The sequence below is a fragment of the Schistosoma haematobium genome, chromosome 1 (genome assembly GCF_000699445.3).
Source record: "Schistosoma haematobium chromosome 1, whole genome shotgun sequence".
NCBI lineage: Eukaryota > Metazoa > Platyhelminthes > Trematoda > Strigeidida > Schistosomatidae > Schistosoma > Schistosoma haematobium.
In genome coordinates this window covers 64,210,515-64,354,693 of record NC_067196.1, presented here as the reverse complement: position 1 = coordinate 64,354,693, position 144,179 = coordinate 64,210,515, and the positions used below count along the sequence as shown (strand labels likewise).

General features: G+C 31.0%; 2 protein-coding genes across 3 annotated transcripts; one reads left to right on the top strand and one right to left on the bottom strand.

Moving 5' to 3' along the window:
* Positions 1–3,483: 3,483 nt before the first annotated feature.
* Positions 3,484–7,700, bottom strand: MS3_00001855 (uncharacterized protein; the record flags this gene model as incomplete). Of its 2 annotated transcripts, none has more annotated exons than XM_051209359.1 (3): positions 3,484–5,021; positions 7,500–7,594; positions 7,625–7,700. In XM_051209359.1, coding segments are annotated over 3 exons (399 nt in total), but the record flags the coding sequence as incomplete, so codon positions are not given. The 2 variants fall into 2 exon arrangements, with proteins under 2 accessions (XP_051074812.1, XP_051074813.1); XM_051209360.1 differs by having other exon boundaries at positions 7,500–7,584.
* Positions 7,701–26,075: 18,375 nt separating this feature from the next.
* Positions 26,076–88,374, top strand: MS3_00001854 (uncharacterized protein). Its single transcript, XM_051209358.1, has 3 exons — positions 26,076–27,820; positions 76,849–77,062; positions 86,447–88,374. Exons 1-3 carry the CDS (start codon positions 26,159–26,161, stop codon positions 86,962–86,964), a joined length of 2,394 nt encoding a protein of 797 aa, XP_051074811.1. The 5' UTR covers positions 26,076–26,158; the 3' UTR covers positions 86,965–88,374.
* The last annotated feature ends 55,805 nt before the right edge of the window (positions 88,375–144,179 follow it).

The following is a 144,179-nucleotide window of genomic DNA, read 5'->3' as shown; positions in this document are numbered from 1 at the left end:
CTATACTAGGATGGAACGGCCATGCAGTGCTTCCAGGTTTTCCATGATGGTCTAGCTTCAATTGACTCATGAATTCAATTATTAAATCAATCCAATTACATCTTGAAATGCCAACCAAATTAACATAAAAATGTTTATCTCAGGGGAAATTTAATGAAATCGCTTAACAGGAAACATGGAAAATACATCTTTATTACCTGCTCACATCTACATATGAAAGTATAAAATCCAGTTGTCTTTATGAAAAAAAATTGTATTCTATCTGCAATGCTAAATCTGTGTTAATCGTATATATAATCTAAATAATTACCACTTATAATTGAAAATTTTATTTTCACTATTCCAAGTTACCATTGATATCTTAATGATGATAAAATAAACAGATATAAATGTGAATTCGTAATTCATTTAGAATACAATAAACAAAGTAATTGAAACTATGGGTTATAATCGTTCAACATTTATCGATCTTCATTTTATTGTAATTTATATATTTGAATGTTTCATTCTAGACTCTAGCTATTGTTTGTTAATTTTGACAGGACATTTAAAATATAGTAAAATGTTGTAAACTACTATGAATAATAATGACTGAAACACTAATAATCTTTAATATTCATTAACTAGACAATAGTCTGGTAAAATATTTCTGTTACAAAAGACTTTGTATTGTTATAGAAACATAATAAAATTCATAATGCTCAAAGTATTTTACCTTAGCCATGTAATCATTATACAAGATTATAAGTTAAACCAAACAACCAAAATAATTATATGTTACATAAAGATGATTATTAAAGATGGTTTTCGCAACGTTACAATATGTTTACTTTTCTTGCATTAAGGTTAATGTTCTGAGAGTGATTGGAAAAACTTATTTCGGTGGAAGACGAAATGTGTAGTAATTAATGATTTCGGAAAGTAATTAGTAATGTCAGTGTCTAGAATCTTATCCTGCTTCTGATCAGAGATAAATTCTGCTCCAAGACTAGATAAGAACTCACATCATAGTGGATAAGACGCAGAAGTTTTGCTATTGAGCTCTTCAAGTGTAAATTATCTACTGCTTAGAAATGGATAAATTACTTTATTCAATAAGCTAATTGATAGTTTATTGATAGAGTCATTAACTTCGGCACTGAATGTTGAGGACTTGATGAGTTTCTTTCAGACTGAAAATCAGTTAGTCATAAGCATCGTAGCGCCTGAAGAAATATTCTTAGTAGCAATGTTGGTTAAGAAGACCAAACATTAAGAATATTCTTCAAGAATGAGGAATGAAAGAGTTTGTATGAAAGAACACTGGAAGGAGATAAACAGTAAATGCATCTGTATCAGTGTGACCAATTCTGGGGTACGTTACCTGACGTCACCGACTACAGCTTGACCGTAGCTGGTATCATGGTACAGTGCTTGTGATGGCCTAGTCGACCCATAATTGCTGGAATACTAGTTTATTTATTTGTACTACTCCAAAGAGGCTGGTTGGAGGTTGGCAAACCTAAAGGCAGTAAACCTAAGACTTGGGAGCAGAGTTGTATTACAGAATGTACAGGAGTGTGGAGGTATTAAAATGTATCCTTCAAATCATAAACATCTGAGGCGATGCTGTTTTATCCCTATGGAAGGAGAGAGTTGTAAATGATCATTGCTAAGCATGAAACACCTCACCTTGCCCCACAGTCTCCGTTTCTGGTAGTATGGTTTATAAGAGAAGAGGCTAACAAACTAAGAACTACTCACGAAGCGGCCGTATTTTGTCGATTTCAGTTGGCTGCTCCTTAAGATACTGAGTCACACTTTCAGGTAATCAAGACCTAATCCAGATTCTATAACATATCCCTCAATAAAAAGTACCTTCTCATAGTGTGAGCAACCGAAGAAAGGAACTTACATATCTGTAGCAGCGCTCCAGGTCACTTTGTTCCCAGTTAGACTCAATGTGTCCTCTTGATGGATTGCAACAAGTACAATACCTAAGATATATGGTTTCGTTCTGATTGTTTATAAACACGAAATAGTTCAGTGCAATAAAATTATTCAAAACGTATTGTGTTAAGATGCTATGAAGTTCTGATAAATGTCATCTGTTGATTACCTATTATACAAAAGAATATTGAGATAGCTCTTGTGGTAAGCGATTAGAGCTACAGTTCCAGAATACAAGAAATAACAGGTTGATCAGATAACAAACTAAAAAGACCATGAGCTTTCCACCATGGCATTTGTGTTGCATCTAGATGATACCATGGAAATATGAAGTGAAACCCTGTGAAGCTCCATGGATTTTTGTAGAATCTTTACAAACTTTAGATACCTACCAGTTCATACCAAAAGATTGGGAATACAGCAATTTTTGTAGGTATCTTACACATAAAATCTCAACACTTGCTCAAGAACAGCAAAACTTAGTGTTCAGGACGTGGTAACAAGTTGAAAGCAGTGAGTTTAATAGAACGCCAGTAAATAATCATAAAAAACGTTTTGGGTGGTGGACAGGGAACTCTGAAGAACAGTTCAACTGGTCCATGTCCCGAACAACATCAAGTGACCATACTATGGTCCTTGGTCGGTGACTAACAATTCACTTAAAGAAACGGACACCCAGGCCCACTCACAAGGAAGATGCAGTTTTCTGTCCAAGTCACGTAACTCAGTCTACTGATGACAATCCGATTGGTTACCATCATGGAACACTAACTTTCTTGGGTTGGATATATTTTACAAATATTGTTGGAGGGGCTTACATGTCGTTCACTACTGTGTTGACACTAAAACTATGTGGGAAAAACAAGGTCAATCTGTGACATGGGACAATAAAGTCGTATTTACTTGGTACCTGTTGGTCATCATGACTACCTGGCTGAAATCTTACAAGTGATTGTCTTGATATGTTGGTAAAAACAACTCAGAATAAAAGTCAGTGGAGATCATTTCTCAGCTTTCTATTATATTCACCTCAGACAGGAATAACTTGGTGAAAACATGTTCATGCTTATTTTGATTTAACTAGAAGTATTTTGCTTTGTTTCTTATGTACCACTTAAAAGTGTTAATTCAATTCAATTATTTATTGTCTGATGAAGTGGCTTACACTAAGCTGTGAAACCTCAGAAGTTCAATTTTCTATTCATTGGAATATTAAAAATGACACTATTTTTATTATCAACAATCCACCCAATGCTTAATTTGTTTAAAATTATCAGGTTGAACTTAGGTTATGATACTTAAATTCGACTCTTGTTTGTTGTTTACTGATTGTATGCCTTTCCCCTCTTTTTCTTCTATGTTATTTGTCTTGTGCGCTGTTGCATTAAGCTTTTTACGTATCATAAATAAGTTGGCGTGAGTTAACAATACTTCGAAAATTCGGTATATTAATTGCGAGATTGTGAGCCTTAGTTGAATACAGTGGTTTAATAAGTCTTATAAATCCATAAACAAGCATGTTCAGCATTTAAGACTAAGGAAACAAAGATGTGGTATCAGTCTAAAAACTTTGACTATTAGCACGGGAGAGCAAACTTCTTGGGAAGTATCCATAAGGTAACCACAACAGATGAACGTATTATATTCCATACAGCAACATGTGATAAATGTTATTGCTTGATTCTATCAGTTTTTTTTCTTCTACATATCTACTTCTGTCTATTATTTTTACTCCGCTTTTCATCTGTTGAATTTTCCCAGTTTTCATGTGAAAAGTGGGGAAACAAATCAGCTTACATTCATGTTGCGTAGTACATGGTAATAATCATTTATCAGTCCAACGAAGTTTAAGGTTTACTGTCTAACTTGATTTAAATGTTCTTAGTTGTGAAACGTATCTTACTAATGAGGCAATTTATCTACTAGATGACAAGAAATTAAATAGAGGATACTGTTACAGTCAAGTAAATATTTGTATAAGAATCCCAAAGTTATGCAATAATCGGTGAAGTACTTCAAGCTCGTTCTCCATGCCACAAGATCAAAAACAATCCATAACCACAAATATAGAATGAGTTGACTAGCCTGCAAAGAAATGTATGTATTTGAGATATCAACAGACCAATACACAGAAACGGATGAAAACTGTATGAAGTTTAGCGAATCGGTCACACCAGGTTATCTAACAAACAGGCTTCTATCAGTACCTAGAGCTTAGCAGTGTCAATAGAGTGTAGCTTCGATAGTGCAAAATTAATAAACACATGGGGACAGATTTGGGCTACTTATTTATTTATTATTTTACTTAAACACAAACATTGGTACAAAGAGAAATGTGCAACACAATTTATTGGATTCGTGTGTGCGCTGAGATGCTGCCTGGGTCCTCAAACAAGCAGGTGGTTTTCTTAGAGAGCCTTTGACCCAGAAGTTTGATCCACAAGGCAGTGGAGCAACGTTAAGAGGTGCAGTTCCACGGTGGTCTGTGGCCAAAAATAGGCTCAAATGCCATTTTCCCTTAGGATCCTGGGGCCCATGCGCACCATTAGTTTCGAATCAGGGTACTCCAGATCCCCCAAGTGGATCCTCGGTATCAACCAACCCGGTTAAAGCTCCGGACATTCGCCTTTCATCCTCAGTTTCGTAAACAACAAGCCGGCTGAGAGAAAACAATGAGTAGGACTTCACTGGCAGTGGCTATATACGCTTGGCCATATGGGAGCATTTTGAGAACGCACTTTCCCCACCCTCAGTCGTATCAGGGCATTCAGGGGGGTGAACTAACGAACTTACGGTTAACGATTCAGTCTAGATGCTGTCATCTGATCTACTAAGCTGCAAAAGAAGACAGTTTACAAGTGATCTTATATTATACAATCATCAGTACAAACAGATTTTAGTTCTTCAATAAGTTTGCGAGATGTACAAGGAGGTGAAACTGCTGAACTAAGTCTAACTGGAGATGGCATTATTACTTCACGAAATTCGCTTTCTGATTCTGAAGATGAATCTTCATTCTCAGATGATGAGCCTGAAAAATTGACTGGAAGTTTCAATTGTTCGTCGTTTTCACCGGAAGGTATTAGCAAATCCTATAAGCAAAAATAAAAACTGCAATAGTTCGTAACCTTATAAAAAGGGCATACTAGAATATAATTCATAAGAAACGTACTAACATAATGTCTGAGGAAAACTAAGTTAACTCGACAAATGAAGTACTAGGGACCAATAAAAGTCACCTAAGGGTTATCAGTTGGTAATTGTGTCAGTTCAAAACAAAAGAACTCACCATCGTTGAATTATTCTGCCTAAATGTTTATTTTAATCAGGATATTTATATATCGGCGTGCGTAATTAGATGAGACGACGTTTCGCCAAAGCTCTGGAGTTCTCATAAAGACTCTCCACTAAGTTCATATACTGTTTGGTACGCTTTTAAGTGACGTACTACCGTACGACTTGTTGACTAACGGATTCACGAGAGGAAAGTCTATGTCCTAGGGGGCACTTGATTTATGTAAATACAAGATAATGGAAAGACTTATAACAAGACTAAAATAGGTGTGCACCAACAGAACGGTCATGCCTTGAAAGTGCTCACGAGATTACAGCTATTAAAAAATCTGGAGAACAATAAGAAGTGAGGATGATCATTCTGATCTCCAAGCTGATCTGGACGAATTAGTTAGATGGGCTCGAGGTTGGGGCTTAGAAGTTAATTTTAGGAAGAATGGTACGGTAATAGCTACCAGTATACTACTGATGGTACATTTCTTTCATGAGTTCAGGAACATAAAAACTTAAGAGTTATAGTAAGTCACGACTTGGAAAAAAACTACGCACTGCAACGCAGCTGTGGCCAAAGGATTTCGTGCGTTGTGGTCACTTCGCCGAGCATTCAAATGCTTTGACGAGATGTTCCGAATTTTATATCCCATCTATGTAAGACCACACTTAGAATACTGTATCCAAGCAGCTGGCCTATATCTGATTAAGGATACTAACTCGAGCATATTCAGCATGTGGGAACAAAATCAGCGAAAGGTCTTTCTAAACCCCCTTACGATGAGCGCTTGTGACGCCTACACCTTTCCCATCCTTCGTATCGTAGGATGCGAGGTGACCCTATATTGGCATTTCGTATCTTTAATTACAACTAGGGTGTTAATATGTCTTATCTTTTTGCTCCCTCCAGCACTAATAATCCCAGAAGTCATAGCAAAGTTCACAAACCTCGATCTAATAAACTTAAAGTGAGGTTTCGTTTTTCTCATCAGGTTGTCAATGACTGGAACACTTTGCCCGAACAGGTGGTATCAGCCTTATCAGTGAACATTTTCAATGAGAAGCTGGACCTTCACTGGAAGACAAACTGTCAGCATTAACACAGGTCCACCAATATACTATCTTTATTACTGAAGACTAAAGTTAAACTGCTTCAGTAACAGATTTTAATAGGGTCGACAACAAACGGGAAGCCAGAACTCGATCCCAGTATGTGGTGTTGAATCTCCTTCCAAATCACTAGCTGACACATCTAAAACAATCTCCTAGTGAGGACATTTTATGGAGAATCAGTTGGAGTTTCCGTACGAGGCCTTACATTTTTAACACTCGGAGTAGTTTTAAACTACAGGCTGGAAGTGACTTCATAAGATTCAATGGGTTCAGAGCAACCCTACATATTAGACTCTCTCGCAACTTTTTAACTGCACAAAATATATCAACAAGGCTCTTGGAGAATAATGAAAATTACCACTTAAACCCAAGCAATATTTTTGTCATCCCTTTGGACAAATTCCGGACTATATATATAGCCATTGGATACTTCAATTCATTTCCACTTTAAAGCATTTTACGACCCGGAGTTCTCTAGTGACCATATTAGCTTAACAACGATGACTCGAGTGATTCATGGGTGATTATAACCTTTACGGTCCCCAATCAACCGAACAAATATTAGCTCTTAAGTAGTTTTGGGATAGATAAGGTCTTAACGTATGGAGATCGTCAATAAACTAAATGGTTAAAGTATAATTTATGGACGACCTTAAAGCGATGCCAATGTTGTCCACCTACTGATTAGAGCTAAATGAGGGGTTTAAACCTGTGTGAAGGATAAGGATTGTGACTTACAGTTGATGGTTAGGTATTACATCTAGGGGTTTCATCACGAACTGATGTAAGCTAAGACGCCAAGACGTGATTTAGCCGAATGAATAGAGAGTTTGGCGCAAAAATCCAAGATCTATTACTGTAAACCTGATTGGTTCGTCCATAAATTATGGTTTCGCTAAGTAACTGTCTACCAAGCCCGGTGCAAGATAAGTTTGGAGAAAACTCTTCAAAAGTAGTTCCAGAGAATCTGGTCCAAAATGGCGCTTGTAAGTGAATGAAGGGCTCAAAATAATGAATTGTAAAACATAATAGCTACAAACAGGGGTATCTACGATTCCCTAAGTTTAGCGTACGAAGTGAAAAATACGGTAGCTGCAATTTATACTGCCCAATAGATAGTAAAATTTGCTCAATTTAAGTGGGATTGATGAAATAATCAATAGTTTACTAACTAATTCAATGTATCGACCATCATCAGCTTCACCTTCCATTGAATCAACTTTGACTTTTTCGGCTTCTTCAATTAAACTAGTTACCCTTGATATGACTATACAGTAAGGAAATGAGGGTACCTTACTTTCTCTTGTTCGAGAACGATTTAAATGCTGTCGATTTATTTTCAGGTCCGATAACTTCATAACTGTAACACATACCTTTAATTTAAGCGGACTGCTATCAGTCTTCAGTTTTCAGTAATAAGGATAGTAGGTTGGTAAACCTGCATTGATCCTGACACATTGCTTTCCAGTGAAGGTCCAGCTTCTCATTGAAAATGTTCACTGATAAGGCTGATACCACCTGTTCGGGCAAAGTGTTCCAGTCATTGACAACCTGATGAGAAAAACGAAACCTCACTTTAAGTTTATTAGATCGAGGTTTGTGAACTTTGCTATGACTTCTGGGATTATTAGTGCTGGAGGGAGCAAAAAGATAAGACATATTAACACCCTAGTTGTAATTAAAGATACGAAATGCCACGAAAGATCATCTCGTGTTCTACGATAGATAAGGGGAAAAGGTCTAGGCATTTTAAACGCTCATCGTAAGGGAGTCTAGAAAGACCCCTCACCAATTTCGCTCCAACACGCTGAATACGCTCAAGGGATTCGGTACCCCTTACCAGACACGGGCTAGCTGCTTGGACACAGTACTTGGATACTGTACTCTAAATGTGGTCTTAGGTAAGTGGGATATAAAATTCGAAACATTTCCTCGTCAAAAGATTTCAACGCTCGATAAAGTGACCACTGCGCACGAAAACCTTTGACAGCGGCTGGTTTGCAGTGCGTAGTCGTTTTTAAATCATGACTTAATACTACTCCTAAGTCTTTATGCTCTTGAACGCATGGAAGAGGTTTACCCTCAATAGTATAACGGTAACTATTACCGTGACCGATGTGCATTAGCACACTCTTCCTAGCATTGATTTCTAAGCCCCACTCTCGAGCCCATCTAACTAAATCGTTCAAGTCAGTTTGAAGATCCAGATGATCATCCTCACTTTTTATTGTTCTCCAGATTTTTACATCATCCGCAAACAATAATGTCGACGACCTAAGCAACAGCGGTAACTTATTAACGTAGGGAAGGAAGAGCAGTGGGCCTAAGATGGTGCCTTGTGCTACACCACTTTTGACCGGCTTCCAATCGGATAGCGTTCCGTTGACCCTCACTCTCTGTCTGCGGTCACATAAGAAGTTTCCTATCCACTCATATAAAGTACCTATTATTCCGACGCTCATGAGCTACTGCATAGGACCTAAGTGTGAAACCTTGTCAAATGCTTTGCTAAAATCTATGAATATCACATCGACAGACAGGCCTTTATCTAAGGCTGCTGTCCAGTCCTCTCTCGCAATAAGCAAGTTAGTCAAGCATGAACGCTTGTTACGAAATCCGTGTTGCTCAGGAGCTAACAGATTGTGTAAATCTATGTGGCTTAGCAACCTAACCCGAATTATCTTTTCGAGTAACCTAACGACTATGCTAGTTAGGCTGACAGGCCGATAGTTAGGTACTATCTGTCTCTGACCGTCCTCAAATATAGGATTGACCATAGCGTCTCTTCAATCTGTAGGGAGTTGAGCGAGTGAAAGGGACCTGTTGAAGAGTGTCGCGAGCGGTTTTGAAATGATGTCCGCAAGAGATGACAGCAACTGTGGATGTAACCCGTCAGGGCCCGGTATCTTATAAGGTTTGAGGTTAGTTATCAACGGAAGGACAGCTTCCCCATTCATCCTTACAGATTCAATGACTGGTATCTCGGTGTGAGTGGCACAAGTATTTGTTATAATAAACGTAAAGTAGACTTCGCTAAAATAGTTTGAAAAAGTCTCAGCTTTTGCTCGATCTGATTCAGCTAGTATATCTGAATTTTTGTGTAACAGTAACGGGGGAATACCATCACTACGTTTCATTTGCCGTTTAACATACGAAAACAATCGTTTCGGACAAGTACGGCTATCATATACTAACTGTCGTTCGTAAGTGGTACGGGATTTCGCTATGGTTTTCTTACAGATATTACGGAATTTTCGGTACTCACGCTTGAATGGTGCATGACCTGTCAACAAGAATAAGTCCCAGAAATGTTTCCTACGCTTTAACAGCTTCCGAGTTTCCTTATTAATCCATGGACGGCAATGCGATAGCTTGCGTGCTGACCATGGGATATACGGCGACGTTACGGACTCGAATGTAGCCTTAAACTTATTCCATTCGTCTTCCATCGATCCATCCGCGTCGACCGTCCAATCAATCGTGATAGCACAGTTTCTGGTTGCCGGAATATTGGCTCGCCAGATATTGGGACGGGGTGGAGCATTTACGAATTGTATACCATGTGTCTCAAACTTAAAGTGAATTACAACGTGATCACTGTTCAATAGTGGGGAAAGGTGCTGAATATCAAAGACATCCTCACAGTGATAGGTGAGGGCGAAGTCCAGTAGTGACGGATCATGATTGAATCAATATGTGTCGGTTTTGTGATACATTGTACAGGTGCACACTGAATAACGGTAGATAAAAGGTCGCTATCGAAACCACTACCTGGAGCTGTAAGCTCTATCCAGTTGATATGCGGTGTGTTGAAGTCCCCAATGATGAGGCAACATTCTGCCATACTCCAAGAACAGATGTGCCTTAGGATAAAGTCATCTGCAAGACAAGACGGACTACGGTATATTCCTCCTATAATCACTAACCCATTTCTAGATTTAATCTTACAACATGCAACCTCACATGTGCTACTGATATGAGCCTCCGATATGGTTGATTGTATACGAAAGCGATCCCTAACGTGTAATATTATACCTCCCCCTTTGCGACTTGAAGCTCTATCACTTCTAATACAGATATAGCCTGCAATGAAAGGAGAACAGTCTATATCTACGGTGACCCAAGTTTCTGTAACAACGATTATATCGGGACATAATTCTTCCACCATCAGACTTAGCTCGGACGTTTTATTTCTAAGACTATGTGCGTTCGTGTAGCACACACTTAAGGTGTTTTGGCAATCAATCGCTCTACCCATACAGGCTTCGGAAGCATTGGCTTCCAAGAACTGACCATTCGAAAACCCTTAATGGTAAGGTCATTTTCGCCATTTAACTTGCGGGTTCTCAATTCAGTAAGAGCATTCTTCCACTTGGTTCGATCCTCAAGCGGCCAATCTGCTCGAATACGGATATTTGAGTTACGTTTTTCATTAATATGTCTCTTTCTTCGGAACTCCCATATATCCTATATTAAATACTTATGTCACGAGCAGGCAATAGGTTCAGTTTCGTTTTGGAAAGGATAGGATACTAGGTAGCTTGTGTTTATCTGGATAATGATGGTCTTTCAAATGACTCAACCTTCTTCCGTAAACGTCGATAGATGGAGTGTTGAGGTAGGGAATCCCATTTACTTAGGATTCGATGGGAAAGTCGATGGTCAGCTGACAAGTTATTTGTTCTGAGCTTTCGAACATTTTTGTAGTGCCCTCACAAATTCTCTATCCTGGAAGACAAGAAAAATGGAGCCAGAACAGCTGCAGATTTAATAAGGGACTAATGTTTTGAGCTATCGTCCTCATTTTAAGAAACAACATCCAATCCTTAGTGCCATCCAACGAGTTAGTTCTAGATACTATCCTGAACTACTTCTATTGATTAAAGCGGGTATTCTCAGTTTTCGGTTGTACGAATAGGAGATCAATCAACCTACTTTAATTGTAACCAAAAGGGAATAAAGATGCCACAGATATTTGGAGTTTGACAACGCTTTAACCAGTAACACCTAATATGAAACGTACCCACCAAGTGAAATCAAAAGACAGAAGCGAGGAGGTTCGAAGATGTATTTGATAAGTTATCAATATATCGAGGATTGTCTGATCTGATCTGGCTAGCGATTGCAGGGTTTGTTGAGCACGGCCTTCCCACTCGTGATCTGATTAAAGCGTTGTCAATCTCCGAATACCCGTGGCATCTTCAAGAACATTGAAAATCCCTCCACAGCGTTTTGTTGGACAGTACTGTCATTTATTTGTTTCTCCTCCCTGTCGTGTATTTTCACCTTTGTTCAGATCTCGTTTACCACACCTTTTGTTCTACAGTCTTCCTCGTCTGAGCTTTCATTATGTGATTTTAATTGTAGGCTTATCTCTTGTCACCTAATTTCCTGTTGCGTGTTGCCAGATTATTGACAGTAGGGTCGTGTTTGACTAAGCTTAAGGTAACGGCGTGGTTCAGTGTGTGGCTGTTAAGCCTATGTCTATCTGCTTGGGAGGATTGCTGGGATCCCTGCAGATTAAGATTTGATCCCATCTTATTGGGAGTACTTTTATCGATTCTCAGGTATCAAAGCTTTTGGTATTAACTGTTTCTTTTATTGTTTAGCGCGCTACTTTGCGTTAAGGAAACTTTTGACTATATCATACAGGCTGTACCGTTTGAGGTAATTTAATACGAGTATTTTAAAAACGCTTCGTACGCTATACAGAAGAACGTAGTCTGGCCTATTTGAATAAATTTTGATCCGTCAGTCCTGCGTTCAAACCGAATACCGGCAGTTCAGTCGTTACATTAATCCTTTGATTTTTTATATTGCTGTGAAAATCACGCCTTGCTTCAAGTATAGTAATAGAAACTGCTGACATTACATGTTCTGGTAGATTTCCGTAATTCATTGCTTATTACAAGAAAATCTGAGCTTAAACTATTCAATCTCGGTTCTGAACTTTCCTAGAATTTCCTTTCAGATGATCAGGGCTAGATGAAAGTAAAAAGTGAAGCATATTAGTAACGATACCCATGTCAAGTAAAGGGTAGCCAGTTATAAGTCACCTAGTAATCGGCGCTAAGATAACAGAAATAGTTTGATACATCTCAGATTGTCTCTGTAAGATGAGTCAGCTAGATATTACATCATTTCCGTCCTTCTTCTTTGGACTCATTCTAACCTATACACTACAATCTTGGAAAAGGGTTAACCGCTTGGATAAATACAGCCTCACAGACTTCGGATACAGTACACCCAACATTTCTTCATTAAGGTAATGAAATGACCTACAAATAGCCCACAATACCCTAAAATTGTTGTCAGCAGTAGCCTTGTAGTTACTCATAGCTCTAAGATAGTTGCTTATTATGACTACTAAATAATTATAACCTGTTGCTTTGGGTAAGGGCATTTCAAATATTACCTGATGATATGAACCGTTGCAGTTATTCATTTGGAAAGAATTAACTTCTAGTGACTACCTATGTATCCATAAACCGGTGGATTTAGGTCTTCCTGTAGTATAATCCTATCTGAAATACTGTGTATGGGTCCCTGAATCCTTATGTCACTTGCAAAGAGTTCACTACAGTTGATAAATTATTTACATAAGGTAAATAAAGAGTAAGGCGAAGAATCATACTTTGGTGAGCTTGTAGAATTATGGTCTGCTTTGTTATCGAAACTATTATAAAAATAGACCTAATCCTAGAATTGTAGATTTGTCATGATGTGACTGCCCACTTTATAAGATTACGTGGAAGTCACATCACTGTTTACACTGACTCATAGCATCATAACAATTAACGATGTGATACTTAGTACTTCTGAAGAACACAGATTTCAAATGAATAAAGATAAGTTATAAAGAATGACGACGTCTGTGAGGCCTAGTCATGCCATCCAATTAAATTGTTGAGTGTTCCCGCGTTCACCATTGTCGACCTTTTCTTCTTGCTAATTGTTAAATGTAAATCTTTTCAGTAATTATGTACTCAGCTTATTTGCCTGTACCCGTTTTCCCCTATCACTGAGAAAATCACTTATCCAGTTTCTAATTTCTTAATGGATTGAGAAACTTTCTAGTTTTACTTTAGTACCTAAGTGACAATCTTTACTGAAGGATTTTCTTAGATCTATGTGAAATTACATCTACTGGAATATTTCTATCTTTCGCTGCAGCCCAATCTTACCTTGTAATGAGAGGGGTTGTCAAGCTATGTTGCTTCCTGGCCAAACGATTATTCCGGCTGACATTAAGCCCACGGCAATTAAGATTCCCTACCACCCATTTCTAAAAAATTGTAGAGTGTGAAAGAAAAATTTAGCGATCGGTGATTGGTGTACTTGTTTTGCGAGTGTGTACTTAAGTGATAATGAACAAACATTTTGTCACCTTTAATAATTTTGTGATTGGTCGTAAACTGTTCATCTTTGTAATCTGATTAGTTGAAATCGAAATAGCATCAAGTGCTGTGATTGGATGTCAGAATTTAAATTTTTACATTTGAAATTTAATGATAATGAATAATTCTTTTTGTGTAATGTAAGTCTTATAAGAAATTTACACATTTTAAGAAAAAAACACCAACTTAAGTGCAATCCTACTGTAAATGTGTATTGGGATAAATTTTTGCTTTCCGATCAAGTGATTCCATGTCAACCTTTAATTAAAGTCGTTAGTTATCTTCCCACGAATACTTGTATGTATCACATTAAAAGCAAGTTTTGGGAAAAAGGAACTGAAAATCGGTTTGAATATTTGATAATAGTGATTACTGAATGGGGTCGGTAGTCAAATGTTGAATACCAAAATAATAATTAAATTATCACCAAAGTGTGTGCATAAGTTTTTTAGTAAAACATGGTCTGTTGATGGGAAAAAGAAATCAACGTATTAATAAATCATCATGATAATTCATTGATTACGACATGTATAAATACGGCGAACGAACCGTAAATCATCGGTTAATGAAACGAATTTGACGGTATATCAAATATGTAACAATTTTTTCGCAATAGGCACTGAATATTTAGTGGTGATTCTTAATGAGAATTAGAAAAAGGTTAGGTTTCAATGCGGTTAATTTTAAAAGTTCATTGAAACGGTTTATTGTTTTCACTTGTAAATTATTTGTAGTTCTGTATTTTAAAATTAATTTTCTGGTCGCAATAAAAACTAGTGTGTTTAATCAGTCATGTGTGAATATTGTTAACCGTAATATAAAACCTGAATTATCTGGACATTACGAATGTAACCATTTTTGACAAGCATTTGAAATATCAGTTTCATGAAGTGTAAATGAACAAGCCTACGTCGTCTGGCTCAACAAATATCTATCGACATTAAACGTATAAATAGGAATAAGGTCAAGTGCATCAATGAACATTTACAATGTTATTATTATTTACTGTCCTTATAATCATTATTATTATGTCAACTGACAAAATTCAATTCTCATACTATGTATTTCATTGACACAAAACGTTTTGCATTTTCAATTTTCCTATAATGCTCAGTCACTTATTGTGACTGAACACTTTACTGCAACTAATCCAGACCTTTATTGAATGACCTTTCTGATTTGCAGATATCACAATTTGTAAGTATATATATATATATATATATATATATGTCGTAACAGATGCAAACGTTCACCATTGTTAACACATAACATTGTCAAATTCATTAATGCCATGCCTTATTGTTGGCCTTTATAAAATATTAAAATTTTGAACTTATAACCGTATAGTGTGATTGTACCAGTAATTAATGGTTATATAGGTGTGCAAATGAATACGGTGATATAATCAGTAGTTATGAATAACAATGAAGGCTTAGTTGACGATCGGACGTAATTCATACGTACGCATAGTTCTGGTTTCAGGTATTTTTAATATAAAACAAGAATATGAAATTCTTGCTTTTTGTACTCATGAAATGGATAATATTCTTATTTATTTTTACACCCACTATATGACCTTTAATCACATGAATCATTTCAATGATGATGGTTTCAACTTGTCTTATAATGTCATTATTTTATTCATTAAGAAGATAATTTTCTTAATTGTGTTTACTTCTCTATGAGCTTTAATCACATTCATCTTTGTTATTATCTTATTATATCCACTAATAAATGTAATCCTAAATTTAGTGACCTAACGACAAAATAAAAATTCTCACTAACTTAAAAAATTCCTATGAAAATGTACTAGAATGTACTATTATTAGATAGTTTACAAATGCGTTACTAAAACATGAACGGTAATCACATTATTTTAAATCTAAAATGACAAGAATAGTGTTCATTAGATGACAAAATGTTGTCTAAGTTTTCTTAACCTTTATATGTAATAAACGTTAGGAACAAGTTTACGAATACATGAGCGATAATCGCTTTTCCACTATTAATGTCTTAGGGGTATCTAAATTCATTAGACATTAGTAAGTGCTTAATCACTTGACCTTTGCCGTGGAAAAGAAGTGGAGAAAAAATAATGGAAATCAAATTGTGGGTGGCCCTGAAAAGGGCCTTTAATCGTTCTCGCGGTCGTACGTCGTAACTATTAGTTGGTAATGGCACAACACATATTGCATGTCGCGTTCCGTTAACTCTTCGGAGTTTAGGGAAACTACTTCATCGTCGTCGTTACTTAACGTTTCATCCAAATCAACGTTTCCTCGGTGCATCGAAGGCGTTGCAACGTGAGTCGAGGTTCTTGTTTCAGTGTACAACTGCGGTTCTGCCTTTAAGTTCAACGGTGTTGATGGTAGTCTACCGTGAATTCTTGATAAGCATGGTTATAAAGTGAACTGCATTGTTCCTCAGACATTCGCCTGACCAATGCAATCACTGCATTCTTCATGCTCGGCTGGCTCAATTGCATTGGCAAATAATTCTCAACTGCAATATGAGTCAGATAAGTATCAGAGTTTACCGCCTATCACAAATTGACCGTACGAAATAATGTTATGCACATTTTGATTTACCTTTCGACCGTTCGACTGAACATCAGGCGAAAAAAAGTTGTATAATTTCTGATCGTACCCTCTACATTTACGATTAATGGGTTAATGTTAGTGAACGGTAAACTTACCCTCTTTATCACATTGCGAACAGGGTGTACACGACACAAAATATGGTGGACATTGGATAGACCTGCGTGATGGCAGCCGCTATTGCAGATAAATCATCGGTCACAATGCCTATCACCTGTCGACTGTTGGCAGACCGTTGGAAAAAGCAGAGGGATCGAGAAATCAAGGCCGACGTTTCGCGACTTAAAAATGCAATGCAAACGGGTATTGCCTTAAAATTCATATCAAGGGCTACGGCCTGATATAAATAGACGTTCTCGTTATTCGTCTTGCACGTCCCGTCGAAACCAATAACATCACTGAAACGACCTGTCAAATTCATTTGCACAGTAGTCATGAAGAAAAAATACGATAGACAGTTATCATCGTCTAATTCGTATTCGCAAAGCCCACCCAAGGATGTTGTTTTAGCTCGTAATTTTCCGTAATCACCTATGGTGTACATTATAAATTGGCAAATTGCTTACCAGGAAGGTTCGCGTGTGAGAACACTTTGTACCGCATATTACAGACGTCTTGGTCTGTCAGACGTTTCTCAAAAGATTGGTAAGCAAAATTCCTGATGTGGAATGCAGCGGTACCAGATATCAGCAGCGGTCTCACAGTTTGAAACTCCGCATCCGTTAGCTTGCGCACCCATGAATTACCTTGGTACCTCAGGGAATTGCACTCGTGATTGTGATGCACATTCCCACGTACAACAGTCCAGTAGCCGTCTATAATTTTACAATACACGAAGGCCGGACATTGAGTGTTCGTGGAAGCCCTTCACGACCAAAAATTTTAATAACACTAATCAAATTACCTCATCCGTCTGATCCGATGTGACGAACCACTAGATGTTATACGGCCATGTCTCCAGCATACAACTTTAATATACGAGTTTTCATCTCTGAACAAATGCGAATCTCGAACTACATAATGACAGTAAGTCGATCTTTCATAATTTGTGAAACCAGAATTCAACGCTTCAAGGGATGGGAACGCAACGAGAAACAATGTTATCAAAAAGAATTCCTCCATTTCCGTTACGTGAGAAACAGCGCTTGTACTCGGGACGTTACTCTCCTCCATAATGATGTTTAAAATGTATTTCGTCGACAAGTACTGATGTTTTATAACAATTCGACAAGACATAACTAACCAATTAAAACGAATTTTAAAACTAGCCATTTCATTGGACGAAACGGGATGAAAAATGTTGTAATTTTGGGGTTGAAAAAAAATTTTTTTTAAGGGTGAGGGGGTTAGAAAAAATTGTCGTGGGGATAATTAAAACCGATTATTCCCTTCTACATGGTGTGGAATAGCCATGGTTTTATATGTACGGGTGGATAAATCCTCGACATAAATAGCTGAATTCATCTTTGTGATATAATAATTTAATTTACCAATACTAGTTAGTGTTTCACAACAGCAGGACATGACAGTATATCAGTTGAGTCAATAAAGTCAGACATAGATATGACTATAAACATGCTCCACATTCTAATCAGAAAGGTTTGGGAGAAAGAACAAGTGCCGACAGACCAGAAAGAAGGACGCCTCATCAAGATACCAAAGAAAGGAGATCTGAGCAAATGTGAGAACTATAGAGGCATCGCACTAATATTAATACAGTGAAAGGTTTTCAGAGTGTTGTTGAACATGATGAAAGATTTAGTAGAGGTCTAACCTCGAGGTCAACAGGCTGGATTACATAAGGATCGATTGTTCACAGACCAAATCGTAACAATAAAAATCATTGGTAATATGTAGTGGCATTAGTCACTAACTACACAATCCTCAAAGCTGAAAACGAGACAACTGGGAAAATGGATATTCAACATTTAATGCGGTGGAAAACTCAACGACGGAGAAGGTGGGAAGAATTAATTCAATTAATTAAAATTATTCGGATGGCATACCTCGGCCTCGCAGGCGTAATCCTTCTTGTGTAGCCTATATCTTTTATTCTTATTAAATTTTATTGTTTTATCTCCGGCCTAATTGTGTTCACGACCATATATTTGTGATGGATACGATACGGTGAGTCGGTGTAGAAACTGATGTGACTACCGTGTAAGATCTTATAGATTAGGCAGTTACATCATGACAATTGCAAAATATTATGATAAAGTCTAATATTAGAGCAGTATAAATAACGAAGTAGACCACGAAATCACACATATACCTTTTTTATATCCCAATGAGCGGAAAAATTGTATTTCTGACGTTTCGTGAATTAATGTAAGCCACTTATTCAGAGTAAATTATTAATCGAATCCACAAATACAATTTTTCTACTCGTTGTAATATGACAAAAACCATATTTATTACTAACTTTCTACCCAATACTCAATTTATTTGAAACTATCAAGTACAATCTTGACATAATACAGATCATTGTTGAACAATCTATTGAATGGAACTCATCACTACATAGCAACTTCCTTGACTACGAGAATGCGTTCGATAATGTATATAGGAGAAGATTGCAGAACCTTCTTCGACATTATAATGTGACTGAGAAAATCGTCAACGTCATACAGAATTCATACGACAGACTATACTGAAAAATCGTTCATGGAGGACAGCCAACAAATGCATTCGAAGGGAGGACCGGAGTCAGACAAGTCTACTTAGTCTCACCTTTTCTCTTTCTTCTGTTGGTTGGCTGTATTATGAACACCTCCACATATGGGTGGGTGGGGGGTGGAAAATGGAATACAGTGGGTAGGTTGGATGCAACTAGACGATTTGAACTTCACAGATTGCCTAGCTCTTCCATCTCATACACACCAACGAATGCAGATGAATACGACTAGTGTAGCAGCAGTCTCTGTAGCGGTAGTTCTCAACAAACACATGGCATAAACCAACATTCTCAAATACCACACGGAGAACATCAACCAAATCAATCACACTTGATGGAGAAGCTCTGGGAGATGTGGAAACTTTCACCTACCTGATCAGCATCATCGATGAACAAAGAGGATCGGAAGTTGATATGAAAGTATAGGTTGGCGAAACTAGGGTACTGTCATCCAATATCAGAGTCAGGATCTTCAATACGAATGTCAAGACAGTTGTAGTGTATGGAGATGAGACGTGGAGAACTACTACAACTATCATCAAATAGGTACAAGGATTTTAAAAAACAGTTGTCTACACAAGATGCTCTATGTCGGTTCACTGGATACTGGTATAAACAACGTACTGTGGGAGAGAACAAAGCAGCTTCGAGCTGAAGCGGAGATTGTAAGCAGACGCTGAGAGTGGATGGGATATATATTACATAAATTATCGAACTGTATCATGTGGTAATTCCTAACATGGAGTTGTGAAGGTGAAGGGAAAGAAAGTGATGAACGATCATGTTGTGTTGGGAATTGAAGATGGATATGAAAATAATGAATAGGAATCGGAAACAAATTGGGAGGAGTGCTCATGAAATATTTAGTTGTAGGATGTTGGATGAATATCCTGTACTCTTCCTCAAGGAGTAGCTTGTATATGTATTTTTTTAAGTATCACTTTTCCTAAAAAACAGTTTTTCGTTTTATGAACATGTTTTTTTATTGTATAATCGAGGTTTCAGTGGTAGAGAAATCACCTTATTTAAGGGTAAATGTTTGGTTCTTATTGTCCTGCTGTAGCTTGAACTGCTTTATGTCCTGTTGGTTGAATAATTGCCGATATTCTCAATTACATAGGAGGGATTTATAATCTATTAATTTTTACTTGCTATTGACGGTCCAGATCCAGTTACTCTGAATCTAATAATATATGCAAATCTTTGTCATTCAAAATGAATAATCTTATGATAGGGAACCCGAGCATCTCTAGAATATCACCCTCTTTGATGCACAGGAGATCACAGAGACGTGACGCGACATCATTTGTATATTTCAGCATGGCTGAGCTCGTGTTGAAGTATCTCGGTAGTGCGTCGTCAGTTGTTGTTTCCAAAAGATCTGCCAAGTTGTGATAAGAGGAATCTTATGGTGAGACTGAAGACAAAACGATATATTTAATATGAGTAAAAGTGATAAGTTACACAAGAATGGTATCACGCAAACCTAAGTACTATATAATTGATAAGAAAAGAAACCAACGATAGCATCAGCATCGATCGCCTCAGAGCAGCGTATTCAGAAAGAAATCCTATTTACGTCGAGTTTCCTTCGACACAATCGAACAACACGACTCCGACACTCATTATACCTAATCCGACAACCAACACGCATGATGATGCTTCGACAGTACCTGAAAATAAACTTAAAACAACGCGTTCTGGAAAAGGCGTAAGATTTCCAGAACATTTAAACGATTATTACATGCAAGACAGCAGTCAACATTTTGTTCCATCTCGATTTTCCATGGCATTATATATAATATTTTTAAAAAGTCAATATTTATATGCTTATATTTACATATATTTATTACTTGGCTAATATGTACATTAAAAAATGTTTAAAAAAATAAAGAAAACATTTTGCAATAATCGCTTTTACGCTATTTTCCTTTTTTCGCCCACTTTGTGTCTTAAAACGCGGTCATGCATCCGCATCAGATCATGAGTTGGGACGCCGTGCTCAACAAACCCTGCAATCGCTAGCCAGATTAGATGAATCAATCCTCGATATATTGATGACCTATCAAATATATCTTTGAAATTCCTCGCTTCTGTCTTTTGATTTCACTTGGTGGGTACGATTCATATTAGAAGGTGTTGCTGGTTAAAGCGTTGTCAAACTCCGAATACCTGTGATATCTTCACTTTGTTGTCCCAGATTGTAACCTTGGAAATCGCTAATCAGGCTTCGCGTGTAAGAAGTGTGGTGCTGCTAGGAAATAATGTAACGCGACTGTCGATAAAGTTAATGCTTGTTAAAAATTAACCATTTAAGTGAGTTCGGTATAAGCTGTGACGGGCGCCTAGTGCTTCTTGATTTACAATGATTTTCTGATTTTGACAGGTTCGCGATTTCAGTGAGTATTGCTACGCAAAACGTAAGCGGTAATATGGGAATAGGAAATAAATCTACGTATGGTGAATGACAGAACAATAACGAAAGTCGTGTAACGAATATTAAGGTGGAAGTTTTTTTTTAAGTAACCACTGCAAATGGAGTTCACTCAGTTGCTAAATACTCTCCTGAGAATTAGTTGTTGACGTTCTGAATTTTGATTTTAATCCAGCATTACTATGAGAGTGGTCCAAACCAATAATTTCACGTAGTATAGAGTGATGTTGAAGGAAATAATAGCATAATTTAGTTTTTCAACATTAGTTCGTGGTCAATAAAGCCGAGAAAGGAACGATGTAGATAGTACTTATTTTAACACTAAAAGTAACGTTACTTACTTTTTTACTTACTTACTCCTGTTACTCCTAATGGAGCATAGACCACCGACCAGAATTCTCCAACCCACTCTGTTCTGGGCGTTCTTTTCCAATTCCATCCAATTATTGTTTATTTTTCTCATGTCTATCTCCATTTCTCGGAGTAATGTGTTCTTTGGTCTTCCTCTTTTCCTTTGGCCTTTAGGATTCCATATGAGGGCTTGTCATGGGACGCAGTGCGGCGCTCTCCTCAATGTGTGTCCTATTCACTTCCAGCGCTTCTTCCTAATTTCTTCCTCCGCTAGGATCTGGTTTGTTCTCTCCCACAGTACGTTGTTGCTAATAGTGTCCGGCCAACGGATCTGAAGTATTTTGCGTAGACAACTGTTAATAAACACCTGTATCTTCTGGATGATGGCTTTCGTAGTTCTCCAGGTTTCTGCCCCATACAGTAGAACTGTCTTGATATTTGTACTGAAAATCCTGACCTTGGTGTTGGTTGACAGTTGCTTTGAGTTCCAGATGTTCTTCAGTTGTAAATATGCTGCTCTTGCTTTGCCAATCCGCGCCTTCACATCTACATCAGATCCACCGTGTTAATCAGTGTTGCTGCCCAGATATGTAATGGATTTTACATCTTCCAAATCTTATCCGTCAATTGTGATTGGATTGGTGCATGCTGTGTTGTATCGGAGAATCTTGCTTTTCCCTTTGTGTATATTGAGACCTACTGCTGCTGAGGCTACTGCTACACTGGTCGTTTTCTCCTGCATTTGTTATTGCGTTTGGGATAGAAGGGCCAGATCATCTGCGAAGTCTAGATCGTCCAACTGCATCTTATGTGTCCATTGTATCCCGCGCTTCCCTTCAGACGTTGACGTCTTCATGATGCAGTCTATCACCAGGAGAAAGAGAAAGGGTAGGAGTAAGCAGCCTTTCCTGACACCGATCTTTACTTCGAACGACTTTGTCAACTGTCCTCCATGCATGTAATTCATCATATGAACTCTCTATTATATTGACTATCTTCTGAGGCACGCCGTAGTGTCGAAGGAGATTCCATGGTGTTGTTCTGTGCACGCTATCAAATGCTTTTTCGTAGTCAGTGAAGTTGATGTAGAGTGATGAATTTTATTCAGTTGATTGTTCCACAATGATCCGTAGAGTTGCGACTTGGTATATACACGACCGATTCTTACGGAATCCCGCCTGTTGGTCTCGAAGTTGGGCGTCTACGCAGTCCTTCATTCTGTTTAACACTACCCCATTGAAGGCTTTTCCAGGTATTGAGAGAAGAGTGATGCCCCTGTAGTCATCACAGTTGCTGAGATCGCCTTTCTTTTATATTTTTACCAGACGTCCTTTTTTCCAGTCTCTCTTATTGAAGAGAATGTGGAGTATCCTTGCAGTTACTGCTACGTCTGCTTTCAGTGCCTCTGCTGGAATGTTGTCTGGTCCTGCTGCTTTGCCACTCTTGAGTTGTCTGATGGCCATGATGAGTTCTTCAATTGTTGGTAGGCCAACATGGATTGGGAGGTCCGTGGGTGCTGCATCGATGTTGGGTGGGTTCAGTGGAGCTGGTTGATTCAAGAGTTCTTTGAAGTGTTCTACCTATTTGTTTCGTTGTTCTCCAGTGTTGGTGATTACCTTGCCTTCCTTGTTTTCCATTGGCCGCTCCGGTTTGCGGTGATTTCCAGAGAGTTTCTTTGTCGTGTCATAAAGTTCTCTCATGTTTCCTTCTCTTTCAGCCTTTCCAACCGTCATTGCTAAATCTTCCACATATTTACGTTTGTCAGTTCTGATGCTCCTCTTCACTTGTTTGTTTACTTCTGTGTATTCAGCTTGTGCCTTGGCTTTCTCTGCTCTTGTTCGACTGGTATTGATTGCTGCATTCTTGAGTCTTATTCAGTGTGTCAACAGTGATCCATTTCTTGTGGTGGTACTTCTTGCGACCCAGGACCTCATGACATGTTGAAGTGATTGCCTGTTTTCCCTTTCGAGTTGCTCTCCACAGTAGTTCCTTCTCCATTGAGTAGATCGTGGAAGGCCTGGAACTTATTGCTGAGGACTATCTTGAATTTGTTGAGTTCGTCAGTATCCTGAAGAAAGGCCGTATTGAACTTTTGTGATATTGTCCGCCCCGTTGTCCAGTACTTCATGGGTTTCAATTTCATCTTGGCGACCAGCAAGTGATGATCTGATGCTATATCAGCTCCTCTCTTGGTTCTCACGTCTTCCATCGTCCTCCTGAACTTTTTGTTGATGCAGATATGGTCGATTTGGTTTTGCGTAGTGTGATCCGGTGAAGTCCATGTGTAACGTTAATATCAATTAATTAATGGTGAAGTGTATTCTCTATAGATAAAGATACATCGTAGATATGATATATATGTCAACAGACGTAGCATATCATGGAAAAAGTAAAGACACGATATTCTATCATTATAAAAAGTATTAAACTTATGTGTCACTGAAGTGTGAGTCGTTATTCTATTAGTTGTCGAGATAGAGTAGATTTTACGACCTTGTATTTATTTTACGAATAGCCCGCACGTCACGTCCAAGAATGCGTTTTTGCCCGTTCCAGCTATTGAAGTACTGGCCGTCGATATTCGCAAATCACGAACCTAAGTAGGCAAGAGAACCAAAACTCCAAATCAGGTACCAAGTTTATTCGCAATTCACAAATAATCGACCAAAAGTCGTTCTAACAACAGTAATTATAACAATTACAAAACAAACCTTCAATTTTGTAGGTTCCCGGAGCAACAACTCCCAAACAACAAACCAAAGACAAAAAGAGCACCAAAATGTCCGAAAATAGTGATATAAACAAACACGTTCAAGAGTTCAATAAAAAGATTACATCCAAAAACACAGTGAATTAATATTTAAAGTAAAAGCTTTTATCAGCCCAATGTCTTTAGCTCTCCCGCAACACGCAGCCTATGGCCTTTGTAAACCTGCGTCGAAGTAACAGTTAGTGTCTTATGCTAGCGCCAAAAATGCAGAGATTGTAGTAGATATACGAAAACCAGATTGGCCTGAAATTATTACCATTTGTGTTTGTTAGTTGAATTTCCTGTTACAATAGATGGTAAAATTGTTCATGAGATTTTGATTTTTTGTAGACAACACTCCATTGGAAAGTCGATGAAGACAACTAAATGTAGCAAATGTTCGGCAGGAAGGACGTCTGCTGTTTTCATGTTCTTATTTTGTGACAGTGTTTGACCGATACAATGTTTTATGTATATCCGTTCGAGAGTTGTCCTGTCCTACTAAATGACAGTTAACTTAACATGTGATGAATAATTATTGAAAATGTGGTTGGACTTCTTTGTAATATAAGCTTGAGAAACGACAAAAATACGGGTTTTTGGCTCATTTTTGGGAAATTTTAAAATATCAAACTCTTGAGGGTATTCGTTCATCACATTCTTACTGAAGTTGTGGTCAAAGAGAGATGATAAGAAGGAGTTAAAGGAAATGTATTTTAAATAACACATCTTGAGATGACAAGAGAAAGTAAATAACTTATGTTTTGTTCTCTCATCGAATTACCTCAATTATCAATTGAAACTAGGTATACACCACTGATCAAACGAAATAATATTTAGTTGGTGGACTTGGGCGATGTTTCAAAATAATTTTGAATTTACTAATCCTACAAAGTTTATCTGCAGAGTAAACGAGATTGTAGTCCACCAGTTTAGGTGATCTATTCTGATGTTTACGATCTACTCGAGCTGAAGAGGAATTGTGCGACCTAGCTCACATAGAAGTCATAACTCCTGGTCGGTACCTAAAGCGGACTACTCTTCGTGGTATCCAGGTACTGCATCAACTTTGCTGGCGACATAGAACAAACATACCGCTTTTGAAGGAATGCACTTGTAACGATTGATTACGTAAATAGAGCGAGGCCCCAGACGCAGTGACCAGTCACTAATGTGCAAATGGATAATGAGCGTTAGTTATCTTCGACCTTTATGAAGTTCGGCAGACTTTCATTGACCCTTAGTCTAACGTAAAACCTGTTCATATTGACGAATGGATTGTCTAAACCTCAGTGAAATTTTATTTGCACTACCCAATGGTTTCATTTTTGATACAACATGTGAAAGGGATAAGGACCATTGTTACCTTACCCTTACAACTGCAGAATGAGTCTATACAAATTAAGTTTGGGTTCAATTTTTCTACTGAAATAACCTTTTATTTTCAGACCTTAACTTTTCAGTTTTCATGCAGAATAACATTTGAGATACGAATTTGCTTTGTTTTACGGAGTCACTTAGTATCTGTATCACAGTAGCTTATGACGTACTTTTTTAAACAGACATTGAGTATCGTGAATTCGTCATTCATAAATCACAGTTAAAGGCAGTTTAATGAATTAAAATATTATGCCAAGAGGTGTTATGATACATGCCATGCATCAATTTAATGAGTTCAATGACACTTATATCGATAACAAATACGATATATCTGACGAGCAATATTATTATGGCTCTAACAAACGCAAAAGGAAAACTGCTGCACCTCAGAAACGTGAACCAACAGAAGAAGACTCAAGGGAAGATGTCAAAATGATATTTAAAAATTCACCATTTGGCCCTATAAATTTGGTTACAAAAGAAAATAATGTTCTTCCTTCCTCTTTAAATGGTACAGAACGCTCAAGTGAAATATTAAGTGATGGCAATATAACTGCATCTCCGGAACATGTTAAACTTTATGCTGCTATGTTAAATTATTTTCTTTTGAAGTATAAAACGTCGAATGATTTAAAAAGTGGATCGTTTTCTACGTGCCCATCATTAGCGGAAGTCAATCATGGTTTCGATAAAACATCAGGCAGTTCTCTTTCCAACAATCTGTCAAACTTATTTTATTCGACCCATTTGAATCATTCTACAAATCCTGTGACAGTTACTTCAAACAAGCAAAGCCCTTCTAATGGATCTTATAATGATGAGCTCTACTACTCAAATTCTAAAGACATTGATAAACTTTACAAGTACATTTCTACAAAATATGAAGCGTACTTAGATTGGCGGCAGAATGTTATAAATTCTATTAGCACTTGCATAACTAATATACCTGTTCCAAAATCTAATTGTCCAAATTATGAAGCCATGTCTGTTTGTTATAAGTCGTTAATAGACAGAGCTTACGCTTTACAACAATCTGTGGAATTATATTTTGGAATGATCCAAAATTCTCTCTCTTATAATTCACTTCCACACCAACATTTAGATGATGTCACTATAAATTCTCCAGTTCACAATCCCACTTGGGGTGGACAGACAAATAATATCACTAACTTTCCAGTTCAACCACCGTACACCTCAAGCTCATATTCTTCAGTAAATTTGTCGGCTGTTCTTACCGATATTTTTCAGTCTAATAACACTGCAGTCAGTAATCAAGAGTTGATTAATGAGTACAAACGAGTTTCCGGTGTGGCTTTTGAACAGTCTAACCAGCTTCCGAGTACTTATGTATCTGAGAGTCAAGCCCAAACCAGTTTACAGTTACCAGTGGACTTGACAAACTCAGAAAAAAATAAAACCACCGATCCCTTTATTTTAACTTTGCCATCACATGTTGAGGCAAAAGCACACAACTCAGATAAGTCAAATAAAGAAAACCATGACTATTCCGCAAACAAAGAACTCGATAGGTGTGATCCAGCACAAAAGTCTGAACACAGTCGAATTCCAACTCTGAAAGGAGATGGAGAATATGCATTCTCAAATGCTACTGAACACAACATGGTTTCTAACGTCGATGTTCGAAATGGTTTTGTTTCTCAAAATCTAAAGCACGCAGCCAGCAATATGCTATGTAGCTCAATTATTAATTGCTCTCCAAGATCTAATATAAATATAAGAAAAAAGGTTTATTTTAAGTCAAAGCGTGTAAAAAAATCATTTACATCAAATTCGGTGCAGAACAACAGCAACGTTTGTCCGGAAAACTCCTCTCCTAAGAAATCCAATTTCAGAGGGACTAGCGAGGAGGAAAATAAAGTAGCTCCTAATTTCAAACCAATTGAAGTGAATGTAAGTTATCGTTTATAATAACATACAGTTTGGTAGAATTAGGGAATATAGCTTTGGTTAATGACAAAATCAGCAAAACGTTCAGTGATTGTCGTTAGTTCTTTGTTTGTGTTTATAAGGTGCCATGAACAGGTCTTATATGAATTTTTAAAAGTCTAGAGTTTAATTTCAAATGTAAGTTAATCTTTCAGGTCTATGCGACTTCCTTGTGTTTCACATTTTGTCAAGCCAGAGAATCAGATTAAATATAGCAAACCGTTTAAAGGAAAACCTAAATCTTTCTAAGTAAAGATAAATAAGAAATGAAAAAACGCAGTTTACAAAGAAAAACTTAATCTTCTGGTAGGTTTTAGCACAACGAGCCTATGAGAAGTAAAATGTCTTAAACACCTATTCCGGTTTCAGTGTTTTTACTTATCGTTTAGCAACTTATGTAAAAACTGCCATGAAGTGAAAACGTCATAAAACGATTTGAAAAACATGAGTAATATAAAGTTGGTTTCCAGCTTTTAACTCAATGGTGCAATGGGAAAGCAACAGTTACATATCTTATGAACTTTGTCTTCAATTTATCGTAAAATCGTAGACATGTACTTTTCTAGAGTGAAAAATTAAAGACAACAGAATCACTAAGTGCTTTGTATGTTTTGAGAGATCTCTAGTTCATACATGTTTATATCAAGAGTTATCCTCATAAAAGAAGTCATTCGTCATTAGAGTTTTTTAACAATATTTTGTGCTAAAGTTGAGGGAAAAACCGACAAATTAAGATCAATAAGTGTCACGTTTGTTTTTATATTGCCGTACTGAGGTATTTCTGGGTAGTATTTCACTTTCATTACATAATTAAGTTACACCACGTGCGTTTTTCATTCTCATAAATGATAGGTGACGAATCAGTTTCACTTTTTATGGCATATGTTGCTCTTAATAAATGTTGTTTTTAAATACAACTGACCTCAAAAATTGATTGTAAAGGTTTTTAACCCTACCATATGTGCGCATATCACTTGTTTACACTTTAGAGTAGTAAAGTAGTTTCCAAAATTCCTACTTTACTTTGAACAACTTGTAAATGTTTCTTTAACCTTATGTATGCCTCGTTTATTGAAATCAAAACAGTCTTGGTGACTTGTAAACCAGAACTATATGTTCTTAATCGTTTAAGATGTGTAAAGTAAAGGTAACGCAGATACGTCATTCTGTTCTGTATTTCGTCAGGCATTTCAAGCTCAAAGACTGGCACGATCCTATACAAACAAGGGGAATGTGTTGGCCGTTATACTTCATTTTCAACAAGTATGCTAATTAATTCCAAAAGAATAGTAGACTAGACTACCGCAGTCCTGATCGTTTAATATATTGACAATTTACCTGCTTTGATTCATAAATAACTTGACGACCTTATTTATTCAGTCCGTTTATCATAAAAAATGGATGTTACCTACTGAATTTGTTATTCGTAAAGTCTAGCAAGAATGACGACTTATGTTTAATTTTTATCACGTTCTGATGAGTGACATGTATTTATCTGGACTTTCATTGCATTTTTCTGAAACTGTTTGAGAAAACATATTTAAGTCATAAAATTTGCTTTCAGGCAGGATAAAATTCCACAAAAGCTTTCTCAAACCTCAGCCAATCTTAAAAACTTTCAAGTAACAAAATGACATTTTTTGTGGCTTTTCTTCTGTTCTAAATGTATTCGGGAAACATGTTGAATTCGCAAGCTTTTTGCAGAATTTTCTCTCGATGTAGCACTCTAGAACCAAGAGGCAAGTAAATTAGCCTTTTTCTTTTTAAAGGCATCTGTAATCACATGGTGGTGATCAATGTCATGTGTATCAAGTCCTTTTTGGTGCATATCGAATGCTATCGATTGAGTTGAAATGTGGCCACCATCCTGTTGACTACCTCCAACCACCATCTAAAGGCGTCTGTACATATTGTTTTCTTAATTTTATTATATCATATTTAAACTAGCTTTAAAATCTTTACTGTACCGGATTTAAAACGAGAATCTCTAGGACATCAACCAGAGAAAGGGTTTTACCAAGACAATTCTATATTAAATGGACAAAGCGTCTTTTGAACAAAATAGTTATTCCTTGGTAACAAATAATATTTTATTGGATTAGGCGTGTTTTAAGTAAACTGTTTTACTGCAAAGCATGGTTTTCAGGAGAATCCAGTATAGATTAAATCATTCCCAATATCACATAACATGCTAATATTAAACCGTTAATTTTTTCATAGCTTTTAAAATATAATCATTGAAAAAATGAATTACTGTCCGTAAGAATCCTTCTACTTCGTGAAGTTTCTATTTGTTTAATTGCTCAGTTTATCGATTATAATATATAGAAGTGACTTTTTATGTTCTTTCATTTATTTTACTTTTAGTAATATCAAAAATAAATCAAGTTTGATAAATATGGCTTATAAAACAGTCATCCATTTAAGATAGAGGAAAGAAACCGTTAAAATCTAAGTTATATACAATAAAATGAATGATAAATATTTGTATGGATCTAAAACAATCAAGTTTTTTTGTTAGTGGTTGGGCTGTCGGTTTTATTGATATTTAGAAAATGATTTACTGTTCAGCAGGCCTTTATAATATTAACTCATGTATGATAAGTAAATATATCTTTTTAGTTAGGAATGATAAAATATAGCACAGTTAATTAATAAAACGAGTATAAACTAGGTGGAGAAGTGTCCAAGTATTACTGTCAGGGAACAGTACACACGCCTCAGTAAAACACCTAAGCTACGAAAATAAAACTTCTTAGGACACAAAGAGATTATTAATTTTTATTGGCACCAATTTTAAAATTTTCTTATTCAACTATCAAATAAAATATTGTAAAGTTGAATAAAAGTCAAAAACCCAAAATGGCTCTAGTGTAAATGGATAAAGGAAGTCTTAACTGTTGTTTGGGGGCTTTTCATGAACAGTAATAAATATATTTAGAGAAACAATCGACACTATGGATAACGCTCATTGAAAGCATATGTAGTCTGCTAATTGAAGGAACTTCGGAAGTATTTGAATCTGATAAATTCGATCAATTTTGAGTCATATTATTTGATTGATTGTATTCAAACAGCCTAACTATCTTAATGGCCCAAACCAGGTTATTTTATTAAACGATTTGTGAAGAAGATCTACATTATGTGTCCACTTGAAATTATTTGATCATTTGACTTTCATCTATTCTATTCATTAAATGAACCAACGAAGTAATTTTATCCATCTAGGTGATGTAACAGATATTTCATATTTTTATTCCTATTAGTTATTTCATAACTGATATCTAATCATTGTACTACCGTTTCTGTAAGTTGTGATATTTCGATTATTTTAATATAAACCTTACTGGTCATTATATGAAATAAACTAATTATTCAGAAATTTCAATTCTTTTAATTTAGTAAACAATCATAAATGATAGAAGAATAAGACATTTTGAAAACAATTAGCTCTAAGTCAACATAATATAAAAAATCGGACGTATTTATTCTATATTCTAGATAGAAATTAGTCGTAAAAACGCAATTACGAATACTTAGAACTCATCACTAAGCAAATTAACAACCCATCAAGTTCACTTGGATATCATTCAGAGATCATACATGTGAAAGAAGGGAAATATTGTTGGTAAACTCTATATAACCTTTATCAATTTTTTTTAAAAATCTATTATTTAAGATGAATTAATATTTAGATTTTTTAAAAAGTAATATACTCGTATGGCAACATTTACTTATATGTAAGACATACTACTTAAAACTTAGGCATAAAATATTTTCAAATGACTGATTATTTGTCCTTAAAAGAAAACATATTTATATGTGAGCATATTATTATTATGATTATGATTAGGTTGCCAATTAATTCTATTATAAATGTTATATTGCTTGTTTTAACTTAAACCTGCGGGTGTTAGTTAGCATTATGCACAGATTTTATAAAAAATCAGTTGATTGAAATGAATAAAAAAAAAGAAATAAAATAATTATGATTAAATTAATTCAGTGAAACAAAAAACAGAAGAAAACTATCAAACAGTATTATGAGTAGAACAAAAGAAAAATAAATAGATGAGGCCAAACTATTTCGAATATCATTTTACTATTATTATTATTATTGCTATTAGTGTTATTATTATGAGATGATTTGGCCTTAACACATTGAGGACTGAATATGTGCACTTGTAATCATTTCTATAAATTACTTTAGTTATTATAATTTCTCAGAATTTCTCTTAATTTTTGTGTGTAAATGTCTATTTGGTTTGACTAAATAAAATACAGCTGATTTGTGAAGTGGTATGAAGAAATTAGAACTCGTCTTAAAATGTTAATGTCTATTTTTTTTGTTGAAAAAATATACTTACTCAATATTCAGTAAACTAGTGTGAAACATGTTTTATTTTAATGAGAAACTATTGGGATTAATGATTAGTTGTGCTGTAACCACCGACTGCCCCGACGTGCAATGTTTTATGGTGTAGGAGTAGGTTGGAAGAAAGCTAGGGGTGGCCAGACCAAAACATGGCACAAATCCATGAAGTCACTGACAAGTGGACTGAGTCATGTTGGTAGGTGTAGACTACCTGGTTGGGATCCGCGAGATGATGGCAACCGATGGTTAGAGATCTTGAATGACATGACTCGAAATCGTTTGCAAAAGCGTAGGTGCATCCACTCTTTGTGTTTTCCCGAATTCGAACCTTCTGAATTCTCCTTGTCTCCTTTTTTTCTCTTTCCAATTTTGTTTCACTGAATTATACTCTTGGAATAAGATCTTCAAACCCTGATTTTTCTGATTACTGCTTATACTTTTACCACCTTTACCACAAAGGGATTCGAATTGACAATTGTATCTGTATGCTAATGTGGTATGGCAACTCGAACTGATGTACACACGTACGAAGTTCTATGTGGTTGCTGACTGACTGACTGAACTTTAATGTTCCTGGATCTTTAAATGATATTTCTATGGATGAAAAGTTAATGATGTACAAAAGTTGCTTGAAACTAGAAAATAACTAGTATTTAAAATGACCTATTATGTCATTGAATAAAAAGCGATAATGCAACTGAGAAAATTTTCTTTTCGGCAGAATCATCGGCTTAGGCTGTACATTCATATTTACAGTTGCTTGATAAATATATACGTCTATAGAAAGATTAAAAATATTGGATCATAAAGTGATTTGTGATTAAAAATACCAAATGAGGTTTCGCAATAATCACAAGTTTAGAAAAAGGAGGATAAAAACAAATTAAGGGTCAGAACTATGAAAGATGAATATGAAGAAAAATGAAAACCGTAAAGGTCATAATAATAATAATAACTGATATAATCATGAAAAATTGTTAAAGAATAATAATAACTGATTGCAGCTTAAAATTACGAAACAATAATAAAAACACAACAAGACCTAAACGTACTATGCAAGGGAATTAGGGCCAAGAGAGGATGAGAGGTTGGACGTATCGTTTTTTTACGCACAGTTCGGATTTAAATTGCTGAATGGCCAACGTCTCATTAGTGCACAAGTTTCTAATTCGGCTTCACTTCAATCCAGTTTCTTTGATTGTGTAGATTTTGAAGGGAGACTCCTTTGAATTGACATATGCAGAGTTGATTAGGTGTTCTTGTATTGAACTGGTGACTGTTTTGCATTCTTTTAAAAGCCACGTCAGATAATTTTTTGAGATGCATTTGTACAGCGATCGCTTTGCGTGGCTAATGTAACATGTAAGTAAATTTATTGATTCACATCAATGTAGCCCAAAGCGGAAGCTAATCCTTAACACATCTGTGAATAGTAAGCTGTCTTGAGAAGACAGTATGAAGCTAAGCTGAATAAAATATTTTATTCAAGGATTTTGAAACCGATTTATTCAAGATTTCGGCAGCCGTGTCTCCTTTAAACTCGATATTATTAGAAACAGTTTTCTTTTGAGTTTTCAGTGCTTTTACAAGATATTATCTTGGTGTTAACTTCCTATCAGCAAATCCAGGTGGACAACCATTTATGATGACCATCTGTAAAAGTTGAAATAATTCGTCATTTGTTGTATCATTAGAACATATTTGCCTAGTCCTCAAGGATAAAGAGTGAATTAAGTTTCTCTTCCTACTGATGGGGACTCAGACATCAAATAAATATTAATATGAATGTACAGCTTAAGTAAATGATTTCATTGGAAAAAAATTTTCGTCACTGAAATAACTAGGATTGAAAAGCTTTTAAAAAGAAAAACTGAAAACGAAAAATTATGAGATAGAAATACTCCACAAAAACAACTCATGAAGCAATAAATCTATATCAACTCTGAAAATAAACACACATTTATGTAAATTATCGAGTTAACTGAGTCAGATGTTGTATGGGGGTGATCATAGTGGATTTGTGTAATTATTGAATTACTATAATTTTAAAGATTTGCTTTATTTGTTTCATCTCCCACTTTTGTTGTATCTGGATTTGTATCAGAAAGAATTTCTTGTAGATATTATAGTAATTCCAATAGTTGAGATCATGAGATAGTAACTCACTGAAGACAGTGGTGGATGTGTTGCTCAATTTCGTGGATTAGTTGAAGTTAGACATTAACACCATTGGATGCCGGGTCAGTGGTCTAGAGGTTCGCGTGTGAGACCGATAAGTCCTGGGTTCAAGTCTCGCGAGCCGGGATCGTGGATACGTACTGCTGAGGAGTCCCACAATAAGACGAAACGGCCGTCCAGTGCTTCTAGGTTTTTCATGATGGTCTGACTTTAATCGACTCAGTATCTGAATTTGCCCAAACCCCCTCCTTTATCCGGGCTTGGGACCAGCAGTAGCCCCCGTAGGGACTCCGGATGGAGTTAGTTTAAGATATAGGGTACATTTATTTGTAGGGTTACAGTTCACAAGAACATAAATAAGAAAGTTAAACTCGAAACAATTGAGATATTAAAAAAAACAAAGAGATATGCGAAAAGTATTGTAATACTCTAAAGCTAGAGAAAGACAGTAAATGAATTCTGGCTATTGTAATCGGTTCCAAAGTTTGGCAATTTTGGTTTACAACCATTAATATGTATAGTCTAGAAAATTCAACTTAAGTTTTTATCTCTTAAAATAGTTGTCACTGCTTCCCTGAGCTTGTTTGTAAACTATCTGAAAATAAATATTGTGGCAAACAATCTTGAACTGTTGATCAAAGTATCTATCATCTTTAATACAAGTGAAATATTAAAGCAGTAATATACTTAATTCATTTTTGTATTGGTTGTTTGTATCTTCCCATAGATGTTTAGGACTGCAATATATCAATCTCTTTTTGAGATATGTGCATCGTGCGCGGATTGTCTCAATATTACTATAAGTCACTGGTATTATAAGCAGAGATTTATATGTATGTATTATCTTGATTGATATCAAGTTAATAAGCCATAAACTTTGAATCATCTATATTATCATTTTAGTCTTATTAATAAAACGTGAAATAATTAGTACATCATGAGATGTAAAAATACATTACATGAGAAAAAGTGATAATGTCATAAAGAAGCAGAAGTAAGGAAAACCACATAATTAGAACAGAAATAGAGATTATTAAAGAATACAGTTCGAATGCGAAAAAAATTCGTCCAGTTAGAAGATATATTTTACTGTTTATGAAATATATTGTAGATGTCCATGACAGAGATGTTACTATCTTATGTTCTAAGCCCTGTATGATAATGTCTCTTTGATGTTTTCCAAAACTTAATCTATGGAGCCATGATAAATCAATAGATACTAACTTAATTTCACTATCTATCATTCAGTAATGTCATACCTTCCTTCAACATCATTAAAAACATTCATTTGTTATGTCATAAAGTTATTAGATCTAATAAATATCCTTGTAATTTATTTTCATCTCAAGTTGAACAAACACAAGCAATGGTTTATTTTTCATACAGGATAAGTATAAGAATTTTTCTTTTCCCTTATCAATTGTTCCTCACTGATTTTCTTTGCATACTTTTGTCCAATTGATGATGTATTATTCTCAATAAGAAAGAAAGAAAACAATTATTCCACTTATTCTTACTTATCATTACCACTTAGATGATTATTTAATTTTTAAGGTTACCTAATCATATTTACCTCTATTTCTTTTCTTTTCTTTTCTTTCGTTTTTTTTCTATGACCTAGAATACAAAACAAAACAAAAATGTGTTGTCTCATTAGGGAAATTCTTCCCTTTTTTTCATTTTATTCACTAAATTTATCATATACATGCACAATGGAATGCATGTATGTGAGATATTGTAAATTGGGCATAAATTAGTGGTTTCTCATTTATAATTGATGACTAATTCTAAATTCTTACAAATTGAACATTGTAGATATTATTATTATAATCATTATGCAATACTACTATTATTTATTATCCTTAACTCAAGTATTATTCGGTCTGACAAGTATTATTAATTCTTTTCTTAGGTTCTAATATTACTCAAATCACATTAACATGAAAGTAATTTTCAGCTATCCTACCAAATGATGCATATTTTAAGAGTAATAGAAAGAACAAGAATAAAATAGAAATTTATTATTGGACTTATTTACTCAATGAAAAAGTTACCCACTTAACCATTATATTCTACATAAGTAATTAATATATATATATATATATACGTTTTAAATTTTAATGTTTCATTTCATCATTCTGTCATTATTTATTCTTTACTGTTAGGCATCATTAGTATACTTTTCAACTTAAATCATTTCTCAAGTATTCATTACTTAATCATTTACATTTTTTTTATAGTTTGCACTAAAAAAAACATTTCTTCCTTTACTACTATTTATCTACTGTTCTATATATTCACTTGATTTGGTTAACTATTGGCAATGTGAAATAGAATTCTATCAACAAAGTTAATAACAATGAGAAAACTGGATGAAATTTCTTTTTTTCCTATTTTATGGTTAAAATAGTTGTTATTACTATTCTTTCATTCTCTTTTAGTTTATTTCATTTTGTTTTTGTGTTGTTTTACTCTCTCTCTCTCTCCCTCTTATTCTTCTGATCATATACACGCACGTACATGTATATACATAAATGTATTTGACTATTTCTTGAAATAAATGAATTATTTACCTGATATCAGTTATTGAATTGTTTCCCTCTTGATATTGTCCAATGAATTTTTTTTCTCCTCTCTGATTAACAATCCTATTGCAAAGTAATAGTAATAAAGGGAAACAAAATAATACCACTTCATTATAATTCATTCAAATGAATTCAAGTAGGTTTGCACAATTTACTCTATTTTTTTATATATTTCATTCAACCACTTTTCTTTCCTTTCTCCTCCTGTTCTTCTTGCTTATCCGATTAGGTTTTATATATATTCATACATACAAATGTACACACCGCCACACAACGTAATGTATATAGTTTTACATGCATTAGAAGTTAGTAGCTTCATAATAACTTGCTTTGATTTATTTTAAGGTTATCTCATTTTCTTCAACCTGGTTCTATTTAACCCATAATTATGGTAAAAATCTTATCGATAACGATTGAATTCATGTTAATTCATTTTCATAGTTTCCTAGGCATAATTTAGTAATGTAAAACTGCTTCAAAGGGAGCAGGTAATTAAGTTTTCCTTATTAAAGAAGGCAAATCATGAAGAGAATTGTTTATATCAACCAGAATAAGTGTTTAGAATGAAGTTAGCTTCAAGTAGTTCATAAAAGAAATAGAATACATACATATATTTATATATAAGTTTACAGACACCTATGATAGGTTGTATATATACATATTCATTAACATACCGAAGCTTGTTGACCTCATGGTTTCTTTTTTGTTGTTTCCTCACTTGGCTTTGTTTTCAATTTTCAATTATTCTTTTAAAACATTTTGTTCTTTGGAATCTTTAGAGTTGTCTACTTCTTAGCTTGTTTAAAGAAAGAAAAAACAAGAGTATAACTAATTTCCATTTTCAATTTATTGAAATAAAGTAGATAAATCAACGTATTGGTAATTTGATTTAAATTGAAGTAATACTACTATAATTATTATTATTACCTTTAGTAGTAATAACAAGGTAGATATATATAATAGTGATATGAATCTTTCTAAAATAATTACATTTATACAATATAATAAATTAACGTTTAAACTGAATGATGATTCTTAATATTAAACATATTTAACCGAGGATGATAGATATCTCATCTATTTTAAGAGTAATTTAGACCGTTAGGCAAAAATAGATAGTGGCTAGCAGTGGAATTCAGGAAGCGCGTTTAGTCTTATTTGAGACTCGTCAGTTGGATGTGCCTACATCTCAGAGTAGATGTTCACATATTAAAACGCTTGTGATTTAAGGCTATATCTGGGCGATCCGCACAGGATGTACATATGACAATAAGAGACTGATCAGTTGTAGCCCTAAATAACAATTGAAAGATACAAGTAAAACAAAACCAAGTGAATTTAATTTAGATTGTGTTTAAAATATAATGAAAAAGGTATATATTTAATTGGACATCTTTTTACAGAATCGTACATGATGTATGGCGTTCGTTGACTTAAAGGTTGAGAGAAAAAGATTCTTGAAATGTAATTGGTTTACTTGTATTAGTAAAGTCACTTCATATGATCCTAAATAAACTTCCTGTTGAAATTACTGATTCTGCGAATCGGCAGATAGTACTCTCTTTAATCATTTGGTGCTTCACATGTATTGTACAAAGAACATTTACTGTGGTGACTGTTATATTCAGTTTGTTTCATTCTATATGAAAATAGCAGAGGGAAGGTATTATTTTTTATTTAATATATTTTATAAAGGTTGAATGTTGTTGAATATAGTAGCTACATCTGTTTCTGATTAATGGATTCATAATTTGTAGACGGTATACTTCACGGATCGACATCAACCGAGGTATCATTGTAAAACTGAGAACACTAGATACTTGTTCCGTCCTATTATATGATTCATCAGTAGCAATCCCTTGTGATGTCTCTAGGGATCGGACGTGATGAGCAAGTCATCTTTATATCATTGAGTTGAAATAATCGCTATTTCGTCCGCCTACAAATGTTTGACCACAGTTATGCGGAACCAGAATTATATCATTGTACCAAATGGTTAATGACGTTTTATCTGTTTGACAGTACTGTTATGGTCGGATGAATATTTCACTGAGTAGATTGACATTTAATCCCTAAGTGGACATTTGTTGAGAAACAGAGACATTGGTCACATAACAGAATAAATAAGCAAATTAAAAATGTCATCACTACAAATAAAATATATCGAAGGTGGTATAAATTTTAGATGCATGACTCTTTAAAATGATCAATCAAAGATTGAAAAAAAAGCTTTTCAAAACCACCAGTTACCTTCACTTCTGTCCATCATTTAAACAAACGTATCATAAATGATTTTTTATAAAACAATGATATTAGGCCAAAACAAGAAATAAATTATTTGGGAATTAGGAATATAATTCCTAATGAAAGTACAGAAATATATTCATTATTCGTTATTTTACTGAAAATAGCACAAAGAGTTTCCTAATCTGCTGTACATTGTTGTGGTATTCATCACTAAATAATGGCATAAAGATATATTGTTTTCTGATTACATTTTTTCGTTACTGGTTCATATGCATTATGGTCGATTAGTAAATTTAAGTGAGGGTTGAAACCGAAAAAACTTTAAGTTTGACAGTTTCGTTTTCAGATATATATTATTAAATTTCTACCCAATACTCAATTTATTTGAAACTATCAAGTACAATCTTGACATACTACAGATCATTGTTGAACAATCAATTGAATGAAACTCGTCACTATACAGTAACTTCATTGACTACGAGAATGCGTTCGATAATGTATATAGGAGAAGATTGCAGAACCTTCTTCGACATTATAATGTGACTGAGAAAATCGTCAACGTCATACAGAATTCATACGACAGACTATACTGAAAAATCGTTCATGGAGGACAGCCAACAAATGCATTCGAAGGGAGGACCGGAGTCAGACAAGTCTACTTAGTCTCACCTTTTCTCTTTCTTCTGTTGGTTGGCTGTATTATGAACACCTCCACATATGGGTGGGTGGGGGGTGGAAAATGGAATACAGTGGGTAGGTTGGATGCAACTAGACGATTTGAACTTCACAGATTGCCTAGCTCTTCCATCTCATACACACCAACGAATGCAGATGAATACGACTAGTGTAGCAGCAGTCTCTGTAGCGGTAGTTCTAAACAAACACATGGCATAAACCAACATTCTCAAATACCACACGGAGAACATCAACCAAATCAATCACACTTGATGGAGAAGCTCTGGGAGATGTGGAAACTTTCACCTACCTGATCAGCATCATCGATGAACAAAGAGGATCGGAAGTTGATATGAAAGTATAGGTTGGCGAAACTAGGGTACTGTCATCCAATATCAGAGTCAGGATCTTCAATACGAATGTCAAGACAGTTGTAGTGTATGGAGATGAGACGTGGAGAACTACTACAACTATCATCAAATAGGTACAAGGATTTTAAAAAACAGTTGTCTACACGAGATGCTCTATGTCGGTTCACTGGATACTGGTATAAACAACGTACTGTGGGAGAGAACAAAGCAGCTTCGAGCTGAAGAGGAGATTGTAAGCAGACGCTGAGAGTGGATGGAATATATATTACATAAATTATCAAACTGTATCATGTGGTAATTCCTAACATGGAGTTGTGAAGGTGAAGGGAAAGAAAGTGACGAACGATCATGTTGTGTTGGGAATTGAAGATGGATATGGAAAGAATGAATAGGAATTAGAAACGATTTGGGAGGAGTGCTCGGGACAGGATTGGTTGTTGGATAGCCTTTGCTCTTCCTCGAGGGGTAGCATGTATATGTTAGTAAGTAAATATGTAAGTACGTTAGTGGTTACTAGATAAATTAAATGTTCATCTTTCGTTTCAATTAACATCCATTAAGGTGCTATTATTTTCCAAACATTAGACCAAACACCCCTAAAATTTTACTGTTAGATGTCACCGAAAATTATGACTATTGTTTTATGAACTGTTTGTTTACTATTGCTTAATAATCAGAATATTATGTCTGGTATATTTATCAAACTACATTACCTTGACTCGGTTCGTTATACTCAAAGTAGAATATGAAATATTTGCGCATCAGTTTAAGTTGCCACAGCATATGAAAACAGAGAATTGGTAGAAGGGTATTGATGGCAACATTATTAATTCCGTTGTATTCTTGTGCAGTACGTCTAATTTCAATACTTCTCACTAAATAGTCTTCTTATAGCTAAGAATTGAAATTACTTACAATCTACCCATAATATAAAAATCTGTTAAATAATATATGGAGTGAATAATCATATTTATAACTTTGTTATTGAATAAAATTATCGAATCGAATGTTGAGTGGGGATAATTTAAATTCTTAGACAAACAGACTATAGTCCTGTAGGCTAATTAATATTATAAGTGGATTGCTTTTCTAATCAACTTTGTTTACCTGTAAGAAAGTTATTCTGTAAAAACGGCAATAGGATTTTTAAGTGTGATAAATTAGCAAAGTATTTATGATTAAAATTGTTCAGTAGAGTATTTTTTTGAGCTGTATTTAGTACATGATGTTCTGTTATACAGATGTTCATTATATATATTTATGTTGAAGTTCAGGATACTTTGACACAACATAATTGAATAAAAAATTTCTATAAGAAGGCTTAGACAAGTGCTCTTTTCAGAGAATAAATTGATAAACAATAAACTAGTAGCCTCAGGGATATATGCATACATTTATTCTTATATATGGATTACACTTAATCCGATGAACTCATACTGTTGTTTATCATGGATTTAAACTCTTGGGACATTCTCACATCTGCATGGGGGAACGACCTCAATTTTGGTATTTACATCTTTTAGGGAAACTTAGTTTTGTGCATGTATATCTATATTTCAATCTATATTTGGTTGAACTTTATGGTTAATAAATTGAATAGCAATATAATACGATATGATACTCTATTTTGTATGTTTGTTAATATGTATATATGTAAGTATGTATGTATATGTACACATATATCAATATAAACGTTTCCTTATATTCGAGTTTGAGAATAAATGAGGTCAACTAACTATGCTACAGGTTATAATACACAGAAGTCTATTCTTTAAACCATGTCATTTAAGATCTGTCACATGTGTATTCATCCGTAATACAATGATGTGTCAAAAAGTGCGTACGCTCCTTATTTTGATGTATGTGAATCCCATGATAGATAAAAGATAAACAATTATTTTTTGGCTATTTTTGATTTGTCTTATTTGTCTTTTATTTTTAATGAAAAAGAAAATAAATAAGAATTATCTATTAAATGTATCTTCTCTTTATTTCTATTTTCCTGTAATGTGCTCATGTAGCACAAGCAGTTTTAGTAGTTTAAATCGTACCTTATACCAAATAGGTTATCAATAATGTGTGGTATGTTAGAATATTATCTTTGTGTATACGAGAGCGTACGTGCATGATGAATTTCACACTCAAAAGAATAAATAAAAAGGGAGCGAGATGGGGAGAAATATATGACAAAAATAGTTTACATTACAATAATATCAGGTAAAGACTAATGCTTTCTGTACACAATGAGAGTTTAAGCTCATCATTGGTCTTGTTGATAAAAAAATACAAAAGGTTAATCCATTTTCATTTTCTGGTGTTAACCACGAAGATGATGTGAAGTTGAAAATAACTGAAAAATTAGAAGAATAAGCGTTTAGGTACATAAAAAGTCTAGATTGTGTTGCTCCGTTCATGCATTAATTATTTATAACTATTTTCCAGCCCCTGGATGAAGTATGATGCCTTTCTTGATTTTATTGCTTGACTTAATTTCTTGAATGGTACATTAGTATATGAGATAGGAACAGTTATGTAAAATGATAGAACATGAGGAAAGAAATAAGAATGATGATTGCAATATATATATATATATATATCTCGAGAGAGAGATGTGGATGCATATTTCATAAAATATTACTATGTATTGAAGTTAAATGTGTATGCATCATTTGGTTGAGATTTCACTATCTGAAATGCGAGTCATAGTGCGTGTACACCCTGATACATATTTATATTAATAGAGGCGAATCAAAGACACGACTCACGTTGGTATAAATAAGGAGACAAGTACGATATAATACAATAGTAAAAAGTGAAATGTTTTAAGAATACTCTGAAATATTTTTGGCCCCGACTCCTAGTGAATAATGAAGAGGGGTGACTGTTCCTATCTAATCCGCCACTAAAAACCAAGAAGCACTGAACGAGTAACGAGTAGCGCCAGGGTGTAATGTACAAGTTTCCTGAGGATGAAGTAATCTTCAACCAGAAGATACATCAAAGAAAAGAACTAACTCTAAAAACAAAAATAACAGTGCTATTTTCGATATATATCGTTTATCTTTCATATTTGCCTAATTAGTTATCTAAACAGATGATTAAAATAATGTGATAAGAATTTGTAATATTTGGTTGATCAGAATTCCAGCTACCACAAACTGTGCAAGTATGGAGCGAATTGATAGTAGGTCGATAAAGATAGTTGGATTACATGATTGTTTTATACCTTTCCTTTATTAGTTCACTTTTTACCGAGATGATTCTATAGGTAGTAGGGACTGACATTATGAATAAACGTTTAAGTTAACTTGTATTTATATCTGTTGGCTTAAATTATGCTTTAGAAACAAGACCAAAAGTCCTCCTTTATAACATTTTTTGCAGACTTAAAATTATGATATTTGAAAGTGTTGATTTACATTTCCTAGTCGTCGATGTACGTGACTTACGATTAAACTGTGAGGGAAAATCAATTATAATTACTTCATTATTTTTAAAGAGCTTTCTGAGATTGTTTCGTCAAAACATCATCTTGCATCATAAATTAACACCTACTCAACAACCATTGAAAACTAGAAAATATTACACAATCTTCCTAGTAGTTTTAAAACTCTAATCAATCGATTTTGCCTATCCAAATAGGACTTGAATTATCTCAGTAAGCATGGTATCTTTTAATTATTGATTTACATTCCTAATGTTTTTCATTTTCAGTTTTAGTTATATGTACGATAGTGAGTAAATGTTGTTATTTATCATTCTTGAATGATGAAGTTATCCGGTATTTCTGGTTTGCATTATTTTTTTTCAAATGATTTTAGTCCATCAAAAAAACAAAACAACAACTGAATATTCTTCATTTCCCATTGTTTTGATACTGTTATCTAGCCTATACTAAATAAATTAACATTATAAGCTTAATGTATTACTTATATTAATACTGTTATTAACACTAGCAGTATTCATTATAATACTTTAATAACAATAATTATTTGTTGATATTTTCATGACACTATCAACAATAATGGTAACTAAGATGTAAACAATCATGTGATGTTTATAATATTAATGATATACAAATAATAGGTTAATTAAGAAAATTACTTCAGTAATATTTATAACTGACTGAAGAAGTGTATAAGTTGTCTGGCTAGTGTGTTTAACACTATGTAAAAAACAAAAAAACTTCTACCAGCATTTGGTTAGCATTGAAAAAAAAATTTTTTTCTTTACATAATAAACATGTGGTTGATAAGCTTGCTACTAAGTTTTGGTAGATATAAACTAAATTCTAAATGCAAATGACCCACATTATATAAAAAGACAAAGAATCCTAGTAATTATCATGAATAATAAAATTCAAATAAATATATTAATATATTAAAAAAATATATTCGAATTATAACTGAAACTGCGGGTTAATTGTATTTATAAGATAATTGATAAATATTCGAGAATATGTTTAGATGGATACATGTGAGTAGAAACACAAACTATAAGATTGTTGCTTACTTAGTTGAATATAAATAAACAAATAAAAAAATTCTTTTTAAAATTTATTCTTAGTCGAATTATGCTTAAGCTTCAGTTGACATTATAATGTTTCTCGTATAATAGTAATGATGATAACAGTAATAATAGTCTATTTGAAACAGTTAAATCTTTCTAGAAATAAAAGTAACTATGGTTATGCAGAAAATAAATTAAATTGTTTATTTGCATTGTCTAACAGAATTAGTGATTGATATATCCATAAAAGGCTTTGACTACATAAACTAAGCATTCATTGTAAAGGGGTAATTCTATAGACTTAATTAAAAGAATGTGTTAATACTTGTTCATGAATAATACAAATTTCTTGAATAAGGAACTTAAACAACTAATCTGTCCAGGTTGTTACAAATGTATTTATCACGTCACTTACTTACTTACTTACTTACGCCTGTTACTACTCGTGAAGGAGCATAGGCCGCTCACCAGCATTCTCCATCCAATCCTATCCTGGGCAATCCTTTCCAGCTCTTTCCAGTTGTTATTCATCCTTTTCATATCTGCTTCTATTTCCTGACGTAATGTGTTCTTTGGCCTTCCTCTCTTCAGCTTCCCTACAGGATTTCAACTTGGGGCTTGCCTCGTGATGCAGTTTGATGATTTGCCTAATGTATGTCCTATTCACTTCCATCGTCTTTTCCTAATTTCCTCTTCAGCTGGAAGCTGGTTTATTCTCTCCCAGAGAAGGCTGTTGCTGGTGATATCCGGCCAATGGATGTTGAGTATCTTGCGTAGACAACTGTTTATAAATACTTGTATTTATTACGTAACATTTAGAAAATGTTTAGAAAGTTTCAACACAACTTATAAGAACGTTTACCAGTAGAAAAAAAAACCACATTTCATCTAGATGCTTCTTTTTACTAATAAAATTGTAATCCACATAATGAACTGAACAGATAACTCATATTTTGGTTTTGTAAACACTGAAATTTTTTTGACCTTAATAATGTCTAGTTCTGAGCAATTTACTTTGTTCAATTTAATATCTCAATTTAACAGATATCGATTAATTGTATAATGAAACCGATTCTAAATGTTTTATACAAATGAAGCAGATGTGATAAATAGAAATACTGTAGTTACACATATCTTTTCAATTATGTTATTTAGAATAATTAACCAATTTTGTATAGTTTCATTATAATAATATATTTTTTATATCCCAATTATTGGGAATGTTCAGTTTATTTAAATTTATCAAGTCAAACCTTGATAATGATACTTACATAATGAGACATGTTAGTCATGGTCTAAAACACATAATATAATGACCAAACAATATTATAGGTTACAACTATCTTTACCAATTATGGTTGAAATTTACTAAATTTATGGAAATAGAAAGTTTTGTAAAAGAAAATGAAATTATAGTAAATAATCTGAAACAAAATGTTCCTAGTTGATCTTCATGTTGAAAGAGATGAAGCGTGTATAATGTATGATTCCAACGAAGTATAGAATAGCATTTTCACCAGAGTGTAGTTAATCCTATTTCAAGTTTAACCGTATCAATTTTCCCCTTATTGTTTTTTTTTCTTTTGTACTAAAGTTGTTCTATTGTTTGTTTGTTTTTTAAGTATGATATTTGCTTCTTTTCTTCTTCTGGCAAACAAATTTGGTAATTTTGATTATAACATCAACTTCCGAAAGTAATGATTGATAAAAGTAATTAAACTCTAGTCTTCCATTATTAAAACATTTAAAAAAGATATATAATCTCTATTTCATATCAACTAGTTTATGTAACCGATGAATGTTTGAAGTCATTCGATCACAACAAAAAAGTTTTTTTTTTCTTCTTTTTTTAAAGATATTAAGCCTTAATAAGTGATATTTTTTGCATCATGATACGTAGTCTAGACAATTGATTGGTTGAATTCAATCAATCAAATATTCTATACTCTTATGTTAATTCATCTTTAAATATGTTTAAACCCATTTTTAACAATGTAGTATGTTGTTTGGTTCCAATTAAATTATACTTTATTTTCTTGAAGAGATATTGATGTTGATTGAATTAATGTAATTCTCACTATTGCATTTTAATTTACAAAACTATTATGTCAACAGTCGAAGTCACGAGTCAATTGAAGCTAGAGCACCATGGAAGACCTGAAACAACTGGACGGCCGTTTCGTCCTACTGTGGAACTCCTCAGTAGTGTGCGTTCACGATCCCGGCTCGCGAGATTTGAACATAGGACCTATCAGTCTCGCGCGTGAACGCTTAACCATTAGACCAACGGTGTTAATGTCACTGTAAATAGACTTGTATTTTGTTTCATTTTTTTTGCCTTATCTTTGAATAGTTTTAAGAATTCACACTATATATCACTTAGTTATAGAATCGTGATTATTCATATATATTACGATAAATAAAATCTGTAGGATTCAACGAATACATCTATAGTAATCTACAAATATTATTTGTCTATTCAGTTAGTTAACTAAACAAACTACCAGTTTAATGCTTGAGGAGAATAAACAATTTTTGTGATATATGACATTTTTTAGTTATACTGTCAATATAGAATAAGTTTTAGATTTAGAAAATAAACAAAACATGTTAAGGAATAAGTAAATTCGCATAATTATCATTGATTTCAAAGGATACAATGTAAGTTCTCCAATCATATATGTATATAACCATTATCTCACTGAATAAAAACTAAGAAACAGAGATTGACAAGTTGATAATTCTTGAATTTATATAGTTAAGATCAAAATCATACTTCTGTTCATAGATCAACATACTTATATATAAGTGTATGATGTCTTTTGTTATGGGAAATTTTAGTAACATTATTTCTACTTGTGTGGTTGGTAGATTGTACTTTCTTATGATTTTATCTTAAATAATAAATAAAGATAGAAAAAAGTAGACAAAAAAATGAATTTCACTGGGTATTCTTATTCTTTCATACATACAGTTGTTTTCTTAAAGCTTTATTCACTTTATATTTGTATGCAAGACAGAATTATTAATATTTCATAGCTTATATGACGTTGCATATATATATATATATATATATATATATATATATATGCATATATACGCATATATATTAGTCAAAAGAGTATACTTACATCAATCAGCAGACAGTATACCTGTAGTTGTCAACTTATTTCTAACAGTGTCATTTTAAATATTTCCGTCAAAGGTCTATAAACTTATACTCATTGGAACTGTACATACATCCTTTGGGAGTTACATTATGAAAGTTTTTTAAACGTTGGTTAAAGAACACAAGTTAGGAAGAAAAACCTTACTCTTTCAATGAAAAAAATACAAGGGATAAAGTTATTACTTTTCTTCTTACAAATCATTGGAAGCACATGTGCATTTTGTTAGTAAACTCAAAAATTGTATTTATCTAATTATTACCATCATCATATGATTTAAAATGTTGCAACTTTTATAGCAAAAATAAATCAAGAATAAAATTAGTATCTGTTCTGCAAATATATAAGTAACTTGTAATGGAATTTTCGCAGACATTTTACAAGGTACAGAACAACGTGGTTACACTAGCTGAAGTAAGATCTAAATATTTTGATGTGGCAAAGAGATTTGTATTGATTGATTGGAAACTTTCATCTGTATTGAATTTACTTAGTGTCAAATTTACTTGAATAGTTCATATCATTACCGGAAACAAAATTTCCATGGTTAATTTTAAAATATCCGTTTTTACTTTAATGGCCTTGAATGGCTTAGTTTTGACTTTTTTTCTTGTTATTCTGGACTTTATCAGTGTACCACTGTTAGATTTAATAACCTAAATCACAAGCTTCTTCAAAGATCTGGGTCTTAAAAATAAGTAAACATAATTTCGCATAGATTGTTAAATATGTCTTCATAATCTAATAATCTAGTTTCCTGAAGAAAAAAAGAAATATTTGTTACATATAATGTGATTTCATAAAGATCTCTTGAAAACATATTCGCTTATCTCAAGTCCCTTAAATCATGGTCTACATCTAAACATACTGTTGTACGAATTTTAAATCGACAAGCATTAAGAACTATGATCATCATTTATTATGGCAATAATATGCCGATTGATTAAAAATTCAAAATTGTATAAATGACAAGGTTCTTTGATTTTTGACCAGATTTCAGACTGTTTTAACAATACAATACAATCGATTCCATCATAATGCCTATGATTTAGTGTGAAATCTAGTAAAATAGCTAGCCAATGTTTAAATTATGTAGACTGTTTAGACAGCATTATTTAACAATTACGAATGATTTTCAGATACGCCATTTATAAGCCTTGGTGCTTCGATTATAATATTATTGGCGGTACTTAAACTTGGTTGTTTGGCTTTTGTTGGTTATGAGTATTGGGAGCGCATATTCTAACTTTGATATTCATAAATCTAATAATAATTAACCGAACTTAAATTGCTAACAAACATATAATTTTAAAAATCATTAGTAAACACTGAATTTCATTATCAACAAAACGCTATTGTGTTAGTAGGCTTAAGTCAACAATGATTCAATATAAAATAACAGTTAAACATAATTTACTTTGAGTCGATGATATTAAAACATATTCTAATTGGTTTTCAACTAGAAATTTTTTGCAGAATTAACCAGAAAATTAACTTCATATATATTTCACTTTAGAAATCAGAGCTAGAATTGACTTCGGCTTTATCAGAAGGGGTTTTGTGAAGATTTTAGAGATTTCACTGGTTGAAATCATGAGTCAATGAAGCTAGACCACCATGGAAAACCTGGAAGCACTGGACGACCGTTTCATCTTAGTATGGGACTCCTCAGCAGTGCGCATCGCGAGATTCGAACCCAGAACTAGTGACTGTCTTCAAGAGATACTCCTAAAGTTCTAGTGAGAAGCCGGTACCAGTGGAGTTCAACCAGGTCTGTTGTGAGATATCAACTCACTGAAGACAATGGTATACGGTGGCCCAACTTCGTGTATTTTAAGTTTTATCAACCATGTATTGTTAGTTTTATTATATTATATTGATATAGCAGATCATTTAGATTTTGAACATTTAGCGACTGTATTCAGATGAAACATTGATGTATATTGAAAAAAGTTGAACATTTTTTACTTATTCATTGGTCGTTTACATCTACTACTCATTCGATACTTAATTATCATGAAAATTTTAATCACATAATCAAGTAAATATTCAATCGCAAACTGTCTAGGGCTACTAGGTAAAAATCATGTTTTCTGATTCACTATTTAGTATGTCTTTTATTCATAATGTGGAACACTACATAAGGATGGAATCAAAATATATAACTTTGCTTAAAAGCGAATCGACCAAAGATAACTCACTTCAAAAGTGGAATATACCAGAAAAAATATCTCCTGTAATTTGTGAAGGTGGTTTAAGATATGAAAAGTTATAAAAAGACATGTGACTTTTACAAAAAGTGTTTACTGAGTATTAATAATACAATACTTATAAACAATAACTATGTCATGTAGATACTGTATGAAGACGCCTAAACCAAAGCTTACCAATGACATTTAAGTTATAGATTAATCTTCAAGTAGATATATTAATTTAATAATTGAATTAATGACTCAGTTGAAGCCAGATCACCATGAAAAACCTGGAACCACTGGACGGCCGTTTCGTCCTAGCATTGGATTCTTCAGCAGTGCGCAACTACGATCCCACTCCCCGCAAGATAAGAACCCAGGACTTATCAGTCTCGCGCGCAAACGCTTAACCACTAAACCACAGAGCTAGCATCTAACATTGTTAATGTCTAACTTCAACTAATCCACGAAATTGAGCAACACGTTCACCATTGTCTCCAGTGAGTTACTATCTCACAACATACCCGGTTGAACTCCACTTCTCACTAGAACTCCAGGAAATACCCCCTGAAACCAGTCACTAGTAAGTATATGATGATTAAAATCAAAGAGGGATTTTTTGGATATTATGGTAATTTAATAGTTGAATTCATGAGTCAATTGAAGCTAGACTGCCATGGGAAAAACTGGAACCACTGTGGATGCACACTGCTGAAGAGTCCCATCCTAGGACGAAACGACCGTCCAGTGGTTTCAGGTTTTCCATGGTGGTCTAGCTTAAATTGACTCATGAATTCAATCATTAAACTACTACAATCACCACAAAACCCTTCTCTGATTAGATATAATAAGTCAAACTTCCAGAGTGTCAGTTATATTTCTGAGACGATAAGTTGTAAAACCTGGGAAAATCGAACTCATATCACATAAGATAATCATCAGGGAAACTATGGAAAACAATGAACAGCTTGGATGGAACTAAACGATTTGAACTTCACAGATTGCCTAGCTCTTCCATCCCCGACACATCAACAAACGCAGACGAAGACAGCTAGTGTAGCAACAGTCTCTGTATCGGTAGGTTCCAACATATACATGGCATAAACCAACATCCTCAAATACAACACGGAGAACACCAACCAATCCAATCACACTTGATGGAGAAGCTCTGGGAGATGTGGAAACTTTCACCTACCTGATCAGCATTATCGATGAACAAGTAGGATCCGATGCAAATATGAACGTATAGATTGGCGAATCAGTGGTGGCATTGGAACAATTGAAGAACATATGGAACCCTAAACGACTATAAACCAATATCAGAGTCAGGATCTTCAGTACGAATGTCAAGACAGTGGTAGTGTATGGAGGTGAGACGTGGAGAACTACTACAACTATCGTCAAATAGGTGCAAGCATTAAAAAAACAGTTGTCTACACAAGATGCTCAATGTCGGTTTACTGGATACTGGTAGAACCAATGTACTGTGGGAGAGAACAAAGCAGCTTCGAGCTGATGAGTAAATAAGTAAAAGACGATGGAAGTGAATAGGACATACATTGCAGAAATCATCGAACTGGATTATGAGGCAAGCCGTAACTTGAGATCTTAAAAGGAGAACGAAAAGTGGAATACCAAGGAATACACAAAGCCGACATTTAGAAGGAGACATCGAAAGGATGAATAACAACTGGAGCCAACTGGTAAGGATTGCTCAATATAAAGTTGAGTGGAGAATGCTTGTGGGCGGCTTATGCTCCTCCACCAGGGGTAACAGGCGTTAGTAAATAAATGTTGTCACCTATTCAGTAAATTTATTTATTAAAGTTGCTGGTTGGAATACAGCATATGTTTAATATTTTAAACCGTCAACATAATGAAGCTTATTCACTTTTTTAGATACCTATTAAGTTAGAAGGAATTTCAGCTTATTATATTTACATATAGATTTTTAAATGACCACTTGAACTTTAACTAAATTAAATAAAATTTACAAAGTGAGTATCTGGGTTATAAAATGTAAAGTTTTAGTCAATCTCACTATATCGTCATCGATAAAACCGATTACCTGTATTGGGCTTATGGAAAGAATCTCTCTTAATTGGTTTTTAATTGAACATTACTTGAATAGATTTAATAATGACAGGGTTTCCCTACAAGTTTTTAAGATTTATGAATAATAATGTCACCAGAAATGAAAGTGAGACGGTTATATAAGTGGTTACTTGATATTCCAAAAATAATCGATGCTGATTCAACGTGAAATACTGAAAGTTACGTTATCTGGAGTCCACAACTATTGATTTCAAGTGATTTGGAAATATAATCTAAGACATTTTCATTGCTCGAACCTATTCATGAATTAGGTTGACAGCTAGAGTCTATATCATCATTAACATTATTTTCCAAATAAATCTCTTATCAACTAGTACCATGATTATTTTCAGTAGAAGTCAGCTCAAAATATATGAGACGTAAACTATTCATTTTCACCATTTCAAACTTTTGCGGATTAATTTATTTTACTTCGCTAGAAATCTAATATTAACTTTAACTTTGCTCAGTTGAAAATCTGTGAAAAATGGGGAGATACTCCAAAGATACCAATGAAGAATGGAGATTATGATTCTCATGGACTACTTGTTACCAGACTTTCTAAAAACGTAGAGTTTCACATACAATACATCAAAGGCTTTTCCATTGAATAGAAGTAATCACAATTGAAATATTAACTTATACTTCACTCATAGTCTCTATATCTTCAGTAAGGTAGCCTGTCATTGTTAGTAACAAGTCTTTAAGCGATAACCTAGTCAGTAATCGCTTTTTCCACATCGTATTGTTATTTAAATGAACACACTTACTGATAGTTCAGCACATCAACTACCAAATTAGTACTGTCTTGTTGATCGAAGTTGAACATGAAAGGACAAGAAACAGAAGAAATAATCTCGTTGGCAAAAGCTAACAAGTTCATTTTTCAGCTTTCAAACCTAGGTTATAATCTATTGGTTCCGAAAACCGTCCATTTGCGATTATTGCTACTCATTTATACAACATATCAGATTTTATTATCTGAAGTAATAATAGGTAGTTAGTATAGGATAAATGTTAATTTAATATATCTATATATACTAAAGTGACCGGGGTACGATTTAAGCATGCTATCATACCATTTATTATCATATTAAAGGCCGTGCAAAACCAGAATTCGTTTGCATAAAGAATAGTGGTGATCATATTAAGAGACTATATAGTTCTACAAAGTCACTGATCGTTGGTTTGAAACAGGTAGTAAAGTGTGAAGTCTTTTGTTTAAATCCTTTGAATAACAAATATTGATGATTGGAAACTTTTGAGGAAATGATCCGAAATCTACATCTGACTATTAAATATTTTAACTTACTTCATTTACATTTCTTTCCAATTTATAGATTTTTATTCATCCTATTATCTTCCATTGTGTCGCTATAAATTGTAACACCTTGAACCGATTGAGTATGGTTTCACATTAATCATCAATAATACTAAGACGATATTACTAAGTCGATTACATTTAGTTTATCGATAATATAAGTCTGTATGTACAACATTAAATAATTAACATCGGTGTTTTCACCTTGTATTCACAAATAAGTAAACAAATGTAGTTTAAATTTATTAAATCTATAATATGTGGTTAACCGAAGCAAGAATAAGATAGAAAAACAAGAACAAAACACTGGATGGTAAATACTTTATCATGGAATACCTTAAATAATTAGCCTGATTTATTCTCTCCTTTTAGTTTTTTTTCTTTATTTCTCTCGCTCTTATATTTTGTTTCTTCTCATCTTATTTTTTTTTTAATTTTCTGACTAATAGATGATAAATGTAGACATGACAGTCAAGTTTTTGTTTTGTTTTTTGTCTTCATTTGAGTATAGGGCACATAGTTAAAAAAAATTACATAGATATACATAAATAAACAGGTAAATAACTTAGCACATTGTAAACATATATACGTACATATATGTATATACAGATAGAAATATATATGCTGTTATTAATACCTCTAATGTTGATCGATAAACTACCGCATCAGAAACTCACATAGTCAATTTTCTTCTAAAATAAAAAAAATATTTACTTATATATTACAATGATTTGATTTACATGTTTGTAAGCTTTATGATTAGAATAATGTATACATGCATTCTGGCTTTGTGTATACGTATGTATACTAGCTTATACCATAGTGTACATATAGATTCTTTGGACTATCAACGATTGAATTTCATAGTTGTTTTGATCATTTTTTTTTCAATACCTTCTATACATTGTTATATTAATCACAATAATAATATTAGTGATGATAATAATAATGATTATATCATATTGAATGCCATGTACAAAAAAAAGAGTAGCCAAATGGAGAGTATAAAGTATGATTAGAAATAATGAACTTAAAGAATCTTTTTTTTATTGTTTACATGATAAAATATTTTGATAAAATAAATAGTTGTTTATTTTAATTATCAATATTATGATAATTTATACTTAGTTTATAAAAGGTATAACAATAGAGCTTATAATCAGTTAAGTACATGATAGAGGTTGAGTATAAAGTTTTAATTTTTTTTGCATCATATTGATGTTGTGTTAATTAAGATAATCTTCAAAGTTGTTTATCATGGAAGTTTATATTGATTAGTTATAATAAACAATTGTAATGTTATAATGATTTTGATTATTAACTGGTTAAATATAAGCATTATATGGTTGAGATTCTAATTGGATAATCAGCTCTATTATTCTTAGCCTGGTAACAAATAAATCTGGAACACTGGAAATAAGAAAAGTGATCGAAATTAATCGCATGTTTAACTGATTAAAGAAAGTGTAGATAATGTATTTGCAATTGGAATTTACTGTGATTTTCTGTACGATATTGATTAACTAGACAAAATTTCAAGCATTTCATAAATTGTTCAAGGATTTCATGGATAGATACTAACATCTTCAAACATTAATTTCAATATTAACAATCTATAGGTTTTATTGTGTTAAGTTGATGTTCATGAGTTTTATAAACCAATGGAGTATGCAAATCTAGTGTGGCATTATAGATGAACAGTTAAAAATGTGTATATCACTAAAAAAAATCAATAAAAAAAAGGAATACACTGAGCTGTAGTATACAAACTTCTGATTATAATTTAGTGTATTTGACGTTTATTCTGAAATGCTGCAAATTATTTTTCGAAAATTCAAGTTTTTCATCTTAGTATGGGATTGATCATTAATACTCGATCATTACTCTACTTGTCATTGATTCTAGGACTTACAGACACCATAGCTAGAACACTACTGTTACGCTTCTGAGTTAAAATTTAATAATCTACATTCCTTGATATTAGTTAATTCGTTTAAATGATTCATTACCTTTTTGCTAATCATGAGTTCTTACTCTTACTCCTGAAATCCATCTTAGGTCAACTAAGGGTTCCAAATATATATATATATCTTAATATTTAAATACTGTTTTATTTCAGCTTCAGAAAATGTTTTATTGAATGACTTGAAGTAAACTTTCGGATGAGAGTATTGTTGTTTATTTATTTTGTTTTGCAATGCTACGCCTGACTTCAAATGGAAAAAATCCACGAAAAATGTAATTGTTTATTTATCATCAAAATATATTAGTACAAGATAATAAAGGAAAGATATTATGGTTGAATGACTATTATCATTTTACATAGGATTATATATATATCTATAATAAATTAGTTGAGTCAATAATATAGATTAATTAGACAATAATTGGTTATATTGAATCCATGACATATACTTATGATGTTATTAAACTGTTTTGATAACCAATCGTTTATAATGAATTACACTATAATTCATAATTATTACCATGAATTCATCTACTTTAGGTCGTCATATCCTGAACTAATTTGACATCTTATTTGCCTTTTTCTTTGTTTTTGGTTTTCATTATTTCTTTTATGAATTAAACCTTTACATTCATTAAATTTATTAGTTAGAGCTAATTAACAAGAAGAAATAAATCTAAAAATTGATTCAATAAAGAATATGTGGTTTCTCTTATGTTTCCCCTATGAATGAGTATGTACACATGCAAAATTATAATATAAGTGAATTACTATTATAATAAACTATAGAATTCAACAGTCATGGTATGAATTTTTTTTAGTGTGAGTATCAACTGTTTATTTTACTTTCTACTATTTAAAATTTACTAAGAACATAAAAAAGGGCCTTGCCGGAAATCTAGTTCTCCTTTAGATTAAACTTCAAGGTAGTTACTTGTTCAAATGTAGTTTAGTTTTATATGTTTATATATTTCTTTCTCATGTCCTTTAAGTCATCTTATTCACTCGCAAACATGGTAACCTTAAATAACTATCTTATATCTAAGCTTCATCTTCCCACCCAGTCCCCTTATACAGTAAAACAAAATATGTTTTACATTTTTTGAATATTGAATAAACATTACTATTATTATGGATAATAATATGATTATTTTCCTGTATATTTTGATTACCCTTGAATTTAATATACCTAGGGGACATGTATACACATGACATGAACGGTATGAGCGCGTGCGTAAGGCAGAAATTACAGAAAGTGAAAGAGAGAGAATAAAGCAAACACAGATGGATAGATATGCAGATAGGTTAGGCAGATTAAAAGCAAGGAAATTAATATTTCATGATTAGGGTGGATAGAAAAAAAAACTAAAAACGGAAAAGAAGGTGAACAACTTGGTCATAAAATAATAACAACAAAGTAGTAAATAAAATAAAATCCCTTTCCTGGTAATTCTTTCACTCTCTTTATGTCACATGCTAGACTTATTATTTTTACCCCTTCTTTTTTGTTTCAATTACACTGGTCACACCAATCAGTCATTGCTTCCGCTTCATAAAAATTCGGTGAGTTGTGTGTGTAAGAAATTATTATTATTAAAGAAAATATTACACCTACTGTTGACGGGAAATAGATGTACATATACACACATGTATATTACAACATAATTGTATATTCTAGCGTATTGTTATTATTAGTATTGTTTTTGAGTTGAATAGTATGTTTGTTTGTCTGCGGGTGTATTTGTTATTATTATTGGTATCAGTAACAATAATGAATTAAAAGGAAGTAATCAGATTTGGCCCACATACTTGTCCACATATGCATATGTAATTTTTTATAATATAAACCTATCCAGTAATACAATGCATCAAATATGTATTAAATAATGTAATAATGGTAATAATAAAAAAGCGAATTGTGTAAACACTTGTAGAATATGACGGACAAGGAAATGTAATTGACAAAATAGTCTATAATCGACATAGTGAATCCAGAGAATACGAACTATATATATATATATTGAGAATTCATTTTCTTTGGTGTGTATATAAAGCAGTAAACTTTAAGGAGGTCTATGTTTCTTGCCCACTTTCAGTTATTTTGTACAAAGAAACTTGAACCCACTACAATGACAAAAAGTGAAGTTGTATACATTGTTATTTGTGTGTTACGGTGATTTTGTGACTGACATTTTTTTCAAGATTTTCTTCCTCATTTTTCTGCTTAAAATGGAGTTAAGTAGTAGTATTATAATAATTATTCATGCATTAATATTTAATAATATGTGCGTATCAGAGGAAAAACATATATATCTCTATAGACTGTTGTAGTAATAAAAACAATTTGCAAAACCAATTTATCCTAACACTTAGACGTACATTTACATACACACATGCATACATATATGTAAACATATGTAATTATTGACGGTATACAAAATGAAGAAGATAAAAATAGGACAGAAAGAATGAACGAGAGAATAAAAAGAGAGAGAAATTAGTAAGAACAGAATAAATTATTAGAATATTCTGTTTTTATGCAACCTGGGGAAAAATGTTATAATTAAATAAGTTTGTTATGAACACCAACATTATGATTATCATAAGATGTTACAGTTTACTGTATTATTATTATTATTAGTAGTAGTAGTATTGCTAAGAGTAGGATTAGTATTAGTTGTAGTAGGTAATTGGGTTTTTAAATAATTCCATTTGTCCGGTTTTATTTTGCTTTGTTTTTTTTCGTTACTAGCCAATTTAATTGTTTATTTAAAAGAGTATTTGACTTAAATAGAACACACGCATACATGAAAATGATTTGTTTGTGTTTCTTTTCTTTTTTTTTAAAAAAAAATACAGAAATATAGAACACTTGTAATTTTCTATAAAGTAAATTTGTCACAATTAAAATTTTAGTGATATTTCCCTAAGCATAGATTTAACTGGTTAGATAGTTTTTGTCGGAGGAATATACATGGGAAAGTATTTGATATACTCAATTTTCCGATCAACGTATGCATTTAATATAAGTATAATGAACAACTTATATATTGTGAATAGCTTTGTAATTACATATGACTGGATGTCATTAAAACACATTGATTGCTTGTGTGTCATTTTGTTAACTAAGTCAGACAGGATTAATTGGCATTTAAGAGAATAAGTTTCTGTTGGCAACAAGTGAAATATAACACTACGTTTGTTTGCATTTTTTCATATTACACATCGAAAAATTAATTTATCTCAGTTTGTGAAGATCGGTAATATGAGAAACTGGATACAGATTACTTTAAAGGATAATTTTTATGTGATGATCACTTGAATAAGCAGTTTTTTGGTCAAGTTAAGGAGAGGAGCGATATAATTGAAAACAACTTTAAAACAATTGTGGTTTAAATTTGTTATCCACATCCCCCCTCTCGTTAATAAACAATTGTTCACATCTTCCCCCCTCTAGATTCCTCAAACCTGTCTCTCAGTAATATTAATAATAATATTAAAAATGACATAATCGTCTACTGTGGTTTTAAGATCAAAATGAAGGTCAGTAATTTGTACACTTTTTGTCTCTAATACAAATTAACTCTAGTAACCAAATTGTTATTAGTTTAGATTCAAGTTCGAACGTGACCACTACTAGAGATAATTTATTTCTCAGCGTATTATATTTTCATATTGCTTAGGCGAAAAAAATATGCATTCACGTATATTGAGTACATATTTCAATAATACTCAGGCCGATCCGTTTTTAATATTAATGGACAAACCCTCGAAATTCATCACTATAGCCTATGAAAAATACCAGTCATTTTAATGTCAGCCAAGACAACTTACTAAATAATGTATATATTTTGTTGAGATCACTGCTTCATTTCTTATGCAAATTATAAGCCAAATACTTTTTTTGTACAAAAAAAGAAAGATTTAAAAACTATTTAAAATATTAACCAGCAGTGAACTATGGTATAAGTTATTGGTAATGAAAATTTTGGATTCTCAACATTTAAATAGTCATATAAACTGAGTGATTGGTAATTTTTCCTGTATATTTTCTAACTACTTACAACTATGTATCTACATATAACTTCTTCAACCTTAATTATTGATAACTATGTGGTTTCATGTATCTTTTGTTTGTTTTCAATATTCAGCTGTCCAGTTATTAAATCAAATTAACTTACACCTAGCGTCATTTTATTAGCTCCTATGAGGGTGTCAATATAATCATGCAGTGATGTTAATTAATGAAATGGATCAAATTCATTGTCCTGTGGTCAACAGAATTAAGCTGTCAAACCCGTTACTATATTGTATAACATTTAAAACTTACTTACTTACTCCTGTTATTTCTCGTGGAGGAGCATACGACGCTCACCAGCACAACATTTAAAACCACAAATTATAAATGACTTGAACAGTAGAAATTTGTTTTTCTCACCTGTATATATTGTGTTTATTATTTATCAATGAAATTGTGAATTCAAGTGGAAATATTTCAACCTGATAAAAAGCTCTCTTATCAGAAACCGGAGTAAACAATATAAAATCTCAACAGGTGAGTTCATGAGTCAACTGAAGCTAGATCACCATGGAAAACATGGAAGTACTGAACGACCGTTTCGTCCTATTTTAGGACTCTCCAGCAGTGCGCATCCACGACTCTGCCATGCGGGATTCGAACACAGGACCTATCAGTCTCGCGCGAGAACGCTTAACCAACTAGATCACTGAGCCGACATCCAACGGTGTTAATGTCCAGCTTCAACTAACCCACGAAATTAAGCGACACATCCACCATTGTCATCAGTGAGTTACCATCTCACAACTGACCTGGTTGAACTCCACTGGTCATGGCTTCTCACTAGAACTCCAGGATATACCTATTAAAGCCAGTCACTAGTAAGCACAAAATCTCTTCGGTTGAAAAGATGAATAATAATTTTGTTTTTTTCCTGTAATCAACATGTAAATTAATGTTTCTAAGTTGAAATTTAATATTCACACAAAGTTTTATTCTTATCACCAACCTCAAATTTTTTCTTCTTCTAATATTGAACATAAATTAAAATCCATTCCCAAGTGATTAGCTACTTTATTTTTAATAGTAGAATTTAATTGTAGCATATTGATTATAAATCAATTGAAGAAAAAAAGAAACATTTTATTGTTTTAAGTTAGTATACTTACCAATAGAGAATGTTTAGTTTAGTGAATGATTAAATAGTATAATTTAGAGTGATTATCTTTTATTATTATATTCTTTCTGTTCTTTATACATGAAAAGTGAAACAATTTCATGATATTAGAATTGCGTTGATTAAATCTAATTTATATTATGTAACCATAATCATAGATGAATTGGGGTCATTTACAGAAATATTAAACTTAATATAAACAAACTACAAAAGGCAAAAGAGAGAGAGAAAAAAACCTTTGAACTGATTGAGTAATTTACTAATTTTTTAAGTCTCATCAACTCTGATGGGTTTCAACTCGGTTGGCAAAAATACACGGTCAAACTCCACTACTTATAAAATAAGAGAGATATCTATTTCATTGTCAAATACCTAGTATGCTCTCATTAGTTTACTTGATATTACTTCACACCTATTAATTATGGGCTACCTAGATTATCAGTAATTTTTATTATAGATATCTTTGAAGCGTTACTTGCACTTAGTAGGACTATGAATTAAATGATGCTAAGGTTAGGCAAAAGGAACTAAGTGAGGCTAGTAAATCAGTTCATTAACTTAACAGGTTCAGTTGGCTGGATTTTATATACATATATTTATCTAAAACCTGTCACTATCTAGATGAGCAGTAATGTCTAGAGTTGGAGCGTATTAAGAACAATCACAAGTTATTAGATCAAAACAAACTGTTGGCTAATGAAATCATCACCTACTGATGTGTGGGATTTCAAAGAGTGAAAACCTTTTGTTTGAGTTTCACAAGATAATAGCAGGTTATAGCTGATATTGCCTAAAGCCGATCTGGTTTGTCTAGATAAATATCCCTAATCCTTTTCTAAACCATAAAATTTGCTATTATAATAATCAATCGTGCACTCTGTTGCTTCGTTACGAACTATATTTGTTGCATTTATACTTATGCTAACATCACCAATATAGTTTTGTGTCTTTATTTCGTATTATTGATATAATTGCTCTGCTGTGATATGAAGCGTGACGAATTCGATTCTGGATTCAAGTACATGAAACTATAGTTAACCTTAAAATTTACCGGCAGTTGATCTGTATGCGGTACTATAATTTCTATTAGGTGAATGTCATCGACTTATTTTTAGTTCTTTTAGTTGCAAAAGTTACTAAAAATAAGTTGTATATCCAGGCACTACAGAACAAAGTGAACAGTTTGTTCACAGCGCCTACATTTTAACTGTAAGTAGATCATGTTTGGCATTTGTTGTTCCTTGACATTGATAATATTTGCGTATCTTGTCAGAGATTTTTAAAACAATTACTCTATAAGCACAAAACTTTCATACTTTTATTAAGGATTTAGTTATTTAACAGGTAACAGTGATCGTATTGCTTCACTCCATGATCTTCACAAATTAATTAGTTCGTTTATCAATTAATAATTCAAATTATTCCGATTTTTTTTGAAAATTTAAGTTCAACGAGTTTCAATGCATAAATTTTATAGCAACATCTATAATCCGCAAGATTTGATCGAATTTAAAATTCCTTGAGACTGAAAATTTATATTATTGGTGAATGTTCATGAACTTTTTCCAAATATGAAACTTTATCAGGTACAAATTCACTTGACGTTGTGTTACTTGTATCTTTCCATTGTTATTTAGGACTGCAATTGATCAGTCTCTTGTTGGCATATATGTATCCTGTGCAGATTGCCTCGATATTAACCTTAGGTCGGATGGTACTGAGTTCGAGTCCTGGAGCGAACATTGACTCTAAGATACAGGTACACCCAGCTGACGAGCCCTAGATAGGACGAAACACGTGTCCTATATCTTACTTTTAGCCACTATTCATCTTTGTTTATTAGGTATAAATTAAAAATGAGGATACGTTAGTTTTAATTCTCAAATAACCATGTTTTTTTTCAAAAAATGTATTATAATATGAACGATATTCAGCGTGATAACTATGCTATTAGAATATTCAACTAACTATTCTCATTTGTAGTCATGCAAGTTATACACTATTTCATGGTTATAAATAAAACAGACTAACAAATCTAAGTAAATCGGTTTATTCTAATTAATTATTTTGTAATAAACAGTCACATCTAACACTTGTATGCCATTCAACTAAGTTTTATTTTTAACTTGGAAATATTTGACCCTGTAAAAAAATGTAGTTTGATAGTCTATCATAGTTTGTATGTATTTTAGATCTGTCCATTAAAGTATACTAGATTTTTTAAAGTATTTCTCTTATGAATGCATATATATATACGTATATATGTTTATTATTATTATTTTCTATAAAAAGAAAAGCATAATATCATGCTATCTGTTTACATCTTATTTACGGGCCTGAAAACATTTTCTTGTTATTGTTTTACTCTGTAAATCTCTATATATCAATCGATAAAATGTATATTCTAACATACAATAAAAGTTTAAGTCATATTTCACATGTTATAAAAATAATAACATGTTCATGATTTCAATAGTTAGTTATAATGGATAAATGAATAGTACTATTTTATAAATGTTATTTTATAGAATTCCTAATGTCTTACACTATTATATCAGTCATTTCTAAACAATTTAATATTTGGCTTATAAAAAATGCATTAGTTCAATTTGGGACAATTGGCTTTAGTACAATGAGTAGAAAGTTGTTTATTTTAACGTACGAAATATGATTTCAAAAAAATAAGGATTAATTTGTAAGATGAAAAGTACAAAATAAAACTAAAGGTAAAAATTTTAAAAAAATGCAGATAACAAGCGCATCTTTGATACTAAAATCAATTTTCTAACATATAACTAAGATCTCCAACTAGTAACGAAAACCTCAACTAGGATAATGACATGTACCTACATGGGTCATAACAACAGTAAGTGACTTCAAGAACTGACTTCATATCTTAGTTTGATCGCCCCTAGCTTTCTTTCCATTAAATTTGATATTATAATGCACTGAGCGTCGAAAGACATCCACCATCAAAAGATTCACCATCTTCATATAGTTCTCTATGTATGATTCCATTACAAGTGAGTTACACCTTAAAGACAGCGATGAGCAAATAATCTTAACTAATGCATACCCCCTACTTTTATATACAATGTTTCACTTCAGCAAAGTAAAATAGAGGGGACCGTGTGTAATATATTCATTCTCTGATGGACATTTGGACATCTCCTATTCCGCAGTTGGTGCTAGTTTGAAAGAAAAAGGAATCTTGAACATTTCTTCATTGCTACTCAAACATTCTGAAGACCCTGAATTTTTCAAAGTTTTCATAAAGCCTGATTATATGAGATAAGCTTAGGCATTCAGTATCTTTCTACATGCCGCCGAGTTATTTAATATAGCTGTTAAAAATCTTGGTAACTTACAGATCCTTAAAATTGCATTAGTAGCGTAATTGACTTCGAAAAATCTCTCTTTATATCTGCAGGTTTGGACTATAGAAGCATATACTGCGTAATTCTGAGTGGTTTTTTATAGAATTTAACTTAAGTGAGATAACCAATTTTTTAACACAGTTAAGGCCAACGTACCGATGTCAGGGTTCAACTTATGATAAAATATAATCAGTTGGATTTTTATCGACAAACGTTTAGATACTTATTTGAGTACCTTATAGGAGTTTATTCAGTTTGGCGTTATCTTTCATCACGTACTGTTAGCAACTACAGTATCCCACTAAAGCAGGAGTACTGGCCAACTGCTTTGTCCTCATACAATGTTGTTATAATTACATAACAACGACATTAAACCTAAGACATTTATATTTTGTGAGTGCTATTATTTTATTGAGCTTGGTTTCCAGTAGTTCAGTGTTCGATCTAGTCCTCTAGAAAAATTATTTCCATATCAACCAAACTAATGGAAAGTACCTGATTCTTTGATGGTCGTAAATTAACAGTCGTTATGGTGAATTTCTGACATTTTTCGACCAAAGACTTGTGACTTGTAGAAGCAAGTAAATCAAAGTGAAAAAGCAACGCACCATTGACATCAGGGATGGTCGTGATCAATCACAAATTTATGAGGATGGAAATGTAAATCATCAGGTTCTGATTGAGTATTTTATATACGCTTTGCTGACCACAAAATTCATATGTATCGTTTCATCTGGGTTCATAGGTATGCTCATATGAGTAAGTTCCCGATCAGTGTTTTTTTTTAATATTTTCAATAATTTATTCTGTAATGAGAGCTATTTTTAAACTTTCTAATAACTACACATTATTATTCACTCGGTTTACAACATAAATTTATTAAGAAGTAAACAGGGTTTATAGCTGTTAGGGAAGGTATCCGCGAGAATTCCGGCTTTTATTAGAATTCATGTAATTAATATGCTCACAGAAAATTGTTCATTAACTTGGTTTATTCAACTAGGAATTCACTTTGAATTCCTTATGACAAAAAATTTTCCGAATAGTTTTATTCTTTCTAATGATTATTGAACGAGATAAAGGTTGTATATATGGACATTAAAACTCATGTGGCAATTTTCGGTTAGTTACAATTTGAGTTTGATATGAAACACAGTATCCACTAAAGATATATAATGTGTTTACTTTTGTTTAGCCACATAATAAATATTTTTGTTTAAATTAGACTAGTAACAAAAGGAAGATAATGAAGTAATCAAATCAATAAATAACATGAGTTCATATAACAACACCATGCGATACTGTGAACATTCTAATTTGTAAAATGAACATACAAACAATTTATCAAACTTTCTTAATGATCATTATATTCTATTTATTATATTGTATATTACGTAATAATAGTCATAGGAATTGATATAAAAAGAATTAGTTTCTATATTAATTTAATTAGTTTATTTCAGATATTACATTTTATTCATTTGTGATATTTATATTTGAATATCATTCAATATGTATGTTATATACCATTCGTTTTATTAACCCTCTTAAGAATTCGTTTATTATACATTTTCAATTGATGGTCAGATATGAAACACTGGTTCCAATATTACTATTGTATTTTAGATTGGTAAATGGTTGTATCTATCAGTATGAAATGTATTTTCATAGATATCCTGGTATGTTATCTCATAAGTAACTATAGATATGTATATTTGTATACACAATGTTAGTGAGCTAGTAACCTTTACGAGGTAACCTTTCGAAAACAAATAAACATAATGGCTGAAACAGGTTGTCGTTCCTCTGTAATTTCCCATCATAAAATATTAATGAAATATATATTATGGATAAGTGATTCATTTTCTAGATTGATGTGAAGTGTGAATGAGTTAAAATGTACTTACTAGAATTGAATAACTGACCCTTATCCCGTAAATTAATATACATTAGAGAACGGAACAACTATCTAGTCAATCCATTTTATCTTTCAGAAAGACGACACACTACTATAAATGATTAAAAATATTTAAAAACTTAAAGATTTGTGTGATGTTAGTTTTGTAGATAAACGTTTAACGTTCAAACTTTGATGCTTACGACTCTGTAATAGGGGAGGAATATAAATATTTTAAAATAAATAAAAATAAAATAATAATAATAATATTATTATAATATTATTTATATTCCTCCCCTATTACATAATTCTTAAACCACATTGCTTACGACTCTGTTATATTATCCACGAAATGTTTTGTAATCTTTTCACAATGACTACTTTCTTCACTCAAACTTAAGATTATTAATCCCGTTTATAAATTTCGAGTGCTCATCAGCAGATGGTGTTGACCTGAAAAAAGTCATACACTTACACAATACATTTTGAACAGTATGATTATTAATATAGTTGTCAAGCTGTCTTCATATGAAGACTAATGAAGTACAATTAAATAAAGGTTCAAACATATGTTAAGTTATGATGTACGAGATCAGACAGAAAGGGATGATATAGCATAGTAAGAATAAAATGTACCGTCCTCCTATTCATTTTGATCGATTTAAGATTGCCAGAGGATATTCAAGGTCAGAGTAGATTGGTTTTGTACACATTAAAATGACTTAAATGTAACTTCAGATTCAACATTTTTAGACTGTAGAAACTGTGGCCTCTGTATAATTTTAAAATGACAGCATTGCTGGTACATATCTATTTTACCATTTGAATATGTGACATTTTTTTGAAATAATTTAACGTGGGAAGTTAATCTCACTGAAGCAGTATACAAATAACGGTTTGTTTAGATTTTGTTGTAAACTTAGGTATTCTGTATTCAATTGTTTCGGCTTTCGATGTTTTAACTTTGAAATTGAAGTCCTGATTGTTTCTCAATATTATTTTGCTGAATTAGGGGACAAATCTACTGTGCATTATATTTCTGCATAAATAAATAACACAGAAGTTTACAGAATATGCACTTCGGAATAGTCTTGTACTCAGTTAAAATTGATGGTATTTCTTCGGTATTGATTTAAATAATCCAAAGAAATAAGCTTGATCTTCAGTCAAATTACTAATATTTTTTTCAATAGTTGAGTTCATTAGTCAAATGGAGGTAGATCACTATGGAAAACCTGAAAGTATTGGACGGCCGTTTCGTCCTATTGTGGGACTCCTCAGCTTTAATTGACTCATGATCTCAACTATTGAAATTACTATAATATCCACAAAACCCCTTTCTGATATTAATATATTTTTATTAAACATTTCATTAAGATTCTTCATAGATTTATAGATGTACAATATAATGGTTAACATAAAAAGTGTAAGTAATCTTCATTTAGTTTTTCTTTCATTTTTCAAAATAACATTTAAACTAGTGTTTGTAAACATTTATTTAATTGAATATGACGTTTACTAAAATCATTCAGCGACACTTCCTCACTTTTATGCTTATTTATTTTCTACTTCAACGAACAATAGATATGTGTAAACTAATAATATTTATGATATGAACGAGTCAACGACAAATTGAACCAGTTCGTATCTACTCATACACATATATAAATGTAAGCACATGCTCTTATACACACAAACAAATTGAAAGAAAAGAACAAAAAAAAATTACAGTCGTTTCAGGTTACGAAAAGTTAATTAGAATTTTACTTCTTTCTTAATTTGCTTCAATGGTTGATTGATTGGCTGGGGAATAAATACTAAATTGAATTGAGGTGTTGGTAGTGGTTAAAAATTGTGATCAATTTCTATATCAATAAATTCTGTCTTATTCATGTAATTATTTATTCAATTAAAAATTAAAATGAATTAAACTAGAGAAAAATGATAGATAGAATAGTAGGAAGTGTTTTCTGTACTTTAACTTTATAACATTCATGTATTTATTAGATTTTTTATTTTATATTCTATTCAATTTCCTTTGTTCAACATGGGTACATGACTATGAGTATCTACTTGTATAGATAGACGGAAATGAATATATCAATATTTAAAAAAAATATATTCAAATCTACTTAAATTTTACCATAGTAACAAATCTCTTGGGACAGTCTTCATTGCCTACATGATACCTTGAAAGTCGTATATAAAATTATCAATTAAATAGGGGAGGAATAATAAAATTGATCTGAGTATGATGGTATATGCATACATATGTATGGACTAGAATAGTAGATCTCATGAGATGATTAAGATACTGTAAATAAACATGTATGCATCTATTTCTTTATTTTTTTTTCCAACTCGTTTTACATATCCATACCGACTAGAACTATTGAATAGGTAGATTCAGTCGTTGATATATAGATTAAATAATAAAATAAAATTTCAAAAGACAATTTCATCCCAAAAAGAAAATTATTTGATAATTGAAAATTCAATTTATTATTATTACTATTATTATTATTCTTACATAGATTCTGTTAAGAAAAAAGTGACTTGAGTGAATTAGGTCCGACTTAAAATTGACATAAAAACCCAAAGGATTACTATAAGTTAGCTTTTAATTTTTCGCATCATTTAAAAAGAAAACAACAAGAAGACTGCCTAGAAATACATGTGTATGTGTGTGTGTGTGTACATGAATCCATGCATGTGCATATATATTATATGACTTGTTTTATCGAATGAGCCCAATCCTTGTCATGTTACACTTGAGACAGATTGACATATATATATATCTGTGTGTATAATTTAATTGAAATAGAAGTATAGAAAAATTATTGATAGTATGTTAAGAAAAAGGACTTGAATTGAGAAATAAAGTCAGAAAATTGTTGTAGACCAACATAAAAAAAGTGGAATAAATTCAATGAATAGACGTGAACTTGGAGAACTATGACGAAATTAAAGTAAGATGATAATGGAAAATAACTGCTCTTTAACTATGAATAAAACCTTGTCTTTTTCTTCTTCTTCGTCTTCTTCTCACAATTGTATAATCAGTCTCATTTCATCCATTGACTAAACACATACAATAATAATAATGATAATAACTAATTTCATTTCGAAGAATTGGTTGCATGAATAATGCAGCAGTAGTTTTGAAATATTATCAACATTATTAACGGTATCAGTTTTTGTTAAAGAAAAAAAACATCGCCTCCATTTTCATTGGAAACTATTAATCTTAAATTTGATAAATAAAGGGTGAATTAATTTAAAATGTGAAGGTAACTTTAATTGTGGACTGTCATTCTCTGAAGAAATATGCAGACGAAGGGAGAAATAGGTAGCTGTTCACTGTTTTTTCAATGACTTCTAAGTATTTCCAAACTATGAACTCTCACATTAGCTCATTTACTCATTATTGACCAATTATTTGCTAAATTTTCAGAAATCTTAGTGGAAATCTGTGATCATGACATTAAATCACTTGTGAGATCCAATAAGTGTTTCACCATATCACGAACTGACTGAATTCGAAATGAACATGCTTACGTTTTAACTCACTGATTAAAAATGTTGTAGTCTATTATAAATCTAAACAATTTGATCCATGATAGGATCATGAATGATAAGAGATGCTAAATTAGGTCAAATCAGATATTAAGTTTCCCTTGATTTTCAATGGTTTCTCAAATGACATTCGTCTTGGCCAAAATTGCTTTTAAATTCAATGACATCCTATTTTTAGCCATCCTATTAGATAATTTTTTAATTAGCCCACTGTTTAGGATAGGATTGAGTTAATAGACTATCTTCGTGTGCGGATATTTTAGATATAAGGAAATCAGTTCATAGAGAGAATCATAAAAATTGTGATTAATAATAGAATACAAATTAGAATTATTGAATGAACTAGCAGATCTATGCAAATTATCTCAAGTGTAATAATAAGACTAATCACCACTTAGATAAATAGACTAAACAACATACTACGTAAGTCCGAATGACCTGATTTCTCATAAAATAAGAAGAGACGATCTAAAAGGAAACACGATATTCAAAGGAAAATGCGGGACAATAAAAATGAATTCCTGTGCATCATTCTGACAAATTTTACTCAAATTTGTTTCAAGTTTTCAACTAGTGATTTGTGTGCAGTTTTGGTATAACTCAAGGTACTAATCAATATATGGTTTAAGCCCTTTCGTTTATATTCAAATGGTAGATAGGGAATTTCATGAATATCTTTTATTCTTCTAGTCACTTTGAATGATTTTTAAAACTGGGTTAGGTGTTAATTTAATGAGTGTAACATTTATTCAACTATATTAATTCAACCTATTAAATGATTACATCTTTTCAAATGAATTCATGTTATTCTAGACCAGATCTATTCAGTTAATTTCAATATAACTCAGTCAGTTCGTAATATCCAACTTACATGAATTCACTTAGTGTTTTATTATTCAGTAAAATGACCTTTTTAAGGATACTTGGTAACTGTTATTTTTTAGCCCATATTTATGGCATTTCCATGTGATTTACTTTCTGTTTTATGTTACTTAAACGATACAAAGTGTTTACATCACTTCGAAATGAGACACCTATATGGTAAATAATTACATGCACACAATGGTTAACATATTTGAAGTGGATTTCAAGGCATATAGATACATATATCAATTAGCGATCATACATCATAAATAAATTAAGCCCCGCTTTAAATGAAAAAGTATTTGACAGAAAAAAAAGAAACTTTTATCACAGTGATTGATATACACGTGTCCCAAATTTAGCAGAAAGATTAAATAGTTTCTGGAATAATGAACAAAATGAGTATTGAACTCCTTAGTTTCGAATTAAATTTCTTTTTTTCGTACAGGCGTATATACCATCACAATCATTATAATTAGTATTCTCTATAGGAGTCATTTGAAGTTTCTCATTTACATTAGTAGTAGTAATAATAATATTTGCACAGTCTATACTTCCCCATCGTGTTCATCCCTATAATCAACTTTGGATTATTAAAAAGGGACTATGTTATTATTCTCCAGTATTTATAACCTACAATTTACATTCGAAAAAAATAAGTACTATACTGGAAATAGAAAATAATTTCAGTAAGAAACATTCTCCCCTTTTTAGTTTATCAATAAAACAGGTTTAGATTATAATTATCACTTTGAATTTACTCGGTTTATTGTTAGTTTTATTATTGTTGCAATTATTAAAACTATCAGTAATTATTTACCAAGTAATATGACACAAAACTGAGTGATCATAAAAGAGCCATTCTACCTAAGTTAACTATTTTAATTCAAACTAACAACTGGATATTCTCATATACCAAAAGATTGAAGATGTAGTTTATAATCTTTAAGTAGATGCTTAATTGTTTCAATTCATACTACCGAGATATATAACTAGCGAGTTTTTGTGAGTACATTTGTAAACATGTCAACAAATGTAAGAATGAGAAATAGTTATATTTATTACACTCTTATTTCAAATTGATATAGTTTGTTAAGTATAAGGAGAGTATATACATTACAGAATGATTATTTTAATATAAGAATGCATTGAAAAGTGGTTGAACCATGTCTAGTAATAACAAAGTATTCTACTTAATCTTTCTTTATATAAAATCATAACATGATCTAGACTTCTGTTTTCTTGTAATGTAGTTTTAATCAATAATGATTTTAGAGATTTTCTAACGTGAATTTGTTTTTCTTTTCATTGAAAAATGATCATTCTATAAGGTTATTTCACATATAATACACATTATATTGTGAACAATTTATGGCATCTGTCAGAATACTGTTATAATGATTTAGGTAACTTCAATACATAAATAATTTGTATTATTTAATTTTATTATTAATAGTCTTTCCATTTGGATATTTTCTTCATTTAAACTGATATGTTTTTGTGCTACTCGATATATGAGCTTTGAGTATATCTAACTATTGAACGTTATTAAACCCATAACATAGACACTGTACATCTTTGAACAGTGAATACGATGGTTAAAACAAAAAGGAAAATAGGATAGACCAGATTAAAGCTTAATGAAAATTAGGCAAATGAATTTTCTTGTAGATCATGAATTTAGATAAATGGTTTACATCTTATCAGACAGTTTTTATATGAAGATGGATAGTATCTAGCAGTGGAATACAGGACACACATTTCGTCCTATTCGGAACTGATCAGCTAGCCACTATCCATATTTGCCTAAAAAGCTTGTGACTTAAGGCTATATCGAAGCAATCCGCACAGGATGCACATATGCTAACATGAGACTGATCAATTGCAGTCCTAAATAACAATAGAAAGATACCAATAAAACAACACCAAGTGAGTTTTTATATGAGTTTTACTTTTTATATTACTCCATTTTTTTTACAGTTTTCTCGTTTGATTGTTTCATTTTTTCAAACAAGTAAGGACATAATAATAAACAACTTTTATAAATATGAAATAAATCACTTCATATTAAGCATAATCTTTAGTTATTCGATTACTTGTCTATGTATGTTTAGCTGTCATGATTCATATAATTTGAAATGAGGTAGAGCTCGGGATTGAAGTTGTGTTTAGCTTTACAAATGATATACATATATAACATTTTATTACGCTACCTCCATAACTTCTATGGTTGGTCTCATAGCTGATATTTTTAACAACAAAATATCAGTGTGATGGCTTAGTTTCATAAAGTAGCGTATGTGAATTGCTGTAAAAGTTAATTTACGAGGTAATGAATATCAATTACTTTCCTAATATGATGAACTCTTCGTTGTAGGGTAACGATTTACGGATTGAAGGATTATTAGGACATATATATATATATATATATATATATATATATATGTTAGATAAGTGGCTTGCATTTTCCCTTATAGGGATTATACTGTTTTTCGTTCGTCTTAGGGATATTCCTAATAAAGTTGAAAAAGATTTGTTCAGATTCAGATTTTAAACTAGTCTGTATGGTAGATTTTTTGAATAATATTTAGTTCGAAGTGCAATAGACTAGAGTCCGTTGAAGCTATTGTGCCTTATTGATGTGGAATTAAACAGTTAGTGAAAAACTCTTTAACAATACTATATAATATTTCACTTAACAAAATGTAATTGGTTCAAACGGATAACTCTAAGCCCACTTCCCATTAGCAAAGAAAAAAATTTTCATATTCATCAATAACAATATGGTTAAAATATTTGTTTTACATAGTTAGTAAAAATCCATTTCGCCAGTCATTAGTTTTTTATGCGGTGTGACAAGAGTTATATATGCATATCATCATAGGTTTATATTTTGGCTGTTTGATTGTTTATTCTACTAAGGTAATTTTCTAAAAAACTTGAGAATTAACCGAGACTATTAAATAATAGATTACATTCTTCACAATTGGGACTAGATGTAAAACCTTAAAAAAACCGATTGCTACCCTATGAAGAACTATTTACTTAATGAAGTTCTTTTAAAAAATAAACACATTCACTTAACGACTATTTTAGAATTACTTCAACCGGATTCTTAACAACAAGAAATCGTTTAAAATGAATGCCAAACAAATACATAACAAGCATAATATTTGGACAGAAATTAAGCCCCGAGTATAGAGAAGTCATTATGTGTGAAACTTATACTTGAAATAATCTCAGTGATTGAAATTTAAAATAATTCCAACGTTTCGACCAGCTAACTTGTCTGAACTTCTTAGTTTATTACCCTGGAGAAGTTCAGACAAGTTGGTTGGACGAAACGTTGGAATTATTTTAAATTCCAATCACTGAGATTATTTCAAATGTAATTTTCACATATAAGCATAATATTTGTTGTCTTCAATAGATTGACCATTATAACATTAAATAATAGTTTATCTAACTAAAATTACTAAAATATTACAATTATTTTCAAAGGTGTGCATTTTAATAATTACAGTAAATATGATCATTTTATATTTAGTTCCATCATAACTTTCTATAGTATCGAGATACTTTATTTAGTATCAGAAGGGGTTTTGTGGAGATTGTAGTAATTTCAATAGTTGAGATCATGAGTCAATTGAAGCTAAACCACCACAGAAAACCTGGAAGCACTGAACAGCCATCTCGTCAGCAGTGCACATTCACGACCCCTATTAAATTACCTATTAAATATTCCATATATTCTTATCATTGAATTATTGTTTAGCAATAGTATTTAAGATTAAAAAGCAAAAATTGTTCTTTTTTTTAAAAAAAAGGGATTGTTTATCTATTCAATAAACGTTTTGTTTTCAAATATTAAACTGATACACCTTAGTGACATATGTTATTTAATCAAAAATAATATAGACTATCATTATTATTTTTTTTCATTATTTCTTATTTAACTTGTTATTCATGAATAACTAAGCATCAATTCAATAAGTAAATTTCATGACTACATTCATAGTTATATCTAACTAAGTTAATTATTCTTTTCCGTTATTATTTTATTCTTAAATTATTTCTCATTATTCATGATTTTCAATTTCTTACATTATTATCCAATGATTATTATTATTGATAATCTTAATTCATGTAAAACACGAATTTTATCATTATTATTATTATTGAATATTTTATTTGGTATATGCGTGTGGTAGTTGTGTATCTGTGTGTGTGTGTATGTGTATGTATATATATATATATATGTGTGTGTTTGTTCAAATATCCCTTCACCCAATATTTTCATATTTCATACATATCAGTAAATTTTCAGTAGTTTTAAGGAATAGAGAAGAAACAACAACAACAATAATAATAATAATCATGTCAAACGATATCATTAATTAAATTTATTTTGGAAGATGGCATTTTGTCTTGAGTTATATATATATATATATATATATATTGAGAGAGAGAGAGGGGGGAGAGTTATATAGTTCATTTTATCATTGATAATATAATAATTATTATTACGATAAAACATTTTTGATAGAATTTTCTTTCCGTTTTTTACTTCTTTCTTTCTTCTTGATGTAGTCAAGATAAATTCATCATTCTCCTTTATAATGTGCACTTATTCTTGTCTCAGTTTGTATGTAGTTTTTTTTTACTTATTTCATTTCAACTTATTAAAAAAACCCAACACGATAGCACTGGTATTCATAAATTTGTTTTCTTATTTTTTTTCTGTTCAAATGTGATATACAAATTATTTGTATACACATTCACAAGCTGAGATGTAAGAAGAGATAGACTTGCGTTTATTTTTCATTCATTTTTAAGGAAAAAATAAATGCGTTAATATTCTTAGAACAAACAGACTGGCAGGCAAATGTAGGGATATTATACCTTGTCATATTAAAAAAAAGATTATTTTTACTATACAGACAAATGCAATTTTATTTGTGGAACTTAGTATCCATTTTGTGTGTGTGTGCGAAAAACAGAGAGAGAGAAAAAAAACAGGATAAATAGTACTTCACTGTTTGTCTAAACTTGTATAGTTTGAATAATGCACGGATCCAAAGAACAACATGATTCCTAATCAAACATGTATGATGTTTGAAAGAGTCGAGTTAATTTCAAAGAAAGAAAAAGTGATAGAACTTGTATAATAATAATAGTGGTGTCAACATTTACAGTAAGAAATATAACACGCGATATTGTGATGAAGACAATTTACTTGTTTCTCTAACAGAGAACTACATACAACATACAACACATAAAGACAATAGAAAGAAGTATAAAATAAAAAAAGAGTTAACTGTTTTTAACAAGTGAAATTTACTAAAACAGATACATCTATTAACATGCAAGTATATCTCTTTAGGTGAAATATTCTACAGAATGATATTAACAGTGACATTTATAAAAAAATTACAATAAATGGTGATTAATTAATAAGATTGTTATTGAGTAATTCTAATTTATGGCTGGACTAGGATACTACTCATCATATCTGTATATTGACTAGTTTTTATCGTGAAAATAACGCTTAAGTTGATTACATGACTAGACTAAGTTGTTTGGTTAGTGGGATATAATATATCCCCTATTTAGAAAGCAGTTATTTATTAAGCTGGATGTAATATTGGCAGTTAAACTAAACAGTTTATCTTCCATATTTGTAAAACACTGATTTCGTATGACTATATTTTACCATAATTCTTATAACGCAAGCTTTGTAAATTCATAAGAGTACATTATTTGGAGTATATTCGGAGTTATTTCATAATGAAATTATTTAAATCAACTATCAGGAAGTTTGGAAATTAGGCGGAAATAGTGTTTATTTCACATTACGAAAAAAATCAACTTTTCCAGTTGACTACATAAACTACTTATAGATTTACTAAAAATTCGATTACATAATGACTAAAAGAAATCAAAAATGAGCCAAGAAAATGAATTCGCATATCAAAGTGAAACAGAATCATGGATGTAATTAATGAGATTTGGTCGATAATTTTGGTTAAAATCAGCCATATCGGTAACTAAACCAATACTTTTCATTCAATAAACAAGTGAATTTTATATTTAGAAAAATTTATTGTGACATCATGATTGATTTTATTTTGTATCTTATGATTGAAGACGATTTACGAAAATATTTTGAATCCTTAATTCGATTATATTTGTTCAGCAAGATGTAGGTATTATATTAGGCTTTAGCTGATATGTTGTGAACTAATGTGTGTTTGAACTAAGTGACTTCTTCAAACGCCTATCATTTTAAACATAATTAAATCTCTAGAATCATTGTAAGTAATAGTTTATTTTAGAGATTAAGTAACCTCTTGTCTTCTGACAATGACATCGATAGTTTTTTTCTTATTCTTTTCTGATACAGAGTCAAATATTACTATCTGAAGCTCATCCAAATGTGAAATTATCCAAAGATATATTTTATAGTTTAATTGTAAAATCATCTGGAAGTGCTACGCGATTAATCAGATTACTGATGAAAAGTTTTTTTACACAAGATGAATTGGCTGCTTCATCATTATCTGGTGAAGGTATTTATAAACAGCGCCTAGAACCAAGTGTTACGGAAGCAATTAAAAGTAAGTAAACTATCCATTCCTTTCTTATAAATAATAAAAATTACATTTATGATCAAATTTACTAAAATTCCATAGCTAATATAACCCAGAGAAGTTGATTTCGCCAAATTCCTGTTACTTTTTGTTTCAAAAACGAACCTCTCCTATTTTCTAAACTATGAAATTTACATGAAATCATAATGTTTGGGATATACTATTAACAAAAATTTCACCAGCAGCTGAATCATTTGGAGAAGAATATTGTAAACAATCAAACTGGTTAAAGTTGAACGAACTTATATTGAGAAAATATAAGTAACTCAAAGACGGGATCTAATAAAACTAAATTAGCCAATACTAGACATCATAAAATGAAGTACTTGGCTTATTTTTCAAATAAAATATATTAAAAATAATTGTTAGTCGGGTTAAGACAAGTAAACCCTCTGAAATGAATTCTTACTTCGTCACTTAGTTTAAACGGACAATAAATCACTTTAAAACCAAAGCAATATTTTTAGCAGTTATTCTTCGGTTCTTTCACAGTATAAATATTTTTGATTCCATTCCGTTTCTAGGGTCAGTGCAGTTAAAAGATGATCTATGTGTTCTTAAACCATCTTATTTTATACAAGTTTGTCAATAGTAAACAATAAGATTGTTTGAATGAATACTTATTGTGGAAACTATAAATTAACCAGAATCTTGAAATGAGAGTAATTCTAGTCCATTTAAATGATATCAATCAAGGAAAGCTTTCATGAAAATTACCATCTTCGTTTTAAGTTAGTATTCAGAAAATCTCCCACTAAAGTATTTTGTGCAAGACATAAAGACAATCCATTTTACTAAAAATTAGCTAGAAACATAATATCATTGAAATTATAAACCGATCTAAGTTAGATCACCGTGTAAAATCTGAAAGTACTAGATGGTTGTTCCGTTCTAGTATGGAACTGCTCAGCAGCACGTAATCGCGATTCCTCATGCGGGTCTCCAACTTAGCACCTTAGGTTTCGTGCGCAAATACTTAACCTCTAGGCCGATTAACCTGCATCCAACAGTGCTAGTCTTTAACTTCAATTAATCCACGACATTGCATGATCATCTTCTATTACCTTTGGTAAGTAACTACCCCACACTTGAAACAGATTAGCTCTCCTGGTCATGCAGTGTTGTGGATTGATTGAGGTTAAACATTAATACAATCGGATTCCAACTCATTGGTCTAGAGGTTAAGGGTTTGCGCGTGACATCGAAGGTGCTGAATTGGGGTCATGCATGCCAGACTATGTTTATGCACTGATGAGGAGTCCCATACTAAGACGGAACGGTCGTCTAGTGCTTCCAGGTATTCAATAGTGGCCTAACTTAGATTGGTTTACGATTTAAATGAAATTCAACAGTCTTCATTGCCACCATAATAAAAACATGATAGTTGATAATAAGTCAAATACAACTAATCAGAAAAGCTGTATACGTTAATATTACTTTTAAATGTTTTATGAATGTATGTTTTCAAAGTGTGCTTAGAGTTTATTCTCCCTACATTCACAATGAAACATTTTATTAAGCCACTATTTGCGACGTGGTTATTTTCTCCTTCATAATTATCATTTAAGAATTGCAGTTTAGCAGTCAAGACAACTATCGTAATCTAAAACAGTTAACTCAAAATTAAATAACAACAAAAACAAACAAACAAAAGTTTGTATTCTGTATGTAAATAAATAATAACTATCGAAATTAGTTTCCTTCAGTTTCTCTTTTCCATCATTTTCCCATCAATTTATTTTGATTCTAAATAATGACAACAAAATATGATACAATCCATCAAAAAAACAAATTAATTATTCCGTCCTTATGATTATTTCGTACAGAACAACCTATAAAACCATTTTTAAATGGTTAGTTAGAATGAAAGAATAAAAGTACATTTTACAATTTCTTTTTTTCATTATCCTCTTTAAGTTCATTAATAAATGTAGTTTTATTAACAGCATGATTAAATATGTAATTATATATATATATATATATATATATATATATATATATATATATATATATATGATTACTATACTGGTAATATCAGTAATAGACGTTGGTGATTGTTAGTTTCTTATTAATAGTCATAAGGTTTTTTATTCTTAGTCCTCTCTCATTTATTTCTCTTTTATGTAACAATATCTTACTTAGAGAATAATACTAAATAACTATACTTTTAATATGTACGTGTGTATGTAAATTTTGAGTTGTTTTATTGTTGTTGAAAAATTGTTTTGATGCACTTGAAATGAAATTGATTCTTTGTCCTTAACGTTATGTAATAATTATTTGATTTCTATCATTTGAAAATCATGGTTATTTACTAGTTTAGTTTGATTTTGCACTGGATGAATTTCTCACTAATAACTTATTATTAATCATTTTAAATAGTTATTGCATAGATCTTACTATATCAACAATAATCATATGCTAACTAGTGATTAACTTCAAAATCCAATTAGTAGAATTCTAATGAAAAGTTGAAATCAGTGGAATTCAACTATGTCTAGTGTGAGACAATTATTCACCGCAGGCAATAGACGAGGATTAAGCAATATTGTGGATTGATTAAGACTAAGCATTAACACAATTGGATGCCGATTCAGTGGTTTCGAGTTTAGTCATTTGTGTTCGACTGTTAATCACAGGCTCGTGAATGCACTGTACTACGGAGTCCAAGAACAGAGCGAAATCGCCGTGCAGTGCTCACAGATTTTCAACAGTGGTTTAACTAAGATCGGTTTGTGATTTAATTTATGATAATTAAATTATCTCCACAAATCCTTCTATACCATAAACAAATATACATCTATGTATAATAACCGTCCATATTAAGACGGCATGAGCTTTTTGCGAATTTAATTGTAATTTTCTGGTTAATGGTTAATAAGCATTTATTCACTAGTTGTGCAGTATATTGCGTTTTGATTATTACCTAGTTATTTTTGTTGAATCCAGTTGTCATCAGGGGCTTATATTATGTAAGATAATGCAGAAGTCCAGACATTATAGGACGGCTATCTTCTGTTAAAAATTGAGTTTCTAGTGCTTTGAGCAACCATCAGCAGATAGAGAATCTTGAGAAAAGTTCAATACTATTTAGCCACTAAATCAACTTCACTCTATTTCTTAATGCGACTAACAATAAACAAGTCCGTATTTTCGATATAATAAAACTCAGTGGGGACAAATATAGCACGAGATGTTTGTCTACCAGTCGAATGGGATGTATACTTGACAGCAGTTTGTCCTCTATAGCTTTGTGGGTGTGAAACTTAGACTACGAAAGTAAATGAAGTACTTAGACTGCAAGTTCTTAATAATAGCGATCTTCGAAATATTACTCGTTTTTCGTGGAACGACAAAGTGTTCAATGTTGAGGTTAGGGATAGGATACTAGGTGGTGTCGGATTGGTTGATGTGGTTATGAGTTTTAATTGACTGAGGTGTTTATGACACTTGTTACTAAAGCCTAATAACACTCGTGACAGGCGATGTCTGTCGAAATAGAATTAGGTTAAACGAAACCTAGCAGAGTCCGAATCAAAACATACTACAGCTTCATGAAGTCACTGAGTATGGGTTTGAGCTATATAGACAGATTCGAACTACAATCACTGCTTGAAAATATTAGGTGAAGTGGCTCAGAATGGTTCATAGTGGGGTAGACTCGTTCAATTATTATCTTTTTCTCAATGTCAAATTCCAGCATTTTCTCACATACATCTTTCAATTCCGTCTTTTAGAAAAACATAAATATTTAATCTTTCATATCATCCTTGTTACTATATTATTTCAATCAACTTGTTATTTTTATCTGGTTATACTAATCCAGTGTAGTAAACTGTACTAATAAATACCTATTCCAGGCTCTACTATGATTATGATTATCTGACAAACTAAATGAATGTCGATTTTGTCATTCTGACTATAGTCTACTTACTGTTTTATGGTGCACACCAAGACTCGTAATATTGTAGTTGTCACTAATGCTTCTTTTTTCTTGATATTTCTTGTCAAACATCTATTTTCACTTAATTTTGTCTATTCAACCTATATTTTTAAAGATATATAATCACTTCAGATTACGTCACATTACACCGGGCTTAACAATGTTCCAGACTCTTTATAGACTCATACAAACTACTGTTTATTAATCAATATGTTTTTAGTTCATTTAACCTAATAACAACAGTTAGACTTTTCATGATAATATCATCCATAATGTGTTCTTAAACTAGTTACAAATAAATCATGAATACTGTCAGTTTATTGATAAGGAATTTGATTATGGCGGTAAAGTTGAAATACTCTAATGAGTTTGTTCACATGCAATTAAATATACTGTAAAATTTTATCCATTAAACCTCTCATTATTATTTTTATTAAACACATATATCGGTATTTGTAAAATTAAAGCACCTACTTTCTTGGTTTCTTCATTAAAAAAACAAAACAACAACAACTTTTAATACTGTTTATTCCATATTAGGTTATACATTTAACAAGGGTAATTTTTAAAGTCAGATTATTGTATTGACAGCATTTTTGTAAGCAGATTTATTATGAAAGTTCAGTCTAAACTATACTCATTAAATTAGGTATGCTATTTCATTTCAATCAAATCGGAAGGATTTCTATCAGAATATGTTTTTGTTTGTTTGTTTGTAAACAATGTATTTTTATTTACCAAAATGTGTTTATCTCATTATTACATTAACTTAATTACAAATTACTTGTGTCTGTATTTAAGAATGAGATAAAGATTATCTGTTTAGCTTTTAGTTACAACAATCTAGATTATAACAGTCATTATAAAAACATTGGAAACATTCATTTTATTGATTTCATTATGTCGGATATGTTTAAACTATTGTATAGTAAAATAAATTTGCTTTGTTGTAATGATTTTCTAAGTGTAACAAACGGTATTTGTTATCTAATAAGACTGGAAATTATCTAGTCAAATTCGTGAGTCAATTAAAGCCAGACCACTATGGAAAACCTGGAAGCACTGGACAACCGTTTCGTTCCAGTATGAGACTCCTCAGCAGTGCGCATTCAAGATCTCGCCTACTGGATTCGAAACCAAAACCTTCGGTCTGTTAAACCCCAACAATCTCCACAACCCTATGCTGATAATTACCATGTGCTCACTAGTGACTAGTTTCGGGAATTAATTCTCGGAGTTTTGGTGAGAAGCGGTGACCAGTAAAGTTCAACCGTGTCAGATGTAAGGCAATTACTCACCAAAGACAATTGAAGATGGTCGCGACATTTCATGGATTGCTTGAAGTGAAAGATTAATACCGTTGTATGTTGTCTCTGCGATATAGATGTTAAGCGCTTACTTGCAAGAGCGAAAGTCCTGGTTTTGAATCCAGTGAACATACTCGTGGATGCGCACTGCTGAAGAGTCCCATACTAGGACGAAACGGCCGCTCAGTACTTCCAGGTTTTCCATCGTGGTCTAGCCTTACTTGACTCATGAATTCAACTATTAAATTAATTTTAGACATTATGTTTGTGCAACAACTGTTCATGCACTTGGCATTGTTTAGTAGTTCTTAATTCTAACATCCATTGAGTTGTTGAAAGTTTTTATTTGCTATGAATATTACATTGGCCAAACAGAAAGTAGGGCATATCTCAGATTTTTTGAACATGTTCCATAAAGCCTCAAAACAAGAGAAAGAAAGACTCTAAATATAGCAATCACCAAACATCTCTTTGATACAGGATATCATTTCGATACCCTACAATTATTCAAGGTGATTAGTAAGCAGCCAAACTCCAGTCTTCCGAAGTTTGCTAAAGCAGTTGCTATCAGACGCCAAAAACCTGATTTATGTGTTTAAAATAGGATAGCTATTAATCTTTCTTTGCCATGGTGACTAATATTCTTTCGCTGTATCTTAATATTTTTTCTTTTTCTTCAAACTCTTTCTTGCACTTATCACATCATTGATTTTTATCCCAACTACCTTCCAAATTAATAATCTTGTTTTATCAACTGAACTCTACTTGGTTTATTCCTATCAATGTTTACTTGTTTCTAGCCATTTGAACTGTTGTCACAATTTTCTTTTACATAAGGTATATATTTACAATATTCAGCCTATTACATTTATTTACACCCTTGTTATACAATATGAATATATCTTTAATATAACTTCCAATCAAACACTTCCATGTAGATAATTTAAACCCAGTATGTAATTATGATGTTTAAATATCACAGGTTGTGAGTTGCTGACGAGAACCAACGAAATAAAAATGAATTCATTTTATTCTGCTAGAATGTTTGTTCTTGCTCTTTTTAAAATGACAAAGGGAACTATGTGTATGAAATTGAGATATTAGTCAACTTTATATGGTTTATACATAGGTTAGTTTCATAAAATATATGATTGTACAGTTAACCATGTGGATAATATACATGAGTAAAACGCCAATGCTTTGTTTAAATATGGTGAATAACCTATAATATTTTTAGTTTCAGCTTCATTGAACAATTAGTTTATACGTCAGATGGTATTTAATTCTCATCCATTTATTTTTCTATACTTTAAAGTAAAAAAAATAAAAGAAGAATAATAATGAAAAAAAAACGAATATTGAACATTCTGGAAGTTATACTTTGAAATTAAAATATTCTTTCTTAGCTTAAACAAAACAATGATGAAATCAGCTGTAAATGTTGCATGTATAATACATTAAACAAATATTATGAAATTCTTAATGTAATAGCATTTTCTGTATTGATTTGGTATTTAAAGTATTTACCTGAAATCTCTTTCGTACATGTTATGGTTGATCAGATTTATGGAGAGTTAAAACAAAATATTAAATTAACTCATTAGCCATTTACAATTATAAACATGAGAACCATTGTTTTTAATACCACTTATTGTCATTGATTTTTGGAATATGAAATTGTTTGTTTTGCGGTTCAAGATTGATATCTTTTATAACCTTTTAATATTTACTTATATACACAGTTTGTAGCTACTGATTAAATTAATTATATCGAGAGTGATCACAGTTTTAATAAAATAGAAGAAAATAACTTTAATTTCTAGTCAAGAGCATACAGTACTTGTAAGTAGTTTGAAGGAGTGTGTGGTAAATTCAGCATTTTTTTCCTCAACTTAATCATTTAATAACAATAGCCTATATTAAGATAATAAAGAAGATTTGTGGCTTAGAAGAAGAGTTTTTATTATTTTACGTTCTATAAGATGATGACATCTATTAAACTAATCAACTAACATAATTCAATGTATTTTTGTGATAGTAGTAACTAATTTATAGGCATGATTTCTCATAAAATATCATCCTATACTAGAATATACACTGTTATTCATTTCTAAATCTTATTTAAACATGAGTTGGTGTTATATTTAATTGATAATAATGATCTTAATTGTTTTAATATTCCCTGTTGTTACTACATTTTTACATCAATTTGTACTTAATTATACTAGAAAATATAAACCATTTTACTTTACCTCTTTATTGTTATATAAATGAGGATTTGGCATTTTGGTATTACAATTGAAACATTTGAAATATTAATAGTGAATGCTCAAAAAATAGTTCAGATCTAATCACACTTAAGTAAATTCATCTCGTTTTCTCTTTTCATTTTTTTTTATCCATCTGTATAGTGATTATACAGGACAAACTTAAAAATCTCATTTATAACTGTAATCTTGATGTTTTTATTAATTAACATTCCGGAAGTCTCTTTCATCATACCATATCGTTTTTTTTATGAACAAAAAGATAAATTAATTTTCTCTATCAAAGATGAATTTATATAGAAAAAAGAAAAGTCTTAATGGTTTTTCGAAAAATAAAACAGAAAGAAATTATCTTCATAAGCCGATATACACAATATACCATTGTTTATACAATCTCACTCCCCCCTCCCTCCATTTTTTATTTTTCATTTATAACCAAATGTGAACACAGAAATAATGATAAACAGTAACAGAATAAATTTTTTTTTACAAGAATAAAGAACACGCACAATTTGAATAATAATTAAAATTACATGAGATTTCCATCTCACTTTTTTACATCCGTAAATTTCTTTCATTTCCTGTAAAATTAAAAAAAAAGAAAAAACAACAACAACAACAATTGGATAATAAAACTAATTAAGCTTTCTTCATTTGAAAATTATATAAACACAAATAAATTTAACTTTTTAGTGTAGTTCCATAATTGTTGTTTCCTCTATTTTCATTTTTTCCTCTTTTTTCTTTCTATTTTTGCGTTTGATACTCTTCATGTCATTGTTATTTTTTTCATTGATGATGAACTAAACTATTTTGCTCAGTGATATAGTTTCGTTTGATTAAATGATAAATTACAAAACTTATGATAAGAAATGTTATAGTTAAGTTGAAATGAAGATGATTGAGATATTGTTTATTTATCTGTATAGTAATAGAGAACTTTCTTAATTCATCATTATACTGTAATTACTAATATTGATAAATATCATTATGTAACAAAGTTAGAATTATGAAATGGTCTAACGTTTGATTTTATTTGTGATATGTTTACTTTTTTCAAATAAAAGATGTTTTGTCATTATCCCTATTTTGAATATGTACTTTATTTATAAGTGATTGATAATACTCAATAGTCAACCATCAAACTTTGTTTGTACTAAGTAAATAAGGAATTCAGATAAATACTTGAATGTTATTGAAAGTTTTGCAGAGTTTCATATAGTCGGATAAGTAAAACAAGAAGTGAAGTTGTGTTAGTATTTTTTTCAGGTTGGATTAATAAAGTGCAAGGTTGTATTGTGGTGTGTGCTACTTATATTAACATAAGTAGTATATGATGTTAGTCAGGGACAGAATATCTGGCAGCAGAGAGACAAGAGGATCGGATAGTAAAGGATGGAAACGGAATACAATTTGTATGAAAATGCAAAAAAAATGAAGTCTGCGTCATTTTGAGACAATTGATGGTCATTTTGCAAATTAAGCATTTACTTTATGATTGTTAGGTTTTATTAACAAATTCTGTAATTTCGTGTTCAATACATTCGATTGTCCCCACCCGTGTTCTATTCACTACAGTGTCAGCTATTTTAGTTTTTAATGGACTTCTAGTACAAGTATAATTTAAATCAAATGTGTGTATTCAAACCGAAAAATACAATCTTATTTGTGGTGATTTGAATTATCCCATTATTAGTATTTTTACTGAATTTTTATCAGTCGTAAGGCGAAACGTGCGTTATGAATTCTAACCACATTTCATCTTTTCTGTATGCGATGTTTACAAGTGATGATAAAATTTAGTGATAAATGTTTTATTTTTATTTATCTTTAGTATTTATACGTCAAAGACATCCACAATTAAAAACTGGATCAATTAATTTATGTATGACAGATGTATGTGTTCAAGCTAGAAGAGTTGCTAATAATCAAAGAAGTCGACAACATCCTTTAAGAAATTCACCAATTATGCAAGAATCTTTAAAATCACATAGAAATTGTACAAATGACCAAGAAGAATGTGATAATCTATTAGGACTTAAAAGTCGAACAAATAATTCAATTCGTTTAAATTCAACTGGGAAATTGCAAAAACATAATCATGATATTATAACAACAACAACTACTACTACTACTTCTATTGCACCTACAACAAATTCTATAACAAATGAATATGATTCTAATTATTGTATAGAAATGTCAAAATCTGAAATTAATGATACACATTTTTCAGAATCAGAAAATGATGAACCTATTTTACAAATAGTTGATGAACGAAATGAAACGGCTTCAGATAATGTTGGTACACCAGCATCGTGTTCAGTTAATTCTTTTATGTCAGATCAAAAATGAAATTAAATATCAAATTTTAAAAAAAGAAAAGAATGATAAAAAAACAAAAACAAAAATTAACTGGTAAACTATTCATAATCTATTGCAGGCTGTGCATGTTTCTCACTATCTCTATACTTTATTGAATCCTCTTCTTAATTTTGTTAATTTATTGCATACATAGTTGTGAATATACAATGTGTTTTCTTTTTCTTTTGTTTGTTACAATTTTCACCATAATAGTAACTAAATGATAATCGATAGTAATAGAAATAAAACAAATCAAATTTATATTGGATTCAAATGAGCTAATCATGTCAAATTGTCTTTTCTCTCCCTCCCCCCTCTCTCTTTAATGAAAACCAATAAAACTTTGTGTGTGATATAAGTCATTAGGTTCTATTAGTTTAGTTTGCAGTATATTTATATTGAATTTCTTTGACATTATTGCAGCATGACATGTTTAGTTCTTTCATTTTTGTCTTTCTTATATTTTTCAGATCATCTTCAATTAATCTTATTGACTTTTATTATCATTTTTTTCTTGATTTTAGCACTACTACTATTGTCTTTTGTATTTCAGCCAATTTATCTATTGTGTTATTTTGTTTGTTTTTTTTAGAAGGCAGCTTCGGTTAGGAAGTATATTTTATGTTGTGTTTTTTTTTAAAAGAGTAACGTTTCTGTTAATAATCTTACTTGCCGCTACTTCAGTTTGTTCTTCTCTTTAATCCGATGTAAAAGGTTGCCTTTTATTTTCAAATTGAATTTTATTTTTCAATCCTTTTCAATAAGAAATCTTTTCTCTTTCTTGAATAAAACTGAAATCATATAGAAAAAATATAATTAAAAAACCGTTTTAAAGAACAATATATAACTATCCATAATACTTAGTTTGAATTGATTCTGTTGTACTAAACACTCTTTTTTTTTTCAAAAAACAACATTATATCAATGAATACACTTTATAAGTATTGAGAACGTTTAAAAGAGGACTTGCATATTAACTATGATTGATAGAGCTTCCGGAATGTTAACTTATTTCAATATCCTAACAAAGTTTTATGAATTATGTTTGACTTATTAAAACTTTCAATAACACCATTAGTTTATTCTATATGGTTTATTTATAAGATAAATAATATTATTACTTATAATAATAGACCATATATGTAACATTAATAAAGAATTATCGGATTATGTAATGAATTCATAATAATAATATAAGACTATTTGATAATGACTTATTCTCTTACTGTGACATCTAAAAAATTCTTAGTATTGTATCTTATTTTTACTTGTAAAATGAATTACCATTCCAAATGTACTTGATTGTTTGTTTGTTTTCTTTTTCTTTCTTTCCATAACCAAAACTATTCCATCTCATTGTAATTTTGTGAACACGTATACATATATATATATATATATATATATATATATATAAGTATACATGCATTAGTTTCATTTGACTGGGTTCATTGTCTTTATAAATAATTTAATTATGCTTACTGTGATGAATAATTGTTGCTGTATTCTATTTTAGTTTCATTTTCAATCTTTTACATTTTTATTTTATTATCAATCAAACTTATGAATGAATAAATAAAGTATTAAGTATTATAAATGGTTTGTTCATTGAGTCAATTATTGTTATTCCTTATTTTCGTTCTTTTTTTGGTAAAAAGAAAAGGAAAAGAAAAAAGAAAAGAACAATACAACGTAATATTCCAGCAGACACTTTTTCTTTCTTTTTCTATGAATATTGTGATATATACATGACATTTTCTCACCTTATAATGTACATCATTTTCTTTAAGGTACCTTCCTTCGTTGCTTTTTTATTATTCATTAAATATTTATCATTGAAAGGGAAAGAACAGAATTGTCGATCAGAATAATACATCAATAGTCTTTGTATTAATTAAAAGTAAAATGGTTTAAATTTGATCACCAAAAACAAAACTACAGCACAGCATCATTCTTGATTTTGTTGTCAAGACTAAAAGGAAAACAAGACCCTAGAGAAATTAAACAATGATAATAACAATAGTAATAATAATAATGTTAATAACATTATCATAATCTTCATTTTCATTATCAGCAGCACAAACATAACAATATAGAATTTAATATTGAATATAAACAAATTATGATTATAATTAATGAATAGTACAATTATTCTGGAGATTTACTATTTACTCTATCAATTTTAACCTGTAACAAATGAATACATATGGACAATCAATCACAATTATTCTCCATCTCTCTCTCTCTTTCCTTCCCTCTCTCTCTCCCCTCTTCTGTTTGACACAATCATTTTTCATTACTAACACAGAATTTTAATAAGAAATAAAAAACAAAAAAAGGAACATTAAAGAGATAATTAGTTTTTAGTTGTGATATATATATATATATATATATACGTATTTGTATAGGATTATCTATGAATAAAAATGAATAATAAATAAAGAGAATATTTGTATTTGATTATGTTTTGTTTATTTTATTTCTTACCGATTGTTTTGTTTATATAATTAAAAGAATAATTAAATATTTACAATTAGATCAATAGTTTATTAAGTTTGAACGGTATAAAGTTTTTTTTAAAATTCTAGTTATGATTCTATTTGCAAAAGATTCCATTTGACATTACCTTAAATTATTTATTCTATGTGAGTTACTAACTTATCATAATATCAGTATAGGGGTTGTGGAGATTATTAATATTTCTTTGATTGAGGATCATGAACCGATTGATGTTAGACCACCGTTGGAAACCTGGAAGCATTGGACGGTCGTTTCATTCTATTATGGGACTCCTCAGCAGCGCGCATCAACGATCCCGCTCGCGGTATAATATGTTGATAATATGATATAAGATAGTAATCTAGTATGAAATTAACTATTGGTACAATAATAAGTATTTAACTAGCAAGTCAAAATTGTTTTAATAATTTGTGTTATTTATTGTTCGAATTGATGATTCACTTATTTTGACACCCAGTGTAAGTTATTTCAAATAGTGCGTGTAGCATATACATATTACTTACTTACTTACTAACTAACGCCTGTTACCCTTCGTGGAGGAGCATAGGCCGCCCACCAGCACTTTCTATTCAACCCTGTCCTAGGTAATCCTTTCCAGGTGTTTCATATCTTCTATTTTCCGACACAGTGTGTTTTTTGGCCTTCTTCTTTTCCGTTTTCCTTCAGGATTCCAAGTCAGGGCTTGCCTCATGGTGCAATCTCGTGATTTCCGTATATATATATATATATATATATATATATATATATATATAATGATTCTAAGAAGAAATATGATGAAAGTTTTTCCATTGACTGTAAACAATAAAGTTAGGGAGCATTGTTTATTTAGTGTCATTAATGCTTTATATTAGGAAATCTTTCATGTGAGGATAAATGTTTTCATTCTAAGATTTTGTTTTGCAACCAGAATATTAATTTCCACATATCAGTGAAACAAAAACTTAAGAGCATAATGAATATGATGGAAGAATGGGAAAAGTTCAATGATTTGTTAAAATGACATATTTCCTGAAGTTTTTTTTAAATATATACATATCTTCATTAATGTCTAATTATCTGATCATATGTATTCATTATACTACGCTTCACAAAGTTACTATAGATTGTTCACGACTTCAGGGCTTTTATACAGGAAAGTACGCTTTGGGGAATATTTACATTAATACTTTCGTACAGAAATATGACATTTTTTTTATTTGTTAAACGAGATCGTGGATGCGCACTGCTGAGGAGTCCCATACTAGGACGAAACGGCTGTCCAGTGCTTCCAGGTTTTCAATGGTGGTCTAGCTTCAACTGACTCATGATTTCAATCTGTGAAATTTCTAAAATCTCCACAAAACCCATTCTGATAATAATCAACTGTTCACTAGTGACTGACTTCAGGAAAAACTCCCGAAGTTCTAGTGAGAAGCCGTTACCAGTGGAGTTCAACCAGGTCTGTTGTGAGATAGGAACTCACTGAAGACAATGGTGTACGGTGGCGCAACTTCGTGGATTGGTTGAAGTTAGACATTAACACCGTTGGATGCCGGCTCAGTGGTCTAGTGGTTAAGTGCTCGCGCGCGAACCCAGTAGGTCATGGGTTCGAGCCCCGCGTGGTGCGGGATCGTGGATGCGCACTGCTGAGGAGTCCCATACTAGGACGAAACGGCCGTCCAGTGCTTCCAGGTTTTCAATGGTGGTCTAGCTTCAACTGACTCATGATTTCAATCTGTGAAATTATTTGAAATGGATTGAAAAAATCTGATACTCATGCTAAATTAAAGGAATATAATATACCACATGCAATTCATTCAAACTGAGACGTTTTCACATACTTATTTGCCTTATTATATTTATAACAAAGGGTCTTTAAAAAATTTGTATACTACTCTGCAATTGAATTATCAGGGATTGAAATATCCTTCTTTGCGTTTAGTTTTAGCCTTGACCTCAGGTTTATATGATTGATATAATTATTATGAATTTCAGCACTTTGATAGGTTTCACAAATGTTATCACTATTCTACATTATCGTCAATTAATCAGACTACTAGTTAGTAGATCCACCAACACAATTAGGAAATCGTCAACAAAAGAATGTTAATTATTTTGTCTTAAGTATTCAAAATAATCAAATTCTACAATAATCTTAAAATGGAAATGTTTATAAGAATTGATCACTACATAACCTATACAGAAACAGTTTATTCGAATAATGAATCTGGTAATCTGAATGTTAAAACAATTGAGACGACTTTTTAGGCAAACATGGATAGTGGCTAGCAGTGGAATCCAGGAAGGGCGTCTCGTCCTATTTATGCCTACACATAGAAAACGCGCGTCCTGGATTCTACTGCTAGCTACTATCCATCTTTGCTTAAAAAGCTTGTGACTTGAGGCTATATCAAGGCATGAGACTGGTCAATTTAAGTCATAAATAACAATGGGAAGATACAAGTAAAACAAGTGAATTTAATTATGACAACTGTTTTCTAAGAATTAATTTATAATCTTTGGTATCATCTTTGTTTAATTATCAACTAGTTGAAAAAGACATAGTGTCCTATGCAGATTCATGTTGTAATCTTGATCTTTAAAAAACTTTGTTAAACGACAAAGCGTCCATCCATATTATGATGGACTACCAAGTCTAAAAATAATTATAAATAAGCCTATACAAATTAATAATATGTCCTAAGTTATAATATCTTCCTTTTATTGGATAAAATACGACCTATTCCAGCACATTATCAAAAAGTATCTTGAAATTTTAGTAAAACCTATAGTTCTTACTGTCATTTTCGATGGCGGTAACATATGAATGTTAAAAATTGATAATGTTCTCAGGATTCAGATGAATACAGGAATTATTAATGAAATGATTATCATTTATAATAGCCACTCATCCATCAGAACTATCACTAAACACTAAATTTTGGGATACTTCAACAAAAGTAAGTAAGCTCAACGCCAAGGTCCGTTTGGTAAGCTTAGTTCACTAGACAAATGACCTTACCCTTGTATCAAGTAAGGACTTTTAATGATTCAAAACCACTTTTGTAGATATCTCAAATCAGCTTGCAAGCAAAAGACCATTAACTAAGCGATTACGATAAACGGAACATACATTTCAACTACTCAGTCTTTTGGATAATTATGACTTGGTGCTTAGTCAACCGAATACGATCTCTGGTATTGTCCGCTTGGACAATCAGGTCTATGCTACTAAATTATTTTCTGTCATCAGTAGCAGATAAATTCTCTTATGAGATCAGTTAAAAGAATGCAAGCAAGAAAGCCGAACAGATGTTGACGAAAATCTATCTGTCATCACCTGTGATCTATATGACTGCTTTAGGTCATCTAGTTCTGTTATCTTAAGACTAAACCTTCGAAGTTTAATTTTGTTGATGCTTTATTGAATGAACGTTATATCGCTCCATGAAGAGATTTTTATACATAAAACCATCATGGAATGATCAGCATACGGACTTCTTAATCTATGTTTCATTGTTCAGAAAGCGAATTTTAAATCATTCTTTGTTAATGAGGATCAGACAAATATGTGGAATATGGACGACTAGGTACTTCAACTTTGAAAAATGAACATCAGAAATGTCTATCCACCCAGATTCACTAGTGGAAATTGAACACTAGAACTACAAACAAATGGCCGTGGAAAGTTCTATAGAAAACCGAATTTAAAGAAAAAACTGCTGAATAATTTTTCAATTAACGAATTTTTCATATCTTTGATAAAATCTTTCTACTCAGTAAAGCTTCATACTGTTTCCCCTAACTGGTCTATCATTCATGAATGATAAATTTCCACCTTTCGCTACAACGATGGACACTTATAATTTAACTTACTCTTGTGGAACAGGCTTCATCAGTTGCACAAACTAAACATTTTATAAATGTACTTCAGAATATAACGCAATGAGATTTTTAAAAAGAGAATTTAAAACAATAATTAGCTAAGAATAGAAACATCTCATCAACTGCGGACATATTTCCCCACAGGAAAATTTTTTTCAAAATAATCTAGACATTCAAATGAGTAGGAAAACAGGGCTAAATAAAACTGTGATAATGATAACTAAGTTTAGCTGATTAACCGTGAGGTACATTCACTAAGAGTGTTATTGCTTTATATCCGTAGAATGGTATATCACGAAAGAGAGGGATAAATGAGAAACCTATAATATTTCCAAGAAGGTGGTGAGATGGTAAACCGTTTCAGTTATTGGGGTAAATATTTCATACTACTCAAATATGATGAACATTTACACATTCGTTTATTATTTAGATAATATTGTATCCCCAGTGTTGTGATATCGCATAATTACTTCTATGTTATTTTAATCCTGTTTTCATTCATTTATAATGCTTAGCGTGAAATGGGGGATAAAGACCTGCTTTATAGTGTATTATTTATTTATATCTTAACATTTTCTCATAGTCATTTCATGTTAAAAAATGATTTTGTTATCAGTCCATGTTGTTTTTTGTTGTGTGTATATTAGTTTGATTTGTCAAAATATTTTCTCTGCTGTTACCAATACTCTATCTTCTTCGATTTTGTATACTTGGTACATATTCGCATTCATTATTTTCGACTAACTGTATATTGAGTACAAATGCACGGACACATATAGACACTTCAAAACATAAAATTGCACAAACATATACAATTCACTCTATTCCTTTCTCCTCATTATTTATGTGATTAATTCAAGAATGAATGATTTTTGTAGTAAATCAGTCTAATTCACTGTTTACAATAATAATTTTGACTATTGTAAAACCTAATCAAACGTTGATGTGAATAATGATGTAAATAATGATTTAAATGGTGCTTACTGAATAAACTTTTTCATCTACATCTAACTACATAAGTACACATAAAAACATTTGTGCCAAGCATTATAAGAAGCATACTTTCCCTTAGGCTTTTATACACTAAACTAGAAATATACACAAACATTGGAGTCATATGTAACCATACAAATAAAAAAAGCTAATTTAACCAGACTAAATAATATATTTCATGTGTTCAAACACAGAGGTAGAAGTATAGGTAGTAGTGATGGGAGTAGTAGTAGTGGTAGTAGTAGGAGTAGTAATCTCAACATGAGTACATTCTTTTATGATAGACATGACGTTGTGATTTTAGGGTAGGTGAAATGTGAATTTACAGTTAAATCTTAAGAAAACTGAAAAGAAAAATTAAGTTATATAAAAAAAATTCACAATGTTTGTATATTTGCTTGTGTGCATTTGTCTTAGTGTTTTTCTATATTTTATTCTGAAACTGAATGAATAAATAAATAGGCATAAGAATAAATGTTCATCAGTATTCCCATGGGGTCAATTTCTTTCTTTTTAAGACTTTTGTAGACATAAAATGACTTCATCTACCATGCATGTATAATTTTTTTCCTCCAACATTCTCTCCTTTCTCTTTTTATCAATTGGTTAGGGCGAGGTTTAAATAACCGATTGAGTATTAACCTAAAATGTATATCACCAATCATTATTAATCTTGTTACCTAGTATGGTAGACTGGATGAAGTTAACTGAATTTCAAGCCAAAAATGAAAATAAGGTTGGATGAATACTCAATATATATATATCAGTGTTTTCATTTCTGGTTCCTTAATCCAAGGAATTAATTTCTTTTTAAATGCTTAATGAAACGTTAAAACAAAGCAGATATATATAAAGACATAATATCGGTTTAAAGGTTTATGTTTTAAATAAATTAAATTTTGAGAAAAAAATTCTTTTTTTTAAATTATAAAATGAAATGATTCTTGAGATTATTTCTTAGATTCAAAATGTGCATTTATGCATCCACGCGTATACATTGTACATGTATACAATATGATGTAAATTACCATTACAATTGAGATCTGTTAATGTCTCTTGTAGACATTGTCCATTCTTATATCATGATTAAGAAATTAACCATTCAGTACGCTTAACAATTATGGGGGAAGTAAAGGTGTTCTGTTGATCCAAAAAATAAACTTTTTACTAATGAGAATAAATTAATTTAACACTGACTTTTTTAAATAGAGAGGGATTTTGTGGAGATTTTAGTAATTTAATAGTTGAATTCATGAATCAATTGAAGCTAGACCACCATGAAAGACCTGGAAACACTGGACGACCGTTTCGTCCTTGAAGTAGTTTAGAACGTAAGTATTTGAGCGCAAGACTGGTACGTCCTATGTTCGAATTTCACGGGGCGGGATCGCGGATACGCACTGCTGAGGAGTCTCATACTAAGACGAGATGGCCGTCCAGTGCTTCCAGGTTTTCCACGGTGGTCTAGCTTCAATTGACTCATAAATTCAACTATTAAATTATTATAATATCCACAAAATCCCTCTCTGAATATAATCATCATATGCTCACTAGTGACGGTCTCCAAGAGGTATTTCCTGGAGTTCTAGTGAGAAGCCATGGCCAGTGGAGTTCAACCGGGTATTTTGTGAGATAGTAACTCACTGATGACAATTGTGGTTGGTGTCTCAACGTTTTTTAAATATTTCAAACAATCTATAACTTATAGTGATCAAATCCAAAGTTTTCATAGAAACTACAGTTAAATTTTACAATAATTTTATTTAGAAGCACATTCAATGTATTTTTTGTTTAATTGTATTGAAAGCATTTTGTTTACTTGTACGTAATAAAGTTTGCTTATATTACTGATTATAAGCCATTTGTTTTCAAGTGAGATCTCTGGTTTATTTCTATCCTTAGATCGTGGTAGTCACGTTTGATAGGGCATAGTAGGGAGTTTATACTTTGCTTTATGTTCATGAATTTCGATGTATTTCCGGTAGATAGATGGGAAACATTTTCCTATTAAGTGGATTATTTATTTATATGATAAGGTGATACTAGCCAAATGTCTAGAACAACACAAGCATCTGCCCATAACCATAACCACATTAATAAAAGTCAAAGACTTTACAACCAACCCCTGTGCTATTCTTTAGTGTTCTGCGCAATAAAGCGCAAGTTTTTCAAAAAGCTCTGAGAAGAATAATGTGAGACAGTACGAACGAATAGATAATATGAATCCCTAACATATGGGAACTAGTAAATCGCTGAAGTAATCACTTCGAAAAATCCTAAAAATATTGTAAAATCTTCATTCAGCTGTTGACTATTTCAAATTGATTTGTTTATAATTAAAATGTTTTAAACAGCATATACAATATTTAGTTACTTAAACACTATGGGCTAGAATATTATCCTAAGAGTATCATTAATGGAGGTTTAACAAAATGTCTACCATCAGCAATACTTTTAAACATTCATATAACTAGTATGTAGATTTAGATTTTCACCAATATTCAATAGATTTTTTTTCTTTATTCTACAGTCAAGTATAACCATTATCAAACTTGAAATATAGTTGGCTAATTGATGATAGAAAGCGCAAAACCAGTTACGAAACATAAATATGTCTCTCTCCTACCTAACTATAAGTGTAAATAATTTAAAATCCAAAACTAAAATTGATTTTGAAAAGAGCAAGAAAAAAGATTCTAGAACAGTGACATGAATTCATTTTATTTCGTTGGTTCTCGTCAGCTGTTTACAACCTGTGGTATTTAAAATAACATGATTACGAAATGGGTTTCAATTACTTGCATAGAAGAGTTTAATTGAAAGTAGTGTTGAAGATATATTAGTATAGTATAGTATAGTATAGCAAGGGTGTCAATATATTTAATAGACTGATTATTGTAAATATATACCTTATGTAAGCGAACATTCTACAACATTGTGACAGCATTTCAAATGGCTAGAAACAAGTGATTACATAATGAGTAAATGCAGATAGAAATAAAATGAATAAATTACAGTTAATAGAATAAAACTACTGATCTCGAGGATTGTCCAAATCAAAGCTCAATGATATAATAAATGCAAGAAAGATTTCTTTAAAAAAAGATCTTAAGATGCAATGAAGGAATATTTGTCACAAAGTCAAGGAAAGATTAGTAAGTATCTACTTTTAAACACGTAAATCAGATCTTTGACGCCTCACAGCATAGGCTTCAGCAAACATCAGGAGACTGTAGTTTGTCTGTTTAGTAATCACATTGAAAAATTGGAAGATATTGACCTGATGTCCTGTATTCAAGAGAAGTTTGGTAATTGCATTGTTTAGAGTCGTTCTTCCTTTTATCCTAAGAATTTTTGGAACATGCTCAGAAAACTGTTCAGTCAATGTAGCTGCTTTAGCAGGTACATGTAAATTTATAAATACAGTTGTTGGTAACATGAAAGGTGTGCTTATCAACCTTTGATTTAGTTATTGAATACGTCGTTTAACAGAGAACTAATAGTTTGGCTGCTAGGTAAGTTCTGGTAATGGAGTGTTAAGGCTCCTGCTGATTGTGTTTGCAACGTCATCACCTTTGAAGTTGAGATTTGCAGATATTGGTATTTTATTGACTGTAGTCACTTCAATGTTGTTTTCTTCATGTCTTTTATATTTGTCAATAAATTCTATGGGTAGCAGTTGTCTCTCAGACACTTTTCAACGTTCATCAATTCTTCGGTGCATATTCTTTCTACCCTATAAAATAGTGTTTTAATCAATGCTTTCTTGTAACTGATTGGACAAAAACTATTGAAATTCAGGTAATTTATATATAATTACAATAATCAGTCTATTAAATTTATTGACACCCTTACTATACTATACTTGACTAATATGTTTTCAAAATTACTTTCAATTAAACTCTTTCATGTGAGTAATTGAAACCCATTTCGTAATCATGTTATTTTAAATACCACAGGTTGTAAACAGCTAACGAGAACCAACGAAATAAAATGAATTTTTGTTCTTGCCCTTTTCAAAATGATAACGTTAACTATGATTAAAGAAGGTAAAGTTAACTTATTGATCATTTTTCATATGACTAAAATCAAACTTCAAAATGTCTATTCAAGTTTTTCATTTTTACCTAATTTTTTCAGAAACTACGTTCCTCAATTTGAAATACAAGCCATGAATGATCAATAATTGTAGTGTACATTTTATTTTGATATGGTTCTTTTACTAAGATTTTTCAAAATCAGTATGATTGTTGCAAATCATCAGCAGCAAAGTGAGCATTAAAAGAATCAAAATAAGAAAATAGGGATTACAATAAACCACCGAACAAAATAACGAAGACAAGAATCAACTTGAAATGTTTCAGTAAATTCAGTTAAATATTGAGATGATGGGGGAAATTTGTAGCTCAGGTAGATGACTTTGACAGAGTTTTGTTCTCTGAGCTGGATGGTTTAGTCGTCTGCTAAACCATCCAGCTTAGAGAACAAAACTCTCTCAAAAACAGTTAAATGTTATTTATTCTTTTATTTTAATTATTTAACTAGTTTAAAAATTTAATTTATTAATCTTAGAATATTCGTAAATTTCCTGTTTGCTTACAGTATGAAAACAAAAAGCAAGACGCTAAAGAAAGAAAAATAACGAGAACATACAATGGAAAGAATAATGAATTTAATAACCTGTGCTAAACAGTAACATTAATAACAATAATATTACCCATAATGACTGAAAATATAATCATGAAAACAAACATACATGACAGATAGATAGATTCATTCATACCCTATGTAAGTGTTCGCTTTCTTTTTTTTTCGTTGTTTCAACACATCTCTAGTGGAATACAATCACTGACAAATGATGAGACATTTCGAAATACACACATATAGAAAAATAGATTGTAAAACACGAATACATGTAGACAAGAGTAGGATACATCTATGAATGATGAACGAATAGTGATTTAGTATCAACAATACACAATATATGAGAACGTTATCACACCAAAATAAAACTGTTATTAATAAGTAAAAATCAGATTGAATTACCCTATTATCATAGATACACGAGAAGTTAAGTAGGACATGAATGAATACAAACAACTCAATGACACTGTACAAAGATGGTAGTAGTAGTAGTCGTAGTAGTATTATCACTAGAAATTGGAGTGATAGAAAGGATGAAAAGAGGTGAGAAAAGAAAGGTAGATAAGTGATGTAGACAGAAACAATATATGTTGCCAAATAATACTTAACATATTGTACATTAAAATAATTAAATTTCTGACTAATTGATCGAGAGAATTGAAAATAAAAACAGCAATGGATACAGTAATAACAACATCAACAACAATTAAAGGAACAGTAAACGAACACAATACTAATACTTGAAAATGAATACACACACACACAAAATCATTTGAAAGTGGTGGGAAATTCCTTTTTTTTTAATTTTTATTTCCTTTCGCTTTCTCTGTTAATTTTAATTGTTATTAATTATAATAAAAATAACTACAATTTTCATTCAATTTTACAGATTTTTTAGTTAAATACATTTATTTTACAGTTTTGTTTAAATTAATACATTCGTTTTGTTTCGTTTGTTTCCTTTCTCATCTTCCTTTTTTCTTCTTTTTCTCTATTCAGTTTTAGTTATCTATCATGGGAAAATGAATTGGGTATAAATTGAAAGAAGAAAAAAAAGCTAACTTTTCTCTTTTTTTCAACGTTACATTTTCATTATTTTTTTTCTTTCAACGTTTCTTTTGTTGTTTATGTGAAACGAAATGAGAAATTTCAAATTAAAAAAAATCAGTAATAAATAATTGTTTAAGTTTTAACTTAATTATTTATATTCTTTGGTTAAACACATGTAGCATCAATGGAAATATATTAAAAAGAGCAGTTGATGTAGTGTATACTACTTATATCTGTCAACATAAGTTGTATGCGTAACACCAATTAGAAGTAGAAACCTTAGCAATAGAAGTCTATGAAGGTTGATTTGAAAAAAACAGAAATAAAAAGGAACTGTGATTTGGAAGAATCATATAGAATGTGAGAGATAAATAATGGAATTTTGTAAATGAAGTATTCAATGTATGGTTCTCATGTTTAACCAACAGATTCTGTTATTTTGTATAAAACAATAAATTGGTTTTCCTCATCTATGTTCTCATTCATTACATTAACTAAACATTAACATATTACTCAAGTTCAGTTTCGTTTTACAAATTCCAGTTTATTCGCAGATTCATATTTAATGCGAATTGACAGTCGTAGAATAAGGAATACCCAACTATGTTTTAGGAATGTATCCAGATTTTATAGTTTTTTTGTTGTTGTTTATATAGTCACCATAGTCAACACTGTCTATCTTACTTCCAGATAAATATGTGTTGGCCATCAATTAAAATTTCTTATTATCACTTCATTAAACCCAACTTTTCTCATAAACAAAAAGAAAAATACAAGAAAGTACAAATTGTAATTAATCCGTATGTCAATTTATCTTATATAAACCCAGACAAATACTTAAAACTAATTAAACATATATGATGTCAATATAGACTATACAATTAAATTGTAGGAAGAGTAAAACAAATAATTACGTTATCCATGTTTCTTTCAATTTAATTCAGAAAAACAAAAAAAAGACTAGATAGACTAAAAAAAGAAAGAAAGAAAATATCAAATGCTGAATAACCTTAATGTTTAAATTAACTGATTAGATGGAACTTTTTCTCTTAGAAACTTTCTTTCATTCATTTGTTTATTGACTTCACTGTTTGTAATTTTGTATTAGTCTGCTTATTTGAGTTGGGTAATCATATCATTCTGTTTTTTTTCATTCTTTTCTAAAGAAACTAATAAGATGTAATAATAATATTATATAAAAAAAGAAGAAATAGAAGAAATTGAATCTCTTGAGATTAAAGATGCATCAAGAAAGAAAACATGTGAATGGATAGAATTATTGGTAACAACTATTATGGATAAAATATGTGAGTGAATAGAATTTGTTCATATGTTCATATGTTTCCTATAACTTGATAATGTGTTTAAAGTAAAATTCTAAAAAGGGCTTTTTTTGACAATATTGTTGATTACATCAATGAGATATAAAACGATTGAATAGGTAATTAGTTTTACAAATTTAATAAAACAAGAAGAATATAGCAGGATTTTGAATTAGAATAAAAACAAATTTGGTTATAAATAATCACTAGGTTTATGTTAGTTGAAATTGTTGTGAAAATTAGAAATCACCAGTAAGCCAATTTATATTAATTTATGACTTCCTAATCATGGAGGAAATTAGGAAAAGACGTTGGAAGTGGATAGGACATATATTATGGGAATCATCAAACTGTATCACGAGGCAAGCTGTAACTTGAGATCCTGAAGGGAAGCGTAAAAGAGGGAGGCCGAAAAACACACTACATTGAGAAACAGAAGCAGATATGATTAGTATGAATAACAAGTGGAAAGAACTGGAAAGCATTGACCAGGACAGGGTTTAATCAGTAAATGATGTAAACTATGAGGCTTAACGATTTCCACAAAATACCTATAATAATAAAAACATAGTTATTTATGATGCTAAAGTGTTGTTTTAGAAAAAAATGCTTACACAAATAACCAAAATTAACATGAAATGTATATAAAACCGCTTATATTACCAATTATTTATAACTTCTGTAGATTTATTTACTTTGTATATCTTAGCAGATGAAACCTGTTTTGTAAAAAAGTAACTGGTAGGTGCATTTTACCTTATTTTTAAAGCTCTCATCTAATGTCCACTCGATTTCTCACCATAGAAAAGACAATATATTTAGTTTGTCTGTAAATTGTTGTTATTATCATTTACGTCCAAGTGATATTTCTATTTTAGCATATCAGGAATGAAATTTTAATCTACTAATGAGCTTAAACCAATATCAATTTGTTTCAGTTTATAGACAATTAAAGATGTAATAAGTAAAAAAAGAGACCAATATCAAAGTCACTCACCTAGTCTGCTCAAAACAATAATAAATATTGATTCACTTAACGTTTGATAAATTAAACTATCTAGAGTAAAATGCCTGATAACAACACAATAGGGAATCAACTAACTAAAGAATTAACGAACAACTTTTATTATTAGAGTAATTTCTATTTCATTTTTGACACATCGAACATGATAACTTATCCATATACATAAATGCACAGATCAGTTTAGTCTATAGTAGTTGTTGTTGATGAATATCAAAAACTGAGATGAAGCGAGATTTGCTTCCACCATTTTTTTAACTGTTTAAACAAAAATCGAGTTACTTAAGAAATAAAAAACCACAGTAGAGAAAATGAAAGATTCTCTACCACGTAAAACAATCATCGTGAATATGGATTTATTTCAAGGGAAAATAACATGATTACACGTGTATAATAATCATTTCATAAAAATTAATGTTGATAAATAACAATGATTAATCACTTGTGAAATGTTATATCGATAAGTAACATAAAATTAGCAGTAGATTAGTAAACTACTCATAAGTCAAGTGAAATCACTCAAACTTAAGCGATTTATGTATAACATAGAAAGTAAAAACACTGAAAAAAGGATCAGGGAATTCTTCACTCAAACATGATCGATAGCATTCGATCTGCACTAATAGGGACTAGACAAGCATGAGATTGATCACCACCCAGTGATCAATCAATTGTGATCACTCAAATGAAGTTATAGCAACTCATGTGCAATTGAGTTTGTTCTCATTTAACTTAGTTAAGCCCTTTTGTTAATTTATTTAGTGGACAAAATCATCTGTACTACAACAACTTATTGTACATTTATTATTGTTGTGTTTGTATGAAATATGTATGCTTGAACATTGCTTACCGACTAAGCATATATTCATTCTGCTAGCTTTATTATTAGCTACTTAATTGATTCAATGATCCATTCATTTACTTATATATATACATGTACATTTACACTCTACACTCGCGGTTCGCTGACTCACGCATTCGCCTCACTGCTTTGTGGTCTGGTTTATCTGCTAATAAAACTGTAGTCGCTGCTTCTCTTTGCCTTCTGATAACGGCTACGAGCGTGATTGGTCAACGAAGCACAGCCACTACAAAGTTATTATGTTATGAAAAAAATTTAGTAGTAAATCGAGTACAATCATAAACTGGAATAATTAAAGAATAGAATTAAAGTAAAAATACAATGACAATTGATTTTATTGATTTACATTGTATTTTATTTCCTAGAAGGGTGTAATACATTATTTGGAGCCGTTAAGTTGCATGATTTTTTTACATACCTTTCATGTATTTTCATTCGACTGAATTATGTCACTTTGTCCCTAGAACAATATATAGTCAAGATGTATACAAATGAGTAAAGTTGGTTTATTAGTATGATATCAGTAATTGGATCAAGTGAATATCGTATCAATTTTCTTCTTACCGATATTAAAATTATTCAGAATGAATGTTGGATTATTTCCAATATAAAGTGTGTAGGTTCAGGTGGTCCATTTATAAATTTATTTGAAGAGAAAATTTCTAAAAGTTAAATGATTGTTGAAATAATCATCAAATACATAAAATGGGAATAATTTTTTTTAGCAAAATAAAATGTAATTAATATGTTTTGGTTGTTTGAATCATCCCGTCAATGTTGTAAACTGAAAATGATCAGTATCTTTTGGGATAAATGCATTTTTGGCGAACTTCCTAAATATTGACATCAAGTCACAAACATTTTAAGCATGGTTGGATGATAGCTAGCAATGGAATCCTGAATCAGTGTTACGTCCTACTTGAGACTAGGCATCTGGATGTACATGTACTTAGGTGTTCACGTTCACATAGTAATTCGAACCCAATACCTTCCATTTTTTTAAAAAGCCCGGATACATCACGCACTTAACTATTGATTACAGATCACTGTTGACTTGCGAAACGGAATGCAAGACTATCCAATAGAACTAAAATAAAAATATGTATTTAAATTAAATGTTTGATAGAATAAAAACTATAACTAAAATCATTTCATGCATACAACTGAAACCCACACAATAATAGACACATATTTCAATAGTTGAGATCATGAGTCAATTGAAATTAGACTACAGTGGAATACCTGGAAGCACTGGACGGCCGTTTCGTCCTATTTTAGGACAACCCAGTAGTGCGCACCCACGACCCCGCCACGCGGGATTTGAACCTAGGACCTATCAGTCTCGCACGTGAACGCTTGACTATTAGACCACTAAGCCGGCATCCAACGGTGTTAATACCTAACTTCAACTAATCCACGAAATTGAGCGACACATCCACCATTGTCTTCATTGAGTTCCTATCTCACAACATACCCGGTTGAACTCCACAAGTCACTGCTTCTCACTAGAACTCCAGGATATCCCTATTGAACCTAGTCACACATATATGTTTTTATTGTAAAGATCATCTGTATTTCCACTGAAAATATAAACAAACAAACAAAAAAGCTTTACAAATACAAAGTCCATTTACATTTTTTAGTTAAAATCAACAAAAAAAGTTTTTCTTTTTCTCAAATATTGTTTCTTTAAAAGAAAAAGATCAATAAAAGAAATACATGAAATCGAATGTTTTCTATCATTTAATTTATTACACAAATTATTATCCATATTATTCCTGATTCATTTAAATTGAATATATCAATATTTTATTCTTTTAGTGAATATTTTCTAAATTTTCTTTCTTACAAGAAAACTATTTAAAGAACAGTAGTAAAAAGAAAAAGAATGAAAAATATTTTTTTAAAAAAAGAAAAAAAGAGAGAAAAACAAACCCAAAAACTTTCATACTCACACATCAAACATATCGGGGGTTATAAATTTCAACTGATTAACTTATGGATACATCATCTCATTCATGTTGTGTTTGGATGATATTCACGCAAATTTTATACATGCACACTCACATTTATTAACGTATTTATTTATTTATTTGTAATATGATAAATAAAATGTTGAGAACAAAATGCATCATAAATGATGACAAGGCAAATAGCAAAATAAACATATATATATATATATATATATATATATATATATATATGATTTATATTGTTTGATTAGAATAACTTTACAGGAAAGATTAAAACAAAATAAAGAAGTATATTCAATAGATCTTATCAATTGACCGCATGAAATGTATACTTCATTTTGTTTGTAAATCCAAATGTTTATTCTGATTTTTGTTTTATTAATATTCATTTCATTTAAAACAATTTTACATGATACACGAAATTGAGCAATTTGTCCTAAAACTTTTTTTTTCTCTTTTTTTTCTTTTAGCTTATATATATATGTATTATACACATTAAAGTAAACAGACTAAGATACATTTTTCTTGTCATTGTGTATAGAAGAATTTACACACAATTGGAAAGAAGAGGATATATACTGAAATCTAAACAAAAATTCGGTTTCAAGATCAAAATTAATAATACAAAAATACTAGTTATAATATTGATAACATTCAAAAATAAATTATAATCGGAGATGATGGTTTATAGTGCTTATGAATTAAGGCAATATTGAGACAATACACACAGTATGCACATATGCCAATAAGCGACTGATCAATTACAGTCCTAAACATTATTGGGAATATTCAAGTAAACGATACCAAGTGGATGATGGTTTATTTTCCTAACAAAATTCTAGAAATCTTTTCTTTTAATTGAAGTTTTCATTGAATTAAGTGTGATTTTTTTCCATTAAGTTTACTATTATTAATTTCAATAGTTGAAATCATGAGTCAATTAAAGCTAGACCACCATTGAAAACCTGGAATCACTGCATGGCCGTTTCGTCATGGGTTCGAATCCCTCAAGTCGAGGTCGCGGATATGCTTTGCTGAGGAGTCCTACAATAAGAAGAAACGGCCGTCCTGTGCTTCTAGGTTTTCCATGGTGGTCTAGCTTCAATTGACTCATGATCTCAACCAGTTAAATTACTACAATCTCCAGAAAACCCCTTTCGATATTAATTATCATTAATTTAATGAAATGAGCAAGTTATTCACATGAACTATTAGAAATTTCTTTCAAATAGTAAATTATCATTTAGTTTAAAAGTGAAAACCGAGTAAAAAGCATAAAAATCACATTCTAGCTTAACTAAATTTTCTGCACATATAAGCAACAGATTAACATGTATAAGTCAGTCCAAAATTAATGGCCTTAAGAAATGACATATTAAGATGGTTCGAAATAAAAGCTGTATAATTAGCAAGATCAAATATTCGAAATTTAATTTTTTTAAAATAAAACACTTTGTAGGTAAACATGTTTTTGCTAGTGTTTTATCAGATTCGTCCTTAATTTGCAATATATTACATCAGGAATGGAATGATTATAAACAGACTAACGAACACATTATATTCCAGTATTGTAATTGTTACATCACATTTAATACATTTTGTTAGGTGAGAGAAACGAGTGATCAGCTTGTGAAGGATACCCGTTTCATCATTGCTTAGTAATTATCTACAAGTTGCACACATGATCCCATACAAATGACTAAAATTCAAATGAAGACATTTTATTTGGAGAAGCAGGTGAGGATCATAATGATCGTAGTTAAACTTTGTAGAATCGCGACTAGACTATCCCAAATTGATGGATTTTCGGGATGTAAATCGATGGATTTCAGCTAACTTATTTATAAGGGCTTAGACTCAAAGTAAATACCAACTCAGTGGCCAATGAATTTTACTGATTGTCTAGATAACGTTTGTCAGTGAAACACCATAGTTTTACAGTTAACTATTGTTTACAACATTTAAAAATTATTTCTCGTTTGTACAGCCGTTATTACAAAACACAGTATATCAAGATTGAGCCTGGTAAGAATTTGGCCATATATAGATTTTTTTCTGGAGTTAAATCTCAGAATTGTAGTCAAAGGCTGTAATGCTATTATCATCAATAAAATATCCAGAAATTTCAAATCAAAATCAATCAATGATATGAAACTTCAGATGTCGTTTCAGCTTCTTGTAGTCCGGTAAATAAGCAAACATAAGTTCTATATATATATATATATATATATATATATATATATATATATATATATATATATATCATGAATTAATACCTACTTTAGATATACAATTCAAGCAAAATTTTCAGCTGTTCCGATCTAAATTATTTATTAGTTTATTAAACCCCGTTTTTATGGTTGAGCTTATGGATTATAATTTGTATGTCAGCCTCAAATTACTTTTAAATACAAATTAAATTAAATCTCGTGAACTTTGGTCAGTACTTTACGCTTGTTTTCAGCAATATTTCATGATGAACAGTATGATTTTCTATTTTTCTAGACCTTATATTTTCAACCCTTAATCTCATGAACAGAGAGATCAAGTCACTTGGTATCGTTCATTTGAATCTTCACATCCAGCTGACGAGTTCCAAATTGGACGTAAGGCGTGTCCTGGATTCTACTGCTAGCCACTATCCATCTTTGATTAGAGAGATATTGTGTATGAATATTGTGAACATTAATAAAGAAAATGCTACCAATCATAGAAAAATCACAGTACATAGCATCTAATTTGTTAAATTTAATATTGTTGCTTAACTTGACACTTTCTATTCAACAAATAAAGCTTACAAACATTTTAGTAATATGAATGTAATATTTTTAGTCACTTAGTAGAATTTTAAGGGGTGTAGCTAATTTACTAAAGGATAGGACCAATTTATACTCAAAGTATTCATTTCTGATATCAGAACGTGCCAGATGCCACTTTTTCATGCATCTCGTTTATTCTTGAAATTAATATTGAAATGAGAGATATGAGTAATAAATCGGATCCTTTGATTTACCTTCTTATTAGAAGTTATGAGACCTAGTAAGTAAATACTGGTTTAAGAAAGTTGAGTACATGAAATTCTTTACATGAGTTTTATCTACTGTCTTTATATAGACGAAACATAAAAACGTTCTGAATATTTATTCATACGAAAATGAGGCCATGTGAGAGCATGGCCACGCGTATATAGCCTCTGCCAGGGAAGTCCTACTCACTGCCTTCTCGTGGCGGGGGTGTTGTTTACGAAAATGAGAGGACGAAAAGTGAATGTCCGACTCTTTAACCGGATCCCAAACCAATGGTGCACATGGGCTCCAGTATCCTGAGGGAACAAATGGCGTATGAACCAACTGCTGGTCACCGGCTTCCATGGAACTGCATCTCCTTACGATGCTCCACTGCCTTGTGGATCAGACTTTCAGGTCGAAGGTTCGGGGAGTGGCCCCCTAAGAAAACCACCTGTTTCGGTCTGGGCACCCGGGCAGTATCACAGCCCTCACACATATCGGATGAGATTTGTGTGGCGCATATGTATTTGGTGCCTCCTTGTACCAATATCTATGTGTTAAAATAATAATAATTTATTCATACAATGACTTTAATTCTGTTTTGTTCACGCGACAACTAATCCTTTTAAAAACGAATAAAGTAATCTCATGTTATTTAATATTTATTGGTTGCATATATCAGTGATTTGGTAACAATACACTATCAGGATAAGTTTTTGGTAGGTTGTACCCGTCGTTTTAAAATTTATCATATATATAAATGATATATCAGTTGACAGATAGATAATAGATAAAATAATCTAAATAAGAATTCCTATGAACACCGACTTTAAGTTAACTTTATTTTTCAGACTATAATATTTCCCTTGATTATTGTATTCAATTAAACTTACGTATAACCATAATGAAACTAGTTTAAAGAATAAAATTAAATTCGAATAATTTACCATTCTCATCTATCTACTATTCATTTAGATTCAAAGTTTCTATGCTAGAATAGTAATATAATTGAACATGTTCATAAACCAATTTAATGTCTATGAATTACTTTCATATATATATAATTTTATCTAAATTGAAATATTATACTGAATTTCTATGATTTATAGTTTCAAATACAATTCCATGTAACAAATTCATTAACAAAATGAAAAGCACCGTATATCATTATTATCTAAAACACTATCATATTTTTGAGGTTCATTTATCATGCATAAACACTTGTACGTAAAAACAACACAACAGATAATTGTTTCATACATATTCTATACGAATTAATATAAGGAATATAATTTATTCATTGTAAATATTTGAGATTAAATCATCAACTAGGTGGAGAAGTAAATAGAAAAGAAAGAAATTTGTCTCAGATGAATGAACTATTACACGTACAACTTACAAAATTATATACATATATATATATATATATATATATATAATCATGTATAATAGCATCAACTATACATTAGGAAAGCTGTATAAATAAGTGAGGCGAAAAGTTAGCCTATACAGCACATAACACACTGGATTACTCTTATTCGACACTCAGCTTTAAAATACTGGGTTGAAATATTTTTGTTAACTTAAATTTCATCCTGATTTGAGCAGGGATCGTCATGCTTTATGCATTTTTCAGATATATTAGTAAAAGTATCTTGTGACATTATATACATATATATATATATATGTTTGTATACGATAAATACAAATTTATACATTCTTGTTTGCACGGATGCATGCAATTGCTAAGTAATTTGTTTTTGGTTTAGAGTGGCATATTATTTATTTTTGTCATGGATGGTCGAGTTCACTATATTTCCTTTGGTTTTATTTCTTTCTACTTTCAACCCATAAATCCGATTTCATCTGTTCATAAAATAAACCATGCAGGCAAGCAGAATGTTGTCAGTGACACAAGTAAATTTACGTCCTGTCATACGTTTAGACAACCACACGCATATATATATATATATATATATATATATATATATATATATATAGAGAGAGAGAGAGAGAGAGAGAGGAGCCAGGTAGGAGTGAAGAGAACAAAATGTTGATTCTTGTTTGGCCGTGTAAATCTAAGGCTCCAATATATTTTTCTAAAACTAAATTTCAGAAAATGACAACTAGTTAACTGACGAACAAAATGTAACGATGTGAGAAAAAAAGTAATCATGAAAATAAAATAAGCAATAAACAAAATAAAATTAAACTCATGAGGTTAAGCCTACCAATCTGCAGAAATAATATAATTATTATCTTCTTAACGACTATGTTTATATTTTTTACTTGTGTTCATTGGCATACACAATGTATAAAATGTACAAGTTATTATACTTCATGTTATTTGTTCTGTCGATTAATTTTGATGTTATTGAATATTCAACGAAGTGTATTTGTTAATTAATAACCTTATATTGATCTACGTGATGGATTTGTAAACGTCGATTTCAAATAATTGGTGTTCAGATACTACGGTTATCTGAATAGATAAAAATAACAAGTTTTTTTAAATAATGGTCTTCTGTGATCCCCTTTATTTATTTACTCGTTCTGTAAGAATGAAGGGAAACAAATCGATTTTGAAGCGGTACATTGTTAGATATTTAGGCATAAGAGGTTGTACAAATCAATATTGATCAAAACCGTCACACATTAAATGATCACAGTGGTAGGGAGACAAAAAGATTATAATTAAGAAAAGACACAATACTATTGGTGCTAATTAAAACCGAACATACTGAATTTGGTTTAAAGTGGAATAAATAGCATAATATCATTTATAGATTCATTTGCTACTATCAACTAATTCACCACTTTAAGTTATTGTCGCAAGCGAAGTTTCTTTATTAGTCTCCTTATATATATATATATATATATATATATATATATATATATATGTAGCTGGTATTGGGAAACAATATATGAGTGTTCTCCACCTTGACCTAGATCCTGGTACCCGTTTACCCAGTATGTTTCATTAGTTTTCAAAAATAAATAAATTGGTTTTAATGCTTGATTAGACCAACCGCTATTTCTAAAACAAACAATTACATAAACAAATTCTTTAATAAATTCTTGCACTTGAATGTAGTAAACACAAGCTATTTACTCTTATATTGTTACTGAAGGTTTAAAGATACTTCTATATATACTTCTAATTTCCAGAAGAAAAACAATAAAAATAAAATCTCTGCTATAATTCACTAAGAACTCAAACTCTACCATTAATACTGAAGTGAAGAATCATCACTTAGTAAAAGTACCTTTGTTTTTCAGTAAGTAGTTATCTCTATCATATTTTTTTTTAAAATTCTTTAACAGAACAACCTGTAAACTATATAACCGACTAAAATAAATCAAATTACTTCATATGAATGAATGAGAATCTAATAAACCTATTTGTTTAATAGTAATAAACGTAGGATACATTTATCATATCTAATTTTAATTGATTTCAAAATTAAATAAAAATATAATATTCCTCCTACATTTTCAAAATTACAATAAAGAAATAGTACTCATACAGTTTGAAAAGAAAGTTACCAAATGTAAGTAATTGTATTGTAATTGTATTTGAGTAGATGAGCATTATCTTTAATTAATTAATTAATTTGTTGATTGGTCAGTATATTTTCATTTTAATCTGATTTCTTTTTTTGAAAAAGAAAAGCAAACAAACAAAGTAACTATGTATACATGAGTGCAATTATAAATGCATGTGTATACATTGTTATGATAGTTTGAAAAAGAAATCCAAAAATTAAAAAACAAACGGAAATACTTTCATTTTAATGTTCCATTTTTAGAAATTGATAAAGATGATAAAAACAAAACAAAAGAAATCACTTTATCATTGTTTTAAGTCATTCTCACATGTATAAACAAATGCACACATACATTATATATACGATAGATTAGTATTATGAACATATACATGAATAGACTTGTGTATATATCTTAGGCATCTATTTCAATAGTATGAATGTCCTTGATTCACTTTTATTTTTGTCATATACACACATGTCTTCCTGTTAAACTTTTGGTCAATTTTCATTTCCCTTTATTTATAACAGAAGTTTTACACTCTTAACTTATTTACTCTCCCTCTCTCTCTCTTTTACTTTTTCTTCTTATTTTAACTTTATTTTTAGAATAAAAATAATATAGAATGAATGACTGACCGGATATAGATATTACTTTTGTATTCGTAATGTCTCTCTTATTCTCTTGTATTCACCTGATTTTAAAGACCTAATGTTTATGCGTTTTTATTCTTTATGTTTCCTAAGAAGTTTTTTTTAGAAAAAAATAAACTTTTTGTGTTAATGTGCTTTGTAAATTTGTTCTAACATCTCAGTCTCTTCTTTTTAAGTAAGTTATAACATTCTCCCCCTTTTTTTCCCATCTTACTACTACCACATATAACTATACTCTTTGTTAATCTAAAGTATCATACTCACACTTATAATCATACTAAAACTGTCATGCACTATTCTTTTTTAAAAATTAGTTTATCATATTTATTTCCTTACTTTGAATACTCTAAGTTATTTAGCTAAAGAGTGTTACTAAAGTAGAACTCATAGTAGGAATAATTATAGAGTAGAATTTGAATATTCATAGATTCCAAAGCGTACATATGACAGACTATGAAACAGAGAACAATATAATATTAATGATAATGAAATGGACATATTCCAGTTGAGAAAAGGAAATGTGCAAACAAATTGACAAAAGAACATGTAATACATTCTGAAGTGTCCATTTTATGTATACAGTGAAAGAGTTTTAGAACAGAGAAAAAAAAGACTAAAAAAGAATTCAGGAAAAACTGCTTCCTGTTTCAATAATTCTATTTCCCTTCTTTTGAATTAATTTTAACATGTAACCATATATACAGTTTTATGTATAACCTTTTCCTTTTGTGAAAATAAAAACTATATGTGTACATGAAAATGTAAGAACATGGTTAAAAGAATAGTGATAAAGTATACGAAATTACACTTTCAAAATATACTTCTCATACTAAAAACTTATGTCAATTAATAGATTTTAAACTCTTAATCAGTTCCAAAGCTAACATAGCTATAATATACAAGGTAATAAAGGTTTAAAATAAAAATTAATAATAAGACATTTACTATGGAAAGATTTACAATAGTTTAAAATCAAATAGAATTTTATTTAGTTTAAGTAGACCTGAGTTTAAATTTGCCGAATTTTGACAGATAACTGTGTTATATTGGCTTGTCTCTTTTCAATAGTGACTATTTTAAGATTACTTGTTACTTCGGTTAATATAAACAGTATGTTTTTGACTTAACTAAAGAACATAATTATAGATTTCCACCAGTTTCACTTATGTAACCAAACAACATGGAACATATAAACTAACCATGAATTGGAAGTTGATACGAAATGTAAAAGTAAAGCACTTGATCTAGACTTAACGCAAAATTCTGAGCAAGTTGTCACTTCTTACTTCCAATGGAGCATAGGCTGCCGACCAGCGTTCATCAACCCACTCTCTCCTGGGCCTTCCTCTGTAGATGTATCCAACTTTTGTTCATTCTTCTCATATCTATCTCCATTTCTCGGTGTAATATGTTCTTTGGTCTTCCTCATCTCCTTTGGCATTGAGGATTCCAAGTGAACGCTTGCCTTGTGACGCAGTTGGGTGCTTTCATCAATGTGTGTCCTATACACCTCCAACACTTCTCCCTGTTTTCTTCCTCCACTTGGATCTGATTTGTTCTCTCCCATAGTAGGTTGTCACTGATAGTGTCTGGTCAACGGATCTAAAGTATTTTGCGTAGACAACTGTTAATAACCACTTGTATCTTCTGGATGACGACTTTCGTAGTTTTCCAATTTTCTGCCCTATACATCAGAACTGTCTTGATATTTGTATTGAAAATTCTGACTTTTGTGTTGGTTGACAGTTGTTTTGAGTTCCAAATATTCTTCAGTTGTAAATATGTTGCTCTTGCTTTGCCGATCCGTGCATTCACATCTACATAAAATCCACCGTATTGATCAATGATGCTGCCCAGATATGTAAAGGTTTTCACATCTCCCAAATCTTTTAGTGGGATGCGAACCCGTTCCACTCAAATTCATCATTGGAAACTCAGATTTGTGCATAGATTTATCTCTGATAAACAGAATTCTTCATCTTTGTCTATTCTATTACGCTAATCGAATTATTGGTATTAAACTACAAAAGAAACATAATATTTTGTGAAAACACTTTTCTCGTTAAAAGTTTGGAGCTCAAGAAGAACAAACATGTCAAATGCTACAACAACCCACTATCCATAAAACATACGTGTTTGTCAAACTTCCAGAATAGGCATCGATTAATGACTTTCAGTGTACTGAACTTTCTTACTGCTAATTCAGTTGTCAAATCTGGAATGAAAAGCCCATTTGGAAAATACAGTCATGTAAGCTTACCTCTTCAAGTTGCCTAGACCTGCATTTATTTATTCACACTTACCTACGGCGGCTTGTTGCTATGAAGAATAGAAAAGTTCACAGATCATAGCATTTAATAATTAATGACCGAAAGCTACACAGAGGCGCAATAAGACAACTTGGAATGGATATCGATCATTCACTAGATCTTATTGCTTATCAAATAATAAACGGAGTATATAGAATAACGCCGGATTCCTACATTATGCAGAAGTAGCAGCATTTTCATCATCTCAGCATCAATCTCTTTGTACACAAAGAACTTTTGGTTCGCATAGCATCACCGTCAAGATAACGTGAGTGTCAACCTTACCTCTTTCTTTCTTTCTCATTTTCGAATATCAAAAGAATGATTTATTTCCTTTGTCAAGAATGAACATCAGCTCTGAGATACATGCACATCCATCTGACGAGTCTCAAATAAGACGAAATGCGCGTCCTGAATTTCAGAGCTAGCCACCATCCATCTTCGCTTAAAAAGTTTGTGACTTAGGACTATATTGTAGCATTCCGCACGGTATGCACATATGTCAATAAGAGACTGATCGATTGCAGTACTAAACATCAGTGGCAAGATTCAAGTAAACGGTACCAAGTGAACTCATCTTAAATTCATTTTATTCTTATTGTCATGACCATTATTACGATTTACTTAATACTGTTTTTTTGGTAATTACTGTTGATTTTCTTATTTGTCCACTATAATCAACCTTACACTTGTTTATCTTCAAATTCGACTAATGTGAACGTGAAAAAATCACGATTATTTTACATGAATGAACTAATGAACACATAGTTGAATTTCTGGAACATTTTATTATTTTATACAAATCAGTACGTACGTTGAAGAGTTATGGCAGGTAAAATAAATTCGTTTTGTTCCACAATGCTTTTTATTCCTTACCTTTTAAAAGGTAGAGTTGTTTATTGCTCTGTGAATATTAAAAATATAAGAGTACGACTGAGGCGTTCATCATGTCTTTTAATATGAATAAAATTCCCAGTAAAGTAATATTATACACAAATTTGAATTCACTCTACCTTTTACTAATTTAAATGCTTTGATATTAATACTGGAGAAAACTTACTCTGTTTACAAATATATCTGCACACGTATACTTAACAATAAGTAACAAGACATTTTTCTACTAAGAATTATGATGTAAATAACTGAAAAATTTGTTATTGTACATTTTGCATTATGTTTTCTGATGCCAACAGAGATGACTGTATTACACAAATTACATTTTATTGCTAAGTAAGAAACAGTATAAGATCCAGTAGGTGATTTTGAACAAATTGATTCTTTTCTGATCAAAATTTTACAGAATTCCATTTTAAATTTAAAGTTTCATAAGTGTACTAATACATCAAAATAAGAGAATACTTACTGTTGATCTCTTTCATTGACTTTATTATCAAAAATAAATACAAGTTCATATTGGGATGATAGAGATTTGTAGTTCAAGTGGATGATTTAGTCTTGACTTAACTTATCCAGATCAGAAAACAAAACTCTATCAAAATTATTCATTCATGTGGATTGGAAAAAAACGTCAACATTTAGAAATTGTACAGTATGGTATTGAATTATAATAAACTATACTCATTAGATTATATTAATGATTCTATAATTTTGTCTGATACCTAGAATCAAACCCATAACTTTTGTATTTATAAAAGATAAAAACTAAATTAAACATTCTACTGAATATATAAACTTAAACTGTCAATTTTATAAATGATCAATCACTTTAATATAATTTGAATAATCTTCATTTATTATAATATTATAATATATGTTTAATTTTTAGTTCCTAAGCTATACATTTATTTTAAACGAGAAACTTAAATGTTAAGTGGGTTCATATCTCACGAGATGGGATCGTGAATGCGCACTATTGAGGAGTCTCACAATAAGACGAAACAGTCGTCCAGTGCTACCAGATTTTCCATGGTGGTCTAGTTTCAACTGATTCATGATCTCAATCATTGAAATTAAACATTTATATTTATATCGATTATATAAAAAAAGAAAAAAATTTTTTTGGCTTTGCCAGATTTCAAAATATTTCATTTTAAAATAAATAATATTAACAGCCCTCCCCTCCCCGACACGTACGGCAATAAAATCAAGCAAAGGCAATTTAACTAAGTGAAAGAAATTACAATTATGTCGACAAATCTTTATTCAATGTAATAAATACTCACATGAAATACAAAAAAAATGTATATCAATAAATGTATCATAGATTTTTCAAAGAAGTAATTCAGAATTCTTTTTTTCTTTTTTTTTTTAGAAAAAATGTGCCTTAACGATTAAAAAAAACATTGAAAATAGACCGAAATCATGAATAGGGTGAGTAATTTCTTTTTCTTTTTTCTTTTTTTCTTTTTAAATCTATCTAAACGACTAGGAAAAAAGTGTAAATACATAATGTAATGGATAAAAATGTTCTAAAGTTAAACTTTTCATTTTAACATATCATGTTTCAAATGGTATTTTTCTATGAAAAAAGAAAGGAGATTTGTTCAAGGTGAATGAATTCAATGCTTGTTGATATTACTATTATTATTATTGTTATAACTATTATTATGTGAATAATATTCATGCGAATGAATATTTGAATAGGTAACAAGTTCGTGTAAATTGTTCAACCCTGATTCCTATTTCCGTTGATAGTGTAAAACAATCAATCAAATAGAACAAGAGAGAGAGAAAAAAAAAGTTAATATTCCTTTTTTCACTATTGTTTGGTTTTTTATTTTTGATGAAGATGAAATGAGGCATTTTTAACTTAGAAAGATTGAATTGTAGATATGTTTTGTCAAAAAGAAATTATTCATCTTTAACAATTTTAGTTATTTCATAATAAATAGATTCATGGGAATATCTCTTTGTTGTGCTTATATGACTAAATTTTAAATGGATGCAATTTTTACAATAGCTCACATTTATAGCTGTGTACACACTAGTAACTGTGTCTGAGATGGATTTCTCTATCATTATTGATTGGTTAACCAATAGCCTACTGAACAAAACAAATGACGAATGTGAATTTTACCCATAAATGATGTTGGATGATGTTTGTGTTATGAATTGACTAAAGTTGGAAATATAAAACATTGAATTCTGACCGACTGTTTGGATGATATACGGTTTGTTAAGATAGTTCAAGATTAAACAATCAGTCTTGTGTGTGTTGCTGATTACATACAATCGTAAGTATTTAAATGAAGAAAAACGTTTGTTGAATAATTTCTGCACTTAACCTGTCTACTAATTAATATTAATACGAGAGTAAACCAAACCTCTCAAAAATAAGTGCTGAATCAATATTACTCATGAATATAGATTTAACTTGGATAAATTTTAAGATTATTATCTGCTGAATCTATGAACAGCTCTGTTACCTGTCATACAAAATATGTAATTGATGAATTATTACACAAACATATATACTCATATATTGATCTGTACTTCAATGCATAGTTAGGAGTAGTAAAAAACATGTTACTGGACTAAACAATTACTGGCAATGATGTTTAAATGAGACACTGTGTATTGCTGAAGTGGACAGATGACAAGAAGAAATAAATAAACTTTGAATCGTAGTCAACGTTGTCAAATGAATCTTCATAGATAGTTCAACTAGTCATGTGTATTAATACGAATATAATTATTAACTATATCTTTCTTTGTACAGGTTTAGTAATATTACTTGAGTAGATTTAGCCTCATTCAATAATTGTATAAACATTACTTAAAGACAAAATACTGAATTCCTAAAACATATGCTTGTTCTGTGGTTCAAAATATCATTGTAGGAACAGTACTGTAAATTTCTCCAAGCAAATATTTGACTTTTCAAGAAATTCCTTAAATTCTTTAGCAATTTCAAAATGAACTCATTTTTAAATTTTTTTTAAGGATAAAACTAATGTGACTTTAAACTAACCATTTAATCATACTCACTATCCATGTGCTAGTCTTAAATTACACTCTCCATAATGATCAGAAATATCAATAACCAGCCTGAAAAAATGGAATAAGATGAGGTTAGTTTTGTATTCATGAATTAATGTTCAAAGTCAACTGTTCAAATTCTATAATAACAATTGGGGGATATCTATCTGTACAAGTTTTAGTTAATTATGTATTCAGTATTCTGAAAAGTTGTACCAACAGACCAGGATATTAGAATGTTAAAAGATGCAAAACATCAATTCGTAAACGTGAAATTGAAAAACAAACTGGAGAACTAAAAGCGTTAATAAGTAAAAATTACAAAATAATTTATCTGAAACTTTTCAGTATTAAAATAAAATTACAGTTTGTTTTAGTTGAGTTAACAACATCATTTAAAGATTCGTTACATAAAATCCAAACGCGATAATGTTTATAAGCAAAGATGAATATTGGCTAGCAGTGGAATCCAGTAAGCGCGTTTCGTCCTATTTTGGACTCGTCAGCTGGATGTACCCGCATCTGAGTGTTGGTGTTCACTCTGGGACTCATTACTGGATTCGAGTCTCAAATAGGATGAAACACTCGTCCTGGATTCCACTACTAGCTACCATCCATCTTTGCTTACAAAGTTTGTGATATGAGGCTATATTGTGGCATTCCGCACGGTATGCATATATGCCAATAAGAGACTGATCAATCGCCGTCCTAAATAACAATGGAAAGATACAAGTAAAACAACGCCAAGCAATAATGTTTACTATTCATCGTATACCTCGTGGATTTTGATTGTATACTAAAGAGTATGTTATATGTCTGATAAATTTCCTCTTTAACGCTTATATAATTAAAATAAATAAACACAAAACAATTTAATCTCCACTTGGCCTAATTCAATTTGTTTATAATTTTGATACGTAGATTAAAAAAAAGAGGAATATTTCTTTAAGTTTTAAATGTCAAGAATTAAGCTAATGAAGAAAACAACAACGACAACAACAACAACCATAACATTGTATGTGAATAATTTGATAAATAAATTTCATTTACAGGGTCACTGACCTATTGTTCATGAGTTAAGTATAAAAATTAAATTTTAATGTTGTTTTTTCTTTTCATTTTTGCATGTCTTCCACTTTGATGAATCAAAAATTACTTTGAAATGTATAATTTGAAGATTTACATATGTCAAATATTAATTTTTCTTCTCATGGTTCAGTGTGATTCATATACAATTCTATTCATTCATTCATTCATTCATCCATTCAACTAATATAGATATATTTTTTAATAAAATAAAAGTTTGGTTAAGTATATAATCAAAGATTGAACTCATTACTATGCTACGTGATTCTTAATTCACAATGAATATAACTATTTGTTATCTGACTAACTAAATAAATTGCCTCTTTACTAAAACATGCTAATTTAATCCAGATGGATTAAGTTATTCTAAAGTAGAATTAAATTCTCTTTTTTTTATTATTATTTAGGCAAAAAGTTAAAAGTAAACGTTTTACACAGGATAGAATGAAAAGAAAACAAAAGTTTCTTTCTTTTCTATGAGTAAAGAATGAATTAAAAATCAATCAACGTGGATGTATTAATGATTTTTATCAAACTACCATTTACATTTACTTCTTTTTTAGTAATATGATAACGATATTAACATTATTGTTAAGTATTCTAAATGTAAATAGTAATAATATAGTTTAGATGTTTGTAGACTTGGAAATAGTTGATTGTTGATGCTTCTAGTTGGAAAAGGAAAAAAATAATCAATAATGTTGAATGTTTTAAATGTTTTCAAATGAAATGTTACTATATTTGATTTTGAATAACCTAATTGTTTTATATATAATTATTTTGCAAGTTTGTCATGTATTATTGTGGGTTTGTGATTCACTAAGGACTGTATTTGATCTGTCTCTAGTGACAAATATTCATTCGGATTAGATGACTTATATTCTTGTTGCCAAATTCAGTATAGTCAGCAGTATAAACCAGGATGAGAGTTTTATGCTAATTTGAATACGTTGACCGGTTTTCCTCTATTGACGCTCGAATCGAGGCCTAAACTTTGTACCGATCGCGTCAAATGATAGTCCACCTTTCACCAAGCTAGTGTGTTCAGATATTCATTCAATTGTCTAGGAGATACAAAGATATGCTTGTTATACATTTTATGATTATGTAAATGAACACATTCTATTAAGCTAAATATCTCGGAAAACCAATGAAAGGAATCAGTACTATTTAATTAAATACAATAAAACATTCGCCTTTAAATCACATGAGGTTACGCCAGTGACATTTACTTTCAGGATTCGAACTATATGTCTTGCTTTTACAAAATTAAAGGGTTACTTGTATTCCAGAGACTTTCAAATCAGCCTACGATTGTCTAAAAGATTAAAGAACAATCTGTGATAACATAAAATAAAGTCAATAGTTTCACATTTAGTAAGCATAATTTTTATCATTTGCATCGGTCAGTCTTCTAGCATATAGAAGCTTGTCATTCAGGTGTTATTATAGTATCTTGTAAGAAAATATTATTAGACAAAATGTGACAAAGTTCAATTTCATTAGAGGCAACCTTACTAAACGTTAACACCTAAATGATCGCATATAACTAAATTTTCTCAGAAATCAGAAATAAATTCACTAACAAAGCCAGAGTAGCATTTTTCGGAGATTAATTTGACTAGAAATCATGTTTTAAAATTATTCTATCGGATAGATACCAGGTTTTATTTGACTCTTCATCAATAGTTTATGTTACATTAATTTATTAACATAAGGAATTGTGTTAACCTTGAAACTTAAGAAGGTATCAAAGAATTAATTGGAACGAATATAACATGGAAAATATCAACAGAATTTGAAAAAATCCCTAATTACGTAACCATAAAACTAAGCTATGAAAAGAAAGAAAACTGGAATCAGTGACTATTTTTATAATTTCCTTGTCATAAAGTTATTTGCCTGGCATCAAATATGTTATTATGTCATTGTTCACATTATACAAATAGTATGAATCAAGTAAGTAAACAAACTAAAGTATTTGAACACTTTCTTAATTATCATTTATTTTTACCAATGATTTTAACTTCATTTATACTAATAATATAAACCATCTTATCATAAGATTCATTAAGATATCAAGTTAACTGTTATAGTCCATTTGAAACCATCTTTTAAAAAGACTATAGCTTCATTTCCATGAGATTCTTTTTTTATTTAATTCGCACTCCGATGAGACGTATACTCAGTCTACCGTTTTAATAATATAAGTGTGTTAATTTTGATACCTAATCCGAGTCGGGTAGATATAGGTATCTAAATCAGTACAATAGAAGATGGTTGCGCAATTTCGTCGATTGGTTGAGGTTAGACATTAACACCAGTGGATGCCGGTTGGCTCAATGGTCCAGTAGCCTGAGCGTTCGCGCGCGAGACTGAAGACCCTTGGTTCGAATCCCGCTTTCGGGATCGTGGATGTGCACTTCTGAGGAGTCGCACAGTACGATGAAACATCTGTTTAGTGCTTTCATGTTTTCAATGGTTGTCTAACATCAATCGGTTCATGATCTCGATCAAAAACTTAACAATCTCCAAAACCCTATGCTGATAATTACCATGTGCTCACTAGTGATTAGCTTCGTGAGGGAATTCTCGGAGTTCTGGTGAGAAGCTGTGACCAGTGGAGCTAAACTGTGTCAGGTGTGATGCAATTATCCACAGAAGACAATAAAAGATTGGCGTGCAATGTCGTGGATTAATTAAGGTTAGACATTACCACTGTTGGGTTCGGGCCAAATTGTCTAGAGATTTAGCGTCCAAGCGCAATACCGAAGATCCCGTATTCAATTCCAGGCTGCAAGATCTTGAGTACGAACAACCGAGGAGTTGGTTCATCGTTGTAATTTAAAAAAATACCAATATATATGTTTTATCCCATGAGATATTACGTAAACTAACCTGTATGAATGTCATTTAAACTTTCACTATATCACTATAACCGTAAACACTTTTATCACTGCTCATAACATACCATAGTCACAGACATAGTTAGTCCCTTGAAAAAATATACGATACCTCCACATTTACCATATCATGATAAGAATTATAAATAAATAATTTCTCATAATATAAAGTAATCATAACAACCTTTCATATTATTTATTTTGATAAGTTTTCGGAATTTGATATACACCTATACTTTTTAATCATTCATTCATTTACAAACAGTTACAAACAATTACAATTATATTTATTATTGAATTCAAATATGAAAATTATCTTTCATATTTCTATTGTTGAAAATCATCAAAAATAAATGTGAAAAAAAAAAGAAAAAACAAAACAACAAACATAGAATTAACTCTGATCTATTTTAATCTCTTATTGGTAATAAATGACTGTGAATGTATATGTAAATCTGAAGTCTATCATATATGTACACTTGTATGAATAGTTAAAATTTTCAACAAATAAAAATCTGTATGCATAAAATCATGTTGAAACATTTTTAACTTTTATTTAGTATGACATTATGTCTCACTGTTTATCACATTGGTTCCAGTATCATAATCATCATCATACCTATTATTATTATAATCAACTTCATCACTATTACAAACGTCATTGTCACTATCATCTTTAAATAAAGTTTGACATGAAATCTTTATCAATATTAAAAAAATTCACATTTTGATTGTATTCTATGTTTCTGTTCAAATTTATACAAATTCATGCATACAGTATTAGGTATATTTCATTGTATATAAAATAGAAAAATATATGGATTGTTGAAATTATGAAAAGAATAATATCAGACTAGTTTTACAGTATGCATATCTATTTGTATATATAATTACTACTGAAATTGGGATAAGTCACTTCAGAAATATATATATATATATATATATATATATATATACATGATTTTCAAATCAACTATCATTTTTATTATGTTCTAACTATCTCCCAAGTTATTTTTTTGAAAAAGAGAAAAAAGAAAAAATAATTTTTCCACCAGTACAACTAGAATCAACCATATAAATCTAAATGACAATAATGAAACTGATCAACATAGATAGATAAAATCGAAAGAATAAAAAGGAAATTTTTTTAAACACCAACATATTAAAATACATTAATTTTAATTATTATATTAGTAGTAGTATTAGTAGCAGTAGTATTTGTAGTTAGCTGGCATTCTATGTCTGCTGTTTACTACATTGATACAACAGATTTTTATTCACCTTTTATTTCTGTTTTTCAACAAAATAAAACAACAAACAAACACGTAAACTGAAAATGAATAATGAGTATACATTTGTTAACTTTATATAGGTATCTAACACTATTGTCACTATCTGCCGTAACATTAGTAATTTATTTTAAATAAAATAATTGAATTTCATTAGTTCAGATTATTTCTCTAATTTCTTTATTTTTTTTTCAATTTGACTAAACATATACACAATGAAATACGTTCATAGTTTATGTTGTTTACCTATATTTTAATTCTCCTTTCTCTTTCATATATATATATACACTTGATTTCATCCTATAATAGCTAGTATTGTATTATGATTATTCTTACAGGGGTATTACTGCTCTTAATAAAAAGCTTTTTTCTAAAAAAGGGTAACATTGTTTTTCTTTTTGTTTTTTTCTGATTCATGAAGAGAACATTTTCAAGTAGGATTTATTAGATAAAGAATATAGACGTTCACATGAATACATAAAATGTAATATACACACTTACATACACATTTAAAATTGTAAGTAAACTTTAAAAAGAAATTAACATTCACCGATACAATTCATAAAATGACATATGAAATGTCACCGAATTCAACAACAACAAAAAATACTCTATGTATACACGTATATAATTGTCGTTTGTTTTTTTCTGAACAATATTATGAGAAACAAATTCTTTTCTATGGTGTTTATTTTGTTTAAATAGATCTGGTCTCACTTTACATTTATTTCTCTAGCCCTACTCTATTTATAAGCAAAGATATTTCTTTTGTTGTTTTTTTTAGAGAGAGGGAGAAGTGTTTGACAATGACATTTGACTAGGAGAAGAATTATTATAAACTAATCAACTGTTAAGCATGGATATTTACTTGGTAGATGATACATTTAATAGAATGTAATAAAACATTATGTTAAGTGATTTAAGATTTGAAAAAAATTAAATCTTCCCAACTTATTACGACTTGATATTCACAAAAGTCATGTATAATTTCATGAAAAGAACTAATTTAAAGTGTATTCTCATTAAAAAGTAGAATTTTTGTGAAAAGTAGTAAAACGTAGAAGAATTAGTATATCTTTCTAACCTAACCAATGATTTCATAAGGCTTGATAAGCTATTATAATATATAACACTAAAACTAGATGCTTTAGGTAAGATTCCCAACATGAATCCAATCCGTTTAATTAACGTATTATATGGTACAAGTATCATCAGACGACATCAGTGGACTAATAGTTAATCCTTAATATTATTCGCTTCACAAATTGCTGAGTAAGTGATAAAATAAATAACTTCATGAATTCATTGATGTTAGACAATGACACCGTGGAATGCCGGCTCAGTGGTTTAAAGGTTAAACGTTCGCGCACAAGACTGATAGGCCATAGATCTAAATCTCGTAGGGTGAGATCGTGGATACGCATTGTTACTATGACGAAACAGTTATCCAGTGCTTCCAGGTTTTCCATGATGGTCTAACTTCAATTGGTTCATCAATTCAATCATTAAAAAATTTCCATATTTTATCAAGTTGTAAAACGATTAAAATGTAAAAAATATATAAATTTAAAGAAAATTTTCACAAAAATCTCTGAAAACGGAACAAAACAAAGTGTTTATTGACTCAGTAATTTGACCTTACTTATTTTCAAGTTTGTTTTGCTTTTTTTTCCATTATTTCGTTCAGAAAACAATGTAAGAAATATGTGTACACAAATGGAAGTGAACACATGAAAAATAATAAAAATGATATTTCAAAGAAAAGAAAAAAAGTTGAAATGGAATTAGCTCAATTCGATGAAATAATGACAATATCATGAATATGATAATTTTCCTTCTTTTTTTCTCTTTTTTTCGTTTTTTCTAAATATAATAGTCCCATGCATGCATGAATCCATATACAAACAAACGAACTATATCCAAAGAAAGAAAATTATGAAAAATCTAAACTTCTTTATTAGGTATATTTATTTGTCAGCTGGTATTTATTTCCCATAAATTCTCTTGCCAATGTATTTAGAAAGGGAGTAGAATAGAAAAAAATAGGGGGGGGGTGCAGTATATCGAGTAAAGTGAAAATAATTATAACAACTGAAAACAGAATATTTTAAAACTATTGTTTATTATTCCAATGCTTGAGATCATGAATCAGTTGAAGCTAGATCACCATGGAAAACCTGGGAGCATTGGAATCACTGTTTATTATTCAGTGAAAAATATTTCAGCTGTTAGTTTACATGCAAAAATCACAGATTAAGTAATAGAACTAAAATCTCGTCACTTTTGAATATAAAACCTATAAATCCTGAATGAATACTTGGTAAAGTATAATGGAAACTGTAAGAAGATATCTACAAATAAAAATAATAATGATCCAATGAAAAAATCAATAAGATGTAAGATATTACTAATTTATAAATTAGTATTAATCGATATTGTTTATCACATAAGCTACAATTCATATTAATTGTTTATTTAATAGTCAAATACATTTATTTTATTAATTATGTAATTTGATATGCAGCGTAAATACTCTAAAAGAGTACTATTCATACTCTTTAATTCCTATCTTCATGTTATTTTAATAAAGCTGCAAATGTGTCTACTAAAATTTATACAAATGGGGATATATTTCGTGTTGTTTAAGCTCAAAATTTTGTTGCACTTATTATAATAAAATAAGAGAGATTACAGAACAGTAAACTGCAACTCGGTAAAATCGTTTCAGCAATGAACGTGTAGTGAACAAGAACATGAGTGAGGACAAGTGAATAGGGGTTGTGGAGATTATAAAGTTTTTGATTAAGATCATGAACCGATTGATGTTAGACAACCATTAAAAACCTGGAAGCACTGGACGACCGTTTCGTTCTGCTGTGGGACTCCTCAGGAGTGTGCGTCCACGATCCCGAAAGCGGGATTCGAACCCATGGTCTTCGGTCTCGCGCGTGAACGCTTAAGCTGCCGAACCACTGAACCGACCGGCAATCATTGATGTTAATGTCTAACCTTGATCAATGGACGAAATTACGTGACCACCTTCTATTGTACTGAGGTCCATGTTGGATAACCTTATAAAAACAAATTTAATTCGAATAAAATGAAAGATTTCCATTGTTCTTTTCTTAAAATGATCTTAAATCTAGTAAACCTAACAAATTTCATGTAATATATGCAATCTATGCTACTTCATAGTTATCTGTCTGGCGTAAAACTGCCAAAATGAAAGTCCATGCAAAAATCGCTCTTTATCGAAAAAAACTGTTCAATGAAACGGAAGATTTAATTAATCAGTAGGATAATATTGACCAGCTAAACAAAACATTGAATCTGAGAAATGTTTAAATTGTAGTTATGACTGAAAATGATTGATGTAGATACAAAAGTAACCAGTGACTGACTTCTAACCTAAATCAAATTTACTGATGTATAAGTTTGACTATTGAAGATTAGGTTTGTACATGATCAGTATATTTAAATAAACTATTTTTTTTCTTTTCATTCTGTGATTTCGTAACAGATGAACTAGATTATTCATTGGATAAAACATAATTAGTTTTACGTTTGGCTTAATAAAGAAGAGAATTTTACAATCATTATAGCGAAATTTGAAGACGTGTAACTCCTGCTTACAGTATGTTTTAATAAAACTTTTAAATAAGATGCAAAGACAAATAAATCCTTTATTACGCATTATTGCGCACTGCTGAGAACCCTCATACTCGGACGAAACGGACGTTCAATGCTTTTAAGTTTTCCATAGTGGTCTAGCTAATGAATTCAACTAAAATCATTGTTAACGTTAGCTGATTTATTTTCTATATCTTAAAGTTATTAAGCTCATTTACGTGAATTCGTAAGTTCATGACATTTAACTTGATAAAGTAGAAATTACTTATAGCAAAAAATATCCCATTATGTCATTAAGTAAAATCAGTTGACATTTAAAAATGAAATCAAATATTAATTTATTCATACAACTGACTAATGATTCTGAAGTCATTCATTGACAGGGTTTTGAATATTAAGAAGACATGTACTAAAATGATTAAATATTTTCATAAATTCTCAAACTGTTATGAATCAATAACGAGTTTATGATTGGAGTATACAAATATTTAAACTTGATTTATTATATAAATCAAATATAATCAGTTTGAAGTTAATGTAACAAAGTCATTGTTGTTCTGGTTGTTAGAAGGGACATCAGCCTTATAACTTCAGAAGAATATCAACTTTCACCATGAGGAGTCATAATTCTTCCTTCAACTCGTAAGGCAAAATTGAAATGGTATCTTTTTTTTATTCTAATTAGCGTTTTTAGCAAGGTTGTATTTTGCAGAATAGGGTTTTTGACCACATACCCAACTCTGCTCTTTTATCCGAGCTTGGAAACTGCATTAACCCTGAAAAAGCTACAGGCGGAATCCTGAAGGGGAATGGAAAAGAGAAAGGCCAAGTAACACAGTACTTCGGGAATCGTTAGTAAAAAGATGAATAGCAACTGGAAACAACTAAGAAGAATCGCCTAGGATAGAGTTGGATTGAGATTGCTGGTATGCACCCTATGCTCTTCTACGATGGTTAACAGTCGTTAGTAAGTAAGTAAGTAGTGTAATTAGCTAATCATCAGCTTTGAATCATTACATCTCCAGTTTACAGTAATCTTATTTCAACTAAAAAGCTAGTTCTTATCTGTACATAAAAAAAATTATATTCAACTTGAATTTTTTTCTAAAATATTCTTGTACATTTTCATCCAGTAATGACGATATTATGTAAAGTATTTATATTCTACTCATAAGCATATACATATACATAATGCAGTTATATATTGTAAACTATAGAATGATCATTATAAGAACACGCACAATTTCAATGTTTATAAAACTTACATGAGATTTCCATCTGAATTTTATTTTCTTAAGAGAATAACTTTTATTTCATTTCCTGAAAATAAATATTAAAAAAAAAACAATTAAACATCTTCCTATTTACCACTGGCAAACTTACATTCACGCATACATACATACGTATATATATACATTAATATTATGAGATACTCTCACTATACTTTTTCTCGCTTGTCTCTATTGAACTCTTTACTATCTATACTTTTTTCTACGTTTATTCACTTGTTCATTGTTTCCGTTATTCAATTTTATGTTACTGTTGTTATTGATGATGATGGTGATGAGGATGATATTTTGGTTCTAATTTACTGTCACTGATGATTAATTTCAGTTTTGCTTCTTTCTCACATGATATTTTATTTGAAATAAAATAGAGAATGTGTTGGCTGAATAATAAATAAAAAAAGAAGGGAAATATCATTTTCTTTTAATTATGGAAGATGATTCCAGTTATTATTCTGAGGTTTAATAGTTTAGTTTGTTTCAAATTAGTTTTATAATTAAGTCATTTGTCATTATAAATATGATTAATCTAATAAACTATATAATGTTAGAAGAAGCTCAAAATGATAGATTAAAACTAATAGAAACAATCATTATTTATTTGTTCAAACACATAAAGATCGGTACGAGGAGGCACCAAACAAATAAGTACCACATAAATCATTAAGTTTGTGTAAGGGCTGGAATATTGTCAGGGTGTCCAAATGGGGTCAGATAGTTTTCTTAGAAGACTACTCCCTGAGCCTTTCACCTAGAGGTCTAATCCACATGACAGTAGAGCAACGTCAGGAGATGCAGTCCCATGGTATCCGGTGACCAACTATGGGTTCATACGACATTTATTCCCTCAGGATCTTGGGGCTCGTGTGCACCACTGGTTTGGGATCAAGGTTTTCTAACTCCCCTAGGTGAATCCTCCGCATCCGCTAAACCGGTGGACACTCGCATTTCGTCCTCTCAATTTTGTAAATAACATCCCCGCCGCGAGAAGGTAGTGAGTAGGACTTCTCTGACAGTAGCTACATAGGTGTGATCACGTGAAAGCATTTCAAGCGAGTGAGAGAGAGAGAGCTGACTCTCCCCACTCTCGGCCGTACCAAGGCATTTGGGGGCATGACATTTAAGTTCTAAAGTCTAACTATATGTAACTAGTTTGAAAATTGTATCACTTATACGTTAATCTGACAGTGATAACTTATTGTGTTACTTATAGATATTTTTTGGTACATAATTAATTTTTATTGCTAACTGGAACTCTTTAAAGCAATAGTGTAAACCAAAGACTATTTGTCAGTTATTTTGTCATATGTTGCTGATATTGGATCCTCATTATACATCTACTCTACTTTTCTTAATAACTTTCTGTTGAGTTTTAGAATTACTTGTTATATTTATTCATAGTTATATTCTGTAATTTTAATTCGTTCATAATTACGCTCTATGGAAATAATTAATTCAAACACTATCATTTCTCTTTTAGAATTATTCTGTTATTTTCAATGAATTGGCTCTATCGCATTTCTTTTCTAATTTATGCCATTTTTTCATATTTGTAGGTATGAATTAAAGGGTTTTGGTATAATTATGAAAAATTGTAAAGTAGTACGTTAATTTTATCTTATCTTTTTCTAAACTGACGTATTAAATATATTTTTGGTTACTATCTCTGACATAATCAGTGATTGCATTGAAAAATATTTCTGAAGCATACAGGCTAAGAAAATTAGGACGTGTAATCGGTACATTTTAAACACCGATTAATGCTTACAAATTATTAATTCTTTTACAGGTTAACTTGTTAAATGTAACTTTATGAAACTGACCAGTAATTATTGGAACTATTATGATAGATTGAGATCATGAACCGATTGATGTTAGACAACCATTGAAAACCTGGAAGCACTGGGAAGCCGTTTCGTTTCATTACGGGACTCCTCAACAGTGCGCATCCATGATCCCAAAAGCGGGATTTGAACACAGAGTCTTCAGTGTCGCGCGCAAACGCTTAACCTACTGGACCACTGAGCCGACCGGCATCCATTGATGTTAATGTCTAACCTCAACCAATCAACCTCAACGCGAACATCTATTGTACTGAGGTAGACACCTGTTTCTACCCGACACCGATCAACTGTACTGGTCACAGCTTCTAACCAGAACTCCGGGAATTTTCTCACGAAGCTAATCATTAGTGAGCACATGGTAAATATCAGTTTAAGGGTTTTGGAGATTGTTAAGTTTTTGATTGAAATCATGAACTGATTGATGTTAGACTTCTTGATCTTCATGATCTCAATCAAAAACTTAACAATCTCCACAACCCCTAAACCGATAGTATGATAGAGTCAGTTAAAATGTTTCGATTAATGAGATCACTTTGACTTTGATTTAATCACATGTATCTTTAGTAATTTCATTCAATAGTCAAATAATTTAAGAAATATAGTTGTATTTAGTTATTTATTGAAGTGAGGAAATCCTGTTTACACATTTTTCGTGTTTATGGTTTTAATTACACTTATAAAGAACATCAGATATATGATACACTATTTATTTATCTCTCTATTTACATACACTTTTGTGTATAAATGGAGTGAGACTTTATCTATTTTATCTACAGAAAATGTAACTAATATAGTGAATAGTTCGCTTTTTATATCCCATTTTATTAAATATGAAGTACTTCCGTAATTTATAGGAACAGGAAATCAAGTAAGAGGATTCTAATTCTCTAACTAACTATTTTATGAATGTTTACAAACTAAACGTACAAATTAAATGTTCAAGTGTTTATATTTTTGTTTGCTGTGAAAAAAGTATTTTTATCTAAAAACAAGATATTTATGGTATTTACGTGGAAAAAGTAATTCGAAATTTTTGGAGTAAATAATTTGAGTTTATGAGTAGTATTAAATGGTTAATTAAAAGATATTGCTTTTCAGTTCATATTTATTGGTATTAATAAACTGGGTTTATATGTTATTAGTGAAACATTCAGTTGTAGATAAAATTCATATTGAACTTATATGATTGGAAAAGTTACTGAAACAATGCTGACTAAATAAAAAAAGTTCAATAGTTGAGATCATAAGTCAATTGAAGCCATACCACTGTGGAAAACCTGGGATCACTGGACGGCAGTTTCGTCCTATTGTAGGACTCTTCAAAGGTACGCATCCACGATTCTGATCGCGAGATTCAAACTCAGGACCTATAACTGTCGTGCGCGAACACTAAACCGCTAGACCACTGAGCCGGCATCCATCGGTGTTAATGTGAGATAGTAACTTACTGATGATAATGGTGGATATGTCGCTCAATTTCGTAGATTAATGTAAGTTACACATTTACACCACTGGATGCCGGCTCAGTGGTCTAGAGGTTAAGTGTTCGTGGATGCGCACTGTTGAAGAGTTCCACAATAGTACGAAACGGCCATCTAGTGCTTCCAGGATTTCCATCGTGTTCTAGTTTCAATTGACTCATTATCTCACATATTAAAATGACTACAATCTCCAGAAACGCTCTTCTGATAGTAAATAAACAAAATCAAAAGGCTGAATCTATTATAATTTAAGAATCTATTAATTCTTGGTTCATTAGTTATGCTATCTGATCATTTAATTTGTCTAAAATTATATCTGTCCGCAATTACAGGTTTAACATAGCGTTAGGTTAAAAAAATGTGCACTTTTTAAACACATTCAAATAAGTATGGCTATCCAAAGTTGAAAGGCAGATCAGTCAATAGCTTGATTGTTTAACATTTTGTCAACTCCACCACAGTCTTCTAAAACTATTCATAAAGTGAGATGAATGGGTTCAAAGTAATGCTAAATAAGAAAATTGGATATAACAGAGGCTTCGGTAATTCATCATTTCAAGCCTTGTCTTTATGCTCAGAAACGGTGTTTAATCCATTTACTTTACCACGGTTTTAACATACTCTTATTAGTTTGTAGGTTGCTTTTGACATTTGTTTGTTTATTTTTCAGTTTATTATATTCGTAAAATGGATAATTACCTGCAAAATATTTATTTTAGGCCTAATTTAGTAGACTATTTTTAAAAAAACGTTTCGGTTTATTTTCTTTGTCTTCTTAACCGCTACCATATGTTGTTACTGTTTAACTTACGTGTAACCTAGGTCCTGATCAGCGTTTTGTATCTCCGTTAATAAAGCAACAGTTCCACAGTTTAAACAAGACCAATGTACGTAAAATGTAACTATAAATACGATTGTAGATTATTAATAAATGATACTGACCAGAAAAGTTTCCTCACTGAAAAATCTACATTCATTTCGATGATTTATTAAGTTTCTTCTATTGTTCATTCATGGCTTAATTATTTACTAAATTGTGAATTCAATTTTCTAAAACATAAATCACTCCGTTGATAATCTGACAAAGAAAAAAGCTAATTCTACACTTGTAATTTAAGGCATGTATATGTGCTTAAGAAATAAACTTATTCAGAATGATTCGTTCAATGGAGATAAAAAAATTGTGTGTAGTCATTTTTCATTATAAAGATATATATACCTGATGGAGTATTCCGAATTCATAAAATGTTTATAGTATAAAGTAAATGTATTTTTCAATCAGGTCTACTACTTTTGGTTTGCGGTTAGAATATCTGAAGCCGATATCTTAGATTTAAATTGTTTCTACTTGGTGAAATTAACGACTTAGCCTACTTCATTAAATTTTCAAATTATCTATAACTTATCCATATTATCTTAAAACATTTATTAAAAACAAAGCTACTTCTAAAGAAAACATACTTTATACTCTCACATTTATCATGTCTGTCAATAGAATTACATTCTTAAATTGATCCTCACAATCTGTTTATAAGAGGGTTGTAATATTATTACAGAAAACCAAACTATATAGTGTTAAAGGGAATCTAGAATATTTAAAAAAAATGACCTCAAATGAACATCTACTTTATATACTTCGGGTAAGTTAGAACGTTTCAATAATTTTGGCCATTTATAAGTTGAATAATAATTATTAACGAAATGAAATAAGATAAAGAATTGGTCTATAATACTTTGAATTGATTTTATGAAGAACTGAATAATTACTTCCTGGTAAAAACTAGTCTTCTTTTTTTCGATAGACATTGTATACTACTTTTGGTTGTTATATTTGTGTATGAATGCAGACGCATCAAAGTATGTTTTTTTTTAAATCTAAAAGTCACTTTATTCCACTACCACTACTACACGTTTCTAGTTCCATTTTTAGTGTTCACATTTAACTTTTCCTAACAATTTGAATGGATATGTATGCATACATAATATATAAAATTAAGTACGTGTATATATGTACAATAATAGATGCCTATAAATTCATCATGTGATTTCGAGTAAAATACTCATCAATTGAATACGAATAATTCTTACCGGATTATACTAATTCAATAACTATGGTGAGAAATTATAATTAATTTTATTATGGTGAAGAGTTATTATGGCTTACATGATGTCAAATATGTTAATAACCATCGAATAATACCCTTCAGTCAATAATATACACTGATGTACAAAAATATTTCGATTGAGTATATTGAACAAATGTTATATCACTATGGTTTAAACCAAAAATATAAGAGTGCACACTAACAAAACAGAAACATAAATGTATATTAGGAAACTCATAACCAATGTTATGCGAAGTAAGTTTATATGATAGTTATTAGCATAGATACAGGTTAAAAGGATAGGCATGTGAATTTAGTTGTAGGTTGGACAAAATGCAAATTTTACTGTCATAAATAAAATGAACAGAGATTGAAATACAATATTATTGCATAGTAAAGTTTATGTCTGTGTTGGTGTTCTGATATTTATTACTATGAATGGTTGAATGAAAGAATAAATAAATAACTAGACATGGGGATAGGTGTTCACCAAAATATTCCCATAGGACAGATCCTTAAGATAATTCTGTACAAAAGACAACTTTATTTGTCATGCATGTATAATTATTTTCCTAAAGCCATTTTCTTCTTTCTTATTTTTATTAGATTAAAGAAAGATTTTAGTTAAGTAGTTACATATAAATTAGGATTTTATGTATATAACGATTATGTCTGCTTTTAAATAAAACACAATCATATAGATGATTTCCACCGATAGAAATCTTACAGATTTTTAAAGTACGTAAATGCATATTTTACATTTCAGTGGGTCACTTTAAAAAATCCTTGCTTCAAAAACTTTCTACAGTTGCTCATTAGATCATCATGTTTTCGTATCTTGACCATAACTGTCACTGTTTAAAATGACAGCTTTATTGAATTACACATACTTATTTATTCGACAGTAATCACTGTACAGACTTAAAGTTGACAATTTGTCTTTTGAAATAAATGAAGTTAAACTCATGATACGACTTCTAAAGTTATTCTTAGTCAGGTGAGCATTATGAAGTCACAATTAATTGATCACTGGTTGATGATCAATGTCATGTGTGTCAAGTCCTTCTTAATACAGATCGAATGCTATCGACCAAGTTGCGATGTGGCCACTAGTCTAGGTGACTCGACATTGTGTGTACTATCTTATCCCGAGCATTATGAAGTTTATTATGATTGTAATGATTAATTTATAATATCCCATCAATTTCTAATACTTTGTAAACTTGTGTAGATGATTTCATTGAAATATCAAACAGAAACTTCTAAACAGTAGGTTGATAATATTTGTAGAGAGTAAGAGAAGAATTAATTACCTAAAATGTTTGACCATCTATTTATTAGGTTAAAATGTATACATTCATCTGAAATTATGTTTTTTCTTCCATACAGCCAAATATACCACTTTAAATACCAACACATTACACTACTATGAAAATGAAAAGTACTTCACTATTTCAAGCATTCTTCATCAAAAAAAAAGAAAAAAGAAAATAGTCTCATAAATTCACCTGCTTTTGTTAAGAACTATTTAATTAAGCATAACAAATAAACAAAAGACATGTTCATTATCTGTCGTCAATTTGGTTATACATAAATACTGATTTTATAAGTATTATCAATCAAATTTTATTTATTATTTATTACCGTAACTATTTCAAATAAAATTGAAATCTACTGAATTAATTTAGTAGTAGTAGTAGTTCAACAAAACATTTATTTATTATTATTCGAGACAAAAACAATGGTGATCAAGAACTATTCCTTTGAAGATAATAAAGAAAAAGAAACAATAAGGAAAAATAATTTATTCTCTTACATTTTTTTTCGTCAGTTAATTAAGTGAATACATACAGAAGTACCATTCAGATAAGTGGTTTTCACATTTAGATAAAGAAAAACATTCATTAGTTTGAAGAGGTTTCCTTGTGATCTAAGTAAACTCATCGAATTGACTTCTATAAGTAATAACAATAAAAACTGTAAAATCTTTTTTTCTTCATATTTTAGGAAAAATAAACCTTTTCATCTTTGTTACATTTTATGAACAGTACACGTATTACTTAAACCCTTATTTATTCATATTATTCCTTTATTAGATGGATGATGCTTTAACATTCATATTGGTTTCTGTATGTTAATTGATGAGATATATTAAATATTTTGCCAAATGATTTTAAGTAATCAATCTAGTCAGTATTAACTACGATGATCCATCTTGTAAAATGGGAATTTTTATGGATGAGCCATAAACCGTAGACTAAATTTTCTAATTCTGTGATTCTGCAAATATCCATGTTTAACAAAGATGGATGATGGTAGCTAGTGGTGGAATCTAGGACGCTCATTTCGTCCTATTTGGGACTTGTCAGCTAGATGTATCGGCATGTCAATGTTGATGTTTACTCTGCGTATCAAGCCCAGTAGAGTTCGCTTCAAGTACACATTACACAAGCAAGTGACTATCAGAACTCAGTAGCTAAGTAGATAACGCGATAGCATTTGAAGCGAATGGTACTGGGTTCGAGTCCCAGAGTGAACATCAAATCTCAGATGCAGATACATCCATCTAACGAGTCTCGATTAGCTCAAAATGCGCGTCCTGGATTTCACTGCTAGCCACCATCATCCCTTTTTGTTTATAATGCTTATGAATTAAGGCAATATCGAGGCTATACGCACAGTATGCACATATGCCAATAAGAGACTGATCAGTTGCAGTCTTAAGCATAAATGTGAAGATTCAAGTAAAACAATACCAACTGAATCGATGTCTGACCGTCTGAATATTTTTCACGATTTTAACATGGTTTTCTACGGCTGGACGTACTGGATATTGTTCTGCAAACGTTTTGAAAACACAATCAATCAATTACTGCATGAATATGTGTACGTTACATTCAACAATTTTTTTAGATCAGCTCAAATAAGAAAAGTTCACATCAAAAGTGTCGTTCAAAAGAACTAGTGAAAAACTGTAATGCTACAAGCAACTGTCCCGTGACTAACCAACTTTTTCGGCATTTACATGACCTCAACACCAGTTAGTTGGTATCAAATGCTAAATTTTTAACTTACGACTGCTGAAATATTTGTTAGAAATTCCAGAAAGTCGTAAAAATTAACTTTCAGGTATGGAGTAGTGTTCTTCTTTTGTCGATTCTTTGAATTGGCAGTGAAGCTCACTCTTCACCCACTATTACATTTCGTTTAAATATCTTACTTTTGGATTATTTAGCCCTTGTGCTCATGTTTTCTCACTATGATCACAAGCTTAAAATAAGAGTGTGATACGGTAATTAAAGAATCTAAATCTGTTGTCAGTAAATGGTAAATATAACTCCTAAATTTTTCAAAATACCACTTTATTGAACGAATTTTACCAAATGTTTATTTATTTAAACAGTTGAGATCATGGGTCAATTGAAGCTAGACTATCATGGGAAACGTGGAAGCACTGGACGGCCATTTTGTCCTATTGTGGGACTCCTCAGAAGCGAGCATCCATGACCTCGCCTCGCGGGACTCGAACACAGGAACTATCAGTCTCGCGCCAGGCGCTTAACCAACTAGACCACTGAGCCGGCATCCAATGGTTTTAATGTCTAACTTCAACTGATCCACGAAATTGAGCGACACATCCACCATTATCATCAGTGAGTTACTACCTCCCAACTGACCCGGTTATTATTATTACTCCAAGTAAATTATTACAGGAAGTTTCGACAATGTTGTTTTTAATTTTAAAAAATGCATGATCAATGAAATAGTATCAAGCCAAAGCTGGAATACAGGAAGTTAGCAAAATTGAGGAGTCATTCAATCGAGTAGATTTTTGGCTAAACGTAACAAACACGTTCACAAACGCCCACAAACAACACGTTTCTCGTAAGCTTGTTTATTATTCTTTATTACTTAGAATTTTAACGTTAAACCAAGTTAACTTTTAAATTAATATGAAGTTGAATTTTCAAAACAAAAAAAACTGTTTACTTATGTTATGCGATGAAATGAATATTTTCATTATATTTATGATATACAAACTTCTATTAATATCATATCACATATTGTTCATTCCCATACATGTAAATGTTTCAGCTAATTTCATTAAAAATCTTTATCCCATGAAAAATAATAACAGTATCCAACTTAAAATTTAATTGAAATCATTTTCCTTTCTTTTTTTCTAAAAGTTTCTAATAAACATCTGTTATCTTATTACTTTAAATAGCAACTGGAAAGAACTGGAAATGATTGCTCTGGATAAGGTTGAATGAAAAGTGCTGGAGGGTGGCCTATAATTCTCTACGAGAAGTAACAGGCGTAAGCAAGTAAGTAAGCAATCCTATTTACTTGTGAACAAATAAAGTTTTAATGGTATCATAAATGTGGACAAACAGATTATTGTAATTCATTGAGAAGTTAAGAATAAGTGTGCATATTTAAAGTATATACAATATAAATAGTCATATGATTTATTGTTTTCTCCGTAGTTTTTGACTGCTATTGGTATAAAATGTCAGTTTTTGTTCAACATATTGATTATTATACCGTTTGAATCAACTTATTATGAACAATATCAGATGGGTTTTTGTGGATATTATAGACGGCCGTTTCGTCCTGGGTCCTGGTTATGAATCCCGCAGGGGGCGAGGTCGTGGACGCGCACTGCTGAGGAGTCCCACGATAGGACGAAACGGCCGTCCAGTGCTTCCAGGTTTTCCATGGTGGTCTAGCTTCAACCGACTCATGATCTTAACCATTGAAATTATTATGAACAGTTAAGAAAAAGGTTGTTTGGATTAAGGGCATTTTCAGTTAACAAATCTTTGAAATTGTGAGAAACTAGAATATAATCGAACTTATTTTCAAGCTAGTAGTTAAACAGGATTGTTTAAAAGAATATTATGTTAGCAGCTATGTTGGACAGTATGTAAGTGGGAATGTTGAATGCGAAGTAATGACATTTATTTTCCAAAATAAAATAAAAAAATATTCATTTGTAATTTAAGCGTAGTGAAACAAGTTCAGTATTCTTCTATACAATGACAACACCATTGGATGTCTGCTTAGTGGTCTGGAAGTTAAGCGTTCACGCGCGAGACCGAAGGTTCGGGATCTGAGCCCTGTGTTCAGGGTCGTAGACGCACACTAATGAGGTGTCCCATACTACGATGAAACAGACGTCCATTGCTTCCAGGTTTTCACTGGTATTCTAGACTAAATAAACTTATGAATTCAACTGTCAAAAGTACTGCGATCTCCACAAATTCCTATCCTGACAATAAAAATTATCGAGTAGACAGAAAAATTTCATCAAGTAATCTTTACTAGTATGTTCACTACCGATCTTTAATATAACAGAATAAATGCGTTTATGAAGTTATCATTTTATCAAATATTTCTTATGAATAGTATTGAAAAGAAAATTGATTACTGCACCCTTTTATGTTAACACATTTTTCTCATTTCAAAATAAATTTACATCAGAAGAATTTGTGTAGACTGTGCAGGCTAATCTTACTTACTAAATGTCTAACCATAATCTAATCTTAAAATAATTATTGTTTAATCATATGAAATGTATTTTACACTGATATTCGTTGATAAATCATATTTCAATTGTATAGTAACTACAGATGATAAACTTTTTTTGATGGTGTTTTGTTCCCTGAGTTGGATGGTTTGGTCGTGGAGCTTTCATCTTTCTCCTGAACAACATCATCAGCACAAACTTCAGGTAGAAGTCGTTCGGTGAAAGCTTCACGACCAAACTATCGAGCCCAGATAATAAGACTCCATCAAAATCATCCACCTGATCTACAAATCTTCTCCACCATCTCAAGTTGATAAACCATTGATTATAACAAAATATTATGGAATAGGTTTTTTAACTTAGCCATTTTTTAAAAATTTTCTTGCATAATAATGTTGATCACATCTTTGTTGTATATAAAGTTTAAAGGGATGAAATTGTTTGATAAACAGTAGTCTATTATTTACAAATATAAAAAAGTCATATTATAAATTAAAAGAAACATTATTTTGTAAATGAACATTATTGATAGTGTAAGTGATCTAAATAAGTAATTACAATTTATGACAAGCAAACACATGCATGTGCATTGAAGCATAGACTGACTATACTTCAATAACTCACTGTTTTTGTATTCATATTTCTAGATGAGTTGTTTGTTTTTGTTTTGTTTTGTTTTTTTAATTTCAGAATTGCATCAATTTACTGAATTGGAGTGATTTGATTTATTCTGCAAATATATTTTCACTTCCTTTCTTGTTTGTTTGTTTGTTTTTGTTGTTGTTGTTATTGGTGTCGTTGTTGTGTGTTTTGAAGCCACAATGAGAAAGTAGAAAACATAAGTTGAATAGTTTACACACTCATTTATTAAGTGCACAATTACATTATTTATCATTATTGTTCATTTAGTAAATACAGAAAAATGAAATACTCTTCTATATACAAATAATAAAAAATTAAATAAACAAGGAAATTAAATTAAAAATAAGCTAATGTATAAATAAACGAACAAAAACTTATATGTATATACAAAGCTTATAAGGTAGACTAAGAATTGTGACCAGGTAACACATTTATATGTATTTATGTTGTCGCTGCTGTAACCGTTGTTATTGTTGTTGTTTACACATCTGTTAACTATTTACCTATTGAACGATTAACATTATCGAATGAAGCAAATAATTAAGAATGAAATTGGAAATTCACTTCAATAAATTTCCTAATTTTTATTATAATTCTGAATGAATTAATTTGAAGACGATATATCAGCGTTTTATTTTACAGTTTGGTATGTGAACAAACTAGATCCCAGTGGAGATAGAAATCAGGAAGAAGTTGTGGAAGTGGATAGGACACACATTGATGAAAGCACCCAACTGCATCACAAGACAAGCCCTCACATGGAATCCTCAATGCCAAAGGAAAAGAGGAAGACCAAAAAACACATTAAGCCGGGAAATGGAGGCAGACATGAGAAAAATGAACAATAATTAGACAGAAATAGAAAGGAAGACCCAGGACAGAGTGCGTTGGAGAATGCTGGAAGTAACAGGCGTAAGTAAGTAATGTGATTATAATAAGAAATATTTACTAACTTAGACGTATAATTAACTGTGTATATAAATATGAAAAAAAAGTAACTAGATCCACGTTTCTACTGAAATTCATGAATAATTCAATATTATTGAATATGCATTTATGATCTTTCAGAATTTTCGAATGATCTTACTTTCAGTCATATATCGTCAAAGTATGGAGTATATCCTGTTAGAAAGATTGATTACACTTTTTAACTTAATTTGTTCACGTTTACACCAGGTTAACACATTTTTGCTATTGATGATATTTTATGTTAAAATTATCAGCTGACTTAAACTAATATTTCTATTTCACAGTCGTTTATTAAAAATCACAATCATAAATAAACGTTTCTACCCTATTTTAAGTGTTTATTGTAGTAACAATGAAATTAAAATAGATTAAAGAGTAAGGTGAATTTTCTTTATCTTTTTGTCATTAACAAGACATAGAAAAATAATGAAAATTTTCAGAATAAATGTTAAATAGAAAGTGTTAAGTCTGAACTAACTATTGTTAAGCTACACTTGAAAACTGAAGTGTTTTGTTACTTCGTCCTAGTATGAGACTACTCATTATTAAAAATCCACAACACTAAAAGACTGTATCATATTAAATCTTCACAGTAGGTCAGTCAGAAGTTCAAGCGTTTTGCGTTCTTTGCGAATCTTGAATGTCCTATGATTGGCTCCTCAATCGAAACTTGGTGTGCTCTTTTGAGATTTTCTTCAGTAGGAGCAAGTACCTAAATTGTTTTCCTTCATCTTTAATGAATCCTTAATCTGCCATGTAAAGTTTGTGCATGAATGTTTGTATTAAAATCATGACAGTATAGAGTTTGAATCAAACGCACGTGAACAAAAGAGTTTCATCCAGATAAAAAGAATTTTCGCATGAAGTATTTATTAGTCTGTGTATTTTCTAAACATTCAGATATATGGTGATCCTTAGAAATAAAATTTTACAAATATGGTTACCCCTATATACCAATATGGGAAGCTACTTTATGCAAATTAATACTGGATGGAAAATAATCAGATGTTTAAGCTTGTTACTTAGTGGATAGGGTTCGAAAGGATTTTGCATCGTAGCGCTCATTAACCACTGATGGCATTTATAACCAGTCTTTAAAATATATCCGAAAAGAAAACAATCATTTTACTCTAACATCGATTTTATTAAATATTTTAACTACTTACAAAAATAACTTTTGACGAAAACTTACATTATCCAGCGAAACTTTGTAAGCTTAACGGTACTGGACAATTGTTTCTACCTGACTTAAAATTCCTCAAAGGTGTACTCATTGCATGTATTTCGGAGTTTATCTTGTGAATGTTATTGACTACTCAGAATGGAATTGAATTTCATCAGTAGGTAAATGTCACAATTAACTTTGACAGGATTGACCTTACTTCTATTCACTATAACATCTACTTGATCTTGATTAAATTCATGAACTGATCGATGTTAGACCACTATTGATAACTTGGAAGCACTGAACAGCCGTTTCGCCTTATTGTTGACTCCTCCCTCACACTGGATTCGAACCAAGGGTCTTCACTCTCGCGCGAGAACGATTAAGCTACTGGACCACTGAGCCGACCGGCATCCAATGGTGTTAGTGTTCAACCTCAACCAATCCACGAAATTACGCGACCATCTACCATTGTACTGAGTTAGATACCTATCTCTACTCGACATGGATTAGCTCTACTGGTCACAGCTTCTCTCTAGAACTCCAAGAATTCCTTCACGAAACTAATCACTAGTGAGTACATATTATTTATCAATATAAGATTGTAGAAATTACTGTTTTTGGCTATGATCTAACACCAATCATTTCATGATCTCAATCAAAATCTTAATATTATCTCCACAACTCTATACTGATATGTACTTGTATTGGTAAATTAATAACATCATAACAGAATACGAAAATATTAGAATGAATTGAAACGATGAAAGATATTCCGTTCTTTTCTTTTTCGTAAATGACTAAACACTACTCCTGGAGTTCTAGTGAGGAGCCGTTACCAGTGGAGTTCAACCAGGTCTGTTGTGAGATATCAACTCACTGAGGACAATGGTATACGGTGGCGCAACTTCGTGTATTGGTTGAAGTTAGACATTAACACCATTGGATGCCGGTTCAGTGGTCTAGTTAACTAAGCACCTGGAGCGAGACTGATGGATCCTGGGTTCGAATCTCGCGGGTGGCGGGATCGTGGATGCGCACTGCTGAGGAGTCCCATACTAGGACTAAACGGCCGTCCAGTGCTTCCAGGTTTTCCATTGTGGTCTAGCTTCAATTGACTGATGATTTCAGTCAGTGATATTAGATTATAGTAGAAAAAAATAATTAAAAAACCACTCAATGAAAAACATTATCATTGAAAGAAGAAGGAGAAGAAAAGAATGAAAGATAAATTCAACCTCTAATGAATATTCTAATCAAGAGTAATTATGATTCATGTTTATTTATTTATTATTAGAATGATATTAAAACATTGTTGTTAATATTTCTTATTTCCTAATTGCTTTCTCATCTATGAATAAAATGGTAAGATGATAATTGTATGTTTTTATGTTAATATTTTATATGATCAAAATTATTTGAGTAAAAATGTTATAAGCTTGTTAGTTAGTAGTTTGACAGTTAAATAAATAAATAAATGTCTATTATACAATAGTGATTAAATTACAACTGTTTCAGTGGTATTTATTCATTTAAATTTATGTGAATAATTATACGATTGCCCAGCATGAA

Bases quoted from the DNA above. Each gene is read 5' to 3' on its own strand.
- MS3_00001854 (XM_051209358.1), top strand. From the start codon at position 26,159: ATGCCAAGAGGTGTTATGATACATGCCATGCATCAATTTAATGAGTTC. The intron at 27,821-76,848 runs GTAAGTTATCGT...TTTCTGATACAG, and splicing joins TCAAACCAATTGAAGTGAAT to AGTCAAATATTACTATCTGA. The intron at 77,063-86,446 runs GTAAGTAAACTA...ATTTATCTTTAG, and splicing joins TGTTACGGAAGCAATTAAAA to TATTTATACGTCAAAGACAT.